General features: G+C 45.0%; 4 protein-coding genes across 4 annotated transcripts; 2 read left to right on the top strand and 2 right to left on the bottom strand.

Annotated features, from left to right (window-relative positions):
- The first annotated feature begins 5,735 nt into the window (after nucleotides 1–5,735).
- Nucleotides 5,736–8,705, top strand: NDUFB4 (NADH:ubiquinone oxidoreductase subunit B4). Its single transcript, XM_082498770.1, has 3 exons — nucleotides 5,736–5,993; nucleotides 6,266–6,412; nucleotides 8,546–8,705. Exons 1-3 carry the CDS (start codon nucleotides 5,793–5,795, stop codon nucleotides 8,603–8,605), a joined length of 408 nt encoding a protein of 135 aa, XP_082354896.1. The 5' UTR covers nucleotides 5,736–5,792; the 3' UTR covers nucleotides 8,606–8,705.
- Nucleotides 8,706–12,196: 3,491 nt separating this feature from the next.
- On the bottom strand, nucleotides 12,197–34,691 carry HGD (homogentisate 1,2-dioxygenase; the record flags this gene model as incomplete). Its single annotated transcript, XM_082486113.1, has 15 exons — nucleotides 12,197–12,328; nucleotides 12,939–13,120; nucleotides 16,425–16,551; nucleotides 17,753–17,857; nucleotides 18,452–18,576; nucleotides 20,920–21,019; nucleotides 21,149–21,228; nucleotides 22,428–22,462; nucleotides 23,140–23,231; nucleotides 23,698–23,757; nucleotides 27,639–27,744; nucleotides 29,473–29,561; nucleotides 32,092–32,163; nucleotides 33,631–33,723; nucleotides 34,521–34,691. The coding sequence occupies 15 exons, from the start codon at nucleotides 34,689–34,691 to the stop codon at nucleotides 12,197–12,199; spliced, it is 1,569 nt and encodes a 522-aa protein (XP_082342239.1).
- Nucleotides 34,692–46,966: 12,275 nt separating this feature from the next.
- Nucleotides 46,967–60,717, bottom strand: RABL3 (RAB, member of RAS oncogene family like 3; the record flags this gene model as incomplete). The annotated part of the gene is made up of 8 exons (XM_082497211.1): nucleotides 46,967–49,595; nucleotides 52,266–52,304; nucleotides 53,413–53,484; nucleotides 54,202–54,352; nucleotides 55,847–55,961; nucleotides 58,878–59,007; nucleotides 60,201–60,292; nucleotides 60,672–60,717. 8 exons carry the CDS (start codon nucleotides 60,715–60,717, stop codon nucleotides 49,530–49,532), a joined length of 711 nt encoding a protein of 236 aa, XP_082353337.1. The 3' UTR covers nucleotides 46,967–49,529.
- Nucleotides 60,718–61,072: 355 nt separating this feature from the next.
- Nucleotides 61,073–115,698, top strand: GTF2E1 (general transcription factor IIE subunit 1). The gene is made up of 5 exons (XM_082498523.1): nucleotides 61,073–61,091; nucleotides 69,834–70,311; nucleotides 105,338–105,539; nucleotides 110,365–110,612; nucleotides 113,938–115,698. Exons 2-5 carry the CDS (start codon nucleotides 69,864–69,866, stop codon nucleotides 114,366–114,368), a joined length of 1,329 nt encoding a protein of 442 aa, XP_082354649.1. The 5' UTR covers nucleotides 61,073–61,091; nucleotides 69,834–69,863; the 3' UTR covers nucleotides 114,369–115,698.
- The last annotated feature ends 27,397 nt before the right edge of the window (nucleotides 115,699–143,095 follow it).

The raw sequence follows: 143,095 nt of genomic DNA, 5'->3' as shown, positions 1-143,095 counted from the left end.
TTACGCTGCGTGAGACATTTCCTGCAACACTTGAGTTTCCTCTCACTGACTCTTACTGCAGCCACTTTTTGAATTTTTACTGGTATCACTGAGTCCACCCTTGGTGCCACATACACTCCCTATGGTCATGAGGTTGAGCACTGGTCCATGAGTGACAGTGCAGTCCAAGGATGGCAAGACTGGGCTGCTCCATGGGGGAAAGCGAGCTGCGAGCCAAACATGCTGATCAGGGCAGGTCCAGTGGCGATAACCATGATCAGCCACAGTCCAGGCATGTCCAGGCAAGGCCAAAGTGACAAAGAAGGTCTGAGGGCAAACTGGGAACTCGAGTCACTGTGGTCCAAGGCTAGATGGGACACACACTTGAGACAGCTCAGGCAAGAGGTAAGGCCAAGGGACCATGCTTCAATGCCTCTCCTGGGCCTGTGGGTGGTAGAGGGTCCAGAGGAAGATGGTTGGGGCAACGACACCTTACTGGTGACAGCCATCATGAGGGGAAGACTAGGAATAATAACCTACCCTTGGCTGGTTAAGCACTTCTAACCCTTAGACAATAACCGCACTTATCCTCACACACTCAGCTTTTAAATTGCCACCAAACTTTATTCTAAGACCTCTTCTTCTTCCACTCTTTGATGTTATGTGACTATTAATAGCCTCTCCCACAAGGAGCTGGAAGCAGAGGGAGAGCTAAGATTATATTATGAAATGCTACAATCGATGCCCTGCAAAGGAGTGGAGTAGAGGTGCTCACTGACAGCTTCTCCTTCTCCCAGCAGAGCCTCCCAGGTGGCACCAGCTCCCTGGCTCGGGCAGCTCGGCCACAGCTATAATTCAGTGCGAGTCAAAAATTTTATTTTGGCAGGAAAAGCTGAAACAGCAGAGGGCTTCCTGTCACCGTCTCTGGACAAGCCCAGGAGAGGCAGAAATGGTTTGTTTAATGCCGTCTCTCATTATTCCTGGCACTTTATGACTCATTAAGTGTTCTAGTTTTGTAACTAACTCCTGCTGAGCTCAACATTTGATACACATTTATGGGTGGCCTGTTGGCTGTAATAACGATTGAACTATTCATAATTCCCCTAACCATGTTAACTCCTTCCTTTGCATGCCAGTTTTCCTTTTAACAACTGTAAGATAAAGATACTGCAGACTTCAGGTTTTAATGCAGAATGAATTACATTTATCTGGACAATTTATTAGCATAGCTCTAGACTGCAATTAGACACACTTGTCCTGAGCCTAGACAAACTGCTGTGTCCCAATATCTTTTACACTGCTCCCCTTCTGTATTCTACTATGCTTTTTACCATGGATTTGTCCATGCAGGTAGATGCCTGATACCGATTACCCTCAGAAGAAGGTCAGCAGTACACACATCAGTATTCATTCACTTGTATGGAACAGGAACAGGAGCCAAAAGACCCTTCTTGCCCATAACAGGTGGAATTAGAAGTAAGGGACCTCTGTTCGGGAACCTTCTTGTGATATGAGTGATCTTGTCAGCTTCTGCCCTGTTTTCCAGCTTGCTTTCTTTGCAAAAGGTCAATGAGAATTCAAAACAGAGCCCAGCAACATGTTGACCTAACCTGGCAACTGATGCAAACAGGGCAATCGCAAGCGCTCAGCACAAGTTTGACAGACACAACTATTTTTCGAGATGACAGCATATTTAACCTGTCTCTTCTGAAAGCGTCATGCACAATCACCTTGGAGATAGGTAGACGGGTCTGTGATTTAGGTTAATTTTGCTTTCATTCACTGGAAGCACAGAGTCACTTAGCCTGACCACTCTGAAAAGATGTGACTTTGTGTCTACAGTCAAACAAATTCAGTGTCTATATTTTGGAGCATGACTGAAAAGTCACCAACAAAATCACACAGGTCTAACCCAAGGGTAAGTATCTTGGGTTGCTTTAAACTCAAGCTGGAAGTTATTTGCAGCTTCAACCAAGTCTGAGATAGAAATGTGGCTGATTTCAGACTTCTGATTTGGACACGAACACTCACAGAAATTAAGTTGTGTGTAGGACAGTATTCAAGATGGCCTTGTACTGGGTCTGGCTGGGATGGAGTTAACTTTCTTCACAGCAGCCTGTATGGTGCTGTGCCTTGCATCTGTGGCTAAAATAGCATGGGTAACACACCAGCATCTCGGCTATTGCTGAGCAGTGCTTGCACAGCATCAAGGCTTTCTCTCCGACGCCCCACCACCAACCTCAAAGGTTTGTATGCTTGAGACGGGCAAGATTCTGGGAGGGGACATAGCTGGGACAGCTGACCCAAACTGACCAAAGGGATATCCATACCATATGACATCACACTCAGCAATAAAAGCTCAGGGAAAGGGGAACGATGGGGGGATTTGTGGTTATGTCATTTGTCTTCCCAAGCAATTGCTAGATGTACTGAGGCCTGCTTCCCAGGATGTGGCTGGACATCTGCCTGACGATGGGAAGTAGCAAATAAATTACTCTTTTTGCTTTGCTTCTGTGCACTGCTTTTGCTTTTCTTAATAATTGTATTAATCTCAACCCATGAGCTTTTAATCTCATTTTCTCCCCTAGTCCTATTGAGAAGGGAGAGTGAAAGAGCGGCTGGGTGGGCGTCTGGCAGCCAGTCAAGGTAAACCCACCACAGGGTTCCGGCCAAGTGTTAATTTTCTTGACTGATTCTCTCCATTTTGGTTACTGCTGATCACAAAGAAAACAGATGATGTAAACTTCAAAGGCATTTTCATACGAGAATTCTCAAATTGATTCAATACTGCCAACCTCAAACATTTGGTAATCATCAGTCCTGATTAAAGAGAAGAAAAACACCTGGGGTCTTACCTTTTAAGTCTTGGCATTTGAGCCCACAAAGATGTGGTTTTATGACCAGTATATTCTAGTTCAAGCCTGTGTCGCTCTGCTGACAGTAGCCCTACTCTCACAAGTGCCTGTTTTATATTCCTGCTGCTTGTCTTAGGTCAACACTAGCAGTCGGGAGTAGAGTCAAACGAGCTTCAGGATCTGGCTGGCAAAAACAGGGACAAGAAGGGTCTCATTCATTCTCGCAAAATATTTTGTTTCAAAGGTGGTTTGCAGTTAGCAGTCAGGCTGTGTTCAGTGTCTGCCATAGGGTGGCCCAGGAGGAGCGGATGACGCAGGAGGTCTGCACAGGAGTCCAGTTTGTCACTGCAGCATTTCTCACTGCATGCAGCAGTTCCTGTCAGCAGGAAAAAAAACAATCACTGATTTCTGTCAAGTGCTTTGACTGCAATATTTCTGTCTTTGTCCTGCATTGTTTTATGCAAGATTTAGACACTTGTCTCAGACTTTTGCTGAAGGATAGTGTTTCAAAGTTAAGAGACATAGCTATTATGAAATGAAGAAAATGCACAAAATCACCTCTGGATGAGTGAAAAAAAAAAAACACATTGCAATGCACAGGCTTGAGTGTCAGCGAATACGCATCTCTGGAAGGGATTTAGTTATTTTCTTACCCCATGAAACAAGTGACATCTCTCAGGAAAGACTCCCTGTGGGGAGCTTGATCCTTTGGGAGAGAAGATGAGTTAGTGATTAGAGATGAAAAGCAAAGGTGTTTTCAGCGTAGCGGTTGGTTGCTCGATTTTCTAATACAGTACATTATGTTGTTAATGGAAATGTAGCTTTGCACCTTCTGTTTTTCTCCCAGTAGAATTACTTTCAGCAATGTTTGCATGCCAAGCATGCACACTCACAGCTGTGAGCTACGGGGAAAGGGAGAAGGCACAGCTTGGACCTGCACAGATAAGATCACAAAGAGTCTTCAACGGGGCCGGGAGCTGAACCCGCTGCCTTTGCCAAGTGACTTCACCACAAGACCATCTTTGCTCCTGCCCACAGGAACTGTCCTGCACCATTACACGCAGATCTCAGGAGCCAGCCGACTTGGGGAAAAGCATCTGGCTGTTTCACAGTCCTTTGGGAGATCCTCAGGATCGGTAGTTTTCTGTTCCGTTCTGTGATGCAGCACAGAGAGGAAAAACACCCACCATTTCCCACTGAACAGCTATTCCTTCCCAGTCCGCTAATCCAACCTGCACCCCTGTTCCTGCCAGGAATCTCTCCGTTTCAAGGCTGTATGTGTCATTTATTAAGAAACAAGCCAAGAGCAGGGAGGAACAGCTTTTAAAGAAGCAGGCTGTGCATGGGCAGGGAAACACAGGCTGCTAAGAGATGAAAGTACCACAGGAGTGCCACATGGCAGTGCTGCTGGTATACCTACCATGCTGCTAAAGTCGTTCTCCACACGCAGGTTATGGGGAGAGACAATCCTGGAGCTGGAGACAGTCACAGAGCTCACTACATCTGATGGTCACGACATGGGAAAGGGAGTAAATTGTTCCATACAACAGGAGACACCATCCCAAGCTAAAAACCCCGGGAAAGAAAGCAACAGGACATGGAAGAGGTAGTTTCTTGGGAGCTGACTGCGAACAAAGCAGCTGAAGTTTTCACTTGGATTTGCAGCTACGTGTTTGTGCAGAAAAGGAGGGTAGAAAAGCTGGAGAAACACCAGGAGAGAGTTTCTGAGAGTACTTGTACTGTGTTGGTGATCTCAAGGTACACAAACTGCAGGAATGCCCAACTCTTGTCTTGCTGGAATCAAATCACAAAGCCCCCACTCCTAATTAGGAGATCTCCAAAAGGAGATCATCTCTTTTCCAAGTGCTTAGGTAAAAGAAGAGTGAAATCACGAGACGCCAGGCAGAGCTTCTGCTCTATTGTTGTGGTGCCAAAGCACAGCATCTTAAATAAAGTCAGCGATATTATTTTGTGTGTGCTTAGGAGCAAACTGTAATCCCTCATCCAACATTACCCGAGTCTGTAGAGTTACCCCAGTGTAAATGAGGCTGTAACTATATATACACCACCATTAACTTACTTGGTTCCAATCAGCATAACCGCTACCGTTGCTTTGTATACCCAAAGAAGATAAAACAACAGAAAACTTGTTTACTGGCAAGTTTGTTTCCAGAAAGACAATTTGCACGCATTTTCTGCATCTCTGGAGAACAAAGCCCTTAACACCGACAAGACAGAAGCTTCCTGAAGTCAAAACCTTCAGGCCAGAGCTCGCTTTCTGCACTTTCTGCGCCTGGGGTTAATCACCGGCGGCTGATTTGTGAAGCTGACAGTCAAGTTTATCAGGGGGGTGACTCACCACACCATAAACCTGAAGGTTATCTGGCGGCTTATCCCAGCAGCCCAGGCCCTGGCTAAAGCACGAGAGCCAACCACAGCGGGATCTTCCAACTCCCATCCCGCCTGTGCCACGGTCGCTGATGCACTAACAGATATTCTGTTTATGGGTGCGTAACCAAATGGAGGGAGTGCAGCGACGGCTGCCCCGCGCCCATTCCGTTATCCCCCCACGGCACCCCGAAAATCCAGCAGCACCACATCCCCGACACCCCCACCTCTGCCCGGGAGGTCCTTTTCTTTCCCGGGAGGGGAGGACGAGGGCGGAACGACACACGGACAGGCCATTTAACCCGCTGGGACTGTGGCCCACAAGACACCGACCTTCCCCGGACGCGACCACCCCTCCGCTAGGCCTGAGCGGCCCCCCCCACGCACGCCCGGGTGGGGGGACGACACGCGGCTCCCGCGGCAGCCTGTAGGGGGCGGCGGCCCGTGCGCGCGCCCCGCCGGTTGGGGCGGGGCCGGCCTCGCGCCGCCGGAGGAGCCCCGCCTCCCCCTCCCCACCACTCCCGCGCCTGCGCCTCGGGCAAGAGCAAGGGCGGCGCTGGGGTCTTCAAGATGGCGGCGGGCCCGCCTTCCACAGCCGCTGAGGCCTACCGGCCCAACCGCTTCGTCTCGCTGCCGGCCGAGCTCGACCCCGAGACCTACGACTCGTCGCCGGAGAAGCGCCGCGCCGAGGCCGAGCGCTTGGCTCTCCGCGCCCGGCTGAAGCGGCAGTACCAGCTGCAGCTCAACAACCCCAACCCACCGGCCATCATTGTGAGTGGGGAGCGGGGAGGGGAGGGCGAGAGGGGTCCGCGGGGCCTGTTCGCCTGGCCCGGCGTCCCGGAGCCGGGGCCGGCGCTGAGTCCGTGCGGACGGGGCGCCGCCGTCCCCGTGACCTTGGCGCCCGTTGCGGCCTGGGACCGGAGGCCGCCGGGGGCTTTGTAGGCCCCGGCCCTGCGGTGGGGGGGGTAAACGGGGCTGGGCCGAGTACGGGTGGCCGCTGCAGGGCCCCCCGGGTCCTCACGGTGGCTTTCTTCCCAACCCAGGAAGATCCTGCCTTGATCCGCTGGGCCTATGCTCGGACGCAGAATGTCTACCCTACTTTTCGAGCGACACCCAAGACGTCCTTTCTAGGAGCTGTTTGTGCGATAGGCCCTATCCTCTTTTGGGCTTTTCTCTTCAAAGCTGACAGGGTAAGTCACTTGACAGGACTGAACGTCGCAAAGCCTCATAACTGCTTGCAAAGTCCTGCTGTAACTAAAAGCCCTGTATTGTATCCTTGGGTATGGTCAGTCACAGTTTCTCTGATCAGGATATTTTGCTACAATAAAGTGCTCTGTAGCAGTGTGTACCTGCTGTGGCAGGGAGGTTGGACTAGATGATCTTCAGAGGTCCCTTCCAACTCCTGTCATTCTGTGATTCTGTGACAGTGTAAGTTAATCATAAGAGACTTATTTTCAGCTGTTGACGTGCAGTAACTGCACGTTCTAACCTATTGGAGCAGGTCCAGAGGAGGACCATGGAGATGATCAGAGGGCTGGAACACCTCTTCTGTGAAAACAGGCTGAGAGAGTTGGGGTTGTTCAGCCTGGAGAAGGGAAAGCTCCAGGGAGGCCTTATTGCAGCTTTCCAGTATCTGAAGGGCACCTACAAGAAAGCTGGAGAGGGATTTTCACAAGGGCATGTAGTGGTAGGACGAGGGAGAATGGCTTCAGACTGGAAGAAGGTAGATTCAGATTAGATATCAAGAAGAAATTTCTCCCTGTGAGGGTGATGAGGCACTGGAACAAGTTGCCCAGGGAAGTTGTGGAAGCTCCGTCCCTGGAAGCGTTCAAGGCCAGGTTGGATGGGGTTTTGAGCAACCTGGTCTAGTGGGAGGTGTCCCTGCCAATGGCAGGGGAGTTGGAACTAAATGATCTGTAAGGTCCCTTCCAACCTAAACCATTCTGTGGAATAAATAGGGAGCTTATGGATGACAGACCTATTGAGGCGTCTGAATTGCTTGACCATTTCTCTGAGCTCATGATACAAATGAGGAGGAGTAGTAATGCTGATTACAGTGCCTGATCTCAGCTGGAGTTTTAAGGTTTTTGGAAGGCTTATCTTACTTCTGTTCTGACTTCTGAAATGTGGGCGCTGGAATCCGAGCAATGGTGGATCATTCTGAAAATACTCAACTATATACATACATGTGAAAGTGCTAGGTGACTGGCAGACAGTGGCTGTTTTTACTAGTGAATTTATGGCTATTGTACACTGTTATTTCCCTCTTTCACAAAAAAGTAGTATTTTTAGATCAAGTCATAAATCGGGAAGCACAAACATCAATTAAAATCAGAATATTTGTAGGGAATGCTGTTGACTAGGCTGAATCAAAAATACAAGTTTTAGGAAACGTGCTGAGCATGTTGATATAAATGTTTTTAAGACTTCGGCATCTCTGCAGTATTTTGTCATGGTGGTTTGGTTTTGTACATGAAGTCACACTTGGGGTTAGCCACCAAGTGTGGCTTAGCATCTGAGTGCTTGAAAATAAACCTGTGTGAGTGAAATCCAGACATACTTGCTTGGGAATATTTAAGCTGAAGTCTTTAATGTAGTCTCCAGGATAATTTGTTTCCTTTATTCCAGTTCCCTTACTGATGTTTGGGGATTTTTCTTTTGTTTTCTGGTAGTATATAAAGTGCAATAACTATTATACTCTTTTCCCTGATGAGTGTTGTATGTCTGGGAAGCAAAAGATAAATTGTCAAATCTTAAGCAAGTCTTCTGGTTTTATCCAGCAGAAGGAATCTGGGCAATATCTGCAGTATCTGTGTACTGTAACAATACCTGTTAGAAAGGTACATGACTGCAGAGTGAGATCCAAATGGGCTGAAAGTGAACACAGGCACATTTAGGCAAGTTATGAAGAAGTTTCTTCATAATTAGATATCTAAACTGGATTATCTCGCAAGAAGGAGGAGGTAGAAACTAAATATTTAAATTAACTGACGCAACTAGTTTGGTGAAAAATACATCACAGGAATTGGTCTCTGCTGGCCTTTGAGAGTGGACAGATGTGCAGAGAGGTCAATCTGAGCACATCATCCCTAGCTCAATGGTGAGGATAAGTGCCTTGTTCTTTTTTACTTTTTAACCACAATGGCTGTTACCAGAGTTTGTGCTTATAGAATCATCTAGGTTGGAAAAGACCCTTAAGATCATATGTGGTAATATCTCCCTATAACCCATGCTGAAATACTGGAACTGCTTTTCTGTTATCCCAGGCTGATTGAAACTTCTTCTCCAGTAGGATAATGACGAATGTTCTCTTTCTTCCACAGGATCGTAAAGAGAAGCTAATTCAAGAAGGTAAATACAAGCGACCATTCAGTGTATTTTAAGTTCCTGGAATTGCAGTGTTGTTCATGGGATATAAATCAAATAAGATGTATTGCGTGCTGACATTTCTCCTTCATAAGAATAAATCTTAATTGCCCATTGGTTGTCTTGTGTCTTTAACAGTTATGGAAAGTGGAAAAATGCAAGATCTTTATATCTAACGGAGATAGATATGGAGAGGGTGACCTGCACTCAACCAGTGTACTCCTTTGGTCTACAGGCAGAAGCTCCTTTTAAACTGGAAGTTGCTACTGTCAGAGCAGCACAGGCTGAAGTTTAAAATTAGTAGCAGCCCAAAATGTTAAGCAAGTCCAAAGCAGTTTCCCGAAGAACTGCTACTTGCCTGCTAGGTATTTCTTCCTGGCGTCAGTTTGACTCTGGTTTGCCCTAATCGGATAATAGGCAAGTTCTGCGATACTTTTTTAATAACTTTAGGAGCCTGCCTGACTGCTCTCAATAAGTTCAGTTAATTTTTCTTTTCCCTAATAAAATACAAGCCCAAACCATGCATTTGTTTATTGCAATAAACTTCTGGATAAAATTACTGTACCAGACTTGGAAATAGGGGGCTTAACATTGTCATGCTATATGTGACTACCATTTCCATTAATTCTGCGATTCCTGTGAGTGGGAGAGAAGAATTAAAGAGATGTGGATTTTTATTTTTGACACTAATTCCCTTACAGTATAGAAGAATTCCATTTCAGCCCTGCAAATGTTCCATGGTTAAAAAAAAAAAAAAACAAACCACAAAGCGTAACAACCTTGTGCCTGCAAAGATGTCTTCTCTGCTTATAAGAACCCAAGTCTTTTTTTCCCAGGTCAACTGGTGTCAGGGCTCTGGAATTGTTACTGCCAAAATACTGAAACATGACTGCAAGGAAAAGATTTTTAATTCAGACTTAAATTTTCACATGGCCTGTAGGTGCCATCGTGATCCAAACAACCCTTGTTCTTCAGACATGCAGGAGCGGTTTCTTCCCATGTTAAGGTCAATGCCAAAAACTGTTTGATGCAAAAGTTGAAAACTTCCCTTTCTGCCTGCTGGGAAAGCAGCCTGTCTTCCTGACTGAAGTCAGCAAGAGCAGCTCTGCTAAGTCCCTTTCCTGCATGATTAGGCTAGAAGTATGGGCCATTTTCAGTCCCTCTTCATCAGCGTGAGTTGATGAGCTTTTTCACAGAATTGCAGAACGGCTGAGGTTGGAAGGGAGCTCTGGAGGTCATCTGGTCCAAGCTCCTGCTTGAGCAGGCTCACCAGGACTGTGCCCAGACAGCTTTTGGGTATCTCCAAGGGTGGAGACCACAACCTCTCTGGGCAGCCTGTACTAGCGCTCAGTTGCCCTCACAGTAAAAATGAGTTTCCTGATTTATTGTTGTTGGTTGGTTGTTTTTTTTTTTAAAAAAAAGTATTTCCTTGTTGTAGCTCTTCCCTTTCCTGTCTGGGTCGTGAAGTGTTCAGGCTGTGGGGGCTTGGCACTAGGGCTGCGCGCAGCAGCTGTGCGAGGTGGTGGCCTGCTTTTGCAGTCCCATATGTGCTCTTAACAACCCTCTCTCAGCTGTGTCTGCGCCTTGTTCTTCTGCTAGCTTAACTAAAAGAAACCCAGGTTATTCTCTCTGCATAACAGCTTCTAAAAGACTTGTCACAAATGATATTACAAGATACAGCTGTGGGTCAGTGGAGAGAGAGAGGCATCAATGCATGCAGAAAGCGGTATTTAGGGAAAGAAATAATTGCTTGTCTGAGCATGCTAAATTAACTATCTTCTTGCTGCCACAAACTAATTTGATCTCCCAGGACCCATTTCCTCAGCTAATTGGAACTGGAGTTGCCACACATGTAAATTCTCCCTTGCAGCTGCATTTGTTTCAGGCCAGTTGAGCAAACGGTTCGGGATGGGTTGTGGATGAGCGCTGTGCCTCTAGTCTTTTAGGCCAGCCTTGGATTGATGCTCGCGGCACCTGCCACAGCCCTTTCCTTTGCAGATGTGCGTCTGACGCTACGTCCCTGCAGATTTGAGTGTGGTGCTTGGGGAAAGGCTGCCCTACTTTTCCTCTCTCGTTATTTGCAGAACTCTCCAAGCTCTTTTCTTGCAAGGAATGAACGTGCTGTGCTACTGGAGGTGGGGTTGGTGGTGTGAGGCAGTGGTGCTGGTTGCGTAGAGGAAGGAAAGGGGAATTTCCTTTCAGAAATGTAGGGTGAAGACTGGTGAGTCATCGTGCCTCGTGGAATTTTACCCTTGACTGATACGTTACCATCCGTGTCTGCTTCAGTCTATAGCAAGAGAAACTCAAGCCTGCAGGTCGCTGGGTGATAACGTAGGTCCCAAACTGAAAACAAGCTTTTCCCCTCTGCCTGTGAAACTTGTAGATCTCATTTATCCCTGGATCAGTCTGATTAAATCAGCTTCTCTGGCAAATTGATTCTCCTGAACGTCCTTTTCTGAGCTGGCTATTCTAGAGTAAACATCTCCCTGTAGATTTTATAATGTAATACTTTGCTCAAAGCTAATGCTTTTTTTTTCCCCCAAGGATCTGGTGCAGATCCAAAACCGATGATGGATGTAACTGACTGAAGTTAGGTGTTGCAGCTCTACATTTCCTTCTCTTTTGGAAAATTGAGGATTGCTTCTCTTGGGAAGTAGGAAACATAAATCCTGGCGGCACCAAGCTTAGTAACTGTTTCACGTGGGTACGTGCTAAAGCACAGGCCTGAGGTTTGAGGTGCCTGGGCTGTGCTCCTGGTTCCCAGCCTACTCAGGGCTTCGCTTTCTGCCTCCACCCTGTGGAACTCAACGCCTGCAGGTGAGGCGTGCACACTCCAATGAATTTTGAGATCCTCCACAATGTTGTCTGCACTTGAGCTTTCTTCCAGGTACCTTCCCAGGAACAACTGCCTGGGCTGGGCAGACAAGCCCTTTAGCACTTGCTGTGCTGCAAATTAGCGCTTAACTAGGGAGAGAATTTGTCAAATGCTGACAAACAAGTCGATGTTGAAGGATGGCCAGAGCGTGGAGCTGGAAAGGAAACTTTCCCTCGCTTAGCAGTGAGGCGCTTTGGGTTCTCCAACCTTTTCTGACAATCAAGTCTTCCCTTGGCAACCCTCCACAGAGCAGCAGGCTGAAACAGCCTGCTCTAACAGGAGGCTTAGGTTTGCTAGAGCCTTCAGCTCTGTTTGGAAAGCTTTTCCCCTACAGACAGAATAAATTGCTTTATTGATCCCTAGTTTGTCTCTGTGAAAGATGCACCAGGTCGTATTTTCAGGAGGCCCTGTGAGCTGGGGCTGGCTGTTACCTCCTCTCCGCAGAAGGTACAGCATTCACACCAACTACACATAGTGAGAGCCACGCAAGTACTTCAGCTTCAGTGTGTCACCAGGAAAACTTTAATTGGATACTTGAAAGTTAAGAATAATGGGGGGGTTGCTGCATTTCCCAAGTTACATAGGGATGATCACTTTTGTGGCTCGGTGGCTGCTGGAAATGCCATTCCGTGCTGGAGCACTCTGCATTGCCCAAGTCAACCGTGCCACCACACGTAGGTACACTGCATTTCCCTGTCTTCACTCACATACTGCAAGCAACAAATACTTCCCTTTACTTGCACTTAGGGTTGAAATGGCTTTTCAGAGGTTCCCAGCACTTGTAGTAGTTTTTATCTAGGCGGTTGGAGGTCTGGAGACCCCATTTGGTGACGGCCATACTGAGGGACGATTCGAACATGAAGGCCTGTTGGGAAGAGGGAAGGTAGGTTAGGGCAAGAGAGCGAGAGTTTGCATCCAGGCAAAGGTGGCTCTGCTCTACCACAAACAGGAGTTGCACACATGGTCCAGCCCTGCCAGATTCTACCTCCAGCCCGATCAACCCAGGGGGAGAAAGCTCTTCAGAGCTGGCATTGCAATGCTGATATTAACCAGGTCTCAGGAGTGATTTCGGATTCCCCACATACCCAGGAAGGCCAGGTTGTTCCAAAAGCTCTAATTCAAGGTCTGTTGATGATCATCATTAGATTTTAGGGGGTGGGAAAAGGAGGAGAGTCAGGCGTTTCTTTTCTTTGTCCATAGACAAAAATTAAATTAATCAGCATGAAAATTCCCAGCTTCCTGCTCAGGCAACAATTTATGTGAGCAGATGATCAAAGCTGCCTGGCCTCGTGTGTCTCCAGGGAAGCTCCTGGGAGCTGAATGGTGCTGATCAGTGAGGGAGGTGAACGCTGCAGCCATTTGGTCCAAGTACTTTTCCAACATGCCAGTGAGAAGCTAGGCTGTGCTTTGAAAGTGGCACATCCGCAGTATGCCGTGCTGTGTTCAAAATCTTACCGGCTCCCTTGGCTCCTTACCATGGTCCCTTCTGCAACCCTCTCAGGCTCCAGCTTGGCTTTGCTCGCCTTCTCAAAACAGTCGGCATCCGGCCCGTGAGGAGTCATCATGCTGTGCAAGCTGGCCCCTCCGGGCTGGAAGCCTTCCTCCTTTGCTTCATAGTGGCCTTTGATGAGCCCCATGAACTCACTCATGCAGTTCCCTGCGGGAGGCACAGAGAAGAGGTTGCCGCACAGTGCAATTGGGAGGCATCACAGCTGGGCTGTGAGCTCCTTGAAGCCCATGAGCTAAGCTGGGCCGGGCAGTGGGTGTCCTGGAGGTCCCTAAGCAGGACATCACAAGAGAGGACATCAGGGATACCACAGGGGATGCTTGTAAAGCTGCACAGGTTTTATTCTGCTCTCAATTATCCGGATTCAGAAACTGAGAGCTCCCTAATGAAGGTGCATTGATGTTGGTAGACCTGAGCTTTTCCTACCATCTCGAGCTGTGTAAGTACTGCACCTGCATACAAACTGTGTGGTGTAACCTGACATTTACAGACTTGGACTGGAGATCTTAAAGTGCTGGAAAGAAAGTTTGGTATAATCATCCCTGTGTTAATGGGCACTGAGGCACAAAATGCCTGGCCAGCAGTCTGGTTAGTGAGCCTGGTCTGCTGTCCCAGGTTAGACGCTTGAAATAATTTTGTTCAATATTCTTCTACCACCTCCACTCCAGCCAAGTGCTTCAGTACCTTATGCTTTTGATTCATGCATTATTTACTTATTTCTAGAGAGCCACTGTATGCCCAAAGAGAAGGAGCCAAATGCGTCTTTCCCCAAGGAAGAATACCCTCTGAAACCAATGGAGTAATATACCACTAACTTAGGTAAGGATGGCTGTATCTAATCATTGGGCATTTACAGAGTTATGCTCCCTGTAAGGGAAGTAATTTAACAACTGCCATCCCAAGCTTTCAGCTTTAGTGGACCTGATGTGACTAAACACTACGGCAGCTTTCTGCTTGGCGGTCAGTTTTTGCAAAACCAGGACACGCTTCTGTAGCTATGTTATATATATCCCTTTTTAACCGCTAGCTTGGTCTTCGTTAAGTACAATCCAGGGTCTGAAATGTTTAACAACAAAACTGATTTAGCTCAAAGCAGAGTTGGCCTACATACGTATGCAAACACTTATTAATTTTCATTCCAAGTTGTCAGTATCTCATGTAAGGCTGGATTGTTACGGGCTTCTCATTGAATTCGCTCAGGTACTGCGTTTGGTGCACTCAGACTGCAGTACAGACCCTAAGAGCTGGACTGCCAACGCGTCTGCAACAGGACTCATACTGTTGCTTAGGAAGAATGGGCTGGTGGGTAGGAAACTGGGCTAGGACTTAAGAGATGAGCTGGGTCCAGTTTCTAATTCCTTCGCAGATTTCCTGCGTCACCCCAAGAACTTAGGCATGCCTCCATTCCATCGGTGAAATAGCATTGTCCTCTACAAGCAGGATGCTGTGGAGTTAAAATCACTTAGTGGCCATCAGATACTAGGTCCCACCGTAATGAGAATCACACACGTACTCTCCCAGACACAGATGCGATATATGGCATAAAAGCTGTATCAGACACATTTTTCAACCTGTGGTCCAAAGACCCTAGGAGTAATTCACAGCCTCCAGGGATACAGAGAGGTGACCGGGAGAAGTCAGTATTTATAAGCTGCACAGCCATGTTTGTATGTGAAATGGTTATAATGTCTAGGGGGAAATATTTGGACCACCATTGCTGTATTTATACTTGGGGCAAAGTTAAGGCAAGACAATAACAGTAACTCTGAGTGCACCAAAGTTCTCTGAAGACAGGTTTTCCACTGCAGCTGAGAAGATGAGGCAACAGGGGATTTCTAGAAAACAAAATAGGCTTATTATAAAATATTTGGAGAGAGCGGAGTTCAGCAGCACCGAACTTGTGCTGCTCCTACCCCAGAGCTGCTCTGTCCTGTTACGCCTCTCTAACGGTACAAGGTTCTCATCACCGCACTCATTTGCGAGGGAGCTCATGTGCAGTGTCTTGACAGTTGACTGTTGCGATGTCTGCCTTACCCACTCAAGCTCTGCCCCTCCATGGCTGGGCTAGAGTAGACAACCAACCTGCTCATCACAAATCTACTGCTCGAGCCTATGGCCAAGATACCGTGGTCACGCGAGTAACTGTGGTAGTGATCTGCATGGGTACTCGTAGCTCACAACACAGACAAAAGAATGAGGATTATTTCAACCATCTTGTACCACAGACTAAGGAAGGCTGAACAAGTTCATTTTGTTCAACACAACATGTCTGTGGAAAGTTAGCACAGCTCTGCTGATGCCCAGCAACTTAATCACGGTAAACCTGCTGTGTGTCTCACCTTTTAGGGTCTAATAAAAGAGGTAGCTGGGACCTGGCACTGTCCCAGCCAGTCAGGACACCCATTTCCATGTCATGTGTCATTATTGGGAATGAAAGCAGAATGATAGGGCAGGACTTTGCCTCTGGGATTTACTCAGATGGTGGCACAGCTGCCTACTGTGCTTGCAAGCACCACTAATTCTGCCAGCCCCCAAGGTGCTTGGAAATATGTCTAAGTAGCAGGAAGAGCTGGCTATTAAGCTGTGGTTAGTAAGTATGCAGAAAGCCTCTCAGCACTTGCAAAGTGACCACAGTGTGACCTTGACAGCTTCTGAGATGGGGCCTTTTAGCTGCCGACAGAAGGGATGCAGCACAAGCAAGCCTCCCCCCTCAGTCTCATAGGGCGGGTTGCCTCATCCCTACCCTGGAAGGGCAATCCCACGTGGGCAGCTGGACTTCTAGCATCCATTCAATGCAACACGTGGCCACGCTCTGCCAAGCTGAAACCAAAAATCTGCCAAAAAGCAACCGGCTGTGGTGATGGCAACCAATTCCCCCCAAAATCAACAAACTGCCTAAGAAGGAACCCCGCTCCTGATCTCTGGCTTCTTAAATGCTAGAGGTACCTCCATCAGTCTGCAGGTGGTGAAGAAGGGCTTGGGAGCGCCAATTCAATCCTTTGCTGTAACTTTGATCTCACCCTGCAAGTGGCATTGGGCAGCTCTATGTCTCCCTGCTTCTTGCCACATGTGATGTTGTATTTTCCTTTCTCCTGTTCTTTATCCATGTACTCTAACGAGATATTAAGCAATTCATGGCTGGATGCAGGACAATTTCTGATGCATCTGTGCAATGCCAAGTTCAATATGCACCCGGTCTCAGTGGGAGCCCCTTGAGTACAGACGCATCCATCTATGCAGACGCTGCCAGCCCATCACCCCTGAGTTTTCCTGAGATGCTCTAAATAGGGACTTCTCTGGGTTTGTTTGTTTCCCAGGGAGGACTGTCTGACTCCAAGAAGCTAACTCTAACTCTGCCAAAGGCAACAAATCAGACCGCTTCTTCCCTGAACATGCTCTTGTTTTTTAACCTGCAGTCCTCTACTCAAGCACAACCAACAAAGAGCAGACGTACGGTGGTAGTATGGTGGACGGAAGGTGTTGTTAGCTACCCCCCATCGCGGGGGGAATATGACGAAGTCGGCCAGTGCCACTCCAGGACGGGTCGACTTGGCTGTCAGGACAGTGAAGATAGAAGGATCCTGAAAGAAAAAAAAAACAAAGCAAAAAGCATGAAACAGAGCAAGGCTCAGAGCTATCTGCACAGGTTATCCAGCCGGTAACCTGACTGACACAGCCTCTCCCTTGCCAAAACACTTTTACTACCCATACCTGATGGTGTGGGTGAGATTCGTGACCCTGGGTGACAGCACCCAGCATCTCCATCCCATGCTGAACATGAAAGACAAGTGATGGGATTGGATGTTTCTTCCTTGAGGCAGCCTTGGAGAGCCTTCCCTGCCCCAGCAATTATGCCCTTGGAGTTGGTGGAACAGATGCAGGGGAGGGACAGCCCCACAAGACGGGGTACTGTAATTCCAGGAGCAGTCTCCAGCACCCCTCCTACCACTAAACTATACCTCTTCCTTAGCTGGTTACAGAGGACAGGAACACCTTGCTGGAGGCATCTGGCCTCACAGCCCTGTTAGTTTACAAACAGGGAGAACAAAGTGCAGAGAAATTGTGGCTTGCTTCAAGGATTTTTGAAGTCTCTAGTCCAGTAAAGTGATTTTCTGGGCTTTGATCCCAAAACCATCCTTCTCCTGGCAGGCTTTTCTGGAATTTAAACAATACTTTCTGTTGGTTGTCTCACTAGACATGCTCCAGTCTCCTTGCACACCCACTTGCAGAAGCAGCGCCAAGAGATGGCATCGCTGCGGGCACCTCTCCCACTGGGCTGGTTTCCTTTTTAGAAGAGCTGCTCACATTAGTTTTGGCTTTAGTTATTTTCCATAAGATCTAGAAATTATTGCAATGAAAGCTGCTAGCTCTTTGAACGAATTTCAGTGCTGGGCTCAGAGGAACCAGGGGAAGGAGTCTGTTCAATTGCGAGAAACAAATCAAGGCAAGAATTTGAAGCAAAAGTCTTTCTGCTGAGTTGCACAGTGTGTGTTGGCTTCAGTTTTCAGCTCTCCTCCAGGGCACAGAAATTCTATGCTAAGCTGCATAAAGCTGTTTAAGAAGCTGATCAACCTCCAGTTATGTCTTTGTAGCACAAAGGAGGTTGTCTTTCTCTGCAAGAGCTTGGTTTGGGCCCAGGGAAAGCAGTGCAAGAGATTTCACACTGTTTCTTAGAGCACAACATATTTTTTAACCGGCACTGAGCCCCTGGAGCTCAGGGTGTGTTCGGATGCTGCAATATCCACGCAGCATTGTTCTGCCTTGCCCAGCTCCAGAACTTACCGCATGGTCAAAAGCAACGGAATTAATGACCATGAATTTTTCCAGATGGTATTTGTACGGCGTGTAGTTCCCGTGCCAAGCTACGACATTGAAGGGGGAGAAATCCTACCGAGGCAAAGAGACAGAGGGTTACCATACAGAGCCTTTCAACTTGCTGCACATATGCAGGCCACTGCTCCTTACCAAATTAAAAATGGGTTTAGTGCTGGTGAGAGGTACACGGGCAGCCTGGAGCATGAAGCCCTTTAGGCACAGCTCGACATTGCGAGAATGTGGTTTTCCTCAGTGTTTCCACTTCATGAGCCTCAGTCCTCCCTCTGGGGTTTGGTCTCTAAGGGTTTTCGTGTGCCCAGGCAGTGCTTGAACAAGGCCAGCAGCAACACTGGATCTTTGGTAAGAAAACCCTGGCTTTTCACAGCAGCCCCGGCTCCTCTTTTCTACTCTCTCACTATAAATGTATGGAAACAGTGAGGCAAAGTTGAGTCTTTGTGCAGCCAAGTCTCCACAAACACTTTTATCCAGACTGAGGAACCTCAGCTGGGAAGGTGAATGACCCAACAAGGCAAGGGCACAGTCCTGCTCCACTCAACCCAGCCGGACCTCCTGAGACTGCATGCATTCTACTGAGTTGCATATCCCAGACCATGCTCCGGCAGTCGCTGCGCTTCGGTGTTACCCGTTCTCCAGGGGCATCCTCACCTGCTGCGCTGCAAACAGCTTGCCCTGGTACTTGCTGATCACCGTGTAGCCCCCTGGCACTTGGCGGTCCTCGTACCATGCGACGGGCACCAAGAAGTCACGTGGGTTGGCCAGGCCATTGGCTCCTGTGAAAGAAAGAGACGTGCCAGAGCTCTTTGGGCAACTTGCTAACAAAGTGAGAGGCTGGTGCAGTTTCCTGGCTTTGTGGGTGCCCTCCTGCATTTTGAATGACCTTACTGGTTCTCGGCCCACCATGAAACCTGAAATAGTCACGTACTTCTTGTGCTCCTGCGAGTAGGTAATCCTAGTGTTTAAGTCCATGCTCCCCTTATGTGACTAAGACAGGTCTCCCCTAGTTGCCTTCTGAACAAGATTAGTATGTCATCCTCAATTAAAGGCATGTAGCAACTAGGAATTAAGCAAAAAATGGAGGGTAAATTGCTCCCTGCTCCTGGACATCCTGCTGGTTGGACGCTTAGCCACGCAGAGGTTACAAGGCACATCATGAGGGGGCCTCATACATTTCTGAATACTTGCAGAAAGAGTAATCAAAAAAGGGCTAGTGATACCTACAGATTCTGGGCATACTGAGGGGTTGGTTAGCACAAGGAGTGCATTTTCAAAGTGTAAAGCACCATATGGGTGCTGAAGTATTCTTCTTCTCATTAGTATTATTGTTACGAAGTGGTTTAGAAATTCTTGGATAAAAATGAAGACATTACTACCTGCTGCTAGGGTTTAACAGTCAGTGCTTTCCTCCAGCTGTCATTTTTTCAAGTGAAAAGTGAAGTTAGAATAAAGTAAGACTGAAATACAAAGGATCTTGGTCTCTGAGGGGAAGGCGGGTAGGTGGTGAGAAGAGGAGCTCTTATAATTACCACCTCCTGAAAAGGTTTACAGGCAAGTGCACTCCTTTTCTTTTTCTTCAGAAAGTAAACGTTATAATAGATTCCTGCCTTCTGGAGTCCAAAAAAACGCACCCCAGTCCAACAGTGTCTGAAAAACTAGCTAATGGGAAAACCTGTTACAAACAGGCTGCGGCAACAATATCAATAATCAAGTGGAGCAGACACAGGGCGCAAGGAACGGGTGAAGGCAGGTAACCTCAGCTGGCTGGAAGGAAAGCTGATGAAAAATCACTGTAGGCTCGATGCAGAAAGAGCTGTGCAGCGCACATCACATGGGAGAAATGCTCGAGCGGGGTCCCGTTAAATGGTTGGAGATTGGGCTGGTTCCTCACTGCAGGAATGACCAGCTTCAGTTCCGCTGAGGCTATGAGAGGTTTGCAAAGGCCCTCTGAATGCAGGTGGTCCACACCAAGCTCGTTACTGATTGATAATACCTACTCAGTTTGCTTCAGGCACGGCCAGTCATTTAGATCTCACTGAGAGGTATAAAACCAGCCCAGTCAGGGGGCAGGAAGGGGAAGCAACCTCAAGTGAAAAACAACAAATCCCAAAACACCGGTGTGAAGGCAGGGAACTATTGTTACTGGGTTTGTAGCTATTTTAGCTGTTACAAGGGAAGTTTCACTTCCCTTCCATGAGACAATCTCAGTAGCTGTAACCAGGAGGTGTTTTTCTCAGCAAGAAAATTTTGGAGGCAAGTACTCCAGGGATAAGAAAGGTGAAATAACGTGTGCTGAGCGCCTCCAGAAAGCTGGCAGGGAAATCACGGCAGGGTCGGCGGGGCTTCAGATGCCATGCTCCCTCACAATATCTTTGTCACGGCAGCAAGAGGCTGTGCCTTCGCGATCTGCGACATTGCACAGACCAGGAGGCAGCTGGCAGAGAGGATCTGTCATTTCTGAGGGCTAGACCTGCGCTCAGCGAAAGCAGATCCGCCCTGGCAGCACAACATGGAGATACGAATGTGTTGCTGATCCCAGTCCTGTGCTGCTCATTTTATTCATTTCTAATTCTCCAAGGGGAACAGCTTCCGAGACTAAGGTGCTCTATGCTCTAGAGCTCTAAGGCGCCTCTGTGAACAGAGGTGGGGGGAAAAAAGCACTTGATTCAATCTGAAATGGGGCTTTGAGAACATCTGTTGCCTCTGAAATCTGCCTTTTCTTTTACCAGGTAATTTCTGTTCAGTCACTCCAGTTTATGCCATATCTGTAAGTAAGAGGCATCGGTGCTGATGGCCTTTTGAGTTTCTTTTGGTAGGAACAGATTCAGAGCCAGCAGATGGGGACTCCCAAACCAGAAGGAAAAAGAGAAAGTGGAAAAGGGGGTGGGAGAGAAATGGTCCCTTCAGCCCCAGGGGAAAATCAGGATGACTGACCTGTCACATTTTTTGGGGGGGGACGGTTGCTCTGCTGGGGAATAACAGTGCTGGGATGGGAAGTGTCTTTGGGAAGAAGTGTGCATGGGAGGCTGTATTACATAGGCAATAAAAGGTTGGATTGAGGCTTGTAATTCCTGTCTGTCTCTATGAAATTCACTTTAGCTCTGATGGGAGATTTTTACCAATGGGTCCCAGGTCAGGCAGCTCGAAGTGTGCCCCGTACACCTCCAGGATGTAGCCTCTGGTCTCACCGAACACCTCCACGCTGAAACGCATTCCTTGCTAGAAAATGAAGGAAGATACTAGGATCCCCAGAGGACTTTCCTGACAAACCATGAACAGCTGAGTGCAGGAGCTGGCTTGCTCCAACACTGGGCTCTGAGCCACAGGCAAGGCACAGTCAGCCCTTACCTGGATGACGCAGATTTCATTGGGCTCCACTAGCATCTTCCCAAACTCGGTTGTGATGAGCAGTTTCCCTTGCTGGGGCACTATGGAAACAAAGTGCAGGCAGAAAAGCTGAAGCAAGGCGGTGAATGCCACCTTCTCTGTTCCACCAGAGCACCCAGGCTCCAAAGGAGAGCTTATGGGCCCTTTCTGACCCTGCTTCACAGCGGAACTGGGCTCCCTCTCCCATGCAGAGCCTTGCTGCAGAGATACCTGCACTAGAGGGAGAGCTTCCAGACCAGCCCACGGCCCCCACACCACAGCGAGCACCTGCCTGAGGTTAGTCCACCCATCACCTCGTGCTCCCTTAACATAGGGTTTGTGCCACAGCCCAGATAAATGAGACTTGACATATTTGGGGCCATGCCTGTCAGTCTCGTGATCTTCACATAAAATGGTTCATGTACCCATCCTTGTCACGACTGCAGCAGTGTGAGATGTCAGGGAGTAGCTAATTCTCCCTGCTTCCCGAGAGTAGAAGTAATGCTTCACTAACGGCTGCGTTATTTTTCTTGACTGTCCTGGTGCAGGAGAGCTCACATTTTGACTTGAAAAACTAGCAGATTTACAAAACCTGCCCTGGCACCTTTACTTCAAGGTAGTGAGGGAGGTGAGCGAGAACAATTTAATAGCTATTTGATGGGAGAAATGTTTCTGTCGGTGACCCCAAGGCAGTTCTGTCCCTCGGTCAAGAAAGATACAAGTAAATATCAGGCTTCTGATACCGCTCAGAATATTTTTGGACATGTGCACGCATTATGTGCCAACCTCAGCACTCATCGCGGCAGTGTGGTTGCCTGAGGCTGGCGGAGCGCGGGAGCTAAGCTGCCGTGCCAAATACTCTTGGACTGAAGCAACAAAGGCACCTAGTGTAAGCTGTTCAGAAATCCTGAGGCTTATGTTTTCCAGAAAACCTCTGCCTGTGGTGTGCCTAATACCCGTCTGGGGAGCGCTGGGAAATGATTCCTGGGCACCGTGCCAAGGGAGCTGGGTCATTGCTCAAACCCAAAGTTAAGGGTCTGGCACAGACGGGCCCTCCTGAGCTGCAGGGGAGCGGTGCAACCCACCCGACAGCCCAGCTGTTGCCAGACCACCAAATCTGGATGGCATGAGGGTGAAGCCAACCCTCTCCTCCAAATCTTGGGTGTAGGGCCCAAGGCTCTGGAGGAACAAAGAGGAAGGCAGGTCACAACCAAGATAGAGCCTCGTGGGGGAAAGGAAAAGCCAAAAAGCATCAACTCACCAATCAGGAAGTCGCCATCTGAATTATAAAGGCATCTAAAGAAAAAGGAGAACAGGAAGGTCAAGGTGCCATAAACACTGGATGCTTGCACGTGCCACGACCACAGCTGGAGAGTTTTAAGCTGGGAGACCGATGTGGCAGAGGTCTCCCTTTGGGCACCAGAAATGCTACTCACGGGTTAGCGGATGCAGTACAGGGACAGGTGCGGAGGAGGCAGGGAGGTTTAATGTGCATGGCCTGGATGCAGGGTCTCCTCCGACCTCTGCCAGGTCATGGCCTTTGTGGCCATGGGTGCTTCAGGCATTGCAAACTGGGGAGCAGGGCTGACTTCCCCTATGAGCTGCTGCAGGGGGTAGCAATGCCCATCAGAGGCTGTGTGCTTGTTGACCTCCGAGGAGCAGCTCTGGTCCCTGGGATGGGATCACCCGGATCCAACATGTCCCCTCTTGCTGGATCCCCATGCCCAGCTCCTTCCTTCTCTTGGTGGCTCCCCACCCAATTCCCCCCAGTGCTTGGCCACAGAGTACAAGCTGCTTCACAAACACCTGCCGTGGAAACCATGAACGCCTTCGCCTGTGCACACAGGAACACAGGGACATAGAGACAGCACCGCTGGGAGCAGCTGGACTCAAGCACAGCGGTGACAGACGTACACACGTACACACGCATGCAGCCCAGGGCAGCCCAAGCCTCCAGCGTAGCACTCACTGACCTGTTGAGCATAGAGGTGTTGCAGACGAAAATATGGACAGCGATGCCATTGCGTCCTCTGGGGTCACCGGCGCCGCACAAGGTATGCAGCCCCTACGGGCAAACCCGAAGCATCGGAAGTGAACGGCAAGCAGCGGGGCAGGGGACCAGCCCCCATTCGCCCCCTCATCCCACCCCCTTGCTGGGGCTCACCCCCTCTCCCCACTTCCCATACCGCTACCAGCCTTTCCCTGTATGCCCCTTTGCCAAACGTCTTGGCTTTTCTTTAGTGTATTAAGGGTTTCTTAAAAATCCATGTAAGCTGGTGTTTTCCAGCCCAGGCACTGGGGAGAACTGGGGCTTTGGGCTTTTTTTTTTTTTGGAAGAGTTCATTGAAAATCAATCAAGTCCACTGGCAAGCTGGTTGAAATCTGGCATCCTCTCCCCTCCCACGGATGCTCTGTGAGCCCAATGGTGTCAAAACCACTGCTGTTATCCCAATGCTGAGCATCCCGTATGCCCCAATAGCCCCCCCAAGGGGGAGCAGAGATGGAGGATCCCCAGATGCCCCTCAACTTACGCTCACAAAGTCCAGCTTATTCTGAGGGGCTTTCGGGATCTCGAAAGGTTTCCATCGCAGCTAGATTGCGGCAAACGAAAAGCGAGAAAGCGATGCCAGTGGTTATATTGCAAACAGTGGCAATTAAAAAAAGAGCAGACACCCCACCCCCCGCCCCCTGCCCTCTGCTAGCTGAGATAGCTTTCTCTTTCTTCATTGCCTTGCTTAATTTGGTTTACAGGTTCCTTTCGATTTATTAAGCTTTTTTTTTCCTTTTTAATCATAATTTTGTAAAATAATTGGCAGGCTTGCGTAGTGCCAAGGTTTAAAAAAAAAAAAAAGTCCTATTTAAAAGCTGTGTCTTCCTCTGTTACTAACAACACTGTTGAGAGCAAAGAAATTCCGATGTGCCAGCTTTCCACAGCCAAATCGTCACAGTCCTGTGCTCCACTCTGCACTGGATGATTCACTCCATCCGTGACCTGACCATAACACTCCCGTTTGCTCCACCTCATTTTCCCCACATCTGAAGCAGAAATATCTATACCTGTATGAGTGGGAACTGTGAGCGGCACTAATTACTTCTTGCAAAGCCTGTCGAGATCCTCAGGCAGAAGGTGCCAGCGGAGTCCGAAGTATTTATTACCGCTAATATCATATTAAGGGTCTTTGCAGCTCTTGGGAACGAGGTGCTGCAGCTCAGAGCCCCTCAGTGGGGGGGAGTTCAGTGCAGACCAATCCAAACACCCCAAATTAGGGGGATGTTGACATGGCCAGCTGCCAGATACAACCTCCACATCGATACCCTTGACCCCAGATTAAGTGCCTGTGACTCTTGGCATCCACGAGAACACGTTCTTGCTTTTAGCTACCTGACCTGGCAGTTCTTGACATGACTTTAGGCTGGTGCCCTGAGAAAACAAAGCTTACGAGACTCTGTGTCCGCCCCTGCCGCTCCCAGGAATTTTGAACTGTGTGAAATTTCAGTTAAATTTGAAAGGAATGAAAAGATATTAAATTCCACCATGCCTCAAGGAAGTTTTCCAAACCCAGATCAAAATGCAGGTGGCCAGGCGACTTGTCAGGCTTTCCTGGAGAGCCGGCCTCAGGAGGAAACAGGGAACTGTGCCCAGCGAGTGCATCTGCCGGGAAAGCTGAGCTAAGCAGGGGTTCATTGCTAATTAATCAGCTGCATCCCAGGCCTGGCCCCACAGCTTGGCCCTCTCTGCTCAGCTCTCCGAAGCCATCTGCTTCTGAGATCATCCGACCACCACAGCCTCGCAGCAGCCCTGGGTCACCTGGGTTGGGTTCATCCCTTGTCCCTTCCTTCCCCCATCCCATCCACTGCTGGGCAGAGCCACGTTTTCCTCCCCAGGAGACCTGGGTGGCTCCGTGATGGCGCCTGCTCAGGGTCACACTGCTGGGGTGCCAGGCGGAGGGGAAGAGGCTGTTGGAGAAGCCGTATGTTCTGGATGGAGACACCAAACACACCACAAGCAGATCAGATGTGACCCTTGCAAGGTATTGACACCTCACAGATAAGTGGGTAAGAGAGCACTGAACCTCATGTTTTGTTTTCGGACTTCTTTAAAGCATGCTTTCCTTTGGTTTCCAAGGCAGCCTTCCAGACATGAACCAGAGCCAATGCAAAACACGGTCAGAAGGTGCTCCTGAGCCTGCTGCCACCCCCAACAGTGGGACCTTCCCCAGCTCCCGTTCATTTCATGGCAGCTATGAAGGCCAGCAGTGACATCTCAACATGAACTGCTCCTGTGATGATTATTTTAAGCCTTCAGGGTTGGGAATTGGGACCCTATTAACAGAAACCATTGGGAAATACTGACAGAAAGGACACGCAGAGGGATAAAGAGAGAAGACCCTGAAGACTGAGGGAGAGAGAGTGAGTGAGGGAGAACAGGTTAAAAAAAAAGAAATAAATGTCAGGTCCTTTCTCACTGAGGAATATGGAAAATGACAGTTACTCTACAGGTGAAGTGATAAGTATAGTGCAGTTCCTGCAAAACAGTTTAATTTTCACTTTGGTCCCTGTGGACACCTCCACAGCTTTCATTCCTGGGGGACAAGGAGAGTGGGAAATGTGATCCAGCCCACTGGTTGCAACCAAAAATGATGCCTGGCCCCTCTCCTCCAAAATGCTTGCGAACTGCTAAGCCACTGCATGCCATTTGTCCGGTGTTTGGGTTTCACCGATGCAAGAAGAGAAGAACAAGTGCCCTGAGCCAGAAAAGAAGTCCAAGACAGCCAGCAGGTACCAGTGCCAGGAGCTTAAAACGGGGAAGCCTTTAGCATTGTTTCCCTGCTGTATGATCCATGAACCTCCTGGGATACGGCATCTCTGTGCTTTCTATTACTTTATAGGTTTTCTCTCTAGAAGGTTTGTCCAACCACTTTTCAAACCCACCTGGATCCTCTGGCAAGAAGTTTCACAGTTTATGCCTTTATTTATTTTTTAATGTGACATTCATTATTGGTATTCATTTTCTCCCTGTCTCTCAATCATAGTTTCCCTTGGTCATCCCTGTTCCAGGCTGGAGAGCTTTCTTCTCTTTCAGCATTTCTTGCATGGAGGTCACTCTGTACTTTTTCATCATCTCTGTCTCCTTTTCTGTTTTGTCCCCTGTGCCTTTTACAATTCTGCCATTGTTTTGGAGCAATGTTAAGGGATTTTTTTGCCATTTGACACATAAGGTACCTCCATATGGCCATCCTTTTAGATGGATGAAGACCGGGAAATCTCCTTAAATGAGCTGAGTGAAACACAAAGCACTGCAGGGAAGCGTTGATCTTGTCCAACAAACTGAACCTGGTCTCTGGCTCTGCTTCAGAAAGGATGAGAAGGAAAGCAAGAAGATGGCTCCTGCTTGCTGCTAGGAAATAACCCCTCTGGAGTTGATGATTGCCATAGAAAGTGGTGAGGGAGAGTGGCCAGGAGCTTCACTGCTGTTCTCCTAGATAAAAGATGTACTACACATAAATGGCTTGAGATGCTTGGGAGCTGGGCATCTTGGAATTACCGTAATCATAAATAACTGTAATGGTAGATGCGGGCTGCGAAAGGGCATCGGGGATGGATGAGGTGGTAACAGAAGTCATTGGAGCTTCGTTTGGGAAGGAGCACCAAAGGGTCCTAAATACAAGCCTGTCACCGCTCCTTGGTCAGTGGCTGGAAAACATATTCCAGCAGAACTGGGAAAGTATTTAGACAAATGGCAAGGCTTTCAGGAGGCTGGAAACCAACTAATGATGAGGCATCAAAGGGCAAAACCTGAGAGGGGTAAAAAACAATGACGACGATATGATGTTGAGAGGAAAATGGCAGGAGGAGAGAGTCAGATTAGCAAAGCCAAATGTTCTGGGGCTGGCAGGGAAGAAATCATCATTAAAGATGATGGCAAGGCCGTAACAGAGGAAGACAAATGCCTTGTCTCTGCATGACTCTTCAGAATGAAGCTTGATTTCCCACGAGGGCTGCAGAGAAACAGGCTGGCAGCCAGCAGCCTCAACGAAAGCAAAGGGAAGGAGGGGATGGATGGCAGAGACATGCTGCTGCTCTGCCTGCTGGGCTGGGGCATGATGAGCCTTTGACGAGGGAAACTGAAGAGGAGGAGAGAGCAGCCTGAGAGGTGGCCAACAGGAGCCCCCAAGGGAGATGCTAGATAGCACAGACCAAACGCTGTGACGCTGCAGCCATGCTGGGAAGCAGCACGAGCATCCATCGAGGTGGGAAGCAACAAGCATCGCATTGAGGGCTGTCCTTCCTTGAATGACCCATAGGTGAGGAACAACGGGTGGCAGTCAGGACCCTGCTCCTGTGTTGGCCAGACCCCCAGCTCCCTACTGCTCTCCTCAGACCTCTTGCAGCTCAGTGCCTTAGCGCCCCTGGTTAGCTTAATATTTGACTGTCCTCCTGGCAGGACCAGGGCTCTTTCCAGCATGGTTACCTGGTTGGGGTCAGGCTCAACTTCATCCCAATTGTGTGTCAAGTGGGCCTCCTCAAGAGGTTTGAACGGTTTGTGGCAGACTGAAGGCAGGATCCGATACAGCCAGCTACAAAGAAGGAAAAGACCTGGATTAGCCTGGGAAAGAGGTTAAACCCTCTGGGTGGCTGTCATCTGATTGAGCTCCTAAAGGCATGAATAACATTTACACTGGTGGCAACTGGACCAAAAGGTTTATTAAATATCAAACACCAGCTCACAGTCAGAAACTTCCAGAGAGATGACATTTTATATAGGCTCTAAATACAAATATATGCTGTTATATGTAAATGTCTATATGTGTGTTTACATATAATTCCGTATGTTTACATTCACACACACATATATATGTATGTAAAAATTAATTATACAGCTATCTCTGAGGTGGAAAAAAAGCCTATTTAAACACAGCTACAAAGCAGCTCGGACAGGACAGGGGCGAGCACAGTATCTAACTGAAAGTACAGAGGAGCTTTTAGGAGACAGGTCACAGCCAGGATCTGAATTTGGATGGATTACTGAAAACAGCATCCTGTGCCTAGCTGGCCATGCCCATAGGACCACCAGTGAGCCCATGCAGCGAAGACCAGAGTTTTATGTGGGATGACGCTTCCTACTGCTGTAGGAGGTCCCCTATGCCTCCATCGCTGCCTGGGTCCGTCGCTCTCCTTCCTTGCTGCCTGCTGTGTCCATGGCTGCAGCCCCTGACTCCCCCACTGCTCCGGCAGCCGTGACCGGTGTCCGCATGCCATGCACAGGCACAGCCAAGCCCGAAGCTGGGTTTTTAATCAAGCGTGAGAGCAGAGGTAATCAGGAAAGGCTGAGCTAGGCAGGGCTGCCAGTGCCTTTGATGTGTTAACAGCGGTGGTTGCAGTTTGGGTGGGTGGGAGAGGGGGGGAGGGAGCTCTCCCTTGAGAGCTGGAAAATTTCCATCAAGGACATCTTCGTGCCGCAAACAATGATTCATCCCTTTCCCACGCACACCGCGAGCTGGCACCAGCCCGGAGAGCGGAGCTCTGTGAGGCAGCTCAGATGATGCATTTGCCTTTCATTTGAACGAACAACAGAAGGGACAGAAAAGCCACTGTGGGAGAAGCAAAATGAGAAACCCATCTTCTGCAATCTGGTCATAGCTGGAGCACGATGACCGGGACGGAGCTCTGGGACGTTAGCTGCCGGCTGGAACAAGCTGTCCCCTGCACTGCTGGGAACGCGGGGTAGTGAGCAGCGTGCTGGGTGCCTAGCGCTGGTCTGAGCCCTTGGCCAGCCTCAAAACAGGTACAGGGTACAGCCTGAGCTAGTGCCTCACCAGCCCTGGTCGGCTTGCAGGAGCGCTCCTTAGGAGGAGGGAAGAGTCCTGCTCAGGGGCTTGGTTTTGAAACTGTCCGTCAGGTGCTTACCAGCACGAATCACAGCGGTGACGTTTTCGCAGTAGCATCAGGGCTGAGACCCCGAGGTTGTTTCTCACAGCACACAGCCCCCTTGGGACCATTTGGTCCCCATGAATGTCCCCTCCCCTTCCTCTCCTCTCTCAGAAAACCATTTTCTTCCCCATCCTGACATCCTCTTTCTCAGCATTTTCACAACCCACTCACCCGACCTGGCCACCCTCTTCTGTGGTTTTCTGCCCTTGCCCCTCTCCCAGCACACCCTGGAGGTTTTTGGATGTATGCTTCATCGCCTCTGCCCACCTGGGCTCGCAAAAAGCTCTGGTGGCACAGAGACGGCCTCTCCATCTCTCCCTGTCCCTCGTCCCAAGCACCCCACATCACCCACCCGCTGCCGGGGGTCACGATACCTTCGTTTATTCGTGGGCCGGGGACAGGTGAAGGCAGAGCCCGAGAGCTGTTCAGCGTACAGGCCGTACGGGCAGACCTGTGGGTTATTCTGAACGGGAGGAAAGGGAAAAACAAGGAGTAAGAGGCAGCGGCACAGGACTTAGCGCTGGACTGTGGTGGGCGCCCGGCGCCCCAGTGCCGTGGGGTGGACTGTACTCCTGAGCCTGTGTATCAGCCCCAGTAGTCGTATCTTCTTGCTCCCATGAGGCTGGATGCCCTGCGGGTACCAGCCAGACTCCAAAACCCATTCCCATACACAACAGGCCACAGAAGTGCCCTCAGGAGTCAGCACAGCCATTGAGGCAACACACCTGCTGCTGGAGCAAGCCGTGCGGGGCAGTGCTCGGTAGGGTCAGCGACAGGAGCGTCAGGGAAATGGGGATTATTCCCAACGCTTACAGACCGCAAAGCAGACCATTCTAATGCACAATTTTTTTTTGAGACCAAGTGTTCAGAGGTGTTGCCCCAGAGCACCGTGTCTGTCTGGCTTTCCAGAGGGCTGATAAAGACTCGCAGCAGCTGCACCTTTGCTTCTTCCCTCCTATGCGCTATATATCCCCTTCTCCTCCTGCCCTCTGCCCAGGGGAGGGATGCCCAGAGCAGGCATTTTGGTGGCGTGCTGCTTCCTCCTGCCAGTGCTGTTTGCTGCTCAAGAGCGGGGGTGACCTGTGTGGGAGCCTTCGCTTCTCCGCAGGGCTTCTGCGTGGTGACACTCCTCCTTTGGAGTACAAAGGGGGCACTTTCCCCTTTGCAGAGCTGCGGGTATGACTAGCAAAGGTTTAGCAGCCCTTGTGAGTTCATAACTGAAGGACAGATTCCTCCTTTTCAGAGAACAGAAACCAGACATTTTGATCTAAGTAGGCCAGCATCTATTTGTTTGAGATCAGCAAGAAGCAAAGGCATCCAAGAACTGCAGGAAATACCCCGGTGGGACAGTCATACACCATTTGCTATCCCATCTCCCTCCTGCAAGGTCTAGTTTAGCATCCTGTCACCCTGCTGCGGCTCAGCAGATCAGCCAACCATACCGTATCAAACCCTGCCCTGACAGGTGGGCAGAAGGAAGAGGTAAAGCTTTCATAACGCACGTAACTTCCAGCCCTCCAACTCCATCTTGTCGGTATGGGTAGGCAGTGAAGCAGGGGGATCAATAGCCCTTGTCATTTTTATCTTAGCCAGCACTACTGCAGATGCCAGTCTTATAAATACTGCAGAGGAGAAAGGATCCACCCCTGGGACTGGAGATTTTTTTGTCTAACTTGTTTTCAGATTTTTCTATTAACTCTTTTGACACTGAGTCCAAACTCTGTCTAGATGAGGGTATCTCCACCAGGAGCTGGAGGGGTCTCTTTGCCTGGAAAGTAGTGCTGCTCTGGGAAATCAAGTCCACCACAGCCCACTGCTTGTGCAGACCAGCAGTCACCACTGTTGACCTCCCAGGTTTAAGGTGCCTCCTTCTCACATCTTTTCCCCACCCATCTGCTATAGCCAGTCTCAGAAACAAGACACTGCACCAGCTGAGCCCTCAGTCTGGTCCAGCCCGGCAGTTTTTCTTTCTTGTGGGCACACCATAGGCTTCAGTGCAGACCTAGGGGACACATATATGCATTTAACGTGTCCTAGTGGTGTGTCTTACTATCCACACTGGCACACAATGTGTGAAACACCAGAACGGGGGATATTCAGCAAATCCAGGAAAAGTGAAGGGTGAAATTCCCTGTTTGACCTTAATTCTGCTGGCCTCTTTGCAGAGAGGATGAAGAAGAGCTGACTGGCACCAAGGGATGCCAGCGACTGAGCATAAAATGCTGCCATCCAAGCCCAAGGGATTACAGGGCATCCAAGGGAGGGCACAGTCAGCCCCAAAATGTGTGCTGGTGTAAAGGAGACCAGCATAAAGGAGACGAGAGAGCTTTAATTCTTCAGGGTTTTGTTCTTGCCTCTGCAGACCAGGTAGCTAGCATCACATGGGTCGCTAATTCCTTTCTTTAAAACAGAAAGACACAACATAATTTATTTTAATCTAACATGCTCAGAGGTTACTTACTTCTAAGAGCAAATCTCTTGGTTTATTACTACAGGTGTTCACGTCCCCTCCCTACAAAGAAGCTGCTCTCCTGCCAAAGGCTTATAAGCTAGCTTCATCGAACCCGATTCCTACAGAAATGCCAAAAGCCGTGTCTCCTGCATGAGCATGTCTCTCTGCCAAGCTTCAAACTTCTGCTCCAGTTTGTTCTAGAGCCCATGGCTTCCTTCTCGGTGTGGCCGAGCCACTTTTTCTGCAAACTCCCTTTGGAAAAATAACCTGCTGTTGAGCAGAGGTAATTCAGGCAAGTCTTAACCCCCTAGGTGAAACTTGGAAGCTCACGAGTAACTTAAAAATAGAAAGCAGGAATGGAAATCTTTAATTCTGATTTTCACCAGCATCTTGTTATTCCAGTCCCGCATAAAGAGGGCTCCTGGAGACTTTTGTGGTGGCAGAGAGAAAGGAAATATGTTAAGATGAACAGAAGCCCAGGGAACAGATATTCACTCTGTTCCGTGTCATTTTAATAAAGCACTTAAAAAAACCTCAGTACCTGTCCCTCCGGTAAAGCTCCTGGACAGCGTGGATCCTCAGAAACGTGTTCATTTCCAAATCCCGACATGTACTGTAAAATAAACCACACAACTCATCAGCATTTTGAAAACACAAGCAAAACCCCTCCGAACAAGCTACCCATCACTTCCCCATGCTTTTTCCCAGGCTCTTCGTATGCGTTAAGACTTTCCTAAGTGATCTACTTGCATATTGCCATGGACCTCTTTGGTTTGCTTCATTGTCTAACCGCACGGTGGACTAGGAAGCACAGACAGGGTTTGCTCTTCTGCTAAACCTGCATGTACATTTTGACCACATTCTGCACCATGAAGGCACTTGAGAAATATGCCAAATATCACATATGCAGTCAGACTCAAGAACAACGGGGTGATGTGTAAGGAGAAGAACTATGCATCAACATTACAGAGGTGTGCTAGCACCATCCAAGTTAAACCTGACTTTGCTTGAATAGTGTACGTTCCAACCTCTGCAGACTGCCTTGTAAATTCATGCACTGAGTCATGGCTCTCAGATGCTCAGGGACTGAAACTGGGAGTCGTTTGATTGTTGAGTTCTTGCAGTACATCCCCATGACCATCAAGAAAAAGGTCAGGATGTAGTTGGGATGAAGGAGGAAAGGAAACCCTGCTGGGACTTAACACTGTGTCAGTGATCTACCTTAAATGAATATTGCCCAGTTGGGTGTGAACTGTCCACCATGGTATTAAGCAAGAATTAAATCATTACCAGGTGATAATCTGGTTTTCTAGGGTGATGTATACCTGAGAGACCCATTGACTGAACAGACCTACACGCCCTCCCACGCCTGCCTTGCCTATGGCCACTGTGGTCTGAGCGTGGCTAAAAGCCACAGGACGCCGGAGGATGCAGCTCCCAGCTTTGTGGCACTGAGAAAAGCCCCACAGTAAACCTGAGACACCCAAGGGAAGCAGGTATAACACAGACCTTAGCTTTGCACTGACAGAAATGTAAATACAGTCCCTTCAGATGCTATACAAAGGCACGAAGCAACTCTGTTGAACTCTGCGTGAACGCAGAGCTGTTTTGGCAGCAATCAATGGTTCATCCCCGTGGCCCGGGGACAGAGTTAAATATTAATGCTCCTCTCTGTCAACTCCAAGAGCAGCTAGGCCACTTGTGTGCCTTCCCACAGTGGCGCTAGGATGGCAAAGCCTGGGAGTCCCGACACTTGGCTGACACATGCGCGCTTGCTGCAATGGGGTGGCTGTGGCGCTGCGATGCTGCTGCGCCCCAGCAGCTGCCTCGGGGCTCCGGCACCCAGAAACCCCAGCAAGCGGCAGCCACCTTCCCTTGGTGCGGTGTGACAGGCCGGGAGGCAGAGGTCTGACACGAAGGTGAAGTGACAAATCCCCTATACCTGTTTTATTATATTATATTAGTGCCTGGCTTATTTCCCCCAGGGTTTCTCAGCCTTGCAATTTGCAGCCCCCCCCCCCCTAGAAATTTCCCAGTGTAGCAGACACTCAGAGGGCAAACCTGAAACCTCCTGACAAACCGTGTGTTTTCCTCTGGCACCTTTCAGCGACCTGTAAGGGAAGTCCATTCCCAGGGGCAGCCAGGCTGGCTGGAAGCCCCGCTTAGCCTGAACCTGAAAAGAAATTGGTTTCCATGGGTTCAGGGAGGCTGTTTCTCTCCTTCTTACAAATGAACGAATGAACGTGCATCGCTAGGACTCTGCTCTCCACTGGGCTCTGCAAGAAGCATATTGATATGCAAAGCAGCAGGTCACCTAAGCAGCCTTGGCAAATGTATTGTACTGGAGCATTTCTTTCTTTCTTTCTTTTTTTTTTTTTCCCCTACGCTCTTTTAAAAGGAAATGCAGCAATATCTGATGGGACTGCAGCAGTTCCAGAATTAACCGAGACCTCTGCACTGCATCCTCCTCTACCTGCAATGTAGAGGTGGCCGGAGCATTTGCCTGCAAGGCAGCCTTGATGAACAGGGGAGGAAAGGTGGAAGAGGAAGAGGAGGAGGGGGGCGTGCTTATTTTATGGAGGCATAGCCAGCGGGACCCAGCGTGCTCTGCCATTAGCACAGCTAGGAGAGGGTTAATGCAACGTGCAGGCTGCTTTGCAGGGCATCACCTGTAAAACACGCTCGACTGAGGTGATGGAGAGCTGGGAGGGAATGGTTTGGGGTTCTTCGGTGGGTTTGTGTATCTGGTAACCAGGGTGTGCTCCCCGGCAGCCCCCTGACACGATGCTGGGGCGAGGGGGAAGGAGGCACAGAGGTTTTGCTCTGAGAAATCCATCCCCGGTCCTTCAGGCTAAAAAGCCAGTGACCTGCTCACCCACATCCCCAAAAGCCCCTCTGCTTCCGCTTGCTGGGACATGGGGTTGGGGGGGGAAAGGAAAGAAAAGAAACTCAGCAGCAAGCATCTCGTACCGGCAGCTGCTCTGTGCCCATGTTGGCGCTGCGCTGCACCCAGCCAGCCCCGGGCAGGCAGATGGCTCCTGAGCGCAGCAACGCAGGCATCTTCCCACCAGGCTGGCCTGGCCAGAGAGAAGCTGCCTTCCTCGGCTGCGCATCGCCGGGGGATGCAGAACTGCTGGCCATGGCCCGGCTGGGCTGGAGGCTGGGCAGTCGGGGCAAGGGAGCTGAGATGGGGAAGAGGTGGTGTTTGGGAGAGGGTGGCATCGCCCCACTGCCCCAAGGGCAGGGGCAGAAGCTGCTGCATCATTGTTTGGCCAAATCAATTCTTCCTTGCCAAGAAAAAAAAAAAAAATTAATCCTCAGGTAACTGCATCGAGGGCTGAAAAAAAGACATTGGCAGGACTGCAGCCGCGGGAGGGGAGACATCATCCTACCGGTGATTTATCACCCCGAGTGTGGCTCCAAGGCTTTGCCTGGATGTTCAGTGTGGCTTTTCTCATTCACTCATTTTATTTTGTCTTTCCCTGTGGCAGATCTCAGAGAGGCTTCTTTCCTCTCCATGCCCTTTGGGGTCAGTGTCAGACACTACTTGGGCTGGCAAAAACAGCTGCGCAGCACCCCGCATGCCACCGGGGCTCTGAAGCACCACGTAGGGACACTGCCAATGCCGGTCAGGTCAGGAGCAACAGCGCGAGGGCCAGGCACACCATGGCCCTTCTCCCTGCTGACCTTCTGAGCCCACATCCCACCTCTCCGTCTGTGCTGTGCAGGGTGGCCCCAAGGCAGGAGAAATGACCCCTCTCTGCCCATCTGGCACCAGCACTGGAGCATCCTTCCTGGGCAAAAAAAAACCTGGAGACATGGAAACCAACCTTTCTTCTCCATGGCACGGCAACTGGTTTTTAGTCCAAAGTGACCTCCCTCTAGGTCCCTGCCTGACCTCCATGGTTCCTAGCCATGTTGTGAGTAACTCCAGGTCGGGTAGATTAATGGGAACTATTTTGGTAATTGGGCTGGTGGTTTGGTAAAACAAAAAGTTCCCTGTGGCCCTTTGTTTTCACTTCTGCTTTTAATTACTGTTGTTATTTTGTTCGAGATCCTGTATCTTTTTATGCAAATGGGATCTTAGGAATTCATCTGACTCCACTTTGCTTTTTGTTTTGTCGTTTTTCAATAAAATGGGAGAGATAAAAGCCCAGCACAGCATAAAAAATTCAGCAAAGCTCATTGATTGGAATGACCGGGATGCAAAGCAGAGTGCTCGCAATGGGTGTCATGCTCTGACCTATAAACCATAACCTTTTGTTCACCGGATTAGACAGCAGGCATGGGAAAAAGACATTTGAAGTCTGAACACATAGACGGCAAAATAATTAAGGCCCTTCTTCAAACGCTGCATAATACATTTCTCTATCAGCTCCTGCTGCAGGACACAGGAAAACAACATTCATCTCCAGACAAAAGGCATGGCACTTTGTGTCAGCTCAGTTCAGTTAACACCACAGCGTCTAACGCAAACCCAAAGAAACAGAGACACGAGCATTTGGGGCAATGAGCAGAGCAGGTCTTTCACCCTCTACGCAGGGATCCACAGCCCCCTTGCAGAGTAAAACCAAAGCACCCGCACTGGAGCTCTGCCCTGGTGCTGCCATGGTGCCGCAGGGCCAACATCCCTGGCAGGAGCTCCTACCTCCCCGACGTCTCACCAACCCTCTGCTCCAAAAGTGCCAGGGACGGTCCAGGGATAGACCCTTCCTGAAAGGATCTGCCCAGCTCCAAGGTGGGTCAGGGCTCTCGGTGGAGGAGGGAAGAGAGGAACGGATGCTTGGAGAGTAGAGAGGAAGGGTGAAGCAATGCTTCTGGAGGAAAGATACAAAGAGAGGATTGTCTGGGGAGAGGTGATAATGGGGTACAGGCGTATATGATGTCTCAGAGGGGAGGCGCTGGCAGAGCAGCCTGTTCCCATGGCCAGCTCCATGCTCAACCTGCGTCCAAAGTCATATTGGCCAACAAGGAGTTAGGGTCTGCTAGGAACGACTCAGAGACGAGGACATGGAAGATGCTGTCATGATCATGACAGACACTTGTTGGCCACCCATCCAGAGTGGTACGGGGAAAAGGCTGCCCCACTGCTGAAAGAGGACACTGAGAGCTGGGGGGTGTCAGGGACAGGCAAGGAATGAGAGGCACGGTGAAATTTTGCTGTATGAGGAGACAGGGCTCTTCAGAGAGGCTGTCCCCCACGCAAGGACAGCGAGGTGCCCATGAGATTCAGGGTTGTGAGCCTCGCAGGCTCACAACCAGGCATGAGCCACCCACTTCATCCCTTCCTTCTCCCCAGACTCCCTCACGTGCTGGCAAATGGCGGTGGGAAAAGCTCCTGCTGCTGCCCTGCTGGGGCTTGGAGAGGAGGCCATGGGTGGAGTCCCGGTGTGACGGCATGCCCTGCACAGGGGACTGAGAAACTGCCCTGGGACAGAGCTGCTGCTCCCTTGGGCTGCTGGGGAAGATGGCAGCCAGGGTTGCAACATCTGGGCAGATGTTGCCAGCCAGATTTCATAGGCTGAGGTGGAAACGCCCCCCTGGCAGCTGGTGCAGGAGGAGGGGTGTGTATGGAGGGTGGGGGAAGGACAAATTCCCCAATGAAGAGGTCCTGTGCTGGGACAACCTGACCACGAATGATTTCCAGAGGAGGAGAAGAGGGAACGAAAAGCCTATTTATAGATGAAACACAGCAAAATCCTTTAGAGAGCTTTAAAACACACCCTGAAACACAAAAGAAGGCCACACTAAAGTGAAACAGATGCCAAAAAATTGGTGTCAGCGGAGAAGGGGTGTCCACAGCCAGCACCGGTGGGCTGCGGGCACCCAGCCTCTTACCTGCAAGCCTGTCATCCTCCTCCTGGTCCTCTTCCTCTTGGAGCAGACACAAACCCTAAGCAGGTATGTGGCCGAAGCAGCCTGCCAAGCAAAGCCTGCTAGCCGGTTGACCGAGCCAGGCCGATGGCAGGGTGACAGTGCTGGAAGTGAGAAAGTCCAAGGGAGTTTTCAACCTGTTTGCTCAACCCGGTCTGTGTTTAACCAAACGCCAGCCCTTCTCCGCAGAACCAACCCCGGGATCGATTTGAAGATAACAAATGGGGGGGTGAGGAGGACTGGGTTCCCTCCCTACTTCTTTTCCTCCTTAGCTATTAAAAAAGGGGTCGTAGTTCCCACCCATGGGGGGACAAAAAAGAACAAGGTGTTTAAGAACAAAGAAAAGTCAGTTTTGCAACTGTTTTATAAACTTCTTTCAGAAATTATACCTCTAGTAGTTTTCATATACAACCCTTTACATGTGTAAGAAATATTTGTTCATTATGCTTCCGAGCCATGTTACATTGGGGATCGAAAGGCTCACATCCCCGTCCTGGTGAAGGTAGTGATACTTGTGAAATGCCGTGTGGCAACATTACACAGCAGTTTGGGGCCAAAAGTAGGGGAGGATTTCGTATTCCTGTGATTAGAGCTAGTGAAGGGAACTTAAAAATTCTGAAATATTAATATTTTTCAAGAAAGCTGTTGCTGAGGCAGGAGCAGCAGCAAGCATTTAGCTACAGAATACTAATGAAAGTAGCTCTGCATTTCCCGAAGTTGCAGAAAAAAAAATCAATTTATTTTACTTGATTTTTTAACTTTGAATTCTCCCCTCTCCTTAAAAGAAAAAAAAAAAAAAGGCGGCAATATTTTTTTTCCTTTCTGTAATCTGCTCTACTGCCAGCAGGAAATCTCTAGGAGGCAAAACTGAAACTCGAACGTGACCCTGGAGTTAATGTCTCCCCCTCTCCTAGAGCATCCTGGAAGTCTTCCCTCTCCAAAGCAGTTACCAGTTCACATGATCCCTGCAGCAGTCAGCGAGAGCTCGGTCTGCTCGAAGGACAGGCCTTAAATGTTTTGTCTTTTCTAAAAACTGACACTTCTTTACATCACTCTGAGTAGTATGTCAGAGCCACCAAGAGCTGCCACTTTTTAAGGTCTGGCAAATGAGGCTGGCTGCTACAAGGGAGATGATGTGGTGTATGGAGAGACAATGGTTAGTGATGGGGGAGAGGGAGAGCTAGTTTTCCTTGCTTGTCCCCTCTGGTCTTAGTATCATAAGATCATAAGATACTTCAGGTCAGAAAGGACTTCAGAATGTCACTAGTCCAACCTTCAGCTCAAAGCAGGGTCAGCTCTGAGATCAGACCAGGCTGCTCAGGACTTCATCCAATCTTGTCTTGAAGACTTCTGAGGATGGAGACTGCACAGCCTCACTGGGCAGCTTCTTCCACTGCTTGATTGCTCTCACAGTCAAAAAGCTTTTCTTTATATGCAGCTTGAATTTCCCTTGTTTTGACTGATGGCAGTTGTCTCTCATCCTTCCATCATGCACTGCCATGAAGAGCCAGGCTCCATCTTCTTGGTAACCTCTTCATAGGTATTGGAAGCTGCTGTCTGGTTCCCCCAAAGTCATCCTCCAGGCTGAACAAGCCCAGTCCCTCACAGGATGTGGGGGTCCATCCCCCAACCATCTTGGCTGGACACTGCTGAACTTGCTGCAGTTGATTGGTCTTTCCTGTATTGGGACCCCCAAAACTGGACACAGGATCTCCACTTCCCCTACAACACTTGTCTCCCCAGAGCAGGAGCACCCCAGGTCTGAAAGGCCACATCACCTGCCTGGCTTTTCTTTTTCTTCTTTTGCTTGTCTACACAGCTAAGATGTTTTGAGCCAGTTCTGTCATCATTTTTGCATACTGTTTTGCACACGACAAACACTTAGCAAACAGCAACAAAGCAAGCACAGATACAGCCCTGGAGACACGGCATGTTTGGGAAATATCTTGGAAATGGAGATAGAGAGCTGCAGTTGAAGACTTGTCTGGAAAGCAGCAAGGCTTGTTTATTGGCAGCATTGGCTGGAGCTGGTGCCTCACAACCAACAAGCAAGAGTGTTGTGGAGAGATGACCTAAGAAAGTAAGTGCCCCATCCTTTCCTAAACTCTACGGGGACTTTCTGCCTGCTTGAGAGCCACCTCAACCCACTGCCTGCAACAGCCCCAGCTTAGGGACAGTGCAGGGGCTGAGCCGAGCTCCTCTGGTTTCATGAAGCTAATGGTTTTATCGCATAGTCACCAGGAACAGACTCAGATAGCGTGGCTGTACAATACTAGGTAGCAGTGCCTCACTGATGTTTGCACTAAAACAGATCAAAATTTAGCCCCATGACAATGTGGGTGGGCTGAGGATGAGTACAACTGGGAACTTCCATCATTTTATTACAGCAATACTTGAAAGTCTTCAGCTGTAGACCTGGACTCCCTTGCATTAGCCGCTAGAAGAATATAGACTGAGTGATCTCCAAGTTATAAGTCATCTTTAGGTCTCCATTGCCGCTTGCTGTCTTACCATTTGCCCAGGAAGGCTCTCTCCATAACCTGGCCTCTGCCAGCTTTCCCCCAAAACAGTTGTGCCAGCAGTGAGGAATTCTCCAGCTCAAGGCAGCGACTGCGAATATGTTAGTTCACCCTGAGCAGTGATTCATCATTGCCAAAGAAATAAAGTACCCAGCACCTGCCACCTACCCTTGAGACTCCTTTCCTACCAGACAATATATAAGAGTAAAGAGTTCATATTACTTGGTTTCTGACAGTGAAGTATTACATGTTTGACTACATTTTTGGAAACCGAAGTTGCAATGTTTTGGGAGTTTCCCAGATCCCCTTCCCCTGAGCAATGCAGCAGGAGAGGTAATGTCACATTTTAGCTTAGATTCCTCTTGAGAACCTACATGTCACCTTGCGCACACCTCTTTACAGGCCCTGCTCTCTCATCTTCTTCTTGTAGGACAGGTGAAAATAAAGGTGTTGCTTTTTAATTATGGGGAGACCTAATTTCTGCTTGTTCTTTTCCTTCTTTAAAGGGAGGACAAGGTATGACCCCTTTACTCACTTTACGGCCATGTAAATGTGTTAAAGTTTATTTGGCTGTCTAACCTTGCTTTTCCATTCCATAGAGGGAAAAACAATATTTAATGATAGACTGTTGAACTGACGCTGTTGGCCTTTTTGATTTGTTGACCTCCAAATCATATGAAGTACAGAAAAGAAGATTTCTTAACACTTCTGTGCTGTTTCTGACCTAGCCCATCCCATTTAAGAGTGAAATCATAAATCCATGCTGACTACTCCCAATCATCTTCATGTCCTTGATGTGTCTGGAAACGGTTTCCAGGATTAGTTGCCTTGAAATGATGGTGGATCCCTTGGAGGGATGGAGCACCCCTTCTCAGGCATGGAGGTGAGGCTGACTGGCCTGATAGTTCTGTGGATTTTCCTTTTTGCCCCTAAATGTGAATATTAAGTTCTCCAGATCCTCCTTTTTGCCCTTAAATGTGAATATTAAGTGGTGGTCAAACACTGGAATAGGTTGCCTGGAGAGGCTCTGTATTCTCCAGCTGTGAAGATATCTGAAACAGAACTGGACATGGTCCTTAGCAATCTGCTCCAGCTGACCCTGCTTGGACAGGGGAGTTGTACTAGATGATCTCCAGAGGTCACTTCCAGCCTCAGTGATTCTGTGATTTAGCTTAAACAACCCCTTTAGTTAGTTGTAGCAGCTCTTAAATATAGATCTTATAAAACATTAAGTATAGATGTACTTCATTAATATTTTAGCAACTGTCTTCATTATCACATAAATATGATTCAGAAACACAATGAATTGCTATGACATAAACATGATTCATAAACACAATGAATTAAGCGTGAAAGAACGAGCATTAAAAGCGTTCAGTGTCTTCTCAGCTATCTTTCTGGGTTTATGATATCTGTCCTGTGCATGGCTGCACACGGCCTTTACCCCAAAGAGATTCCAGCTGAAATACATAACAAGATCCAGGAGAGATACATCAATGCAAAAGTATTGGCTATCACATGATGTATATGCACCTTTATGGTACCAGCAGCTTTAACCAGATGTGAACTGTTCTCACAGGTATCATGATGGAGATGTGCAAGGAGCTCATCTAAGTCAGAGAGTCAGAGTGAGAGAAAGTGCCAAGGTGTTTGCTTGAAAATTTAACAGCTTGAAAATGGCATCTGGTGTTCAACAGCTCAGTGGTGAATGAAAGATGAGGAGAATTGGAAAAAACTTTTTAAATAGAAGATGAGGCAGCTTGTATTTGATCCAATTGGCAAAGGGGACTCAAAAAAACTCAGCTTCATAGCATGTGCATTAAAAAGCCTTTTCTTTCCTGCCAAATAATTTAAAAGTTCAGGTGGTGGGAGAATGACCTGGGAGAAAAGGGAAGGAGAGACAAGGGACCGTAGTCCCTTTGCTTCCCTATGCTCTCCATGAGCATTTTCCTATGCAATATGTATTTCATGCCATGAGACAGAGGCAAGGCTGTATATTCTTCCCTGTCCCTTTACCTTAATCCTTGTTTATTAAGATATATGCTTTCCGGAGCAGGGCCTTCATAAATTCAGAGTCTGCCAGTCTGCTGTGATGAGTACAATTACTGGACCATGGCTCACCATCACTTCTTGTAGCGAGTGGTTGTTCAGTCCCAAATGTAAAGCTCTTCTGTCCTGTGTGTGTTGATCTGAACATGTTCACAAGGCTCAGAAACGGGGACCAGCATGAACAGAAGGAGCCGGCCACACATTGGCACAGCAGCACAGAGCAGCACGGATGGGTTTTGTCGTTGGTGAAGGCAACAAGCCCTGCCAGAAAGCCAGTGTGATGTCTTCAACTAGATGTCACAGAACAGTTAGAACCACAACAGATGTCACTCAGGAATGAATGATTTGAAACGTCTGGGAATTTTACTCGGGTAAACTGCCAGGTTCGGCATGCGTGCACAACATATGTAAGAGGCAACTGAGAGAGACAGATCCTTTCTGATGTGGCCATGGACCTGCTGCTGCAGTGGCCCACTGCTTTTCACAGTGATGTATCTTGTTTCTACGAGGACCAATCTCTTCTCCTGTCTGTCTTTGTCCAGCGAAAATGCATTCATTGATGTACATAGTTATTAATATGTCTCCATGACCTCAGCTTCACCAACTCGCATTTCTTCTCTTCTTGTTAACCCTTTACACACTGCCAAGTGGGACAGGAGCTCTCTAGAGCAGCTGTCTTCTTTATCTGCCAGTGTACTACTTAGTACCACTGGATTTAATCTCTTTTTTGAACATTTCATCATTATATAAGAAAATGAAGCAGTAATATTTATACTTTTTTATCACTGCCAACAGCTTTGCGGCAAAAAAGGCTCTTTTTAATAACATGTACTTTTTTGTCGAGTGGCTCTTATGAAATACGTCCTTGTCATTTTTCTGGGACCATTCAGCAGCAGATGCCAGACAGGTTAATTATTATCATTTATTTGTGCAGGAAAGGTCATAAAAGTTGTCTCCAGTGGAAAGCACATACTCCTGGTTGCCAAAAAGCAGATGCTGCATGAATAGAGGCTGGAGAAGCCACCTGCTCACCTTGCGGTGATGCTTCTGCCTTCAGCCAGAAGAAAATTTAGTCACCTTACACTGTTCTGTCCTTCCCCGCTGTGGTGCAGCGGCTAAGGAGGGAGCTAATTTTGGGCAGTCACTGAATTTTGTGATCTGACCTTTTATTCATCAGGGATGACAGCCCATCACACCCACGTAAGTCACAGCAGAACAAGCCTCAGGAAGACAGGATGGTCACAGACAGCAAGATAAAACCTCTAAATGTAGTCCTAGTCGTCAAAGCCACTGGGCCTCCTTGTCCTTTAATAAATCTTTAACCCAAAGCCAGCAGTGCTTTTCCACTTTGTAAACGTTAACTTTCAGGTCAAAGGGAAGGGGTTAAGCACATGCTATTTAACTTCACGTTCCTTCTCCAAGTCAAAAGAAATGACCAAATTTTGAGTTGGATTGCCCACACAGCCCAGACTTTCATTTGGTTGATCTAGTCAAGAAAGAGTGTGTGTTTTTATTTATGAGCTTGTCTCATACTTGACATCTTTTTGAGGGAAGTCCATGGTGGTACGCTGAGAAGGAACTACCCTGGGCAATTTCAGTAGGTATGGAACGAGAGTTTCTGTGCACTGATAAGCCCAAACTTATCAACTGACAAGCTGTGCCTCAGTGATATAATGGCAAACCAGGAAAAAGAAAACACATCTTTTTATTTAACAGTATTTGCAGCAGGGGTTGGCTAAGCAGTGGAACTGCCCAAGCTAGACTTCACAGTCTCTTTGCTGCCACAGACAGCTCTGATCATCTAAACCAACTTCCATACAAACATAATAGGGTACTTTTCCTCAAAGCTGTGTTAAAGCACATCTTTCAGAAAACTACTAATTTTACCCTGACACACCCCAAACAATGACAAATCTGCTTTTTTCCATAAACTGCTTCAGGCATCATCACTCTCGCTGTTAGAGAACCACCTCTAATTTCAAGATCCTTTTAGACTTGGGTTCTGAGAATCACAATTTATTGCAGCTTTGCCTGCACAACTGGAAAGTCCTTACGCTACTCATACACCCATGGTTAGTGGTGAAGACTCTTCTTAACTTCTTCATTGGGTTCTCACAAAGAAACATATTATCCTCATTTGCTGATCAGATGTTAAAATAAATCCGCAGTAGCACCAGTGGGTAACACTAAGAATAATACTCCAGGTTTTGTTCTCCTTCCCCTCTTCCACCTGACGCCTACCTGGTGTTTTTTCCAAAAACAGTGTCTTATCTGAGGACCTAACGCACAGTGCTGCAGCAAAGCACACCCTAAGGAAAGCTTTACCTCTGAGCGCTTTCTGGTAACTTGCCAGCCAGTGACAGGTTCATCAATAATGATAATGGCTTTTTGTCAAAGAAAACTGGTGCACTAAGCCACAGACATGCTCAACCCTATAAAGGAATCAAAGTAACCGGCGTCCTTGTAAGGAAAGTGAGACAGGAACATGACTTCTAATGGGAAGAGCTGGCTAACAAAAGAAAGAGAAGGATTAAGCTCCCTTTGCTGAAAAGCAGAAGCAGGCTTTCCATCAGTAAAGTCTGTCACCTCCTTATCAACTCAGAAATGGGGATTCAAGTGCCGACTTCAGTATACCTCACCGAAAAAAATCTATTGACTGCAGGCTACAGCACAGCAGTTTGTATCTCATTTGTGATAAATGGAGCATATTGCAGCTGCCTCTGCAAATATTATCAATAATGAAATTTGTATTAAGGTTGCATCCAAAACTCCATTACTGGATAGGTTTCACGTGCTTAAAGTCAGCGGCACCTTTGCTAAAGATTGCTGCAAGGAGCAGGCAATCCTGTTGCTACGAGAACAAAAACGTATACTCAAGAATTTAAGGTTACTGTACACATGGGTTTCCTACTTTTCTGCATGGAAATCAGGAGGGGCAGATTTGGGGGATTTTCCCTATTTAGGACATATTGATGCTTCTGACTATCCCCTCGGTTATCAAACTGGTCATAAATCAACCAGAAAGCTCTGCCGCGCCCTTTGGGAAGAGGGGAGGCTCATTGTTTATTTGCTATACATTTCACCCGTGTGCACATGGGAAGTCTAACACATCTCAAAGGTACCTGCATGAGCCATCTTTCCTGACACCTCTGGTAGACAGCATCTAGGTATATATTTCTGCTTGGGAAATAACACAGAGAGATTGAGTCGCTCCAGTTTAAAGGAACTGGGTAAAACTGCTTTGATGTGAAATGTGCGTGCCTGTGACAGACACCAGAGAGACAGACAGAAGGAGAAGGAGAAATGTAGGAAAACAGAAAGACAGAGACATGCAGAGAGAGGTGAACGGAGGGACAGAGGGAGAAATCAGATAGTACAGCAAGAGAGACAAAGCATGGTGGAGAGAAACAGAAAGAAAAACGGGAAGAAAGGGGGAACCAGAGGGCAGAGTGGGGGGACCACAAAGAGAGGGGTCTTTGTGATCCCCAGTGACATGAAGGGGTCAGACAGGTGGGGTGTGGGGAGAGAACGGGGGATAGAAATGGGAGAAAGGGATTTGGAGGGATGGGGGAGTGGGGGGATGTGTGGACAGAGATCAGACAGACAGAAGGCAAGACAGACATAAGGGTCACAGAGGGCATGAGAAAGTGGGAGGGAGCATAGAAAGGAAAGGTGAAACACACAGAGGGAGGAGTGAAGTGTGGCACAGAGAAAGTGTCTGGTGACACAGACCCAAAATTGGAGATGAACCTTTTTTGGGCAGCGGAAACAGGTGAGGTGCAAACAGCAATGCAGCTGATTCCAGCTGCTCACATAGTCCTAATTCTGACAAGAAGCTAGCACTACCCTAAAAAAGAAATGTAACGTCATCAACATACACAACTCCATTACACATCACCTTGTCCTAAAAGGAAAAAATTATACCTACTTGTGGTTACCTGCTGAGATCTAAACAAATAAGGTACTTAATCTGTACTGGAGACCTATTGGTATTAGAATAGCTAAGATGTTGAATACATGACGCTACATTAACACAGGTGTAAGCCAACTGCTACACTCAAACTCGTGATCCAAAAAACAAAAAGGGTTTGGCTGGACAATGAATATTTGGGAGAAAGATCAACACAGCTTTCTTTTAGTGACAATTTAACACTGATTTTCAGATATTTTAAGACAGAAGTAAAGCAGAAGCACGGAAGGGATTGGGCAGTGAGTAAGGGTAAAGTCAATGAAAAGAAGAACAGGGATGGTCATTCCACATTGCCTGCTGGATCCTGAACATTCGATATATACCACATCTGGTGTGAGATATTCTTGCTCTATACACAACAACAGTATGGGTACAACCAAGGTACAGCGCTAAACTGGTGGCAGTTGTATATGGGGCCACTGCCTCTGATTAACATACTGATGCACCTAATCCCACACTACACCTAGTCAGCAGGCTCATGGTGCCTGCAACAGCTTCTGCCAGTTCCCATGGATTGTCTTATTTATAATTATCAGTCCATTCTGCCTCTTTATTACATTTAGGAAAACAGAAGCTACCACTCCAAACAAAAATGGCTTGGACCTATTTCAAGAGAGCTATAGTGTGTGCCAGTCATGTAAATGTGAAAACTACAAAACAGGGATAGTGCAATTATCCAACCCCCAAGCATGGAAAAAACATTAAATTTTAGGATTATATTTAAACATGACTTGAATATGCTAATATCCTTAACTCAGCCCTGATGAAATACTAGAAGAAAGGTAGGTAAAAATACACAGAAAAACCCACACAGGTGGTTTTACACAGCAATCTATTCTAATCTGCAACCACAAATGCTAAAGCATCGTAACCCTGGTCAGATAGGTCCGCAACCATTTTTCAGGACTACTGACAGAACAGCACAGAAATTTAGCCTTTACCCTTTAGAATTATAACCAAATGACAGCTACCTAAAGGATTTCAGTGCATTAAATCTAGCAAGGTTAAATGATTTGTTTATGTAGGACAGAGTTAAGGTTGGTGATATCAGAATAAATGCTGTGACAACACAAACAGCTTGGAACAACTCTGGTACTCATCTTCAAGTTAAACATCCAGACTAAAATTAAAAAAGGTAAACTCTTTAATTCCCAATGTACTGAAAGCACTACAGTTTGATAAACAGATACATCAGAACCATGCCTCCAGGGAAGAATCCTTCGCTTTGCAAATGGGACAGTGAGACTGACCACCAAGTCGCTTGTCAGACCACACAGTAGGTCATTTCAAGAGTGGACGGACATAGCCTGGGAGGAGCTTTATGGCTCACGGCCGGATGAGTGAGCCCAGGCAGACGTAGCTGAGCCTAAAGCAGGAGCCACAGCCTCAGGCAAACTTCTTTCTCAATCTGCTAACCTTCTATCACTTGCCCATGTGCTCTACTTTTCCTCGATACTATTCCCTTTATCTTTTCTCCCTCCTATCACAACAGCATCTCTTTCTAATTTGCTCCTGAATCCTGATTGTCATAACTTTCAGTCGCACTGATGCACGGCACCTATGCATCGCTCCTCCTCCTGGCACATGAACTGACCTTCACAAGATTTCTCACATGAAAACTTTGTTTCTTCTTTGTGGAGCCTCAGGAGGAAAAAGCACAAATACAGATAAGCTGCAACTAGGGCTTAGGCCACCCTACAGCATGCTGAGCAGTGTTCCTTTTTTCTTTAATTGAAGGGGGCTACTTTGGAGAGTTGCTTACTCCAAATCAAAGACCCGTGCAACTGTTGCTTCATGCAGCCTCTTACACTAAATGGCCTCCCTTACTCCACAACACTTCCAATTCTCCTAAAGAAGCCATACAGTGACGGAAGAAACAGCCCTAGCTTTCTCGTTCTGCTCTGCAGTTCCTTGGTAACCTGAGGGAGTGTAGATCTGGTTACCCTAAGATAGCAACTGACCTTGAAAAAAAGTAATTCCAGCTTTCATTGTCAAAGGAGCAGAGAGAGACAGACATTGGTGCTGTCATGAGCTGCATAGCTCAGACATGGGTTATCTGCTATGAATATTTCAGTACCTTATTTTCCTTGGTCATAAAGTAAATGTAAACTAATAACCAATTTCACACAGGCATCTAAAAACTTACTGCAGTCATGTTTGCAAATGTTCCAAGATCTTTCTGGAAATGGCCTAAGGAAAAGCAAAGTATCCATATCTTTAATAAGTTTGACCGGTGCACCAAGCTGTCATTTTTGTGCCTGATTAGTGGCAATAGGCAGTTTTCCATTTATTTCCAAGCAGCTGCTAGAGAAGAGCTGCAGGCAGATGTAATCTGGAGACTGCAGAACTCTGCTCGCTGTCAGTTTCACACCAGCATTTTACTTTCTTCTACCCCCCTGTATTATTAACCTGTATTTATATCTAACTCCAGCTCTTAGTTAGTCTTTGCCAGAGGCTTAACCATTAGAGGTGACTGTGAGGAAGGAGGGGAAAGAAGAAACTGCCATAAATCAGGCTTTTTCCACTCCTTATAATTCTGGGGAGGTGAGAAACAGTGCAAAGCCTGGGCTATTTAGGAAGACAACAGCTTGGACAATAGATCAGATCAGGTCAAGTCTGCTTCATCCTTAGTACTAAATATGAAAAGGAAACAGCGCTATCACAACTTTCCTTCTAATCATGCTCAGTTCCTACTTTTTACAGGGCTTTATATCCCTTTCAAATTTCTATCCATTCTAATTCAGAGGATGTTCTTACATTTCATGTTTTCTGAATCCACTAAGCCCTGAGGCTCAGTAAGACCATGTCACATTTGTTCCAAATAAGCATTGTATAAAAACATACTTTTCCCATCACTTTCCATGCACTGCCTTTTGATTTAAGAACAAGACCACACTCACTTATGAAAAGATAAACAGGAGTACCTGATTCATTTTGTCCTCTCCAAAGTAAACAATTTTAATTTAAGCAGCAGAGTCAATACTACGTTTTCTACTCATGATTTTCTTTTTAAGGCTTCAAATCTTTTTTCATCTCTTGCCTATTTCTTTTATCCCTTTTGAATAGGGCTGAACAGTGTGTTCCAGGTGAGACAACACCATTCATCTAACAAAGGCATTGTATTATTTTCCAGACCATTCCTTACCCACCCTTACACTTTGCTCACATGTTTTGTTCACTTTACTGTAAATGAGAAGCCCACTGAGTGTCATCTTTCCTTTAGAGGTAATGTAATTCATTGCAAAGACTGTCCATAAGTTTTCCAAAATGGAGACAAAGATGTCTACATGTTGTGTATGATAAAGTTTCCCACAGCAGTGTGACAGGCATCCAATTTACTGCACGCTTTCCCCAAATGTTCCCATATATCCAGACGGTCTGCAATCCTATGAAACACTCTAGGCTTCAAATTAGATTTTTGGAAATTCTTCACCAAATCTTTTCCAGTAAAAGTAGCTTCAGCAGTCTACCCGGCCAAAGCATAATATCATTTTACTCTTTAAGCATCCAGTCGGAATGAGAATGTTGTTAGGAAATTGGAGAAGTCATCTTCCACTTCTTCACTGTTCAATCATAATGAAGGCTCTTCAGTGTTCCTCCTCCAAACCTTTTCCTTTCTGAGAAGCCAGGAATCTAGAGACAGAAAAGATAGGTCGTCATGTCAGAATCAGCGTGAGCTCCCTCTAGCCCACATCTGAGTGCCTGTTACCAAGCCAACTGCAACAATGACTTCCTCTTCCACATCGTCTCCAGAATCAGGACTAAAATGCTTCAGCCTACTGCTGAGCTACCACTAGAGGAGCACCATCAATTAAACAAGACACAAAACTTCAGTATGGCTCATTTGTCCTACGGAGCTCCTTCATGCTTTTTTGGCAAGGGTCACAATGAAAACCTTAGTTTCTTGGGCAAATCCTAAACCAGTTAATTACAGATTTCAAAGTCTCTATTTTCTCCCAGATTCAAAGGCATACAAGAATTCCTCCATTTGTTTTTAAAACTATAAAATAGTATTACCGAGTTCTATTAAACAGCTGTTGAGACTTTATGCTTCTAACCTGAGACAGCAGCACTTCACTGGCAGTTGAAAGTACAGTTTTATCAATTGCTGAAAGCTTTAAGAAAACCATCAGAATAAAAATGGCTGCAACAATGCAAAGGATTAGCACTCCTGCTTTTGCAGCCAATCTGTAGAAACTGCTTACACTGTGACAATGAGTGCTTACAAAGAAAATCTACTTAAAACCATCAGAAGCTTCTCTGGCTTAATGGTATTTCAAACAGATTTGCAATCCAACACACCCCTGAATCCCACAAAAGAAAGAGATGCACTGCTTCCTAATACTGTATAAGATGTCTGTCCTATTGGTGGCATCATAAAACTATTTGATGACAGCCTAGAATAACTTCTAAATATCTAAATACGTACAAGCAGAAACAGCAGACCCAATAAACACACCCTCCTAAAACAATTCCACACTCTCATAGGAAATAGAGTATATTAAAATGGAAGGTGTCAACCAAGCATTACAAATCACGGCAGGAGAACATGGGCATGTATGGATAGTATGGGATGAAAATATAATTTAAAATACAAAGTAGATTGCTAAGGTTACACACTTCATTGGTAAAACTGAGAAAGCTAAAGAGCTTACCCAAAATAAAAGTCCACCAAAACCCCCACAATTTAAATTTAGATAGGGTTTTCAGGCCCAAAACTCAAGCAGATATGCAAGATATTCATTCAGGAATAGTTTTGTTCATCTCTGAAAAGCAATAATCTCTAAGGGAAAAATCAGGCAGATTTTGCACAAAGGTTCATCTCATCAAAACTGCTTTGGGAATTCCAAAAGGAAAAATGCAATAATTTTAACTGAAAAGTAGCAGGACACCATAGCTAAAAACTTACCTGCTTTAGCATTTTTTTATATCAAAGTTACTAATTAAGAGTAACAATTATTTATTTATCAGAGATCTGATCAAAGTCATAGCTACAAACAATTTGAAACTTATCATTCTTTTCATCCTGAAAAAGTCTATAACAGAAATACCTCAAAACACGAGTGATCGAAGACACCTATTGTAGGAAACCCACAAACACATTTGTAAGATTTACGTTAAGTAGATAATTTCAAATAATAATATTAAAAGTTTATAATGAAATGTCCAGTTCCAATTTGGATTTTGTCTCTTTAAATATGACTGTCCACTACTTAAGATTTGTTTTAAGCTTTTGAGCTGTTTTCAGTGAGGCAGATGAAAGTAGTCCTCAGAAGGCTGTAATTTTTGGCACGCAGCCATAAGGAATATAAAGTTAATCCCTGGCTAGCCACTAAAAATGACTAAATAAGAAAAATAAAAATCTTACATCATGTGTCAAAGACAACCAGCACACAAGCAGATTTCTGTGTAAAGCTATTATTCCCATGAAAGGGAGACTTCCTTTCACTGTATGTGGGGAGGAGGGGAGAAGGGAGGAAAAAAGGCATCATGCAGAACTGAAACAGGAAAAAGCAAATTTATTTCTGAAAGGCATTAAAAAACAGTCAAAGAAAGTAAGCATTTTGTAATTCACGACTACTTTTATTCCCTACTCTCCCTAAGGGGCTTTCAGCATAGCTACATCTAACGATATATTCCATTGTATTTCAGTGGTGCTATTCACAGTAATTTGCAAGCACCTCACAGACAGGATAAGTGGAACCTCACTACTCCCTGCATGGTAGACTGCGCATGGGAAGGTGGGGGGCACAAAAAGTTGAAGTGGCCTGCCCAAACCAGAAGAGTAATTTTTCTAGTTCTTCACCAACTGTACTGAAAACAGTTAATTCAGCCATTTAGGAATGAATTACAAGCTGGTATCATACTGCCATTTCCCTTGTGGCTCCACTGGTTCTACGAAAACTACCTGTACAAAACATAAAATGCTATTTCTAGCAGTGCAAAAAAAGCCTTTTTTTTGACCTCCAGGACCGTATCTCTGGCCTAAATCTGCAACCAAGCAGCCTGAAGCTGACAGATCTGAAACAGATAGTATTTGTCCATTTTACCTCACTCTTGTAACTTCTACTATGTTAGCATACCTAATGATTTCACTGCCAATCATTACAGACACACTTGAGCTGACAAGTCAGCCATTTTTCTGTCTATCCAAAACAGCTGTGCTCCCACAGATTTAAAAACTCAATTAGCAGCACAGATTATCATTTAAGTCACATGAAGCCCATGTTTTATAGAGGACTCTGTCAGCAGTTCACATTACACAGGGAGAAACAAAACAAAAAAGGAGGAAAAATTACAAACCTGATTGCCGTCTCTTAAGAAGTATCTCTTCTCTATGACCTGGGAAAAACAGAGAATGATCTTAGCTGGCACAGTATATATATAACCTCAGATTCCAATCAACATTTCACACGTAAGCACTGAAATTTATGGCTAACTGGGACAGGTCTGAACCCACATCCCCTGCTCCAGGCCTACTGCTTTAAGTGCCCTATAACAAATATTGCTCTACAAACAAATAGAAGGAGTTGCCACCTCCAGCCATTATCCATAAAGCTGTGCTGTCCTCAACTTCTACACACCTAATTTAATCAGTCCTCTTTAGTAATGGAGGTGATGGTTTGGGCGTCTCCTTACTGCATCAGAGTCAGTTATTCCCACCCGTCTCTGCAGGCGCAGCAGTTCTGAGCACTAGCAAAAGCTCATTCTCCAGGTGCACAACAACTCCAGTGGTTCTGAGTAGCCCCTGGCCATAGGTTAAGCTTGAGAAGAGGTAGCCTGACTCACTCTCTGAAAATGATGCAGAAATTGCCCATGGTGAAGGATACCTATGGGGGCAGTACCATCGATCTAAGAATCAAAAAGTGGTTTGTATTACCCTGTACAATCTACAGCCTCCTCCAAAGAAAATTCAGGCCAAATTTCCTCTAAAGCATGATCTGTAGCAGAAGATGATCTGCTCCGCTACGATCTCTTTGTCCAGGGAACAATTAAACCAGAGCACTCCTTCTGTCATTTTCATAGTAGGCCTTGATGCTCCCTTGTGCAGGAAGAGAGAGTAATATGCCTAATTTCTTAACTCCTGAAGTTTGCTTTAAGCAGGAGCAACAGAGCTAACCATAGTCTTGTTACTCCCCACATTGCTACCTTAGGACACTGCAAACACTCTGGCCTGCCAAAGGACTCCAAAAGCATATGCAGACTGTTTTTGCACATTTGTGAGATTTTTCATTGCTCTATGCAGATCAAGAATCAAACTTTCAAGCAGACCAGCTATTTTCTGGAGGTTTCCAAAAAGCTAACAAGCCTTTGGCCTCCCCACACCTGGCTTGAACCAACTCAAAAAATGGAACATCAAAAGGAGCAGCTAACTGTTGTTCCGTGTTCAAATCACAGATGGCATTCAATACATAGAACAATAAAACGTCATTTAACTGACTTGACTTACTTTATCAAAAAACCTGCTGAGTTTGACAGCATTGGATGAACCTGCAGCCAGGTAACGAGGATTGGTGCAATCCTAGAACGCACAAAAGACAACAACAAACCATGCACAAGGAAATCAGTGCAAGGAAGCCATACACATGGAAATCAACACACCCTTTCCCCTGACACATGCACATGCAATCAGCTAGGGAAAACACTATATATCTGCTGATTCCTGCTCCACAGTCATTTGAGAGAAAAGGCCAATTTCTGTTCTGTGAATCAACTGGAGAATTCTACGTACTCCACTATGCGCTCCATGTCTTGCTTCTGCCACCAGCTATACTGTCCTCTAATAATTTGTACAGCCTACACATGAGATTGTGCATGCGTGTGTATGCATGCGTGTGTATATACAAGCATTCACACAGCACATGTATATTTCATACATATATATACACATTATACATACATATATATATATAAAGTAAGTGACCTTGATGTTTCATTCAAAGATAGTTTGTGTCAGAACTAAGAACGAGGAAGAGAAAATTTAACTCCCAACAATCAATACTAAGCTTCGGTGATCTCACCTAACACCCCCTATACCTCCCTATAGTGAAACAGAGATGATCATTCCATCAGTCAAGGGGAACAGCCAAACAAAATGTGCATGACTCCAGCACTGCCAATGTTTCACTTACTGAGAAAATCTCAAAAAGCCCAATATTTGTAATGACATCTTTGCTTACTAAAAATCAGACTCAATCCCGTACAAAAGAAAATCAACACTGGTGACAAGGATACTAACCAAATTTATCTCTTCAGCATTGAAATCCTCAGCCAAGAAAGCTGTTCTGGTCAAAACTTCATTCCGCTTAGTTTCTGGGATCTGATCCAGCTTAGTTCCTATTACCAGCAGTGGAATCTGGTTATCAGCAAACTGTTCACGGTCGTAGTCACTGATGAGGAAAACAAATACAATCCTGAATGAAGTGATGGTCATGTAAGTGGGCACAGGGGTGCCATCAGCTCCCCTGTCCCTTTCAAGTAATGGTCATTTATTAACGGGCTTCTGCAGCTGAATCACTACGCAGGAATCGAAAGGAAAGAGAAAAGAAACCACAAGTTGGATTTCCTCTGTGCATAGATGAACGGCAGAAGAAATGCTAACAAAAGCAGGAAAGAAACTAGAATTTCAGTATTGCACTAAGTTTATGCAACCACCAGATACAGATCAGGGAGCTGGCATCTCTGAACATCTGAAGTTCCTACATACAGTACACTTCTTAAGGACGGACAATGAAATAAATTGCTACTGTGAAACACTACCCCAATCCCACCTTAGATCAAAGAGGGCTGCAATAACAATTGTGTGGTGTCAAGTTACTAATTCTTCTACATTCAAGTAAAGGTAGCCACCATAAGCCGAATTCCAACAAGGTTTGATTCAGATACGACTAATGAGCAAAGATAGCCTTTATAAAATAAAAATTATTGCTATTAAATGTCATTACAAATCCAAGCTCAAATCATTCTCCTCAGCTAAGATAATCATTTGTCTTTCATTTTTACCTAAACCAAGCTTTCTAGACAGTAATTTTACAAACAACAGCAACAACTTGACTACGCAATTGCTAGTGGCTAAGCATCTGTCCCTGACAGGAGTTAAGCTTCTGAAAATTAAAATGATTGTGAAGAAGCTGTATGTGGAAAAACTGGAGAAATTTGCAGTTTATATAGTGCAAACCGTCTTTCCCTTCTCCCATGTTTCTACAGAAACACCTACACAGCAGCACTGGCAGAAAAATAATGGATATTCTTCCCACAAAAAGCTACCCCTTATTATTGCTTCCCTGCTCATGTGTGAGGTTGATGAATGATCTTAAAACCTCTCTGACTACATGTATCACAGGAGCACGGAGGCAAAGGAGGACATAATTGACAAGATATTGGAAAGCTAATTATGAACATGCTGTTTAAACAAAGTTTTCAAAGCTCTTTTTTAGCCACACTCCTGAAATAATTCCACTGCCCAACACAAAAAATAAAGGAAACATCCTCAGTTTTGGTGCATGGAGGGAAAGCCTTTTGGAACACAGACATGCCATCCCATGACACTTCCTGTAAAAGGGCTTTGCACGTCTCAGTAGAGACACACAAGTCTTCAGCATCAGATCCACTCTCACAGAGGTCTCAGACAAATGAAGGACACAGTAAACATCTTTTCTCTGCCATACAGTTTTGGAATCTCCTGGCAGAATGGCCTGATTGGCAGTGTAAAACAAAAAGAACAGTGATTTTCTTTGATCCCTCCCAGTTTTTTTCTTTCTTTCTTAAAAGTCTAGCCACATCTAATTTTGTGTGGACTTCAAGTAGCCTTAGGGATGAAAAAAGACATCCATAACAGCTTGGTATTATTGTGTCTTAACCCTGCACATATGTTTTTCACTCACCCATTTGTCACAAGAACTCCTGTTGGAGCAACATCTCTGTTGAGTGCTTCCAAAGACCAGCGACACAAATTCTGGGATGATTTCTTGTTGGTTAAGTCATGCACTAAAATTATCCCTAAAGTAAAAGAGAAGGCAGCAAGATGCTATTTAATGATATATATTTTTTCCTTATCTTACCAAAATGACATCTGCAGGCTCCCACATATCTGAGAATGAAGAAAGGGAACCATAACTGGTTCAGTTACAGTCAATGAGTAAAGCTGAAAATATCAGGATGCAACAGTTTTCTTTAAAGCTGCTTATCATGAATTGGATAAGAGCTAAGAGAAAAATCTCATGAAAGGAGGAAACGAAGAGCCACCTCAGGGTTTAATCCGCAAGAGCTTGCAGGCATTCCCTGATTCTGCTCTATCTAGTCCTAATGATACTGAAAGTCTGTATTACTGCAGCAGAGAATTTAGCCTTTCTCTGTTTTGGCTAATTGGTAAACATAACTATCTTTTGTCACACCACCTAAGAAATCTAAAGGCTGTTTATTTGTTTCAGAGTTTGGAAAGCACTATTGCTTTCCAGCATTTTCAAGAACTAATGCTATGTACTTGGGGAAGTATCCAAAGGGGAAATAGACTCTGATAAACTTTCACAGTCCACTAAATGGCTGGTAGAAACATGAATTAATAAGATTTCATGTATTTAAGATTAAGCTGCTATCATTTTTCACTACCATGATCCTTCAAAACAAAAATCCTGAGACAAAAAACCAGCCAGCCAAACTTCCTAGCTGTGCTATTAACAGACACCCACTTCTGATAACCATAGTTCCTAACTCAATTACCAGCTTCTGCTAGCAAATTTCTTCTATTTATTCACACCTTCTGCAACCTGAGGAATGTTCCCACTTCCTCCAGACTTCAAACCATAATTAATTCAAGGACAAAATGGAATTATACCCCTTATCTTCATCAGGATTCGTTCTCAACACACTTCACAGTCCACAGGTAGAAAAAAGTATTAATTTAATCTTTCACCTTAACTCCCAAAGGTGTGACTCACTGTACACACCATGAACAAACTACATTTGCACAAATATTCTTCACTACCCCACACAACTGTATACAGACTCTTGCATGAAAGTTCCCAGCCTAACACAACCATAGCCCTATTTCAAAGCATTTATCTCAGGAACAACACAAAAAGACAATTCAACTGTGTGTCCACCCCCGGCGTAGGGAGAAAAAGCCTGATACAATATAATTTGGCCTACGGCAACAGATTCAGAGGCACTGCTGCGTAATTTGTGAGAAACACTCTCCACCTCCAGATGCTCTTCCCCAGTTATGTTTTCATTTGGTCGGTTCCCTTATCTGCTTCACTGAAAACCTACATAGATAGTTGCACCAGCAGAAAAAGACTATGTCAACATCAGAAAAGGGCAGGCAGGACCAGTGACTACCAAAGGAAATGTGCCTCCCCCATTAAGGTCTGCAAGCCACTGCCTAATCACTGTCCTAGACTATCACAGCCCACACACCAGATGCAGGGACACCAAAGCTGAAGAGCTGCAGTTGAACCAAAAGCAAACCGTACCTAACCTGTTCAACAACCAGGTTTCACTGACAGCTTGCCCAGATGCTGTCACAACCAAGCATTAACTGTATTTTTATCTCAGGTTTTTCAGACCACTGCGAGGCCAGAAAGCACAAGCAGTCAGGCAGAAGTAATGCATTCATCTTTTCTTAAATCAGGTCAAACGGAGGCAATTTGTGAGACAAGCTCTAATGAAGGAATTAATCTAATGAAAGAAACAAGAGCCAAGGCTAACTACCAAAGTCAACAGTTGTCGTATGCAAGCTGCCTAATAGTATCTTTTGGGCAGGGGAGATAAATAACTCTATTTTAATAACGTCATCAATTATAATTCAGACACATAAGTTCAAGATTTCATCTCCTAATGGGCTGTTCTAGTATATTTCCAAGTCTGACCCACACTCACTGGCATACTGTGGATTTGGTGTCAAAAAGAAATACATTTCTTTCATATACCAAAGAGGCTTGCTTTGAGGGCACATCCCAACTCAAATCTTATTTACAGAGGTCTGGTTAACAATATAAGCAAGAAGTACCTACACACAGTTTTCCTCCTGGAAAAGGAGGAAGAAATAGCTAGTTAAATAATCACAGAGTGAAAATGTTTATTGTATGGCTTAACACATTATTGAAAGGCCCTCAAATAACTGGGAACAAGAAAAGAGAATCAAACAGAACATTTGAGACAGATTTTCAGAAGCAGCTGTTAATCTGGTATACATCTATTTTTAGTGAACTATCCTTGGATGCCAAAACATAACAATTGAAATACTGCATTATTATGTGTATAATCTCTTATTTACTCTTATTAGTGGCACTGATGAGCTACTAGGCCTTTAAGTCAGTATCTCAACAGAAGGCATAAAATACTACTTTCTATCTACAGCAAGTTGCAAAATTCAATTATTAAAAATAATCTGGCAAATTAAATGAGCAAGATGGTTATCATCATATTGCAATTTTATGGGAGAACAGTTCAAATTTGCCAGGGTAGGATATAACTATCAAAGTTCATATAAATTCAAATAATGATCCCCCTGCTGTAGGTTTTGGAACTGAGCAAACAAGAAAATATAAATCATACTTCTGCATGTATATCAGGCCTAGAAAGGTGAAGGCAACCTTTATGCCTGCAAGTGTAGCTGGAAGGGACATCACTGCAACCTCAGAGACTCCCTGTTGCACTAGCTGCACAAAACTGAAGTGAAAGGCTGATGAAGCTCATCTGCACAGGTTTGACTAAAATAGCTTTCCTGTTGAAAACGGAATCCATAAAATTCTGCCTATGAATGGTACCAGTTTTTTTTTCCTGTATAAATGTACTGGAATCAGAAAAGAGAACAATATAGCTCTCAGCCAGACTTAAAGGAATCCTGCCCCAGAACCAAGAGACAGCTCATAACAGAAACAGTGACAAAACCAGATTTACACCAAGCAAACTTACCATTCAGCAAGTTATAAAATACTGCTCGTGTGCTTTTCACACTAGTGGCACTGCCCACTGAACCTCCAACATCCCACAGCTCAATGTAGTAGGTCTTCTCTTCTGGAGTCCCTTCTTTGTAGTCATGGATCTGATGAAAAATTCACAGCATAAAAAACAACAGCACCAGCTCACAAGAGTTAATCCACACAACACTTACACATTCAGCTGAAAGGATTATTGTACTTGGATAGAAATCTGTAAATTCTCATGTTGACACCATTTCAAATCTCTCAAGCAGAAGAGAGATGGAATGAGTCAAGCAGTGGCCACTGGATACCACACCTCTTACATGAGATGGAGCTTGGTGAGTCAGCAGGGTGTATCCTTTCCATCTCAATATTAACAAACCTAATGCCTCATAATGTGCTTAGAAATAGCATTTTGCTAAAGCAGATGAAAAAGTAAGGTCATGACTTCTTACAGCTGTTAAAACCCACATGGCAGTACTGCAAGAATACTAACCCAGGTGGCCACAACAGATTCCAACCGACTACATCTTTTTCCTCTCCAAATTCTCCTTGGCATCTCAACTGAATTAATTAATCAACAATTTCTGCCCCAGGATCTGCTAGGTAGTTTTGCTCCACAGTGAACCATGATTGCCATGCTTCTTTCCCCAAATTTTGGAAATATATTTCAGTATTCTTTGAGGTGAAACTCATAGACGGCAAGACGGGATCATTCCCAACCTATGGCAATATATTTCAAGGAGAATGCATCAAAGAGCAATGAAGGAGGAAAGCCTTTATCACCAGCCCATGAGGACTGTAAGTTGGGCCGAAAACCTATTAGATGAATATCCTCACTCCTCTAATAGCAGATCCTGCAATAAGCAGAGAGGAAGAGAAGCAACCCTATGGTCATGGTCAGTACCCTCAAATTAAACAAGCAAATTGGTTTTCCCAATATGTTTGGCTGACAATTTAGTTGCGCACTAAGTGTTTCTCAGGGAAGTGTGGTTTCAGTGCTGTGCCTTCTGACTTAAACTGGCTGCTCTGTGACTTGTAACACGCCAGTGGCCACTGCTGAAAGGAGAGGCACGACGAATGACAAGTATCTTGTTTGCGTTTGACAAGCTTGTAAGGTCAAAACCTGCTCACACAAGTGCTTGGCTCACACTTAATACTATTTACTTCAAAAGATTATATGCTCAGCAAAGCAAAACACACCTCCTTCTGGGGTGGAAAGTAGTGAAAAGAAGACAAAAAAAAAGAAATGTCAAGGCCCTTCCTTTCCACTTTAAGGAAGGGCTACCAAGAGGCCGGGCGGCGCGTCACCTACTCGAACATCCACCGAGCAGCCCACTGTCCAGGACGGGTTCCCCAACACCTGGTTTTGGCATAAGAGGTGCACAAGCGAAGATTTGCCGACACCTGCAAGCGCAGACAGAGGACAGCTCCTGGGAGACCACGCAAGGGCCGGTAAAAGAGGCGACGGGCCGAAGCACCGACTAACCGCGACGGTCCCGGCCCCGCCGCCCTTCTCCCGGTGGCGGCAGGTAACGGCCAACGGTCAGTGCCCAACGGCCGGGGCAGAGCGGGGAAGGAGGGAAGGAGCGACGGCCCAAGGACCAGCGGGGGCGCCGGTACTCCCCGCCCCGGGGTATGCCACGGGAGGCGGGCAGGGCCGCGGCCGCGCAGGGCGGGGAGCGGGGGCTCCCGCCGGGCGGCGGGGCCGGGGTTGGGAGCGGGGCGCAGCGCATGCGCCGTCCGGCACCTTCGAAGGTGGCGGGGAGAGGGGAGGGAGACTCACCCGAGTCGCCCAACACCAGCACCTTGACCCTGTCCAAAGCCGCCATCTTACTCTACCTAGCAACAACCCCGGAGACCACCGCCCTCTCCCGGCACCGCCAATCGCGGCTCACACTCCTGTCGCTTCGCTCGGCCCATTGGCTGGCTGCTCGAGCTACCGGTGTCGCTTTCACTCTTGATTGGTTTAACTCATGTGAGGGCGGGAACGCCGAGGGCTCTATGAGGACGCGATTGGCTTGTTTTCCTGTCACTCACCGCTCAGATACCGAGCAGCAGAATGCGGGACACGGCGGGGTACTACAGCGCATGCGCCATACGCCGATCGCCGTTGGGCAAGGCTCCCGGCGTCCTGCTGACGCCATAGGTGCGCGCAGCCGCCGGAAGCGCCGGCCGGAGCGGGGAGAGCTGGAAGCGGCGGCAGGTCAGTGCCGGCCCTGGGGTGCGGCGGCGGCTGTGGCCGCGGCCCTGCCCGCTCTGTGGCGCCAGAGGGGCCCCGCCGGGCTCCCCATGCCGTCCCGTCTCGGGCCGCGACTCAGGCGGTGCCGTCAGGGGATGCGGCCGGGCGCCCCCTCCCCAGCTCCGCCTCCCAGGGACCCCGCCGCGCTGGGCGGCGGGTACTTGCGGCCCGCGGAGGTCCTCGGCCCGGCGCTCAGTGCCCCCAGTTGTTGGATGTGTGTGTGTCTGTGTGTGCCGCTGAGGGGCCGGGCACCCCGGCACCGCCCGCGGGCATCCGTGCTCACCGCACGTTGTCCGGCAGGGCCCGGCCCTGGGCCTCGGCTTTGCCTTTGGCTCCATACCACCTCCTGTCTCTCCTCTTGGCGTTGTTTGTGGGGGTTTCCTTGATTTTTTTTTTTTATTTGTTTTTTTTTTTTTTTTTAGGAGGTACTGCTGAGCCCCTCAAGTCTCTTGTCCTTCAGGAGCCTACACAACTGGGTGATTAAAAGTCACCGCTTAAAAGTGGGTAGGGAACAGGGAGCCATGCAAATAGCATAAGGGGTTCTCTGCTTGGCTTAGACTTTAAAGCTTGGTCTGCCACTGTCGTTTAGGAAGTCTGTGCAATTTCCTATTTGAAGGAAGCTGCAAGATTATGGGTAACTGAGGGGTAACTGACACTGTGGCAAATCTAGCTCACTTTTTGCTAGTTTGGTTTGACCATTGGTTGAAGCCATACACTGAAACCATTAAGTTCTCCAGGGCAGCAGGATATTTTCTTTTTGTGCATTAGTTTTCTTCTGGCTTCAAGAGCTTGCTGGTTCCCTGAGAAGCACATGAACATCACATCTCATAATGGCACTAAGCTGTTAAATGGAACCAGCTGTCAAACTTATATCATTACAAGTGACTCAATGAATAAGGAAGATCAGCAGTCTGAAAAGAGTCTTCAGCAGTGCACAGATAAAGTGCATTTTCATAAAATATAGGTGGTTTAGTATTTTTCAGCCATGAAAAGTAGTTTCTTCTCTTATCTCCTGCGCTCGCATCCTGTCACATCTGCTGGTTCAGTTGCTCATCAGACTTTTCCACTAGCCAATTCAAATGATGAAACTGTTGAAAAACCTAGTAAAGGTGGGGGGGCATAAAGAAGGAATTTTTCTACCTTTTAGTGATGCAAATTGGTGCACAGGCAAGTCTTGTGAGTGCCAGAGCTGGCACAGGAGAAAGCAGAGCCATGTGCTTGGGAGAGGAGCAAATACCCCTCTGGCAGCAATAAGGCATGATGGGAGTTTCATTCCTACCTTCTACTTCCTTTAAGATACTATTTACAGCTCACTTTCAGACAGGATGCTTTAGCAAATTCTAAACAAGAAACTACACGAATTAAAGCTAACCTAGTATCTTGTTATTTAGTTTCTCTGTTTCTTTATTGCTTACATACACAGTATATACACTTGTTTGCTACACCCTGATGAACTAAAACTTTTCTGAACCTAATACTTTTGTAAGTCTTTGTGTTACTTCTTTCCTGAGTTCATGAGAGTCAGACAATATCACTCACTTTATTTGTCATGATGAGGAGTGTGGTCTTCTAGGTCTCATGAATCCAGGATATGAAAAAAAATTACTGCTTTCTTCCTGTCAGAACCTTAACAAGGAATGCTGGGGTGAAGCCCACTGTACTTCAGTGTAATCATGACTTCTTAGGCTTGGTATTTGTGAGAAATGCTCTTACTTTTTTCCTTTAAAAAAGACCCAGAACTTTACAACTTCATTATGTGAGGGCCAATGCTGAGATGTCTCCAAAATAACAAATGTACTTCTGCTTGTATACATTCAAATTGGAGTCTAAATTGTAAGAGTTTCTTACGTCCGTGGTTCAAATGTTGTAATGGCTTCACATTACAATTGAGCCAGTTTAACATCTTTGCAACCACGTGGGGGTGGCTCAGTCTTCCACATCCCTAGCCATGTTTTTTTTTCTGCTTCATGTACGTTCTAGTCTGGTAACATAAATGATTCAGTTCTTGAACTTTTCCACCTTGCCCTCCCTCTCAAATACCCTAAATTTTTGGCATGTTATTTTTTCATTTTTTTTCAACTTGATTCACCTTGCTATGTGAATAGGCAACTGGCAAAATTAGCGCAGAATGGACAGGGGTTGTGGCTAATGGCTGGGAAGGAAAAGAAAGATTTCTTTATGAGCGGGTATAATTTCACTTAAGCTGTAACAGGAAACTTGTACCTTCACTATTCTAGCCATTAAGATTGGCCTTCAGTAAATAGTGCAGTCCATTTTTGTCTACAGCTACAACTGTAAATGGTTTGCTAATGTGTATTTGGAACACTTCTGAGTATTACATCTGTTTGTATACATGCACATAGGTAGTCCTTTAACTTACTGACATCTTGCTATCATTATGTGAGGTTTAGATTATGAATGTAATTGGGAATTACATCCTGACTGTGCATTGTTCAATTTCTGCCTTGCACGGTCAGGCCTTGTGGCCATATCATTTGTGGTTCCGTATATTTTTACTTGTGAAATTAGGTGAAAATGTCCTAATTTCAGCCAGAGCCTTCAGCCTTTCTATGTGCAGCCATAGCACGACTTTTCACCTGAAGAAAACCCTTTGATGCCTGTGGCCTCCTGGTTTCAGTTTATGGAATGCCAAAAAGAAGGTAGGATTTGAGTGAAAGCAGATTGTTCTTTTCTCCTTTAATACTTAAGAGCAGGTCTTGCAAAGAAAATATACAATTTCTCATCAAGGTGTAGTGCAGGAGGAAGGCTGAGCAGCAGTGTTCCTGAAGTCTCCAGGGAATGGTAAAATGCCAGAAGATTGTGGGTTTAAACTGGTGTGGGATAAAGGCAGTTCTGGATAATAGGGAGGTTTGCACGGATCATTCACTCACTGCAGAGAAAGGCAAAAAAAAACCCCAGACTTCAAAATGGACGATTCTGTGCCATTTTCCCTTTTCTGGAAAGGACGAGGAGTGGCTGAGATTACATTGTACAGACATTTTAAATCTTAATGGTGTGTCTTCCCACTGTAGTTCTGAAATTTGTGCCTTCCCTCCCTGTACTCAGGAAGATTCAGACTCACTCCTCTCAGCTTAACCTCATCATCTTCTGGAAAACAGAATTTTAAATTTTATAGAGTGAGAGACTACAGAACCAGGATCTGGTGTTTGTAAGTGGCTGCTGGAGTGGGATATGGTTTACGCTGGTTCTCAGAAGCCTGTCGTACTTTTCCACATTTACAGGGGAGGGCCTCTCTTCTTATAATCTGATTTTGATTTTTCCTGAAGAAACTCTGTCAGTGGTGTAAGCAAGTAATTTTTTTTTGCCCTTTTAAAAAATATTTTGGCAGAAGTCTGCAGAAATGTTTTCCAAACAAATCAACAAAACCTGGACTCAAAGTGAAAAAGAGCACTAACAATTTAAATTAGATGTGGGGAAAAAATAGGAAGCACCTTTCCAAGTGTGAACAGTATGTCTGATAGACCCAGGTTCCCAGCCAACCCTGCAGCTCCAAATTTTCCTCCAAAAGAGATCTGGGGTGTTACATACCCAAAATTAGTTTGATGAGTGCACTGCTTCCTGTTTCAAGATCTACTTCTAAAATGTTTACCTTGTCAAATACATTGAACGGTGAGGTAAAGTTACTAGTGGAATCAATATAAGCCTCAAAGTTAAATGTTAAAACAAGGTGATGATCATTTCCAGTATTGGATAAAAATTCAGGTTAATTTACTGGCTGACTCACATTTTCATAACTTGTTCTAGTTTCATCTACATTGTGGCTTCTAGGTACTGCCTTTTTAGCACTTGTCATCTTTCGTCTCAGCTTTAGTCAGGAAAAGAGGAAAAAGAACAAGTCTAACATCCTTAGCCCAATTCCTGTTAGAGTTCACAAAAGAATTCTTGAACTCTTTGTACACAGAGAAGAAGAGTTCAGTTACTTTGATGTTGCATCAGGAAAGTCCTGACCAGCAGACATGCTTGCTCAGTTAAATTTCTGGCTTCTATGTGCTTTTGGTCCCATTATATGGGATGTTTTTTTGCCATAATTGCTCTCCTCTTGATTTCCTTTCTGACATCTCTAGTTTTGCTCAAGACCTATACCTGATGCATTTTACTCAACCAGAGGTATAATCTCAATTTTGCAGACTGTACCCTAATTTTCTTAACCGAACGTATATGGTTGTATTGTGTAACTTTAGGTCTGTCTTTACAGTGTTGTCTTTTATAGCCATGTTAGTATTTATTCTTATGTTTAGATAAACTGTTTTAAAAAAACAAATGTGTATTTAGGGTTGCTGTCCTACCGTGATAACATAGACAGATCTACTTTCCTGCTAGACCCATAATACTGAATTGTATTCATGTCATTACCCAGAACCATTCCTCAACAGCTGTCTCTTCATAAAGCCCATGTTTAAGTCTTGACATTTTTCATTTGGGTATTTCTGACTATCATTCTGTCCAGTATGCTTTATTATTGGTGCTGTAGGTGCTTACTGCATAGTGATTTATCTTGGCCATTGTTTTTCTTTTGTTTGTTTGTTCGTTTTTTTTTCCCTGATAATGTCCCTTGATGTTCGTACATTATTAAGGTCAGTACAGACATTATTATGAAACAGATGCACGTCCATTAAAACCTTGTTAGGAGATGTTATCATATTTCTTTGCACACGTAATTAATTCAGGCTTGACTTACTGCTTCAGTGGAAGGTGAAATCAGTGCTCAAGGATGCAATGGTAAAGTCCCCTGCTTTTGAATTTTAAACTGATAAATTCTTGTGGCAGTGGATTACCACTCCTGAGCTAGTTCACTGTCTGTTTTGCCTGGTGAAAGGTGGTAAGGATTTGGAGCTCACATGCTGTAGACTACAAGCCTGGGATTCCTCGTGGCAGGGTGGCCAGTTGTCAGCTTCTCCTAGAGAAACAATTTAAGACCTTGGCCTGATCGGTTCTGGCAGTGGTATAGGCTGTCTCTCATGCCATTGTTCTGTATCGCCTAACTTACATGAGAACATGATTATCAAGAATGATGTTGCAAAATATGTCCTTCGTCTGATCATACAGATATTGTTCAAGCCCATGTTGGCATTAGGCCTCAACGTAGTATAAAAACTGGTGTTTTCTGAATATGTGCTCATGCTCGTTTTCAGAGCTAAGTTAGTTGTGTTCAGCATTGTTGACCTTCATGTAGCAAAGCTTGAAAAGGGTGTTTTTTGGGGGCTTCCTCCCCTCCTTTTTTTTTTTTTTTTTTTAAAAATCTGACACTAGTCAGTTGGCTGTCTCACCCAAAGGCTGTCTTCTGCAGGATTTAGAATTTAATCCTTGTTAATCAACTTTTTGAAGTGGAAATTAATGGGAAAGAATGGTGTGTGGTGTTTTCAGAACACTTGTATCTCCATGTACGCAGCTGTAAATCCAGTGTTACACTCAAGATGCCCACTATTGCCTAAGGACGTAGAAGGTTTGGATAGCACTAAAAGTCTCCAGTACAGGAGAAGAAATAATTGTGTAAAAACTCCTGGTCCCACTAGACGAAAAAAAAATATTTTCTAGCAATTGACACTAAGAAATATTATTAAATCTCTAACTATGGCTGAAAAACAAGGGGAAAATATATACTCTTAGAGGTGGTTTTATTTATTGGTCCTTGTAGGTCTCAGTTTAAGCTGTTTGCATGCATTATTTGGGAAATTGTACCTTAAACCTCTTTTGAAAGTGGTTGTGGAAACCTGAAGTTATCTTATCAATGAGATTCTTGCAGAGAAAACGCTTTCCATCAGCTCTCGGATGAGGTGTGCGGAGTGAGGTATGTTTATTTAAAACCACTTTTCTCCTTTTTTCTTGTGAGAACTGATGTTCTGAGGATCACTGTGCCCACTGCAAGTTATGTTGCTGAGATTTTCTGCAAGAAATTTTTAGAGGACAGTGAGTTGGTGAGGAGAGAAGTTGTTTTTTTTTGTTTGTATTTGAGATCAGCACTTAAATACCTCTTGACTTCCAAAATTTGACTTTTTAAATCTCTTCTGGGGTGCCAGGTTTTATTTAAAAGTGGTCTTTACATTAATGTTGTACTGTGCTTAAACTCTGAATAAGAGTTAATAAATTTGAATAAATAAAGGCTTCTGTCCAGCTTCTGCATTGACATTGTTTCATAGTACCAGTATGTTGCTGACTGATGTAGTCAAAAGCAAGATTTGTCTTTAAGTGACTGAAAGACTGTAAAAATACCAACGGAATTAAATTGATTTTCAGGGACAATGTCCTTTGACAGTATTCAGATTGGGTCTGACTTAGAGATTCAAACTGTACGGCTGACTCATGATAAGACATCCTTTATTTTCTAACGTTTTTACCTTTAATGCAAAGCTCTATAAAACTGTCCTTTGTGTGAGGTAAATCATTATGTATCTGGCAGGCAAAAGAAAGCTGACTCTAGAAGTACTTGTTTCATAGCTAGTTCATGCCGTGATAAACATATTTTAATTCAATTTCCTTGAAGGGAGGCTGGAGCTGGACATCCAAGCATTGTTTTCTCTAAGCTATTCTCAGCCTGCACACCAGCACTCGACAGATGTTATTCAGTTCATTTCAATTTGAGCACTGTGAATACCATTTGACCCCAAGTTAGAGAAAAAGAAAAGCTCAGACAGGGAAGCATTTTAAAAGAAAAAAATGAAAGTGGTCTGTGGTTTTTTTTTTTTTATGCAAAAGGCAGAACAATCTTAACTTACTTTCTGTTAGACTGTTAAGCTTCAGAATCCACAGCCTAATTGCTTTGCAGTTGCACTAGCCGCAACCCTTGAGAGGAACATACCTCCTCTGTTGCAGAAGAGGGTAGGGCTTGGAGGCAAGTAAAGCTTCAATGGGTAATGTTGCTTAAAGTTTTTTGAGATGGCAGTGTTTCTCATAAAAAAAAAATCCAAGCAGGCTACTGTGGTAAACGAGCACAGATTTTTGAGTAGTCTTAGCTGATGGAAGTGAGTCATCAGCTGCTTGGTCACACATAGAGCTTGGTTAGGAAAGTTCTGTAATGGTGTTTGTCAAAAAGGATATTATCATTTTTATGATAGCAATGAGGAAAATAGGACACCCATCCAGATCCTTTCCTCTGCTGTCACTCTCCTCTTTCCTTTATTTGAGACTTGAATGTTGGGGAGGTACATATACAGTGTATGAAACATCTAATGGAAGTGTAAATTTATATTGGTGGAGTTTTACTATTTATGATATTAGTTCACAGATAAAAATTGCTTAGCGATGGCAAACAAACAAAACTTCAGGTGTGGGGTTTTTCTTTAGCTGAAGGAACCTTTTGCTTAACAAATGGTTATTCATGTCCTAAAACAGCATAGAGGTCTCATATTGAAAAAGATTATTCAATATTTTATTTAAAGTTAACTGGAAGTACAACCCCCTGAATGAGTATTTCAAAAGCACGTATAATACTTCATGCTTATCTTGAACCTTTCATACATGGAAATCCAAGTGTGTTATGAGTGGAGGGAAATTTTGTTACTGCCTACGGATGTATAGACTTGAAAGAGTGGAGGGAAAATGCGCAAAACCGCTGTGTGAGCTGACAGTAAACCTTTGCACTGTGCCTTAAGGAGTTGCTTCCCTTTTTCTCTCTACTGGACAAAACTGGCCTCTTCAGAAGAGTCACTGCTGTTAGATGTTTACTGGAGTTTGATTTTTGGCTATGTCTGTGGCAAGGGTGACAATATGAGGAACTCCTTGCTTGATATGATCCAAGATATGATCCCGTGTATGTCACAAAAGCATGTGATTGTCATGACCATTTGTGCCAGTTGATGTTAAGGTGAAGAAAAATGAAGTGAAAATACAGTATTTCTTTAGAAATTATTGTCTTGTCACAGACAGCACAGTAAGATGTGATAAAAAAATCAAAGGGTACTTCATGGAGTACCTTTTTCTTTTTAAACACATAATCTCTTCATGTTCACTAACTCTTATTTTTGTGTCATTTATCATACTGTATTATCTATGGGCTTCTAAGGCCTGAATGTGAGACACTTTAAGTGATCAATCCTTTGGAAGAACCTATTTGTTCATCTAAGGTCAAGGCTGAAGCAGTCTGTGATGTAGGAGTTGGTAGTGCTAACCGTTTTCATGCTGCAGACAGTTGACTAAGATCAACTAAGTGAGGAAAAAGTCTGTCTATTCTCATTGTGCAGCTGGGAACTTTTGCTTGAATACAGACCAGTCTGTGCTAGCAAGGTGTCCTCGTGTAATATCTCTGCCCAGTGATGTCTGAGGAGTAGAAGCAGGCAGAGCTACTTATAAAGTGATCAAGTGACATGAACTGGGGCCATAAGACTTCTCCACTCTTGGGCTGCCTTAGGTCCTTTCTTGCTGTAGTCTTTTTCTGCTTCTCCCAAGCTATGTCTCGGCTGATCATGAAGCTGTCTACTGGAGTTCAGCTTCAAGACAGCTGTCTTATTCCTGCTCTGTTGGCTGTGACTGAGTAGAAATGAAATCTGCCATGTGTTATGGTACCATTTTCTTGTGCACTTTCTAAAGTTTTCCACCATTTTGTTTTGAATGAGAGGTAACCTTTCCTAATTCTACTTCTGTAGCATTGGCACTAATCCTTTTCTTAGCTCTAAATGAGATAAATCAAAACTTTTCAAGTCAGAAGACTAGCTAAGAATCCATCTGCCTTTTTTTTTTTTCTCATTGCAGTATACATGAAGCTTAAGATCTGAACCTGCTATGACTGACCCAGACGTCCTCACTGAGGTCCCAGCAGCTCTCAAACGCCTTGCCAAATATGTGGTGCGTGGCTTTTATGGCATTGAACATGCTTTGGCTCTGGACATTCTCATCAGGAACCCCTGCGTGAAGGAAGAGGACATGTTAGAGCTCCTTAAGTTTGATAGGAAGCAATTGCGGGCTGTGCTCAACACCCTTAAGGGTGACAAGTTCATCAAATGCAGGATGAGGGTAGAGACGGCTCCAGATGGCAAAACCACCCGTCATAACTACTACTTTATCAACTACCGCCTTCTGGTTAATGTGGTGAAGTACAAGCTGGACCACATGAGGAGGAGGATAGAGACCGATGAGAGAGACTCCACCAATCGCGCCTCTTTTAAATGCCCCATTTGCTTCAGCACTTTCACAGACTTGGAGGCCAACCAGCTGTTTGACCCCCGCACAGGTAAATACATACAGGTGACAGAATGCTCGGGTTCTCTCCTTCATCATGTAAGTGCTGGACTTTAAGGAAACAGCTTTAGGAGAATTCTCTTGAGTTTGGTCAGAGCTAGAGGGCACTCTGTTTCTGCAGGTGGTAAATGTTTAAGCAAAATACAGAAGTAATGTATACAGATTTCTATAGTCTGTACAGGCAAATAGCAATGTTGGTAAAATGCTTGAGTGACAGGCAGTAGAGAAATGGTGGTCTTATCGCAATTGAAGTCAAGGGTCAATAAGGCAGTCTCGTTGTTGGAAGCTGATGGGTTTTCAGTATAACCTGGTCTTGCCTGTCAACTGTATGACTTGCTGGTAGTTTGCGGAGAGGACATCTGTATAGCTGACTTTGGTATACAAAAAAAAAAATTAATTTAGAGATGGTCATGCAAGGAGTGAGTTGTTACTGTTTAATTTTCTTCTAGCCAGTTCATTATACTGCACAACCTTGTTTCCCCGGTGTAAAGCAGCCTCACGAAAGTTAAAAGAAATTAATTACAGACTTGCCTGTGGTTGGGAGTAAACAAGATTCTTTTTCAAGTGTCTGTTTCAGTCTCAGTGGAGGCGCGTATATGTTTCATGCATATGAAATAAGAATCTTTTCTGGGTGTCATTGTCTACAGGGGCAGTCCAAATACTTTGTCTTCTGTGCTTCTGTGCCAGGGAAGAAAAGGAAGAACACCTGCACCTGATGAGATCCTGTTTTACTAGTCCAGTCAGGGATTATTTTGGAGGGAAGTCAGGGAGCAGGGGTTGGGTGTTAGACTTCCACCTTCTGAATTAGTTTCTTTACTTTTCAATTTTTGCTTTTGAATTCTTTGTCCTTTCTTACTTTTCTAGAAAAAGAAAAGAGCAAAAGTCAGGAGAGCTCTCAGAAACATTGGAGTTTCAGTTATCTTAATGAGAAACTGTAAAATTTCACTGTTTAATGGTATCGAAGCTTTTAATCTAGGGTTAATGAGGTCTAATCTGCTTTGGAGAAGGGCAAACACCCAACAAATGTTCAGCCTATCATTTTCCCTCTTTCCTGCCTCCAAAGATCAAGAGCTGTGAAACTCCTTTTTATTGAACAACCATGAAAATGATATTAAGTACTTGAGAACCAGAATCCACAACGGTCATTGCTGTAATCCAGAATAGCTCTCTGAGTAGAGGTTGCTGTCTCACGGAGCACCAAAACAGCAGGGCCAGCACAGATTTTCTGTGCTCACCGAGTATAGAAACTACACATTCTCTGTACAGTGACGATCAGCTGTGGCAGCTGGAGCTGTGGGTGTCAGGCTGAAGGGGAATGGTGCTTTTGCAGTTTGCTTCAGTAAGGAGAGAGTAGAGACCCTGTGCAGAGAACAAACATAGTTGGGAGTGTGAGACTGTCATTCCAAGGGGACCTGTAACACTTTGCAGGTGAATCCTCCTGGCCTGTGTGGGGGATTGTGGGAGACCTCAGCTGGTCGGAGGGATCAGAATGCAAGTTTAACATTGACCTTGAGCAGATACCCGTGTACCCTTGAATAGACTAGAAGAGTCCTGAGAAGAGCTGAAGCAAACAAGATGAGGGTGGCAAACATCCTGGCTTTGACCAGAGCATGAACAGCGTGTGATCAACAATTGTATTGGCTGGCTGGTGTGTGATGTGAGAACGGATTGGGCAAAAGTAGAATGGTAGAGTATATGCATAGATAAGCATCCGAGTAAAAGGATATAAAAGAGCACTGCTTGTAAAATCAAGTATGATTGCTGCAACTTGATGTTCAGCGTCATGTCCGTCCCTACGACACACGATGAGTTCCAAGAGCAAAGAACTGGCTGTTGAGGAGGTGCAGAACACAATAATGCTGGAATTCAGCTTTGACAGCAAGGCCTGTGCTCCAGGAAACGATGAGGTCAACCAAGGGTTTGTCTGCAGTACAGGCACTGGCTGCCTTCACAATACAAAATCGTTCACTGGCACACAGAGTGTTTTGCTGATGGAAGGAAAGGTTGAGTGCTGTTTTCCCAGCAATTCCCAGCAGTTGGTTTCTGTCAGTATTAATCCAAGTAACAGGATAGCCAGTTTACCTTCACTTCAACAAGAACATACCTGTCTAGAATTTGTGTATTCTGTTTCTCCTTATATAACTTTTAAGTCAATGATAGCTTCATCTAGATGGTGCATGATGATACTGTTGTTTCTCAAGAGCTTTTACATGGAATACCAGTTTGGATAGGGCTCTCCAGTCACTTTTTAAGAAGAGCCCATACTGTTTCCAAACCATGAGATAGCTTCTTGTTTCCTTTCTGGGTTAATAAGTGGGAAGTTCTGTTTGGTTTGGTGTTTTTTTTGTTTTGTTTTGTTTTTGTAGCGAGAATGGCTACTTTATATTGCAGTGGATTGCGTTGTCTGCATATGTTTCCTGCTCCTCTGGAATTTCATATTAGAAAAGGACCAAGACACCTTTGGGTCTCTCACAGGGGGAGCTCATGAGGGCAAGGCATATAGAGGAAAAAGGTTTTGCAGGACAGGGAATGACCATCCTTTTCCAAGGATGTATTTAGCCCTTTTCAGTGCTATGTAAACATCTCCCACTCATTGAAACTCGTGGCAGTACAACTGCTGCAGGGTAGCTGAAAGCCACATCAATCTCAGTCACGGTTGACCTGAGCTGCTCCTGGACAGCAGCCATGTTGATAAAATTTTGTGAATTAAAAGGCCTGCAGGGCCAAAGTCTTCTAGTCCAGGGAGCAGGTAGAGCATGGAAGGCATCCTCTGCACTAGTCTAGATCAAGCTGCACTTAAACTGGCAATCTCTTGATAAAAGACATCCTGTTTCGCTGTGTGCTTCTTGTCTTGTCACTCGGTTGTTTAGATGTCCTGTGTTTTCTTCTGCTTTGCTTTCCTCTTCCCTAGTTACAACTCAAATCCAAACTCTAAGCAATTGTTGTAGAATGAAAGGGTTAGAAGAGGAGGTTATGGCTGTTGCCTTTCCTTATCAGTGGTGGTGAGGAGGTTTCCAGAATCTCTCCATGCCTGTAGTCATACTATCGCAATTTGTGAACTAAGAGTGCTTGTGAAGAGCCTGCCTATAAGGTGGATCTGTAGTGCTCTTTAATTTTTACCACAGCATCTTTGCCTGTCTCTTGGCTTCAGCAGGGCTCTGTTTCTTAAAGGTTACAGGCTGTCAAATAGAGGTCTTTTCAGCTCTGTGCTTTGCTTCATTTTGAAGTAAACTGAGATGTTTATTTTTTCATCAGAAGATGTGTTTATTGATGTTTTTGGAAGGTGGAAATGTGTCTGCTGAAAGTATTTGATATCAAGAAGGGTATGTTTTCAGGGCACATAGGTATGGATGTGCTTTGGTTGCTGTTCATGCAATTTATTTGGAAAAATATATTTGAACAGAGTAGTTTGTCACTAAGGTAATTTTAAATGTAGATTTTAAATGGTATAAACGTTACTTTGAGAGTGTGAACTCTGTTTTTAAAAGTATTATATGATCTCTTTTTCTGCCATTAAACATCTCAACCCCGAAAGAGCTCCAAGAAGTTGTTATGCTGTCAAAGTTTGAACAAATATTGTCTGGTACTTGTAGGAAGTTCAAGGACAGAAATCATGCAATGTAAAGAAACTGTCAGATGGTGAGTCAAAGTGATGAAAAAAAAGTTTTGCTGCCTCGTCAACTCACAACAGGATCTTTTGAAAAATGAAAAGAAACGAAACATGTTGTGTTAGAGGACTCATTTGGTTGCACGTACTGGTGAGTGCCTGCTGGATCTAAGCATTGTGTGCTGAGGTCATGAGTTTTAGACCCACCTGTCCTAAATGAAGAGCTTGAACAGGTCTCCAGATATCACACTTTCACCTCAGTGACAGTTTTTACTGTTGCCTCCAAAGAAACAATAAGGGTAACTTCTGCTTTTAGAGGCAAACTGTTTGGACACAGAGTGCTTTTATTTTGCAAAAGTTTGCTGTGGAAACTTGTAGCAAAGCAAAGAACTTTCTTATTGAAGAGGTGGCAGATTTCTGGTTTGCCTATTGACCTGGCAGTGCCTTTGACAGGAATTAGTGCGGGTTGGGTTGTTCCCTTGAGTGGACAGTTCTTACCCCCTTTTGTGAGTGTTTTGAGATCTACAGAAAGAAAAACACTCATGCTGCATGATTGAAGTGTTACTTCTTTCAGATGGGATTACTGGGAAGGGAAAAAAATTGTAGTTTTCCTAGAAGATCCTAATATAAGCACTTGAAATACAGATTGTTGCCTTTCACATTTTCTGTTGTCTGCCTGTGCTCCGATATTTCATCACTCTTTGTTCTGCATGCTGGTAATTGCATGCAGCTGCTGTTGCGGTGAAGCCTCAGGCAGGTGGAAAGCTGCAGCCATTCCCTTAAACAAGGTAAGGGCTATCCCTTGAGGCAGACATGTACAAGAAAGAGTTTAATTGAGCAGTGGTAAGGAAAGCTGGACGTTAAATGTGTACTGTGAATAACGCTGTTGAACTCCATCTTTTCCCAGACCTGGTCTGACAGTGGACACTGACAATCAGGGGTTTCAAGTATTTTACCAAGAGATAAGATCAGGCTCTTGCACAGACCTATGGGAAGAATTTTATTCTCTGTGCTTGTCAATGTAGAAACTACAGAAATTTGATTTCTGTAGGCCAATTCCTGAAATTGCAGAGCAATCTAAACAACTTGATACCGTCTTGTGGATTGGATTTAAAAAAAAAAAAAACAACTTGGAGAATTTAATATGCACGTCTATTCTGTGGAGGGGGGGAGGACAGGAGGAGCTGCATTGTCTCACCCAGTAGAGGGAGCTGTCTTCTCTATACATATAGGCTTGGTTTGATTAATTTATTGTGTGTCACAAAACTGGGAGTTATGTTCATGGATATGTGTTCTGTAGCATGATTGATTGGGTCTGGTTGGGGAAGGTCTCTGATGTATCCTGCTCTCATGCCCTAGTGATATTTGTAAATCTAGTGTAGTGTTGGAGTTGACTGTCAAATTCAAGGTCAATTTGAAAGAAAGTATGTGACTAGAAACCGCAAAAGGGAGAGTGGGGTTGAAATGAAGGAGTGACAGAAACGAGATCCAGCAGTGCATCACACTGTTAATCAGTCCTGGGTTTCCTTAGATATTCTAAATACCAAACTGTATCAGGATACTCACCACCATAGCAGGTGAATTTGATGTTGGAAAGAAAATATAAGGCTAGACAAAGTAGTTATTCCTCTGTTCTCTTCTACTTTTGCAATATAATTTTTATCCAGTCTTGTGTTTCTTTCACTTCTGTTACTGTGAAGAAAAATCTTGATGTTAACAGTATATTGTAAATTACAGTTAGTCTGTCTTGTGTACATCTACACATTAAGTGTCCTCACCATAACATTCAGTTAGGTAAGACGTGAATAATAGTAGAAAGAAACAGATGGAAGACAAGTGGGTAATGTGAATCAGGAAGATGATGCTGTTGGGACGTTCTTAATTGCAATTGTAACCACTGGAGTCTTTTGTTATTGAAAATCATGGCAGCTAATTACTTGTCTACTCTTTGCCCTCCCACAGTTTGCTTTTGGTTTGGTGAATGATTTTGGATATAGCTATCTTACTGTTCCTGAAGATGCACTGTAATAGTGACATACTGTGTATCAGGATCCCTTTCTTAATCTGTGTGCTGATACACAATTTAATTTGGAAAGAATAGATTGAAGGTGGCAATATCAGTTTTATAGAAGGGAAGACAACACCTTGAATTTCATTTTAACCCCACTTGTTTTACTGTCAGCCTCTCACATGTCGTTTGTGTACTTCATAACAGAATTGCACATAACATGTTCGGAGGTTGGTTTTCTGTACCTGTCACAAGGTATCTCATATCACATTCAGGCAGCCTGTATGCAGTGTTTGAGCATTTGAATGGTTTGGGCCCTGTTACTGAGATTAGAAATTTGACTAGTCTTTGATTTTTTTTGCCTTGGTCTTATGTGTTGACTTCTAGAGCTACTGCCTTCTCTTCTGAGTGCTCAGCTTCTCACTTCATACCCTGTGAGCTATTCGGAACACATCTATCTTCTCTTCTTGTTTTGAATTTCCACTTCCTCAGGCAAGTTCTACACTAGCTTCAAATCTTCCTTATCTGATTCAAATTACTTTTGAGCCTGTCCTGTCTATTTTGTTAATTTTTTATTATGCTTCCCTTTCTCCCTGTTTTTTGCCTTGCCTTTTCTTGTGGAGCTCTTGTGTCCATTTCTGGTACATCTCTTTTTGTGTTCTGTCCCTTCCAGCCATTAGAAGAAATAAATCACTTAGAGCTGTTTATTCTATATTTTCACACTATGTAGTCAATCCTGTTTGATCTTTATTCTGTTGATTCTTGTCCTTTAGATTCAGTGATTTTCAGAACAGATAGCTTTGTCTACCATGTACCAGCTATGCATGTGCTATATGATACTACTACTACAATTTACAGCTTTTTACCAGCCAAACTCGGGACTTAAAGTCTTTTTGTAAATTAGCATACCAGAAACTTCCCTTGAAAAAGAAAGAATTCAGAGCAATTCTGTTTTGAAACAACTTCAAATTCTGTGATTTTTTTTTTTATTGTTGTTAGCTTTCCAAGTGTATGTAAACCCATCAGTGTGATTTTTCTTGACTTCATAGGCACATTTTATTTGTCTGTGCTGCCACTGAAAGCTTTTGGCAAACACCAGCAGAAGGAAACTGCCCATGCTCTGCTTAGTTTCTCTGTTTCTATTCAAATTTCTGGCAAAAGCTCCAAGAGTATTCCTGTCAGCTTTCTTCTGCTTCAGCTTAGCAAAGCCTAGAGCCACAGGGAAGGGAAAAATGAGAAAAACATATCAGAATTAACGCATGTTTTTCTAAAAGTAAGAACGCTCTTTAGAATGACTTACAAGGGGTGTGTGGGTCACTTCTGTAACTTGAACTCATTCCTTGTGGGTTGGACACCCTGTCTGGAAGATAACCATCTAATCTAACCACAGATACTCAGCTTGGTGGAGAAATAGGTGACGGTAGTGTTAGACGGTCTGTGCTATGCAGAACATCAGACCAGAGGATTATAAGTCATTGGAGTAACTCAGAAAAGCTGTTGCCTGCAGAGTGCTGGCTGGTCGTTTCCCTGTATTCCACGTTGACCTCTGGCCGGTGTGCTGTGTCTCTTAGATTAAAAAAAAGTATCTGATAAATGTGTGCCCTGACTTACAGTACTGATACCACTTTTTTTTTTTTTTTTGTCTGCAAAGGACATTTTATTATTAGAAGTGCAGGAAATAATTGCCCTTCAAGTAAAGGTTATCACTTTACCTTTTCTCTTGGCTTTGCAAATTGAAATAGATAACAGCAAGAAGATCTCTGTAAAATCTGTGAATATTGCTAAGCCATTTGCAGTGATGAAAGCCAGACTGCAGCATTCCCATCTTTTACTCTAGTAACTTGCTGTTCTTTTGAAACTGCATCCTTGGTAATACCATCTGCAAAGTGTGTCATCCTTTTAGGCATGGGTATCTGTAAGTCGGATCAGTAGCTCATGTAGAATCCTGTTACTTGTGTTGCAGTGTCTCTGCTGTTGGACGTGATTTTAGGGTATAGTATGTTGGCTCAGTTGGTATTTTGGTGCAGTCGTCTTGGTTGAAGTTTTTTTTTTTTTTTTTTCAAAAAAAGAAGTTCTTGAATTCCTAATGAGTTTCCTTTGGATATTCCCTCTGTCCAGTTGCATCTTTCTCTGATTACTGTCTGGCTCAATTTATCCACAATAGGACAGAAGTAAGAACGTGTCAGGTCAGGGTTGCTGAAGTTGTGCGTATGAGGTGGAGCAGAAATAGCTCTTACTGAGAAAAGGAAAGGATCCCTCTCTTGTCCAATTTTATATTGAACACGTACTAAATCAGCTGGCACTTCTGAACGATCAATAATTTGATGTGTGTCTCATGCAGTCCATTTTTTTGGAATGCTTAATTCAACCTTTTCAAGAGAAATGTCTTTGGATGCTCAAAAATTCTGTTCCAATATTCTTAATTTAGTTGGGCTAAAAATGGTCTGCACATTGAGATGAATGAGCAACTCATAGTGCTTCTCTAGGTAATATAAAGTGGTTCTGAAGGTGATTTTTTTTTTTTTTCTTAGGACATTAAATGTTAAATTCTTCTTCTCTAATTGCAAACCCAGGTCAGCAGGAACAGGAAACTGTAGCATGAAATATAGATTAATGTTGTTGTTGTGAAATGCAGAAGCAAATTTGGTTCTTTTGAACTTTCTGGAATTTGCTACCTAAATTATGCCCAAGAAATAAATACATATAGGCAATTGTGCATATACATTTCATAACTGAGTTATGGCACTGCTATGCCCTTAGAGCACCTTGCATGCCTCGTTCTTCACTGATAACTGGCTGTGGCCCCCTGGCAGAGCTTATTAGCCTGTATCCCATACACTGCTCTAGAGAAACGTATTTTAAACTCCTGATTGTGTCCCTGGACTGTCTTTGTACTTGGTCCTTGGCCAGAAAAAGCGAGTGTCTTTGTTTTTCAAATTAAGATTGGAGTAATACAGCATGGTTTGTTTTCTCCCAGAGTGCCATCAGGGAAGAAGTTAGAGGTGCAAGTGTGTCCATCCTGTACTGAAATTCGTCTTCAGCACACACTGCGGGTCAGGCATGGCGCTAATGCATTGTCAGTGTTGTCAGTAATACTATAATTATGGTGGTCAAAAATGGGAACTAGCAGTGAAATGTAATAGGCATCTGAATGAATCCTTCATACCTCTATAAATATGTCTTAGAAGATTGCGAAATAGCTAGTAACAAGGGCTTTACCATGAAATGCTTCGTTATGTAGATTTGATCAGCTTTACTTCAACTATACACAAGTTCTAGAGGGTAAAATGGAAAGACAAAGTACCTGTGGTCATCTGGTATTTCTTAAATTTATTTATTTATTTATTTATTTATTTATTTATTTTCTGTATGTACCTCTCAGTTGCACCAGAGATGTGTCTGTCTTTCTGCTGTGTGGAAGCACACAGCAGAAACTTCTTGCCCATCTGACAGTATGTTCTAAAGGAGTCTTTTGGGAGCCCTGAACAAAATGTGATTTGAAGAAGTAGATGTAGAAGTCTTAAACAGTACTAAGCTGTACACAAACTCTATAAGACAAATGAAAGATGCCCAGAATGGTTTCCTGAAGTCAATTCCATGGTTAGAAGAGTTCTGACTTGGTTTGAGTGTTTGAAGCTTTATAGTATTTTTTTTTTGAGGATAATAAGTAGGTCCCTACAGACAGAAGTAGGAAATGTAACATCTTGTGAGGTAAGATGTTTTACCTTGCAAGGTAAAGGCTTCCAAGTTCAGTTGCTTCTTGTTGAAAGAAGATGCCTTCTCGGGCAGGCCTAATTTTCAGTATGTCTAGTGAAGTAATGTTCTGTTCTTTGATCTTTTTTCATTGCCTGAATTTGATAATAACCTGACAAAAAGTGGTTGAAGCAGAACAGTGACATCTCTTACTCTTGAGGGGTGAGAGCACAAGGGAAGAGTGTCTTTTGCCAGTCTGGTCAAGTGCTTTTAGGTTGGTATGGGTTGTTGATTTTGGGGATGAGGGTGTGGATTTTTGTTTTGAGATTTTTTGGTAGGTTGGTTTTGGGCTTGGTTTTTTGTTTGTTTGGTTTTTGGGTGTTGTTTTTTTTTTTTTTCATTTTGCAGTTGACACTTAAAAGGCATGAATGTGTTTTTTCATGTGTTGAAAAGAAAGTCAAAGTTGGTCCCCATTGCCACTTAATTTTGTACTCAAGAGGTGTACATTTGAACCTTGATTTGTGGGTTTGGACAAATAGCCTTTTCCACTAATCCGTTGCATTGTCTGAAAAATTAACAACTTCCCCTCTGGCAACATTCAAGCTGTTCTTTCTGTTATCATGTCAGTTCAGACTGGTTTCCCAGCTTACTGAGAAACAGCAATTGTATGAATGAGTGAGAAACATGGCGTTTCTATAGCGAGCTGATCAAATGTGCTGCAGGGGCTCCAATGAGGGTGGTTTCTGCTAGCCAGCTTTCACAATAGCTGAGTATTGTGAAGACAAAGTTGCCTGCAGAAGCATGCCAAGTGAAACTGCAGCAGGTGCCCTAATGGAAATGCTTGACAGCTGGCAGAAATGCCATCCCCCTACATGCGAAACACACAGTTTTTGCAATTGCCATCCACACGTGCCCTGCCAGTGCACAAAATCTGCTTCCTTTCATTTACAAGAATAGGAACTATTTGTGTCTCTGCCAGATTCGGTCTGGTTCTTAATGTGGTGGATGGGTTTGAGGTTACCAATAGCAATCTCACATTCAAAGCAATACTGAAGTTCATTTTAATAGAAAGTTACTGGTTCCTTCTACTTTGTGTGACATTTGGGGTCAAGAAATTCAACACCTGGTTTTCAAAAGAAGTGGCCAACTGCTGTGAAGCTGTGTGCACGGCAGTGTTGTAGATAAAGGTAATGTCAGTATAGTGTATGGAGAAATGTAGGCGCAGCATTTAGGAGACTTGTCCAGAGATTTGAGCAGATTACAAAGTTAGGAGGAGAAGGAAATGTTCTTTGCTTCTGTTAGCCTTCTGTTGAGCTACAAGAGAGCTTGATCTTCCACTGTGTCTGAAGCTGTTGCACATTTCAAAAAGGTTAGGTGTATGATTGGAATTTTGTCTCAGAAATACTTTTTCTGAACCTGGTCACATGGCCTATTGTAATAAGTACTTTGCCAAAAAAAATTTTGCTTCAGCTAAAAAGAATGTGTGCTCGCTATGGCTTCAGCTAAGATGGATGTGTGCTTGCTATGCATTTGGGAAAGGGATAGCGTTAGGATATCAGACGAAAGCAACAGTTAGAAGTACTGAACCGTTGCAAAACAAAGGGTGGTGTGGTTAGATAAGATAACCACAGAAGTGTAAGGAATAGAGAAGCTACAAGAAGGACATGGTGATAAAGACTTCGGGCCTCCCTCTGATGACCACCAGGTAGACCCCTGAAGAAGCATATTGCCTGTGCCGCTAGAAGGGAGGGGGCATGTTTGGGGGTGGGTTGATTCCAAGATCTCATTGATTATGCAAACTATGTTCCAAGAAAAAACATGAATAAGTATGAGGAATAAGAAATAAAAATGAGCGTTTGTAAAGGAAAAATGAGCCACAGGAGGAGAAATCCCTGTGTAACTCCCAGCGCTGTAATAAATATTGTTTGCTCCACCGAATTTGCCCCGGACTAAAATTCAATACATTGAGCGTGTTTCTCACACTGAGGCAGCCAACTCAAAGGATCTGTACTTTGGTGGCTTGATAGGCATGCTTGTGGCAAAGCGACTCTTGAAAAAAGACGGCAGGAGGAACACAAGTGTGAATTCTTCTAGAGAGCCCTTCCTTGCCCACAGACTGTATGTTGGTTGTCATTGCTTTCTTGAATCAGAAGCGCAGACAGGCTGGTGTATATCTAAAACTTGTGCAACTGAAATGGAAAACCAACAGTATATGCCGGTGCTGAACAGATTTGTATTTAAAATATTTGAAGGGACAAAAATGTTCCACAAGCAATAGTGATCATTCTGTTCTTGCTAACCACATTTTCTGAGGAACAGGTGCAATTGGGAATGCATGTAGGTAATGCATTCATTGCTTTTTTCTTTTTTCATGAAACCCGTTACAAAATAAAGACAAAAATAAGGTAAGGTTTGTATTATTAATAACATGGCTAATCAGAAATCAGCTATGAACATTCAACAAATTCAGACAGATGTTTTAAAGTTTGATAATAGTGTCTGTAAGTTCTTACTGATACTAACCTATGGTTGTCAAATAGTGTAAAATTCTTAATTTCTGTTCCTAAAATAGAGTAACAGAACCCGTCTGAACTCCACTTCCATCATTATAGAGTTGTTCATGAATATGTATTTTTCACTGCATTTTTCAGTCTTGCTTTAACCATTCTAGTGATTCAGTAGAGGCCTTATCATATATTTTGCAGTGTAGAAGGTTTTATCAGGAGAACTTTGTCCTGTTGCACAAAACTTTAATCTTTCACTTTTGGAAGTAATTATCTTCTGTGTTGTCCCCCACAACTGTGGGCTGAAATTGAACCAAAAGAACAAAACTCTGCTAGGAGTTTCCATATTGACACTTCCTTGCTTCCTGAGAGGGATCAGGTTCAATATATTCTTTCCTGCTGTTGCATATTAGATTATTGTTCTGTGTGCTTCTTACTCCTTTTAATTGTACTTCTCCTTTTTTAATTACAATGCTATTCCCCTGCCCATGGTCTCCAAAAAGGGGCTGAGGAATAATTTTTCTAATAACACGAAAACATTGGGCTGAATGTTTATTCTGTTAAGGTCTCGACATGAAACAGAAATAGTTAATATTTGAAGAAAGAAATTCTATTGAGCCATATTGGCTATGCAGATAAGAGCATTAATGATTTTGCTGCTGGAGGATCAAGTTTTTTTGCCATCTAGAGGTAACAAGCTTTTTTACTTGAAAAATGTGAGACTTCGGGAGGAGGAAAGAGGAGAATTAAAATGGAGAGATTAGGGGATCACAAGTGCCAGGCAATATTCATTTTAGAAGGTAAGTAAACAGTCCACTGTTCTACCTAACATGTGCTCTTCAGGGAGAGGCAACAATAGCAAGAGGCATGAAACCTACTTGGTGAAAATTTGCATTTCAAAAGGATTGGCAAGGCTTTTAATTCCCTGCACCAGGGATGGCCAGGAAAGGCATTTCGTCAGAACATAGCATCCTGTCTTCAATGATTAAAGGAAATCTGGATGTAGGAAGGAAATAGGCAGCTTCTTTGGCAGAACAGGAGAAAGCTCAATCATACAAAATCGCTCTGATAAAGCCAGTCTAAAATTGCATCATGGAAGAATTTTCCCTCTTTACAATCAAAAATTTCCTTCCTCCCGGGCTATTTAGTTGTTGTATTCTTACTCTGCTGCTTGTTCCTGGGGACTTAACTGTGGCTAATAAAAGTACTTGGTTGTGCTTACAGGTGGTGCTAAGGCAGACTGTCTTTTCTGGATTACTTTTGTTGTTAGCCTGAAACGGTATGATCCAGCTTAATGAGCTCAGGCTGAGAAAAAGGGTTAAATTACTCCACGTCTGAAAACATGCTTATTGACAAGTAGATAAATGCATTTAGCAGTTTTACTGCACAACCTAAGTATATAGACTCTTAACATCTGTGATTATGGGAATACTTGAATACTGTAGTTTTAAGTTGCAAAGAGAAGATTGGCAACTTCTGAACGTGATTCACTGGAGTTGAGAGAAGAGACCTGCTTTTTAATTTCCATGAGAATTGCACTGAGCTGGTGAAACTGATTAAAAAAGGGTTTGCTTGTTTACCCTTAAGCCTAAAAAGAAGCAGATGTAGGATCTTGCAGTGAGTGGAGGACAAGGATGTAACTTCACCATAAAAGACAAAGGATTAGGTGATTTGTGATACTTCACTCAAGCTGAAATGGAGAGATGGCAGTCTCGGTGTTTTTCCCTGCTTTGTGAACAAGATCACAGGAATAGATGATTATTGTTGGGAACACCACATCAATTTTAAAAACGAAAAACAACGAAACCCCACTTTTTTTTTTTTCATATGAGAAGTCAGTAGCAGTCGTAATTAAATTGGCTGATATGTATGTGTGTATAAAAATATTGATGTAAAAGCTTAAAAATGTCAGAGAAGCTGATGAAGGGAGAGGAAATAATCCTCACCTGCTGTATTTGATGTTATATAAGCTAAAACTTTCAGAAGACTTTGGACCGGTTCTGTGCTTGACTTGATCCTTTGGGGGATTTTGAAGTATTTAACTCAGGGAGATCTGCGTGTGCTGAACACAGAGTTGAGCTGCTTACTATCACCCAAATGTTTGGGGTTTTTTTATGTGGTAACTGAACATTGGGTGTCCAGGCTGGAATGTTTTTGCTGAGGAATGAGTGCCTCAGTCCTGCCTCTAGTCCTTCCTGTTGGCCAAGGGTCTTGCTGCTGGTAAATGCTTTGGTGTTTCATCTTAACCTGCCTGGAGCTGAAAGTTAATGACCCACAAAAGCAGCAACTTGTAAAGCAGACAGCAACTTGCTGCTTTCAAGCAATAAAGTCTGCTGTGCTCCTTAGCAGTTTAATATTTGCTTCCAAAATGTAATTGTCATCTCAATCCATAGTATACATTCAGGAGTTTGAGTGTTAAGGATTTGCTGCCTGGTCTGTTGTCATAACCGCAGAGGTTACAGTCTAATGTAGGGACAAACAGCTTCAGTTGTGGAACTGGAGAAGACATGGCTGAACCTGAGCTTGACCCATGCCCACATCAGCATGCAACTTCTGGGTTCTCCTAAATGTTCCTTGGGTGACCCTGTGATTTGGATACCACGGCAGAAACTTGCAGGTTGACACACTGGGCACGAAGTCCAGTGTTGTATGGATTTATGAATTACTACTTAGGTTCACCATCTTCAAAATCAGAAATGTGTAACAATGTTTCTTTGTACTTGCTTGATTTATCTGGTTAGACTGACAGCTTCAGAAGCAGAATTTTTCTTACCAAGTATTTTTTGCAGGTCTCCAAATTCTGTGCATCTCTGAGCTTCTAGATCCCACATGAATAGGATTGTTGCTTCAGAAATACTAATGAGTCTCTGCTAGTCTTCAGCACTGTTCCAAAATTTCATCTTTATCGTTTATATTTACTAAAAGATAAAATTATAAACAAGGGTTTACAAATTTCTGAGGTTCTTCTGTCTTTCTTCTCTTGGATTTATAGAGACTTTGTTAAAAGTCTTTGGCAAAAATGAATCTTTTATAACCTGCTTGTCCCCCTTCAGAGTACAGGTGATGAAGTAGATCACAAATTCAGGTCCATTGGTGCACTGCTGCTCTCCCACCTGTAAAGGAAAGGAATAAGGGCTTGTTTCTCTCGACCCCTTTTTGTTTGAACTTTAATTTATTAGGTCACTTATATCAAATCTGGTAAAATACAAGTTAAATGTGTGCACAATGCTTTTCTAGCAGCAAGATGGCAATTTACCTTGGAGCTGTGCCAATTCTGCTTGCTCCGGTAGAAGCATTTGTGGTACCAAGCATGAGTGCGTACTTAAGGAGAGGGAAAGCAAAAGCAAGTAAACAGCACGGCAGGCCTTCTATTTGAAACTCCCTGTGAGAGCTGAGAGATTTGCAATTAATGTCCGTATGTTTGTTTATAATCAGTTTTGAAAGGAGCATTAAGACCCTGTAAGCTTCTGAATGCCAAGAGACAGGAAATTGGTTTTGGAAGTCTGCGTCTGAGAATTCATTTATGTAGTTCTTTTTTTCATCTCAGATCACTGCCTGTATCAGAATTTGTGCAACAAAAAAACCTCAAATATGCATTTGCTGATATTTTTCTTGAAGGCTATATGAAGTCACTTTCTTTAATGTAACGGCAGTGTTTGCTTGCAGGTATGGTATACAATTTCTCAGTGTCAAAACATTGATTCTTCCACTTGTGATGACTCTTCATTTAGGAACTGCTGTCAGCTGTGATGCAAAAATCCTTTAATATATTCTGTGATATGCTTTTTCTTTTCAGGTTATAGCAGATAAAGCTTGGAATTGGTATCTTACTCAGAAGTTATCTTGTTCGGGAATATCCCTAGTGGTATAGTCTCAAGCACAGGCACTCACTTTGATCTTGTCTGTGTAGGTCCTTGTGAGTGCCCCAGTATTGCAGTGCCTGAGCAGTGGTATGATACATTGTTTTCATCCCTATTCTGCCAATCCAAAGGTGCCTTTATAAGGCTCACAACAGTCTCCTGTAGGCAGTATAGAAGGTAAAGTGTTGGTATGGGTGAATAATATAAAAAGCATGATGCTTTGGTCTTCAGTAAACGTCATCTTGTTGACTGCTGACAGTTTCCGTGGTTTATAAAGACAGGTTTTCATTCCTATTGTGTCTTCTGCCAAGGATTTGCCACCTTTTCAAATTTTGTCTCACTAGTACATAGCAATGCATATACAATTCTACGATCAAGTAGAAAGTATGAAATAGAAGTGAACCAGGATAGACCCTTTGAAATGCCCTCGAAGGCTGACAGTGAACCATGATGTTTTCTAAAAGTGTTCTCCACCAGTTAAGCAATTATTTTCTGATTAATTTGTCTGGACCGTGTTTCTTTAGTTTGCTGATGAGCATACGAAGCAGTTGAACATCCTCCCTTCCCCCAGTCAAAACAGATTGCTTTCCATTTTTCACATTATCCTTTAGCTTTTCCAAAGCTTAAGATTGGGCTCACTTTTTTTTTTTCCCCCTGTAGTAACTCATATTCCTGCTCAGTTCTCTTCCATGCTTTGGCCTTCACCAGTGTCCAGTTTTCCTTGAGCGTGTTAAGTAGTGTAATCCCTAGCCGTGAGTTTCAGCTGTCCTCCACCCTTCTCAAAATCCTGAATGCCAGTCACAGGGCTCACTGACATCATAGTTGTTTATCTCTGCATTCGCTCAAGGTGAATGCTGTTCCTCACTGGGCTGCAAGAGAGTAGATGATCTTCTTGGGAGTAGGAAGGAGGAGAAAAGGCCATCTGCAGCAGTCTCTACAGTGGGGTGTGTGCAAAACAATCCATTGGTGTGTATGAAAAAAATATTTTTTGTACCATTAATAAAATAAAAAACTTGTAAGCCAGTTTTTCATCTTCATCTAATCCTATTTCTATTTGTGTGTGTTTTCTAATGTACATAATATATTACTACAGTAGTACAAGTATGTAATTTATAAGTAAATATTGAGGGTGTGTGCTCAAAAATTTTTTTACTGGTGGAGTGTGCAATCAAAAAAGTTAGGAGACCAATGATCTGGAGCTTCAAATTTCTTCCCTTCCAAAGATAACTTCCAGTCCCTTGCCCAGTGTCAGGATCTTTGTCTTGGATTTTATTTTATTTTTACTTTTAGTCCAGAGCATTATCATTTTGTTACTTACAGGTTAAATCAGGCTCTGGATTTGTTTATAAATTTGAAAGGCAGTGTTCTGTGCTCTTTAGAAAACTTGCATGGATTTTAATAAAGTACCTTAATCTCTTGCTGACCACTTTTGTCAGAAATCTGAATGTTTCTTCTTGCTTCCATTGAAATCTTTTGTCTGGCTTTCCTTGACCCTGAAGTAAATCCTTTATAAGTACTGAATACTTTGCTGTGGAATGGAGAGAGATTTTTCTTGCATCTTTGACCTGTATCACCGTGTTTTTGTGAATCTCTGGCTGTGCATCGGGCAGACAATGAGCAGATTAAATGGGGATAGCTGTGACTTTTAAATGATGAACTAGCTGAAAGGTAGTCCTTGGAGCACACAGAAGAGGATGCCACTAACTTTGTAGTGCTGTTCTTCAACTTGTGCCCAAGGAGAATTGAGGGTATTCTGGTTTGGGATTGCAGTGATAACAAGTGATTGCTTTTGTGCCCGCTTCCCGTTAAAAGCTCAGCTTTTCTTCATGCAGCGAGTGATCGGTGCAGGTGCCAGCAGAGCAAGGTTACGTGGCTTGGGGTTTTGTTTTTGTTGTTATTCTCTGTTCACCTCATTTAGCCCTAGCTCTAAGGCAAAACATCCGTTGGTCCCTGTGTGTTCAAATGGAACCAGAACAAATTTCTTCATTCCCTAGATTGTTGTGAATGAGGCAAAATTAATTTGAATATATTTAGGAAAGTCAGAGGTTTTTGTTAAAAAGAAAGCTGATGCAAAAGTGATAGAGAGGATCTCGGATTATGTAAATAAGGAAAGACCCTTGATCTGAGTGGGAAGAGAAATTTTTTGATGGAAACTTGCCCTGTAAAAAGTATATTTAATACAAGACTATAGAAGTACTCAGATTTTTTCTGTTAGATTTTTCAAAAATGTATACATTCCAGGAGAGCAGAGAAAAGAAAATATTGACATTGGGCTTTAGAAGCTACTGCAGTGGTGGACCTGAAAAATGTAAACAGAACAGTACTGGAGCTTTCTGGCTTTGATTGAAGAAGAGTGGAAAACTGATACTCACACACCAGTAAATTAGCAATGTTAAGATAGATTTGCAACTTTATTTCTTACTTCTGTACATACGCATCTCTCAATATGCAAACACCCTTCTCAAAAGAAACGTAATACGTTGTTTTTCTGCAAATGAGTTTACTGCTTTGTATCCTGTATTGGACAGTATACACTTGCACTAAACTGTATTTTCATGTATAATATTGAAATATGCTGGCACTTACTGGCAGAAAAATTAATTCATTAAAAAAGAACTTATTGTGTGAATAATGTTCTTCTCTAATGGCGGTAACTGACAGTGTTACAGTGAGGTCTTGCAAAGTTACACACATATATAAACATAAGTTGCATGAATATATATATATATGATGTGTTCGTAACGGGAAATAACTTGGTGACAAACCTAGGAGGAGACTCTGAGTTCAGACTTTCAAACTCTTATCCTCAGAGAAAACCTGAAAGGCTGAGATTCTGTTATTTTCTTTCTCAAGTCACAGTTTGAAACTGTAAAACGTTTCATCTGCCTGTGCTGCAAAATATCAAATGTAGGGTGGCACTCTTCATTAGTTAATACTGCCAAAATAAAAATAAAATGCAGCTCAGGAAACCGATGCAGGTAACTTTTCTACTCTTTTGAAGACTTTGGAAGGAAGCCAAAATTAGGCTCAACACTGGCTTTGTTTAAAAATGTATTTGTAGGACTTTAGAAAATGTTCCAATAATACAACTGGATAAATGGGAGAGAGAGAGAGAGTTTCCCCCCCAAACGTGGGCATTGATACTAGGCAAGGTATTCTTCTTTCCTAACTTGAAGCATTTGCAGACCAGACATGGACACCAGAGGCACAAGTGGTCTGTAACAGAGCATCTTTCTCTCTGCTGCCAGCGCAGGGATCCCTGTGGACTACTAGCCCCTGTGTTCATGTCTGGTTTTAAGTGTGAAGGATCAAGAATGTTACTGGTTTGGGGTTTTTTTAGTGGTGACCAGTTAAATGAATTCAAGTTGAATTAAGCATTCTTCTAGCCCACTTTCAAATTGGCAAGTTCACTGTATCCGGAAGTCCCCAAAGGGGGATTATGTGCCTTACAGCTTGCCTTGTAAGTGAGGGTGCTAGGAGCAATAGAAAAGAATGTCAGGATCAAGAATTTCTCATAGGAATCAACCTGTGCTTTTACACTCTTCTTTCAGCCCGCATGTGTTGGAGACTGGGAAAACAAGACAAGAGCATCATGAGATGTTCAGTGCCAAGTCAGATTGAACTACTGTGTTAAAGTGAAAAACACTGCTGTGACTTTCACTTAAACAGGTCAGCAGGTGGTCTGTGTCAGTCATATGTGGAGGGCACTGGTACAAGTGTTCGCTATGATCCCAGTAAGAAAAGCACTCAGACTCTGTGAGGTGTTGATTAAAATATCATTTATTGGAACTAACAAGAAGGGAAGGGAGAATAGATAATCATATGTCGCTTCTGCTGCTGGGAATCCCATGGTGTGCAGCATCGGACAGACCTCCAGTCATGGCACAGCACAATGAGCAGAACCCCATCGTGGAGAGGTTCGCTGGCATGATGGTCATCAGCGTTCTTACAGGAGTTTCTTAGAAGAAAATGTTTTTAATAATTTCTGCTGTTGAGCAAAAGAAAGTTTGCATGAGAGCATGTTGCATCACTTTAAGGTAAAGACATGGTGATGTAACCCCCGGAGTGAGAGCTGCCTTACAGACTCCTCTGATATGATTAACTGGCCAAGTTTATCTGGCAGCCAGGATGCAGCACCACGTTGCATAGCACAGACCTGCAGCTACTCAGGCCAACTGTTGTGTTGCTTACTGACTGTGTGCATGGGCCTCCTGGTGAGGATCACGACAGCAGGCAGATGTTCAGATGGGGCAGCCTGCGTCGTTCCTTCCTACAATGAGGAAGAGGTGTATCTCACAGCTCTCAAATGACTGCTGTGCTTGCAAAAGGGCAGTTGACCTGATCGTTTGCAGTGATTCCAGTATCTTTTAAAAGGGCCGGGTTTTCTGTCTGTATGAACACAGTTGCATAGAGTTTGCATATCGAATCAGTTCTTTCTGGACACTGTTTTCATACCACTGATGAGTTAGTTTCAGTAAGGTGTACAGGGCTCCGGAGGTGGTGTGCCGTTTGGTACCCTTCAGTGACCATAACCTTGGCTTACTCAGTGTGAGCATAAGCATAGTAGAAAATAGTATCCTAAAATTGGCAATCTGTTGATGAAAATGTACAGAAGAAAGCCTAAAACAAGAGATAAAGCATTTGTTTGTGCATCATCATTCTGGTTCACAATGAAATTTTCCAAGGAAAGCTGTTGTTAGCAATCTAATTTATTAAACAGCCCTTGGTGGTGGGAGGGAAGTTCTGTTTGAATTTTTCGTACTCAGTTGTCAACTTTATGTTTGTTTGCAGCTTTAAAAATGTTATGTTTGTTTCTGCTTTGAAAGTAGGTGCAAAGTAGGGAATGAGTATACAATAAAAGTATCTGCATTTCAGAATATGCTGAAGGGTATTTTCAGATACAGTGCAGGGCTAGAAAAGATACCCTGTTCTGAAGCAGGATAAATTTAACCTCCATGGCTGGCATATTCCAGGCTTTTTATCCTCAGTTTTTCTTATTACCCTAACCTAAAGGGTTTTTTACCCCAAATTAAAGCTGTGAGTAATCTTTTGTGTGTATGTGTGAAATTGAAGAACAGTTTGTCACCATTTTCATTACTGTAACATACTAAATATCCAAAATTTGCTGTTCCCTACCACCATCTTCCTAAAACTGAAGTCTGTCTTTCCAATTTTTCCCTAATGAAACATGTGTTAAGCTGTGTCATTTTGTTCCTTTGGAATCGTTACAGTTGGACCCCATCTTCAACTATGGGATCCGAAGCTGTACTTCATTTATCAGCAGAGATATTCATAGGGCAGAATAAAGCAGGCTAACATACTATTGTCTCATGCTTTGCATGACATAGTTATTAATATACATAGCAGCCAGATTTTTTTTTCTACTTTTTTTGCAGCACAACACTGTTGTTTCCTAGTTTTGTCCTGTGTTATAGACCTGAGGGGTTTTTTTGCAATGGGCTGCCAAAACAATTCCCCCTTCTGGCCACCCCTCCCACTCTATGCACACCCTTTTTTTTTTTTTTTTTTTTAAACTCACGTGTGGTATTTTCTACCTCTCTCTACTGAATTTCATAGTAATAATTTTGAAACAAGAGGTTCCAACCTGATTTAAGACTTTTGCATTATGAGGATGGTCAAGCAAGTGCAGCAGGTTGCCCTGAGAGGTTGTGCAGTCTCCACCCATGGAAGGTTTCAAGACATGACTGGATAAAGTCATGAGCAGCCGGGTCTGATTGCCCTGATTTGAACAGGAGGCTGGACTGAAGACCTGCTAAGGGCCCTTTATGTTTCTACTCTTTCTCACATCCCTCAGAGCTTCTCTTTTTGCCCTCTGTTTGTCCTTCTGAGGTTCTGACAATCCTTGTTCATATCCCAGTTTGCTTTCAACAGTTTCCTCTTTTCTCCGGAGTAATCATCAGATCTTGCTGACAGTGTATCAAAGACGTATAGTTCGTTTCACCAGCTGTATGAAGCCTTAGGCTCCACCTGATTTCTTTCTAAGACTATGAAAACATGACATCAGTTTCCAGATATGTCGTTGTCCACCTGCAGTAGTTTGCTGGTGACAGTGCCACTTTTCAACATAGCCACAGTGACGCTGTAATTGTCACCTCCTGGACTGTACTACTGTACCTGAAAGTGAGCGTGAAGGCCAGCGAGCAGGGTCGTGCAGTTACAAGATGATCCTCTTCACTGCTTTACGACTTTTATCAAGCCTGTGGTCGTGTCCTTCCCACAGCTCCCAGCTGGCTTCCCATGCTGATGGAACATCTTGGTGCTCCTCTTCAGAGGAAGTTAATGAATCAAGTTATGTCAAGGGATGTCATAGGTTAAGATTTACTGGCACAACAGCCCCAGTCGCTTGGGGCAGTGTCTGTCTGTGAACATGGTATAGTTTTAACTTTCAGAGGTGAACAAAAGTGATCAAAAAAGCTTTTTTGTTGGAAATTTGCCCAGGCCTCAGTCAATGCAGGGGTGCATATTTCCATCAGTAGATGGTCAAAATAAATCACCTCCCCCTACTTCTGCTAGCACCTTCTACCATATAACATTATCAAACCTGCCCAAAGAACTGAAAAAACCAGCAGGCGCTCCCTGGCTGCTGGAGGAGAACAGGCAGTTGCCAGCCCCTATGGAGAAGCAGCAGTTTTTCTTTCCTCTGATTCTATGTTTATCCATCTGTTTCCTATCCACTGTGATGCTCAGGGGCACAACACTGGACATTCTCCCCTCGCTCCCTGCTCCCACCTCGCCAGCACAGCACTTTCCCAGGGGAAAGGGTGCTTTTCCTGCCACGCTCGCCACACTGGAGGGAGCAATGACTGGTTAAAAATAAATTTGGGAGCAGATGGCGAGGCAGATTATTGTTCATCCTAGGGCGATGATGATGATGTGCCAGCTAACTGCTGGTTGTCTATCAGAATTAATCAGGAGCTGTTGGGGCACATGATCAGTGAAGCCACTGCTCCCCCTGGGAAAAGTGAAGGAAGAGGAGAGAAGCAGCTCTGTAAAATGAGTTGTCGGAGAAGCACTTGTTTTTCAAGATATGAGAAGCTTCTGATGGAGAAAAGACTACATAAAAAGTAGTACAGGAATGTTTTTAGGGTTTTGGGGTTTGGTGGTTGTGTGTTTTGTTTTTTTTGTTTGTGTTTTTTTTTTTTAATATACTCATATATCTGCAGGTATGCCTCACTCCTAAAAAGCAACTTTTAAGTGGTTTATAGGGCCAAGTACTGTCTATGCGGATAATATGAAACAATTATCAGTGGATGTGCCTGGTTTGGATTTCTGGCCTGTGTCAGAGAAAAGGACTTGACACTTGCTGTGCTCAAAACACTTCACAAACATTAATTCTCGATACACTCATAAAACAGACTAGGCAAAAGCTGACTCAACCCATTGAGCTGAAAGGCAGTATCAGAGGTACAACTCCAGAGTTTTGATGCTTTAGCAATCTGAATGGTAGTTTATTTATATTGTCTCCCCCCCCCCCCCCCCCCATTTGACTAAATTGTAATTTAGGTGTAATTTATGAAAACCTTATGGGTTTGTCTCAGAAGACATTTCAAGTGATATATTAAATACTTTTTACCTAAGACTGTCAGGTCTGTACAGTCTACCTTAAATAACACATTCTCCACAAACATACACTGTAAAATACAAAAGATGGGTTGAAAATTGCTATTTCCTCACATTTTTAACTGCTCTTTTCTTTTGTACTTTCTTTTTAAATGGTAGTGCTGTTTTAGGTTGTTAAAGAGGTATTTTCTGTGCAAAATAATCTGAGGGCTCTGTCTGTAAAAGTGAGTGGAAGACAAGGCAAGGCTGAATTAAGTTTCTTCAGCTCTTATTTTTTGGGTGGTCTAATTGTTAGCAGTAAGAAGAAATTAACTTATAGCAGAAATAAGATAGAATGACATAAAGAGAGGCGGTCCCTCTGGACGCTCAAAATTTGCAGATGTCAAGGAGGCCTTTTATTGCTTTATCTGGCATTACTATAAGCTTTCTCTTTAACAGTTCCATGAGTGAGATGGCAAATCACTAGCGGGTCATCTGTGACAGCAGCAATCTTTAGGTCAGAAACACTGTTAAAACACTCCCAATATTAACAAGTCCGTTTCTCTTGCTGGTGTTGCAGATGATGAGAACGGAAATAAATTACTTCACTGGCTTATTTCTTGTTATGCGTAGGTCAGACTGAACTGGAAAACTAGTTGTCTTGTCTTTGTTTCTGATCCACTCTCCTGTGTGCCACTGCAGGAGAGCCAGATTCTCAGTATTTTGCATCCTTAGCGCCTGAAATGTCCTGTCTCAGTTATGTTTTAATACCTGAAATTCTCTCAGAACCTGTTTATTTCATTGTCCCTGCCCTTCCAACTTGCTTTTTTGGCATGTAAGCTGCTGGAGTGAGAGGGTGGTTTAAAGAAAGTTACATGCATAGGGGATGGCTTGCTCTTTAAATCTTTTTAAGTGGTAGGATGCTTGTAAGGCAGGGATACGTACAAACCCTGCAGTGCAGAGGTGCCATTGGTGAGAGTTACTCATTTTTAGCATGAAACCTGTGATCAGATATTGCAGTGCAGAAAGCAAAAATTGTCCTTAGCTGTAGAAAATCTTTTTCCTCTTAAAAGAGCAATAATTGAAAACAGCACCTCCTTTCCAAGCAGGCACTGGAGGTGAGAGTGCTGGGAATTTGGTCTTTGAAGGGTTGTTAGCAGAAATCTTAGTTTTTAACAGGTGCCCATGGCACTTGTGGCTGTCTCACGAGGCCATGCTATCGTTTTAGTCCCTCTCACCTCTGTAGGCCCATGTGGTTCCCGTTGCACGAATCAAAAGGAAAGGGATAGATAAAGTTATTCTCTGGGAGAGTAAAAGATAAATCCCCACCCCCCCCGCTGCTTCTTTCTCTGAGGCCACGTGGCAGATAGCTACCCAGACCTCAGTCCCGGCTTCACGAGAGATCCTGCTCAGTATCATGGGCCAGCATTTGAGCAGCCTCGACAATTTCTCCTGCACGTTTCGCCTGGTGCCCTATTTTGCCCCCGATTTCTTTTTCCGACAATTTTGTAGTCCTAGCCTGTGTTAGCTTCCCTTTTGTGCTCCAGGTTACCTCCTGGCATCTGTGCAATTCTTCCACTTAGAAACTGCCAACTTTTTTCTCTCTCTGTGGCAATTCTGGCACCATCCTGCAGTTTGGAGCTCAGCTCAGTCCCAAGGAGCCTCTCTTTCCATTCTATTTAATGAGAAAATAGGATCCTTCCTGCCAGCCACTGCCTCGGCTGATGAGCACTGCCCAAGCTTTCAGTGACGCTCTCATAACTCTAATGGCTCCGCATGGATGGAGAGGGAAGAAGGGCAGGCAGAGTGCACTGTCTTTGGAGGAAGCTTTGCCATTGCACTTCTTTAGGCTAACCTTCATTCCCTTCTCCTGGCTCTGGCCACAGCACTGAGCACCAGCTTATATACAGGGTGTCCTGCAGGTGGGATCTGGCTGGGCTGTAATCCTTTCCCGGCCATGAGAGGTGGCCCTTCATGCAGCATTACTTGGGACCGGTTTGGGGTGTCTCATTTGGCATGCCCAGTTTTCACAAGGAAGGGGAAAAAGATGTTTCCTTTGAGAGTAAAGAAGAAAGAACAACTTTGGCACGAAGGAGTTTTTAAAAGCCATAGCATTAAGAAGGAAAGAGGGCAAGGGGTGGCATGACTATCCAGAATAATATCTAAAGGTATAAAAAAGAATACACACATACCCAGTTTTCTTGATGGCAGTGAGGCTTCATGTGGTAAGATGTGAGAAATATGGAAAGAATCAATAGATTTCTAAAAATACTCTGAAAGGCAGCAGTTAAAAGGTGGCTATTCCAGGCAAAGGGTATGTGCACAAGTTTCAGAAGGGGATCTGTTACTTTTTGTATAGCTGAGAATGCAAGTTAGTTGAGTAGAAAATGCTAGCTTGCGTCATCCTTCATATTCACAGCAAAAAGTGAATCACAAAAAGTCAACTGGAGAGCAGTACTCGTTCTTATCACATACTGTTGTATATTTTTGCAGTGCTGGAACACTTTCAAAAAATGCAGGCTAGGAGCGCGGTCTCTTAAACTGGTAAATAGCTGGTGAGTGTCGCCCGTGAGCTATTGCAGACCTTCAGGAAGGTGGGTAACATGACGTCTATTCTGATAATAGACCATCTTCGTTCTTAAGTAACTGGCATCTGAAAAACCTGCTTTGTTTGTTGTGAAGGGCCTCACGGAAAACAAAAAGGGGAAAGCAGACTGAAGAGTAGCTTCTCCTCTTGGTGTTGGCCCACCGTGTGATGCCATTGAAAATAAGGCTGAAAACAATGCACGGGCTTGGAACTCGGTGCCGTGCTTCCCCTTGCTTGCCATTGCCAGCTGCTGCCATCCCAAGGCCCGCCACTGCTTGAAGCACTGGTATGGAAGCGCATGCTTCTGACATTGGCCCCGTTAGCCTTTCAAATACTGCCTTGGGATGATGGTTTAAGGATTTCGTTCTTGCTCTTTGTTCTTAAATAGATTTCTTGTGTGTATATGAGCAGATTTGCATGAAATGCAAAATCTCAGTATTCATGGCATGTTCCCTGGGGTACCCTTCTTTTTAACTGGAGTTTATTATAATGAGGAGGAAATGACATTTTTTAATTTTTGTATTAATCTATATTGTTCTCTGTTGGCGGCCCTAGTAGCTTTATGGAGGAAGCTCGTGCAGTAGGGAATTTTTCTTGCCACACATTAACTCTGAAGAGAACTTGAAAGTAAAGGGTTTCAGTTGTTGGCATTTCCGAGCCACCATCTATTGAATTTGAAGCCCTTTTTGACTACAAGTAGCACAGTAGGTGTGCCAGAGTTGTAAATCTCTCTTCTCAGGGAATCCGTTGTATGTTACTAAAGGATTCAGTAGTGACAGCAAACATGGAAGAATAGATCTCTTCCAGAAAATCGGAAGTGCTGGTGTGATTTAACAAATGGATCTCAGGCATGGGAAGCGTTTCATGTTTGCCCCTGCCTGAAACAGGGGGGTCTGGAACCAGCCTCTGAAACCTTCTGTTTCCCTGTCCCTAAGTGCCTGAGATTTTCAGGGAAGAAAAATGCTGTCCTTATGTATTTGAAGGTGTTGCCAAGGGTGTCTTATCTCAGCAATTCCTACTTCTATTGTTAACAGCAGGGTTCATTTTGTGCCGAGAGGGTCCAGAACAAGTGCTGGACACTATTCTTGGCCGTCTGTAATAACATTCCAGCACCACCATTTTTCCAAATTATGCCTAGGATAATGTAACTGCCTGAGTAAAATCCGCTCTGCAGCTTAACAGAGAGACCTTCTGTTTCCAGGACTGCCAGTCCCTCAATTTTTATACGTTTACACACTGCTCTCAGGGAGAATAAATAATACATGAACATATGCACTACCTAAGTGAAATTTCCTTCTGATTATAGTGAGGCACTGGTTAATGGCAATTATAAAATATATTTATTTCATCTTTTGCTAATCCTGCTGTGTGTTTAAAAGTATGCCTTTCTTTTTTTTTGTAAGTGGCCATCTTGTTTTTATTTTTTAAACAAATTGTTTTGATCATTTTTCATATGTTGGCGAGTTGCAGTTTTGAACCCCCTTGAACACGTTTCTGGCAGAATTACCTCATCTGAATCAGAAATAGTGCTACTGCATAAGTGCCCTTAAATGCTGCGTCTGCTACATCTGTATTATAATAATAGAAGCTTTGAAAATAAACTGATTGACATTAATCCCAAATGAAATGTTTACTCTCTGTTTAATACCTGGTGAGCAGTTCAATACTCTGCATCTATACGAAACAAGAAAAACGTTTAAGAAGCATTATTAAGGCTCAAAATCAGATACTCAAAAGTCAGGGCGATATCTTGGTGGGCATGTATTATGAAATGGTGTTGAATTGTATGATCAAATATTGGGTTTTGCACTTACAGAATTCATAGAATAAACCTTTTTTGAAGGCTGATTTGGAGGGTACAAGTATCTGAGTCTCCTTCCCAAACCTGTTATACATGTGGGCTAGACAGGTGACGCTGCTGCTGAACTGTATTTTATCCTCCTGCCTCCACCATAGAGTCTTATATCACGTTGAACAGGTCAGTGAAAACAAGCTGTTTGCAGGTGAATAATCCTTGCTTGTTCTGTAATTCACCAAAAACTGCCTTAAAACCTTATGGCCTGACACTGAGAAGCATCGGTCTCGTTGCTGTTGACTCAGTGGCGTTTATACTAGGGTATGTATGTACCTAGGAGAAACTGGATCTAGATTTGGGGTATATAAAGTTAAAAGGAATTTTTCTTTATTTTGAGGTCTTGATCCCATTTGTAAACAGTAGATAACACAGCTTTCTTAGGAATTCAGATACTGCAGAAAAATTCATAAAGAGATTAAAATCTCTCTTTGGATAACAGTATTACATTATTTGTTCCTAGCCCCATTTCTAGCTGAACTGTTGTGCTTGACATTTTATAAATGTGCCCTTCACACGCTTCCTCACTCATCTGAAACAGAATTGTGATACAAAAGATGTTTTAGCAAATTTCAGTCTAGGATCTGATAATAGGATGTGTCAGGCAGCCTTTAGTATTGGTTGTTGCTGTCCTTCCTGCCCATAATCCTAATTGTGTGTACCTGGTAGTACCTCCTCAGGAAGGGCAGAGAGAAACAGAGGAGATGCTGTCCTTTCTTAGCCTGTCATGAAGAGAGCTGTCAGTTCTGGGGGCAGGATGCTGTATTTAGCAGTCCGTGTTCGCATCTGCTCAGGTCTCATCTGGCGAGCGTTAAGATTTGGTTGCAGTGCTGTTCGCAGGGGTGCTGCAGACTTGACTTCAAACTACAGCCACTGCACTGACCATCTCCTCCGGGCTGTGTACTTTTCAGTTCTCTGCTTTCAGATGTCACTCACACGTTCTCAATTTGCTCTGTCACTGTCTCTGCTCGATGTTACGCATCTCAGTTGCAATATCCCTTGTCTTATAGTTAGAAATTTTAAAGCGAGCCTTTTCAGGCTGTTGGGATGAAGCCTGATGCATTTTGGGTTTCAATGGCAAAGCTGGATGTTTTATTCCAGAAGTGGAGTTAGCAAATCTTCCCAGAATGCTGACATTTCCTACACATAGTCCAGTGTTTGTTCTTGTACCCTAAGAAGCTCTGACAACAGCATCTGCTCTGGACTATCCCAAACGGGACTAATATAAAAGCATACACTTTCTGTGTCACGTTTCAAGATAGACTACTGCAGTCAGCCCTGGGCTGTGGAGTGTCCTCAAGAGCTTGAGATCCAGTGGACCATGAAACCTGTCTTAGAAAGATGAGATGTGGCATTACGTTTTATGTAACACACTGTGCTCTGTAATTGGCTCTTTTAATGCATGTGTAGAAACACTGAATTACTTGCAGGAGAGAATGGTATTGCTGTGGTGTTCTGGACACAGATTTTATTGGCGAGTTTCTCTATTTTTTTGCCTAAAGCAACTGGGTTTTTGGAAGCCAAATGTGAGTACAAATGTACTTGGGACTACAGGTCTCCAATACGGGGAGAAAAGAGAGCTGGGGCCAGGAAAGGCTACCCAATAAAATTGACAGGAGACTCATCTTTCCGTGGGGCAGCAACACGTTTTCCACTCCGACAGACTGGGTTGCTTTCTCACTGAGATGCTAAGGACAGTTTAATGAGCGCTGAGAAGTCTGTTTAAGACTGGGAGTCACTAAAGATCAGCAGCTCCTACAGTCTAATCTGCATTATTATTAAACCAGTTAACAATCAGCTGTTTTGACAATTAGCTCTGTTGCTAGCTTGGTTCATTAAGGTCATTAAAACTCTCTTTGCTTCAATTTAACCCCTCAGGTTGCTACTTCTAGTAGGGGAGTGTCCTTATATCCTAATGTGGTGTATGTTATGGTAACTACTGATTCAGGTCTGTTGTAGCCACTTGGCCTACTATTTGTGTCTTTAATGATTCAGGAGAGAAATGCCTTTAGGTACTGTCGTAAACAGTCCTCTAAATCTTGAAAATCAATGAGAAATGAAAGGAAGTTAATTACAATTTGTACTGACAGCACTGCCTATTACTTAGGTTGCTAAGTATTTCCATTACATGAGCGTGGATCGTTTGCGGAGGGCGGGTGTAGGAATTGCTCTGTGTTTTTTTGTTCTGTTCAAAACTCTGTCAGACACTTACTTTATGCTGAGTTTTTCCTATTCTGCGCATTCAACTATGTTTAAATTGCTTAGGAAAATTTAATCAAAAAACAGTTTGGCCGTTTTGAAGAAGGGGCTGATGAGAAAATGGAAGAGGTGGCTGGAGAAATGCATATTCCTTTGCCTGTGTTATATTGTTCTGACTGACAGGTGGTACTGTGAGAAGATCTTCCATCTCTCTGGCTTGGAACAACAGGAAGTTAATCTGATGACCGGGGCTCAGATTAAGCAGCAGAATTAGCTGGTCAAAGAGAGCGGGGCAGAGAGGCATGGGAGCGGGGAGAGGCTGAGATTGGAAAAAGCAGCCCAGGAAAAGAAGGATGGACAGGGAAGTCTGAGAAGTGAGAGAAGCCCAGGCTGAGAGAGCAGGACTAGATAGACCAGCAGTTGCCAGCAAGGAGAACAGGACCATCAGAGCGGGGAAAAGCAAGGAACTGAGGTGGGAGCAGATGGGAAGAGCTGGGTAGGAAACCTCAAGCATGGGGCTAACAGGTAGGATATCAGGTTCCCACACATCTCTACCAAGAAGCTCGAGCGGGACCCCGAGGTGTTTCCTTCTCATCCTCGCTTTGTTGCCGGGAGGCAAGCTGGCAAGGCATCCTGCTCCCCCTGCAGCCGATCCACACAGCGCTAGGAGGTTGTCATCTTCTCCGTTATTTCATTCAGTCAAGTGGGGAAGGCCGTGTGGAACTGAGGGCTCCAGGTCCGCAGATTAACCATATGGCTGTCAGTGCAGCATTACGTGGCAGGAGACATTTGTCCAGCTTCCTGTTGGTAGGAACCTGGGAAACTCCTGTGCTTTCTGCAAGGCCTTAATACTCTCTTTTTAACATCAAATGAAGCACTCGGGGTTAGAGAGTGCTGAAATTAAAGTTGCTTATGCATCCTGTAACTTTTTCTCTGTGACGTTATTTTTCTTCCCCCTGCAAAACATGTGCTTTGCTTAGTGAGAGTGATGAGCTGTGCGCTTATAATGCACTTTTTGTCTGTCTTGCTGCAGAAGAAGGAAAAACATACAGTGTGAGAGTCAGAGAAGTACTCGAAAAAAATGGCTGTAGTAGCCACAGGACCGTGATCTGATCCTCCAGGCCAGCTGAGTTTCTGTGTGGTATTGGACTGGTCATTTTGAGCTAAACTTTTCAAAGGCTATCGTTAGCTGTTGTACCTAACTCGTTTGAGATGCCCAATTCTATAGCCTGGAAGAAGATTCATGAAAATACTGCACGCTCTTTGCTGAAACATAAGTTTAGGAAAAGCATTTCTTAGGCATCTCAAATCAAGTACTGCTCAAATCAGCAGATACTTCTGAAATTGTGCCATCTGTGCCTTAGCTCACTCTCCATGTAATGGTAATAATGCTATTTCTAAAAGAAGGTTGTGGGAGATTTTGAAAATAAATTAGCTTAATGTTTTGTGACGCAGTTGCGAATAAGGAATTGGATGAGCGAAGGCTGGAGGAATAAAAAGGAGCTGAAAGATTATAGTATAAAGTACAGTGTCATGCACCTAGCATCTAATGCAAATGTCTCCTATAAATGTGGAGCTCATCAACTGGAAACTACAAAGGAGGAAGAAAGATCTGGGAGTGTTGCTAGATCTTGTGATAATTGAAGCAGCACTTTCATGATCTGTTACACTATTATCTCAATATTGAGACTATGGTCTCAATGGCCATCGGAGAAGCACTAATGCATTGGGCTTTTGGGAAAACTCATCTGGACACTTGTATACACTTCCAGCTTTACAGCAGAAAGATGAGAGCAAACTGGAGAAAGTGACAATGAGACCAATAGCATGGTTGGAGGAATGAGTGGCCAGTTTTAAAAGGGAAAGATAAATGTGTGGCTTATTGAGCCTTGCAAAATGACGGTGGAGGGATGAGTAAGACAGCAGTCTGTAAATATTAACAAGGATTAACAGCAAGATGGGAGCTAGCAGAGCTGAGGTACAGATTTTGGCCCAACAGTAAATAAGTTTGAAATTAATGGGAATAAGTTTAGGTTGAAAATTAAACAGTTTGTAAACACCAGAGTCGTGAGAGTCTGGGGCAGTATTGCAAAGGACAGAGTGGAAGGAAGACACCTTGTTGGGCTGGAGATGACGCTTGAATCCTTGGAGAAGGGTGTGAGCAGGACCTGGACCGAGACTCAGGAGACTGTAGCCAGTTAAATGTGTTAATTATAGCAGATGCAGCTTGGACATCGGGCATGCAATGTGCGTGGACAGTTGACCTTTTCCTTCTCTCAAGTGAAATCAAGTCATTAGGAATTATCTCTAAATATTCTGGCCCTATACTTCAGAGCTTGAGCTGCTTTAATCTTAGTATGCCTTGGGGAGCCAGATTACCAGTGAATCTGCCCTGGAGAGTCTGGGAGCAGATGAGGAGGTCTCTTTCAGATGGCTGGTTTTTAACGTGCAGCCAGAGAAGTCTGTCAAGTGCCTGAGCATGTGTGGAAAGGAGGGGATGTATGAGCTCTCCATTCACATTTCCAAGATGCGGGAAAGCCTCATGTCTGTCTGCTCCGGGATATCTACTCATCCTGGTTTATGCAGCATATTTGAATTTAACACTACCAATTGTGTAAGGGCTGAAGGAAGAAATACATTGTTGGACTGGGAACATTGCCATTCTCAGCCTTTGGATGGCCTCCACTTCATGTTTGTCACATGCAATTCATATCTGTAAGGAACATGTGTCAATGCTGATGTGATGTGTCATGTCATAAAAGCTCTGGTGACATTTTGTGACCTCTTAAAGTCTAATAAAAGAGGTTTGCAACATATAAATGCCATCTGCCATGGCAAAGCAACTTCCCAGTTCTCTAATCGCATATGCCTCTTGTGAAATGCTGCATCACCTTGAAAAAAATCAGCATATTAATGGAGGAAGCTTGTCATTTCACTCATTCCCAGATTCTTTACATAATTCATCTATTAACTTTTTTTTTTTGCTTATTAAGAACCCTGAGGGGTGGAAGTTGCAGCAAATCCATGATAGCTTTAGGAGTTCCGTTTCATTAGAGCTGTATTTACTTTCTGATTTTTTGGTACTCTGAGTTGGAACTGTTCTCCCTACGATCTTAATCTTTTGCAAATACTCATGGGGTTCACAGATGGAAGCGTGAAAAGTCTGAGCTGTCTCAGGAACATGTAACAGGACTTTTGGGGGGAGTGTAAAAAAGAGGAGAGTTTTCCTCATTAAGCTGTGTTTGTTCACTTAGTCCATTATGGGAACTGAGATATACTAATTATTTTAAATTGATTCAACTTGTTCGCCAATTTGTCATGCCGATAGCCTCAGAAGTGGGATAAGGAGACCAAACTTTGGCGTCATTTTTTGCTGGGCTGAGAGCTTATATAATGTATAGTTTTTGAATCAGTAGGGGCAATTTTTACACCCTGAAAAAATAAGTAGTGTTTCATGCTTGGATGATAGAGAAGAGCTCTTTACCCACTTATCCTTTACTTTGCATACTGCTGTTGTTGGGTGCTCTAGCTTTTACTTGTAGATAAGACAAACTTTCTAAAGAGAGTTTATTGCAGAAAATGTGTACGTATCGCAGGCCACATATACAACACACAATAATTTATGAGTAATGATGAGCAAAAGCTAGTTCAGATGGTGCCAGGGTAGAAAACTGCATCCCTACAGACTGTGATGAGAGGCAACAGATCTACCTCCTGTCATAAACAGTGCTTTTGTGTGTTTTCCAAGAAGCGTGCAAGCATTGTCTAGCCCTCACAGCCATCAGTGAAGAAGTTAGGTCTGTTTTTATCACTGTCTTACAGGCGGAGAAAAAGGTACACTGAAAAATGAAGTGAGAAGACTAGCAAATCTGTGTAAGCAGCAAAACAAGATACCAGAAGCCCTGGCTTGCCAGCCTGTCTCATTACATCATGCCCGTGTGCCCTGGGCAAACCCCATTCTTTCGACTGTGATTGTACATGGCATCGGTGATATAGCAGGCTTCAATACTGATTGAATACTGGTTTTTAGACATAAGCTTATTGTTTCCCTGATATGACCTATCCTCCCGCTCCCTATTAGTAAAAAGATCTTTTCCTTTCTTCATTGGGGTGTTGAGAGATGATGCTAGATGTGTACAGATGTCACAGAGCAGATAAATTAAAAAAATCGCACAGGGACAAGAGCAATCAAGAAGCGTGTGAGCATTTCTCTGGATGTAAGCGTTCTGAGGAGGCAGAGATACATTCTCAGTCCAGCACTTGCAAGGATAAGTCATTACACTCTGCTGCTCCCCTCGTAGTGGACCATATGGTAAGGTCCTGCTGTGCACAAACTGCCCTAAGGGTCCTACTCGCAGATGGAGTGATGAAACTGAAAAGCCTGCTGTGCAGGAGTTCAGTAGGTTTTTTGTAACTGCATTGCCATGCAGCCATTTCAGTTGCCTTCATGATTGACCTGTTTTTATAGATCCTGATGAGGTCTGTAAAATGAGCTTTTTCTTAATTGCCATTCATACAATTCTTTTCTTAACCTTCTTAATTTCAAGAAGTGAATATGGGGGTTAGGTGGGATAAGTTTCTGCAGTAATGACAATTTTGCATGTTTTGACCCTGAAACAGAAGAAGCCATCTTTTTTGGCATTAGTTGCAGAATGAAAATGGTTATACTAGCAGTTACTGCAGAGTGGTTGCTGCAGTGTAAAACTGCGTCCTCCTTCATTGTGAAATTAGCCTGTCCATGTGGCCTGGGAGATACCGGTGCAAGCACCTGAAACAGGTATTTGAACTCCTAAGAGTATATTGTGAAGCTTTTTTTCACAGCCCAGTCGTAGCTGACGTTCAAAATGTGCAGTGAGAAAGAGGGAGTGAGATTAGGAGATGTCTCAATAGAGGTACCGCAGCCTATCTGGGCTTTTCAGAGCGAGAAACTGTACCCAACTGGGTATCACTGGATGGCATCAAAATGCTTGCTTTGTTTTGTGCTTAAATAATAACTAGGTACACTGTGTGTGGGAAGGGATTGTCAGGGAGAGAAAAGCTATTTAGCGTCAAGCTAAGAAAACAGCGAAGTACTGCTGTTTAAAAGGCTGTATAAAGAGCAGGGCCTGTTGCTTTCCTTCCAATGCTTTGCAACTTTTTTCGTTTTAGGAACTTTCCGCTGTACTTTCTGTGAGACTGAAGTGGAAGAAGATGAGTCGGCGATGCCTAAAAAGGATGCAAGGACACTCGTGGCAAGATTTAATGAGCAGATTGAGCCCATCTATGCGCTGCTTCGTGAGACGGAAGATGTTAACTTAGCCTATGAAATCCTGGAGCCAGAACCCACAGAGATTCCTGCCCTGAAGCAGAGGTGGGAACAGTCTTCTCTCACTGCGCTGCTTCCTTGTAGTGCATTCGTCTGCTCTGTGAGGCTTTCCCAAACCTCGTGCAGCCTCTGGCTGCTTTGAGGACTTACTTGTTCAGCACCAACTGTGCAAGCGACTGACAGATTCCCCAAGGAATGTGGGGTTTATAAGGAGACAAAGGGCCATAACCATTTTTTGCTAAACGAGGCACATGACGACTCTTCTGCTCAGCCTCCTGCATGTAGTTTTCTGTGGGGTGGGGTACTCAAATTACCTGCTGCTTGCTGTGCTGCAGCTGGTATGTACACCGAGCCCTTACCCCAGTATGTGAGAAATGCAAACTGCAGCCATTTGGCCAAGCTCTGAAGGTGCCATCTACGCTGTCTTCTTTCTCTCTAACCCTTATCTTTCATCTATTCCTTTTGCTTCTACCGAGCTTTTGAAAATAAGCTATCTGCACTCTACAATTTGCGTTTCAAATCCACACATAACAACATTCTAGTTTGAAGACATTACTTTTAATAAGGGTATTTTTTTCTTCTGTTTTTCTCCTACTTGTTACACACCTCTTCTTTTCGGGAGGAGACCATGTTATAGTCAAAAACTCTTTAAAATCTTCCTACCCATGGGAAATGACACTTTCTTTCAGAACATTCCTAGCTGTACAAAAACAGATGATGTTTAAATAATGCAGAAAGATGTGGGGAGCTGTCAGTTTTGTCAGCTGTGGTGAAATGTGATGCACTTTTCTGTGTTTAAAAAAAAATAATTAAACACATGGGGGGGAAGAAATGTACCACCAGAGGAAGTATTCCCATAGTGCCTTGGGGTCCTTGGCTTTAGTTAATGTCAGAGCAAGCAGGATACTGTTTTTTTCTCTCAAGCTAACCTTGAGAGAGAATGTTCCTCATATATTCATGCTAGACAGTTTCTAATTAATATAATAAAAAGTTCTTTTCTATTCATAGTCTTTTTCTAGCCAAAAAGGTAGCTAATTTTCCTCATCATTCTGATAGAAAAACAGAAGCAATATAGAGAGGGGAAGACATTTTTGCCAAGGTCACTTAACATGTCTTTGGTGATATGGGGAGGCTTTGAAGCCTTTTTGCCCAAGCTGAATCACTAGAGTTTGCTTTAAAAACCCTTTTCTGTAGTTTGAGTAGTAGAACTGGGATAACCCCGCCAAAAAGAGAGTGATTTCTCAGTTGTCTTCTTCTGTGCACAGGAAATTGTCACAGCAAAAGCCTGGTGCAGTCCCGTGATTAAATAGCAGCACCCACTTACTTGACTCGTAAATACTTAAAAAACATTGTAAATGATTAATTACTCTGTGCAAGGAATGACAAAATAAATAGGCAGCTTTTTAAATGCTTACTTGAATACAGTTTGCTTCAGCACATACAATGATTTAATTATTTATTAACTCTTATTAATTCAAAACAGCTAATTGCATGAAAGCACTGCTGTGAGATTTTTTTTTTTTTAAGTGCCAAACCCTGAGTTATTTATTCCCTCCATTTTTATGGAGTCTTGAGTGTCTGAAATCATTGACAAAACTGGCATTTGGTGATTCTGAAACAAACAGAAAAGGTCACAAAGTCTCTTTACACTGACACAGGCAACTTAATGTGTTTTCAGAAGAGTTACAGCCAGCTCTAAGCGGCCACACTGACATTGCATAGCTGTCATTCACCTGCCATGGGAAACTGGGCAGATCTTCATGTATATCTTTCTAGGAGGCTGTTAATTTTCTCAGTCTTGGCAGAGCATGAATTAGCCCCACAGGTTTTGAAATGAACCTGCTTTACCTAAGCCCTCCTCTGTTGTTCTCTAAAACAGATGGATTTTAATATCACTCCATTTTCTTATGTCAAAATTGCATGATTTTATATAATAAAAATCTTCACAGTATTAATTTTCTGTGGTCATGCTATCAAGGACCATGGGTTGTCTGCTATGAAGTTGAAGCTCTTAAGGGCAGCTAAGTGGAGAAAGTGCTTTATTTCAAACACAGCACAAAAGGAGTTATCCCCATTATGCAAGACCTTTTCTTAATAGTCTGGGCAAGATTGAGATGAAAATTTCAAGTTGTTTCCCCATTGCACAGTGTGGTTTCTGTGGGCCATACCTCAGCTATGTTGAGGATTATTTATGTCACCTTTAAAGGCAGCTGACCGCTCATTAAGGAATTTCCATCAGGGTAAAACAACTGATGGGTAACAGAGCAAACGTAGCCACATCTGGGCCAGTGAGCTGCCACCGTCTGAGTAGTTCTGGTTGAAGGGTAGCCATGCAAAGTCTAGACCTAGGTGGGGGAAAGCAGATCTTGGATCTAAGAGAGAGAGATTTAAGAGTGCACTCCCTTCAGCTGCTCTGTGCTGCCCGTAAGGCAGCTCACGCATCTGGCCTTTTGCTGGTGCCTGATCCATGGTGTTTAATCCTGTACTGTGGAAAAGGGCTGCTGAACAGTAGGATCTCTTCTGGCAGTAAGGAGTATTCCCCTGGTCACATAGTCTTGAGGGGCTGCTGACTCCTACCAACAGTGTTGCTCAAGATGCAGTTCCACAAACAAGGAAGTAAACCGAGACACGTTTGCGAAGCTCACCAGGGTCTGAAAGTAGACAGAAAGTGTCTAGATGGTTCCACCTAATTGTGGGACATTTTAGTAGATGGCTTAAAGTAATTCACACTGTAGGTGTCTCTTAGAGTTGTTACTTTCATTTTTGAAATGTTCCTGACGTGATGGAGCAAGTGTTTTGCTGCTAAATGATACCGTGTAGGGAAAAAGTCCATTTCAGGCACACTTATGGGGACCTCTGTGCAAAAGTATTATTAGGCAGTTCCTGGCACTGCCGAGTATTTAGCTGTCACGCTGCAGTCGTGGGGAGGGAGAGCTTGAGGGAGAGCTGCATTGTGTATCTTGTGAGGAAAGTGGATTACATAAAATCGTCAGGGAAACGCTAGTTAGAGATTTCTATTGTGTGGGAAGCAGAGTGGTGCTTTTCACAGAACACACGCCTGTCTTGGAGAGCTGAAAGGTACCAACACTTGAAATAACACGCTGGGAAGAAGGTCTCTGTGTGGTTCCTTAGGTTATATAAGCAATACATGCGCATGAGTCTTCTGCCCCAAAATTCAAGGCTGCTGTGAAGCTCTCCTAGTGGGGCTGGCTGCAGGGGAGAACCGATTAGTGTGTGGACACATGCTAAAACCGATGCTGTGAAGTATTTTGCTAACAGACCCCAGCAAGCTCACTACTGGGAGGCTGTGCGTAGCCATCAATCCGAGCTGCGGCTGAACACACCAATACTTTTTATGTGGAGAAGAGAGATGATCACCTACCTGCATATTTTCCCCTCACTGTTTACCTCTAAAAATCCAGCAGAATTAGCTCATCAAGCAGTGGTTCAGTCCTTGCTGAATTAAAAAAATTGCATATAACTCAGGTCTCCTCCAACTGCAACCTCATTTTAAGCTTCTCGGTTGGAGGGAAGGTCATGGGTAGATAGCAGTGACTGAGCCATGCTCACTGACAACTTCTGTCAGCTCAGCTGGCAACAGAGCTGGGACACTGTGAGTATCCTTGATGGATTTGCTTTGGACAAGAGGAGGAGTCCAGGCAGGTCAGTTACACATGAAAAGTCTTTGGTACCACTGGCAGTCAGATGACTGAAATTATATGGCTGAGGGTGGGTGCAGTCTGCAGTGGATGTGTTTCTCTGAGAAGATAAAATAAGATTTTGAAGTAGAGGAATGGTCACATTTGGCTTTCCCCACCTGGAAAGCAGTGAGTTTCCATTCAGCTGCATTCCCTGATCAATGCATATGTATCAGCACAGACCAGAGAGAGTATTTTAGGCTCATTGCCATTACTGTGCAGGAAATACTCCACCCGATGTCCTCTTTCCATCAGATCCAAGCAGGAATGTTTCTTTTCTCCATCAGTCTCCTGAGCTAGAAGGGAGCCTGGAGGAAAATGTGCTGGCTGCAGCTTCTCTCAGAAAACAAAGGAAGGCTAGGCTTTGACTGTCATACCCTTCGCATCCGTCGTCGCCTTTCTTTCTCCAGCTTTTCTGCGATGAAGATAGTTCTGTCTTGCCTCCTCTCACACACCATCACCACACAATGCCCTTTGCCCAGCCCTAGCTAGCCCTCTGGTTTGAAGGTGCCCTCTCATCTTTCTTCTCCTTCGCCTGCACTCCCCGGTTCTCCCAAGGCTGTGGGTAGTACAGATCCCCTGTGTGACACAGGGGATGTGACTTACCACGGGCATTGTCACTCACAATTCAACCAAGGGTTTGAACTGCTTTTCACGGTGAGTTAACTCCTTCATGAGTCCTGCGATTAATAATGGTTCACAGATCTGAGCATGCTGGGTCTCTGGGCCTATCATCTGACTTGTTTAAACTTAAGTCCTTCTTTTTGTGCAGTATATGGTTGCTGTGTGAAGGCCAAGAAAAGACTTTTCCAAATACCAGGTTACTGCTCAACTATGTTTTGCTGCTGTGGCTTTGTTTCAGGAGATTTTGGGTTTTTATGTTTTTACATGAGTGCATCAATAGCCTTAGTGCTGTCTCTTCTTTTCAGTGTCTGTTGTAGAAGTTGACATGGCCTCATGTAGAGTTTCCCATTAGACACCCCCCCCCCCCAAGTTCCCAATCTAGCAAGCTGGTGTAGAAATTCCTGGCACTGTGTGTCAGAAATGAGAATGCAAGTTCTCAGTGCAGATCATGGAAGATAACTAACTAATCCTAGTTTCAGTGTTGCATTGCTGGCCAAGAAAGGGCTTGTTCTAAATGTTCTGGTTTTATCTCTTTGACTTTTATGTAGCAAGGAACGTGCAGCTGGTACTGGTTCAGGGACAGCAGCTGGTCTTGCAGGTGGACACCATCGGGAAGCATGGACTACAAAAGGACCGTCATATGAGGACTTGTATACCCAGAACGTTGTCATCAGCATGGAGGACCAGGAGGATCTTAACCGGTCTGCAACTGAAGGAAAGCCAGCCAGAGAGAGGCCAATTTGGCTACGGGAGAGCACAGTGCAGGGGGCCTATGACCCTGATGAAATCAAAGATGGTAAGAAAATTCACAAAGCAGAAGTATCGTTCTGCCTAAGTGACGCTCTTAAAGTGCTGTCAAAAATATGTTCCCCTGTGTGTGTACAGCTGCTGCTCTCAACACTCCAGATTTTGTCTGCTCCCCTCTGCTGTGCAAAGCACCTGTGTGTAGGTAGACATAAAATATCCAGATTTATTAGATCCAGGATTGAAATCTAGGTCAGTAAAGCTGAGTTGCCCACAAAATTGTTTGTGGGCTTCTAAAATGTTAATTATCTGTTACGTCTTCAACCTTGAGAGTTTATTACTCTTGGATGAAGGTCTTTCAGTTTCATCTGGAAAGCTGCCTTCCTAATAGGTCACTGCTGAAAAATAGCATTTATTAACATTCGGTGATTCTAAAGCCTACCAAATCTACCAACAGTATTTTTGTGCTCCTGGTCTTCTTATTGCCAATTGTGTTTCAAAATGTGTTTTATGTGAAGAATATGCCAGAAATACAGCTTCTGGAGGTACAGTAGGAAGGTCTGTTACCATGGCAGGTGAGTCTTTATTGCTTTCTGTTTGTTTCTCGTTATCTTTGCTTTTATTTTCATTCACATTGAGGTCAAGTTCTCTGTAGACTATAGCCAAGATCTTGTAACTAGTAGTAGAAACGTTCTGCTTCGGTAAGTGTACTATTTCAGCTTACACACTAAAAACAGGAAATAGAGACTTTTTATGATTTTTACGAGAGTGAATCAATACATGCAATTTCCCAAGTCATTTGAGGATTACAGACTGAAACTTTTGATGCCCTGGGAAGAGAAGATGGCAAAAGTGTGTGAGCATGTGTGAGGATGACGCCCTGGCACCAGTGCGATGCTCAGGAGAGGAGTGGAGTACGTAGGTATAGCACAAGTGAAGAAAATGGATGTGAAGTAATAGTCAGAAGATACGTAATGATCTTGTTTGGATGTAACACCCTTCAAACATACAGATCCCAAGACATTTTCCAAATAGATTAAATAAAGTGAGGTGATTGAAACAACCTCCTCCTGCAGTCGGTAGCAGATGTGGTTGTTACTCACCAGCCATGGTGAGTTCTCACCCCGTTTTTCTGCTAGACATTCAATTCACCTGTAGTTTTGAATTGGCTGCTTGAGATGACGTTTGGTGTACACTGCATAAATGTTCCTCAGATGCCACTGAAGGACATGGAGGGGGAGTATATCTCTTTACAGCATGGTAGCATCACTGCTAAACCTCCACCACTACTGGAGACCAGAGGGGACTTGTGGAAATAGCCTGAAATTGCTGCTGCCACACAATTCTATAGCTCGTGGATGCCATAAACAGGGAGAAAGGAAGCTTTGGACTGTTGACAGAAAAGATTCACTGCTTGGATCTGGCAGGAACAGTTCTCGCAAGCAAGAGACAGCCCCACGGCTGAGTCACAAAGTCAGGCTTTGTGGAGCTACCCCAGGCTGTGGTCACTTCACAGCTCTCAATGTGATGAGCATTGCCATAATCTCAGAGAGATGCTCTCCAGTAGCCTCTTACGCTCTACAGTCACAAGCAACAAGCTGAGCACAAGGCTGCCAACACAATGCTTTTGTGCTTCCTTTCTTTCAAGAATTTTGCCAGTACATTAATAACGGTAGTTGCAGCCATCACCCATCGCTACAACTTAAAAACATCAGACCAATGAAATTAGGGGTGACTCTTCTGGCTTTTATTTTACCACAGGAAAGGAGTGACCACAAACTCCGCTGGCTTTTAGTGCTAAATGCAGAACTTACTTCCTTATTGCACCTGTGTCTCAGCATTTTTTTCATCTCAAGTTGAAAAAAGTAACCAGTGCGTTTTTGACCCTGGGGGAAAGGCTTGGGTGCCAACTGCCTGGATGTGGTGCTGAAACCATGAGGGTTCAGGTCCTGGAGAAGCAGGCAAGTGGCGTTTAAGTATGAAGGCAGAATACCATCACCCCAGCTCATAGGCTGTGCTGTTAGGTACAAGAGAGAATGTTTGCCACAGGGAGTCTGTCCTACTTTTTAGGCCTTGTTTTTAACAGAAGGTTCTCTCTATTTCAATTTTTGTTCTGGGGTTGTTTATTCCCATACTGCCTGTAGGTTTATTGGTGCTGGGTGGACTCACAGTCTTCTCATAAAAAGTAGGATTAGGAGACGTTTTCTGCAGAATGCCACTTTTTCAACAGAATTTTACCTTTTGGATCCATGAACTGCAGACACCCTGCCTACCCAAGCCATGTCAAACTCTCCCGGCTATTGTACACCAAGCTGACTGAAAGGGGAGCTCAGGACGTGTGTCTGTCAGCTGGGAAACTGCAGTCCCCTTCAAATAAGAGGTCCAGGTAGGGAGCCAGAGAGACCGACTGGGCTGCGTTTCAGCTTGGAGAGCAGGAGCTGTTTTAACGCAGGCTTCCATGCTGTGCTGCGCAGGCTGGCTGCAGGCTGTGACCTGCACCTGCTTCATGAGATAGATCCCACTCGCCACCACCATATTCCAGTACTGAGCTGTTCCCCTTCCTGCCTGATAGGTGCACCTCTGAGCTTACCAGGCAGAGCTACTTTGAATATTGTTATATAACACGTAGTTTCTGCATGTTTCCTATTTGCCTGGATTCATCTGCTTCTCCGTCTTAATCCTTAGGGATGGGGATCTCGACAGGGAAAGGCCTGGTTTTGGTTCTGTGTTTGTGGTCTGTACTAGCAACACCCTGTGGTCTTCATCATCACCGCAAGTCCTCCAGGTTGTGGTCGTACAATCTGGAAATAAAGGGGCAAAAAGGAAACAGCCTGTGCTTGTTCACCTGTGAAACAGCACTGAGATACTTGCTGTATCTGACAAGTACCATCATTAGGTGCAAAGTCTGGGTATCCGTATCTCTGACAAGTGAGTCATCATTGAGTGCAGAGTTAAGTATCTAGAAGCCCAGATTTAGGTCCCAAGGACTGCTTTCTGTTCTGCAGTGAGGAAAGTGCAGCAGCCCAGCTGAGGGGTGCCTGAGTTGGGCACCTCCCTGGAGTGTCTTTTCCAGGTGCCTGCCCATCATGCGTTTGTTGTCTTCTCTTGCGAGGTGCTCCTGACTGAGTCTGTTAGCTGCAAGCCACAGTGACACCAGGCCTCCCAGTTCCTAGGAAATGTCGCTATTTGCTCTGCTGTGATGAGAAAAAACATAACTATCTCTGTCTTTTAAGGGAGAGGAGGAGCTGGCGTAGAGAAAGGATGTGACTTGGCCAAGCATGCTCAGTGGCAGTAATTTAATACAGGTCCAGAAAGCCTTCAGGGCTGTCACCCAGATCTCTGTGAAGAAACTATCTTTCCCTTGTGTCTCTTTTCAGGGGGCCGGGATCTGGATGCCTTCCAGGAGCGTGAGGAGGGCCGGGCAGCTCTGGATGATAATGAGGAGGTGATGCGCGCCCTGCTTATCCACGAGAAGAAGACACCTTCTGCTTCAACAGTCACTGTTGGAGGTGCTGCTCCTCTCTCCGGTGCCAACGCTAGCGACTCCGAGAGCGAGACGAGCGAGTCGGAGGAGGAATCCCCTCCCCGCGCTCCCGCCACGGCCACCACAACGTACGGGCTAGAGGATGAGGAGGAGGATGAAGAGTTTGAGGTGGTGGCAGAGGACCCCACTGTCACAGTGGCTGGGCGTCCGCACTCGTACAGCCAAGTGAGCCAGCGCCCTGAGCTGGTGGCCCAGATGACACCGGAAGAAAAAGAGGTTTACATAGCCATGGGGCGACGCATGTTTGAGGATATGTTTGATTAACTGTTTCCTACCATGGCATTTTTTAAAAAGTGACTTTTTAAGCTAGAGACTCCCTAGTAAAACAGAAGACTAAAGTGCATCTTTCCTCCCCAGTGCGCAGGGACACTGGGGCTCGGGACTGCTAATCTCAGGCATCTTGCCCACCAGAGAGGGGGAGCAGGAAGGCTGCATGTGCCAAAACAGGTAGGGGAGGTCAAGTCTCAGAAGAGAGGATGCTTGCAAGGTAAAAATCTGCTTCAGGGTGCCCTGCACAGGCACTGCTTTAACGTTCTCCAAAGCGCCAGCAGCTGCCTCCCCCCGATTGCTTTGAGTTGATTTTTATTGCAGATCCTAGTGAAGTCCTCACCCCTGACCTCACAGGACATAAGTGCTCCGTGGTCTGATCAGAGTGCTCTGCAGAGGAGGGTGGAAGTAACCTTACAGCTGCTTGTGCTCAGTGAGGGGAGGGGAGAGAAGAGGGAAGCACTCGTCTGGTGATGGCAAGCTTGCTCAGGGCTTGTAGCTGACCTCCTGCCAGCAGTCACTGGCCACTGGAGTGGCTATTTCTAAGCCACCCTGTGGGCAGCAACTTTTTCTTGCTCCCGTTCGCTCCTTAGTAGGTCTCAGCACCTCAAGGTCAGGTGTAACTTGAAGAATGCAGAGTAAAAGCCTTGGCAAGCACACAGAGTCACTCTTTGTCAGTGTAATGAAACCCCTCCGTGGATCTGAGCTGTCAGAGTGCTCTGACTTATCAGGAGATACCTTCATTTTCCCATATTGCTGCCTGTCGCTTCTGCCGAGCCCTGTCCAAACTCCAGTGTTGCAGACGGTTCATAGCGGGCAGGGCTGCAGTCAGGCAGTGCCAGAGAAATAGCATAGCTAGGTTTTATTTGCAGTCACACCAGGGCTGTATCATTTTAATAGGAATTATGCAATTTTGAATTCTGCTTTGGCACGCTCTTTTACCATAGAAAAACATTTATCAGTGCCTACAGAGCAATATTGTATTTTTAATGTTTTTCTCTTTCAATTGAAAATGTTGGTTTTTTAAAATTGTTGTGTTTTCCTATCCAGTACTACAATAAAATAAAATGATAAAAGAATTTTGTGTTCCAGAGGGTAGGGACAGTATTATGTACTGTTCAATTTCCATGGGCAGCATGAATTTGTTGTTCACTGAGACTGTAAATCTGTTTTATGCTAACTATGCTTTCTATGTTCTGCTAACCTTGTAATGCCTCCTTTGTGGTTTTATTTTCAGCTTCTTGATATTTTGAACCCCATCTTTTTAAAATAGTGTTTAAATTTGCTTTTAAGTCATTTTAAAGAGGAATAAATAAACAGAAACTTCTCCACTTTGTCATCTTCCAATTTGTCATGTGCCTAGTTGGGAATGTTGTTTGCTTATCATTTTGATTTACTCAATTCAAGAAAAAAAAACAACTTGAGGCTCTCCTTTGTGGGAAGGACTATTTGAAATCCCACTGCACGCTGTTTCTCTTTACCAGAGCTTCCTTGAATGCCTCCTGGAATCTTCTGCACTTCCGGGAAGGATGTTGCATTACACCGGTGCTGTAGGAGGTCCTTTCTGATCAGCACTTCCATCCTTTCCCCCTTCCTCAAGAGAAGCGTAGGCTGATGGCAGAGGTCTCACAGACATTGTATTGCTAGTTAAAATGGTACTCTTGTGTGGACTGACTTCCAAGATCTGGTATCAAGCTTCTAGATATCAAGCCACAGAGCTGATAAGTCAGATTCAGCGATCGGCTAACAGAAACAAAGTGCTGTACCAATTCTGTCTAGATTTAGTCTGGTTGAATTCAAGGTTATCAGTGGAGGAAAGCAGGTAGGTTTGCAAGGAGCCAAAGACAGAAACTGAGAACTAATCCTGAACACAATACAACTTCTAGTGCTCGTAACTCACCAGTAGTTTATACTGAGTTTTCAGTCTGCAAAATCAAACTGTAGGTTTATTAAAGCATAAGTGAAGAAATACTGGATTTTACTATAACAGCACCGATACTGCATCTATATCCAGCATAATAATCTATAAATAGTGGTTTTACTTAATAAATACATTTAATTGTGGTTTGTATGGCGGATGTAATTTTTGGCATTCAGCAAGTCATGTCCTGCACATGAGGGAATCGGTGCCGTGGTTTGTAGGGCATGCCTTCCGCCTTTCATCCACCACATGCAGCCCTCAGGAGGCCTGGCGAGGGCAAGATACAGGAGCAGATGCCGTCATTGTTTCCTGCCCTTTTTAACAGCTTCTGGCTCTCGGAAAGGATGGCTGCTCTGCTCTGTTCCAGCTGGTTAGGGCTGTTGTCAAACGACAACTGTATGTTGCTACTGCCCTATCATGACAAGCAGTGCTTGAATGAACAGGTGCGAGTACAGTCGATAGTGCCTTTTTTAGGTGTTTTTTTTTTTTAGGGTTTTTTTGGACTTGAGGCAGGGCTCTGCGTGCATGCCAGAAGAGGAAGAACGGCCGCTGCTGCAAGCAAAGCCAGCCACTGCCAGGAGGTTGGTGCTAATGCAAGTGATAAAGCCATCAATTCTGAGGAAGGCCCCAGCCGTATCCTCTGGCTGCTGGGCCACATGTGCTGCATTAACGCTAACCCAATAACACCATGAGCGTGGTCGAGCGCTGAAGCCTTCCTGGGTGAATGTTCTGTCTAACCCCATTCAAACCAGTTTCTGTGTCTGCTTTCAGCCTAAAGTGTGTTTTATCTGATGAGTGCACTTGAGGCCAGGGCACTGCAGCTCAGGCTGGAAGGAAAAACACGTTTCTCAAGCTGCTCATACTCCTCTCCGCAAAGGTCAGAGACACTGGGTGCCTCTCCCAGCTGGGCAAGGGCTGCTTCTGTCCCAGCTCCCAGAGGTCAGGTAGCTCCCAGCTGCGGTCAGGTAAACCGCAGCAGATGTCCTCCCCGGCCCAGCACAGAGCAGGACAGAGCAGGTCAGTGAAGGTGCTGATGGAGGGGAAGATCACTACCAACCCTGGAAAACGGGAATGTTTTAATCTTCTCTACTACGCTCCCAAACATTGGCTTCCTCCATCCAACTCTTTTTTTCCTGTGTTGCTGCCTCCTTCAAACAGACTCAGATTAAACAGACTGTTGCTCTGTGAGAGTCGAGGGATTTGAAGATCCCCTGGAGGAAGGGCAGAAAAACAGCATCTCCTCCCTGGGACATCTAAGGAGCCCTGCCTCGGCGATGCCTGCAGCGCCAGGGCGTGCTGCGGAGAAGTTTGATGGGACCTGGGGCGGGGGGGAAGCAGCCAGCTGTGCTTGGGTCTCTGTCTCCCACCGTGCCCTCATCAGAGGAGGGAGAAAATTGTCTCAGAAATCAAATGCAAGATGAAGCCTTCATGGAAATGGAAAGGTTATGAGCAGGTGGAAGGACATGGCAGCAGCAGGGCAATCCAGCGGGCTGTCCAGTATGCTTTCCTGGGCGGGTTGGGGAAGAGAAGCAGCAGCAGCCCCATTCCTCTGCTCTGGTTTGTGTCAACGTAAAGAAGTGAGGTTGTGGGCTTGGTCTTGTGGAGGAGGGAGGTGTCACACAGTGCTGCAAAAAAATTGCTCTGTGCTGTTCTAGGACTGGTGTTGTCTCATCCCACAGGAAGCTCTGGGCAAGGTAACTGTGTCCCTAGCTCTTCACAAGAGGCTTTGGAGTATTGACCTAAGCATGGACAGCTGAGGATCCCGAAGCATCATGATACACTCCAGTTTAAAGTGTATTGACTGTGAGTCAACACAGCCTTTTCTCCAGGAGCACAGCAGCTGGGGATGAAGAGTAGCTTCTGTCTGCTGAGCTGCTTCCAGAATAATGATCAATATTTATAAAGTCCAAGGAGATCATCACTCATACAGTCTTGATAGGAGGCGTAGCCAGATGGTTGAAGCTGTTTAAGATGTGATTGCAACAGGGAGTCATGGAGAGGCCACTGCCTAAAAAGAGCGGCAGCCCAAAGCGTGGGGAAGGATGTCTGACTGCTGGTGCTCCTGGAAAGCTGCCTGCCTGCCTGCCTGCCTGCCCGCCCGCTCGCTCCCTCCTGGCAGAGAGCAGCGCACCGGCAGCACCGGGCTGTCCGGGACTGCAACCCTGTCACTATGGCAGAGCTATTTTCTCTCTCTTTCAAAGTTATCCAGGGAAATCTGGGCTGTTGCCTTTTTGAGATACCTAAATGAGCTGCCAGAAGGTGGTTTCTTATTTACCAGCATTAATGAGATTGAAAAAGAGAATGAACCTAATTTATATTTAAACAAAAATCAGATTTTGGAAGCGCCTGCTGTGTCATTAAAAAACATATTAAGGACAGTGACTATTTGTGCAACCATCCTGGAAGCAGTAGACAGAGCGTCTCTGAACAAGATGCTTTAAATATAATAGGTATTTTTGCTTAAAATATGTTTCTGACCTAAATATAATTTAATTTCCATCCCTTTGAACAGTTTGATGCTAATGAACCAGCCAGGGATGGCAGAGAGGAGGCTGAGCCAGCCGCATCGGAAGCGACTCGGCTCCACTGCAGTGCGTTAAGAGACCCTGCGTGCGCTTCACCCCGGCTGCACGCAGCGACGAATGCGCAAATCCTGTCGAGAGCTGGCCGCAGCAGCAGGAGGAAACCTTGGGCTGCTCGGCCAGAGAAACAGGCAGGGATCCAGCCTGAAAATTAAGGCTGATCAAATATTGTTCCATGAGCATTAATGTCTGCAGACAAAAAAAGGTACGTCTGGCAAGGAAGAAAAATCACATCTCATATAGATTTGATTAAAGCCCTGACATACTGCTTCTGCTTATTTTTCACCTGGAATCCGTATCGCCAGCCTCTGCCATCCTATTACTTGCTGGAAGAAGGAGGGTGAGCAGTGCTAATTTTGCAGTGAGCTAAAATTGGGCGTAGAGCCGAGAAGCCTGGCTCACCTGGTAGAGGGATCCTCTCAGTCTTAAACTTTTTTTTTTTTTTTTTTTTTGTGCTTCTGACAATGGAAATCTGCCTAAGCCAATGCCAAATTTGCCAGCCACTGTCAGCAGAGTCCATGCTTTTCCTATGTCTTCTTAGTATACGTTATGGGGGCACAAGTATGCCAAACACCATTTAGTGGTTGCTACCAGCTGACTTGGGTATTCTTAGGTTGGAGTGTCTGAACCAGCCTTGTCCCATAATGGGGGAATGATAGGTTGGGTCATTTTGGTCAGATTTTTACAAGGGCACGTAGTGATAGGACAAGGGGGAATGGCTTCAAACTGGAAGAGGGTAGATTTAGATTAAATATTAGGAAGAAATTTTTCACTATGAGGGTGGTGAGGCACTGGAACAGGTTGCCCAGAGAAGTTGTGGTGTGCCCCATCCCTGGAGGTGTTTAAGGCCAGGCTGGATGGGGCTTTGAGCAACCTGGTCTAGTGGGAGGTGTCCCTGCCCACGGCAGGGGGGTTGGAATTCTATGATCTTTAAGGTCTCTTCCAACCCAAACCATTCTATGGTTCCATGATTTTCCATACCTGCACTTCGAAAAGGTGCTGGTTGTTCTTCTTCTCCCAGTCAGTGCTGATAGGCTCTCATAAACTCAACCCCTTTGCGATAACGCACAGCTGTCAATTTAAAACAAAGTTTCAGTCCCTTCTCCACCACCACCAAGCAGCTCTGGTTTGTGCCATGTCCCCTCTTGGGGCATGTGGCACTGTCATGCTGAGGTCCACCGTGCAGGTCTCGGCCATGACTGCCTTGGGCTGTACCATGTCCCAGCAGAGAGGTTTAATGGTAAGTCTGTGCCTTCTCCAGAGGTGAGGTTTTGTCTGGGCTTGGGGGTAATGCCTACTAGGCCCCCTAATTTCCTACAGTGGGGAGGGAACTGGCATCAGCCCCAGGCTGGTCACTCCCTTACACGCAGTCTTTGCTGCTTGAACTAGATGTGATTTGGTAGGACTGGATTTGATATTTCTTCTTTTTTTAACCCTTGTTCTTTTTGTTCCTTGGGAATATTTTGAGTTGCTGAATTTCTCATGTTTCCCTGCTGCTTCTAGCAAAAAAAAAAAAACCCAACCAACTTTTTTTTTTTTAATGCAAATGAGGCTGTAAAATCTTTTTAGGGAGACATATCTGTTCTCCCTGCGCTGTCAGCAGTTATTCTTCCTTTGCCATACAATGCTTTCTTCCAAGAAGAAGTGATTTCAACATCTCTAAGCCTTTCTGGTGATGTCAGGAGATGAAAACTATCCCCATTACAACAGGGAAAAGTAGAGGGAAACGTGGCCTTTAGAAAATGACGCACCTTGAGAGAAATTTCACCTTCGCAATACTCTCCCAGGCCACGTGGGTGCCATACCCTAGCAAAGAAAAATACAATACGTTGAAGAGGGACTTGGCTCATGGTGTGTTATCCTGGTGTATTCCATTGCCTGAGAGCCCATTAGGAAGGGTAATATTCTCCAAGTGTGCCAACCTCTTGAAAGTTATAGAAAGGCACCAGGAAGGTCCCAAGTTACCAATTGACTTCAGCAGGAGCCTGCAGGTCTGTTTGGATGGTCTGACTCCTACTTTCACCATGCTGGAAGGTTTGGCGCAAGAATAACCCACAGCAATGAGTTGCCAAAATGAGTTCCGTGTCACATTAAAAAATATCTCTTTCTTTGAAGGTTTCATCTGAGTGTGCTGTTATGTCTGCGTATGAGAAACAAGCACATAAAGCTACGCAGGGTGCTGCCTAGCTCTCCTGAAACATCTTTCCCTATGGGATTGTTAACAGATAAGGAATTTTGTATGGTTTAGGTAGGAGCTACTGCCAAGAGCAGCAAATAATAGTTGAAGTTTTTGTTATCTAGACAGTCACATCATTGCAGCCTGTCTGAAGTCTAGAATAAAAGAGCTTATCTCCACAGATGGCAGACATGGCTTCTTGCAGTTGGACAGGTATCAAAATACCACTTTTTCAGCCCTTTCAATGTTGGGTGGTTTGGGGTTTTTTTAACTCCTTGCATACTTTTGCACCTCATGCAGCAGGCATTAGCATCTTTGGTGCACCAGTGGATCAGGTGCTACCATGAAATAAAGACCTCTGGCTTGGCACTGTACTAATGAGCTCCTCGTGGGATTGGTAATTCACGTGCTAATGGAGTCTGCCCCAGGAAAGGTATGAGTCGAGCCATTAGAAATACCGAAAACAAGCCAAATGAATACTTTGCATGGAAGCACATTTGCTAAGGTGGTCAAAACCAATGAACCGGAGGTGAATGGCTCCCTGTTTGCAGAGAGTGCCTAGTGCACTTCAAGTCCACAGGGGACATAAAAACTGTCTAACATGTCTAACTCAGTAACAAAAAGAGCACCAACACTGGAAATCCACGTTGGAAGGGAAATAAATCATGAATTACTAAGGTTTTATTTATAATGTTTGTTGAAGAGAAAGGGGCAGTGAACCGGAACCTTTCTCTGTCCCATATGAAACACCTTTTGGCACCTGGGGATGTAACAACGAAACAGAAATGGGAACCACTCTGACCTTACAGCTGCCGATGGACTGCTCTGGATGGTACACGTCATTTTTTAGCACTAGAAGGAGCCAAACATTCAGTGAGACCAGTGCAGTCTGTGCCGTAGCAGCGACAGCTGCAGAACCACAGAGAGAGCCGTTGTGATTCAGATACTCATCCTTGTCCTCTCTGGTTGTTACAGGAGCTGTGGCCGCCCTGCAGGATTCATGGAGCATGGTAGCAAGAAAGAGCTCTAAGCAGAGCACAGTCTGCTGGAGATAGTTACTCTGGTTCCTACCTGGCCTGACGACTTCCCCCTCCCTTTTCCCAGCCCTTCTCTTGTATTTTGAAGAGGGAAAATATGAAACAAACTAATTTGCCCTTTAAAGTGGGAGAATGAAACAGTTGATACGCAAGCCTATAGCTTAATGGCAAAGAATCAAGGAGAACAGGTGGCTGCAGGTGACTCTCGGTCCATCTTTCTCGTAACTTTTCTTCACACCAAGGGCTGTAACTATACAAAATCACAGAATCACAGAATGGCTGAGGTTGGAAGGGACCTCTGGAAGTCACCTGGTCCAACCCTACTGCTTACGTAGGGCCATCTTGAGCAGGCTCCACCCAGGACCATGTCCAGATGGCTTTTGAATATCTCCAAGGATGGAGACCCCATGATGTCCCTGGGCAACTTGTGCCAGTGCTCAGTCACCCTCATATTAAAAAAAAGTAATTCCTGATGTTCAGACAGAGCCTTTTGTGTTCCGGTTTATGCCCATTGCCTCTGTTCCTGTCACTGGAGCACAGCCTGGCTCCATCCTCTTCACACCCTCCCTTCAGGTATTTATATACATTAATAAGATCCCGCCCTGAGCCTTCTCTGCTCCAGGCTGAACAGCCCCAGCTCTTTCAGGATCTCTTCATAGGAGAGATGCTTCAGTCCCTTCATCTTTGTAGCCCTTCGTTGGACTCTCTCCAGTATGTCAATCTCTCTCTTGTACTGGGAAGCCCAGAACTGGACACAGCACTCCAAGTGTGGCTTCACCGCTGCTGAATAAAGGGGAAGGATCACCTCCTTGACCTGCTGGCAATACTTTACCTAATGCAGCCCAGGATACCATTAGTCTTCCTTGTGGCAAGGGCACATTGCTGGCTCATGTTCAACTTGGTGTCCACCAGGACCCCTCAGATCCTTTCTGCCTCCCAGCTGGGTGGCCCCCGGCATATATTGGTGCATGAGGTTGTTCCTCCCCAGGTGCAGGACATTGTACTTACCCTTGTTGAACTGCATGGGGTTCCCATCAGCTCATCTCTCCAGGCTGTCAAGGTCCCTCTGGATGGCAGCACGACCCACTGGTGTGTCAGCCACTGAGCTGAGGGCACACTCTGCTCCATCATCCAGATCATTAATGAAGATGTTCAACAGGTTTGGACCTAGTATTGACTAGGGTACACTGGTAGTTACAGGCCTCCTACTAGACTTCATGCTACTGATAACCACCCTCTGGGCCTGGCCCTTCAGCCGTTTTTCAGTCCACCTTACTGTCTGCTCATCCAGCCTGTACTTCATCAAATTCTCTATGAGGATCTTATGGGAAACAGTGTCCAAGCCCTTCCTGAAGTCCAGGTAGACAATATCCACTGCTCTCCCTTCATCTACCAGGCCAGTCACTTCTTCACAGAAGATTGTCAAGTTGGTCCAGCATGACTTCCCCTTGGTGAAGCCATGCTGGCTACTCCCGATGATACACATATCTGCTTGGAGGTATGGATGCTTGGAGCAAGGGGTTTGCTCCCAGCTCTGCTTCCTTTACTGCCCAGCAGCGCTGCCTGGGAAGCGTCCTTCCCTATGACGAGTTGAGCATCTTATTCTGGGGCAGGCACAGGAGAGTGCGAGCTGCATTGCTAAAGCTGAGGGGGTCTCTCCTCTTCAACTTATCCCGATGGGACAGAGCAGGGGGGTCCCATGCACGTTTCTGAGGCACTGCATGACTGCAGGGTGAAAACTGCCCATGGAAGTGGAGAGGAAAGTGGAGAAGTATCAGGAGAGCAATAAACAGGGCACTTATCTCCTCCTTAATCACAGCCCAGCCTTCAGGAAGTCTGCAGGGAGAGCTAATGGATTAAATACAGGTATTAAATGAAATCTTGGAAACGTTTCCCTCACCTGGCACGACTGAGAAGCTGACGATAGGAGGAAGCGCTCCCAGCACATCTGGGCTGTAAGAGGCGGCCAAAGGAGTGAGGGCCGCGGTCGCTCGTAGCTGGCCATGGGGTTTAATAACCTGGTGCCGAGGCCAGTCCTGAAATTTCCTGAGTATGTCCTTCAGCAGTTCCAGGTGGACTCAACGGGGTGCTCCTTCTCAAGTTGCTGTTATCCTGAGGAGGAGGTCAGTCTGTGTTTTGTTTCGCTATGTGTACTTGCTGCAGTGCTTGACCATCTCCAGGGCTGGGCCCCACGCACAAAGTACATTAGCAAAGAGCCACAGCTCTTTTACAGCCAAAGACTACAGCAGCATCCTAAGAGATGCCTTGATCAGTTATTGATATGACCTGCACAAAATCTTGCAAGGATTAAAATGCTTATTTGGGTCTCTAGGTGCCCTTTTATCAGAAGGATAGCTCCAAAATTCGTGGCTGAAGAGGAGGGGTGATCTCTGTCCTGGTGCCATGGGTGGCTGAGCGCAGATGGGAGCTCACCAGGAAGGTTTCAGTGAGTAAAAGCACTATTCACAACTGGGAAGTAGAGATGAAACAATGTATTGTTAATCATATACTTTAGTGATGGGTTTTAACGCTGGCTACATTCCTGGGCCATAGGTTCTCACCTTTGGTGGTGCTTTCAGCAAGGATGCAGTGAGCTTTTCTCCTCCTGCCTCTCCTGGGAACTCCTTGTCCTTAAAAACATTAGGAAAAGCAGTGCTTTTCACCATTCCAGGGGTTTATCCAGAATGTGTGAACTAGCCCTGCCCCTCGGGTGACTGTGGTACAGCTGGGTACCAGAGGTTATCTGTCTGCTTTCTCTTTTACTAAGTGGACGAGATGGTTGGAGACCCTTCACAACGAGGTGGCTTGCACGTGTTCGTGGGGAGGGCAGCGCTGTCCCACAGCTGAAACTAGCACTGTGAACTCAACTCCAAAAACTAAGCTTCAAGTGCTGTGGGCAAAGCTAACACGTCTGTTGGGAGAAAGCAAATCATGTTAATAAACGGTATCATAATTCAAAGTATTTTCTCAATATAAGGCTAAATTAATGTAATGCACTTCTTAGGGACAAATCAACAGCAATCAGGCTAATCAAGTTGGCGTTTAAAATAATCCGACACAAGTAGAAAATCCTATTTAGCTAAGTAATGATGCCAGTCATTTTATTCAGTCACTTTCAGAGTATAAAGAGAATCCTTCATCTTTGAAGTCGGTGACATTAGTTTCTCCAGCTCCTTCTCCCTTTCCTGGCACACTTCCCCTTGCTCTCGGAGGGTCACCTGCTAGGACGTCTGTCTCCCACAATCCTCATGCCATCCACCACCTAAATAAAACCTCAGCAGAAGTCAAGCCTCATTAACACACACCATTAACACCTTCTGGTGGCATTATACAAGCATTAGGTGCCGAATTGTCATTAGAGGTTGCTTGAGCACTACAGGGACTACAGAATCCCCGTAACATTTTAGACACAATCATGCTGTGCTCGCTGCTGCCGCTGTGTTGGCAGTGGGGAAAGGCCAAGGCGATGAGGTGTAGCCAAGACCTTGGTCAAGATCAGGTCTGCGAGGAGCCGTGCTTGGTAGCTGTTGTGGGACCACGGGAGACAGCGACAGCACAGCAAAGCTGACCCCGCCAGTGGAACCTAATGTCATAATTCAAGCAACAATAATTAAAACAAAGCAGCAGGGTGTTATTTGGATAATAAACCTGCTTTAAAAGAGTCTGTTCTCAGACCCCTGAGCTAACTCAGCCCACTGGTCCCAATGACAAAGCTGCATCAGTACCGTCCCTGCTCAAGAGGCAGCCTCAGGTGAAAACAGGATGGAAGGAGACAGGCGTGGAAATTAAGAATTAACAGCTAATTCATTCATCAGATACACACAGACTTTGCCATCTCCTCACTGGGTTGTAACGCACACAGTCCCACCGTTGCACTCACTAGGCAATTTTAGGTTCTTGACTTCTTTTGAATGCAAGTAACTGTTCACTCATTGCTAATTTTCCTCCTTTTGTCACTTTATTCCAGACATTAAGAATCATCATTTCCTTCTGTTTGTGCTCCTGAGAAGCAGTTACGCCTTTGTACAGCTATGATAGTCAGCATGTGCAAAGGTACATAATTCAGGCAGGCGCTTAGTGTCATTTTCTTCCTCACCCAGGCTACCGTTTGGGCTTTTCTAACCATCTCAGTTTTGTGGGTGGGTGATCTACCTGCTTTGACTTCTGGAACCATCTTCCTGCCCAGGAGTCTCCAAACTCCAGAATTGTTTTTGACCCATTTCTTTTGCACTGGGCTAGATTCATCTGGTTTTTATCCCCAGAGCCCCAGCAGGGAATTAGCCCTTTCCTTTGGCCCTTGGCTATGCCACCACCTCCACTGCCCTGGTGTCAAGGAGAAGTCGATACGCAGGAAGCTTCTTCAGTAACTGTCCATTGACCAGGGTTGCTCTTCTCCATCTCTGAAGAGAAATGACAATGAAGTTGCTCATCTGTTATGTGATCTGCCATCTGGAGAGACTATCCCACACACAGAAGGCAGTGGATGTGAGCCGCGGCATTCAAGCACATCTCAGCAGTTTGAATATATGTGAACTTTCAAAGAGGATTAGAGGCAAAAAATGTTACCATGCCATTCCAGCACCAGAGGCCCTGGAGATGTAAATTTAAGGATGTAGCCAATGCAGCTACCTGAGCTATGGCTTCCCAGGGACACCATGTCTCCTCTCTCTTTCCTTAGCCTGGACACTGGAAGATGGATATGTGCAATCAACTCTCTGCTCTCCAAGATCCTGGAGATCATCCAAGGGCTCAGCTACTCAGGTGAGCAGAAAAACCTCAATTACGTGGAACATAGAGAGCAAAGAGCAAAAGTGCTGCAGGGGCTCTGCAGAGGGGAAGAGTGGACCTGGGAACATTTATTCCTGTTTCTCTTGTTCCCACTGGCTCCTGCACCCCCCAGTTCCCTGTTAGCACAGACCTGACTCAGTGCCACCACACAGCCCTGCTCCCAGAGCATGAAAAAGTATGACACAGAGATACATGTGTTGCTTTGGAGTAGCAGGAGTGCTTTTGGAGTTCATCTGGCTCTACACAGAGAATTGTTTCACAAAGCATCATCATGTGCATCCTGCGCAGAGCACATTGCCCCCATGGTGTAATCACTGTGGCTCCATGCTATGCAAAAGCTTCCAAAGTCCTTCTGGACGGCAGCTGGTAACGGCAGCGATGGCTGGGCTTGCAGAGTAGGGCATTCAAGCCATAACACCGCCCTGGAGTTGAAATTGTACTACAAGAGCCAGCTCCCACGTCTCCATCTGCAGCACAGAAAACCCCACAGCCTGGACGAACAACTTGTGAGAAGCTGGGATTTTATTATATTTGCAGTTATGCGTGTCTCCACAACAGCGTCCGGCAACCTGCTGTCCTGCTCCGGTGACAGGCACCAAGGCACGCTTGGATGCCCAGTGCTCGGTGGCACTGTCAGGGAGGGAGAGGGCTGCTGCAGGCTGCTCCACGGGATGGCAGTGCTATGGTCTCGGGGGAGGAGTGGATCCTTGGGGAAGAACAGGAAACCATCACTCAGAGGTGTTGCACGAGCTCGGGAGCTGCGCAATCAAGTGAGCCAAACACCCTTCTTCTATTGCAGACTTTCTTCTTCGTGCAGCCACCAAGAAGTCTCAGCTGGGATTTATTTTCCAGCCCGTGCTGGTGGCAGACGCCTGTGGGGGGACTTTGAACTGAAGGATTTAGCTGCACTGCTGCAAAATCTCCTGCTGTAAACAAGGCTGATGCCTGTACCTGCTTTCTGTTCCTATAACAGCCCTGTCCCTTCTGCCCCTTCTCCTCTCTAATAAAGACATCCTGGCTGGCATCGTGTTTTTTGGGAAGGCTCACAGTTGCCCATTGTCCTGGCTGTGGCTTCACACGGGCCTGGAAAAGAAAAGGCGGCCTCTTCTTCTGCCGCCTCTAATTCCCCCATAAATTGGATCACAATGAAAGGGAAGCGGCAGTGTAATTTAATTGTCCACCGCGCACAGTGAGGTGGAGAGGGATGCTGGTGAGGAGGATCTCTGGCTCCTGAGGCTCATGAGACGCTGTCTTTATTCCCCTGTATTTTACTTTGCGGGGGTGGGGGGGGGTGAGTGTGAGTGTGTCTCGGCATTAGCTTCCTCTCTCTAGGTCCCTTCTCCTGCTGACCAGGAGTGGATTGTTGAAGTTTGCTGTGTTGCAGAAATCTCCCCGCATCGGGAGAACAAAAAAAAATCGAGATGTCCTCACTCTGTACTGGATGTAGGGGTGGGGGATGGGGATTAAGCAGGCAATTGTTGCACAGAGCTCTGCAATATAAAGCACTCCCTCCTTGTGGTGGTCAGGCAGCCCCTGTAACTTGGCCGAGCACCGCTGGATCCCATCCTGTCTCCAGCGAGTGGGAGTTGGGAGAGGGGGAGGGATGGGGAGTGGAGAGATCTGTGTCGGGAGCATCTGCCGCAGAGCAACAAGCTCGTTAACAAAGAGCGCAGGGGCAGCAGCCGGAGTCCCCACCGCTGATGCGGGTTGTGAAGCAGCTCTGGAGCTCAACTGAAAAGCACCAGAGGCTCAGGCACACCAACCGACCGCCTTGGGTAGGAGGGCACCTCGCGTGAACTGAACACCAATGCCTCCGTGTAACTGTGCTCTTTCCCCCAGGCAAACTCACGGTAACACAGATTATGGTACAATTTTTCCCATCGGAGCTCACAGCTTTGCTGGGATACCTGCTCTCCTACACGGGGTAGCGGGAGACAGAGGGACAGCTACTCTGCTCCGGCTGACGCGCGGTAACGTGTTTGCTGTCTCATTTTTCCTTGAGCTTTTTCCTTGAAGACAGTGTTGGCCCTTTCTTTCCTCTTAACTTCTTTGCATTCCACTAAAACTTTCTCCACTTTCTAATCCTTCAGGGAGTAATCACTAACAATTGGGAAATGACATTACAGCCATGTTTTATTGGGGAGCTACTAGCTGGTATGGTGAGAAAGCTCAAGAAAAGCGTTGAGCTGGAGCCAAGGGACACTGGGACTTTCCATTTTGATCTCAGGTGAATTTATTCCCAGAGAATGATACGCATGAGTTCACATATGATGGAGATATCAGTGACATGGGCTTCCTGCATGGAGATGGATGGAGGGCACTGCACAGCTCTCCTTGCCCAAATGGCTGCAACAAGAGGGGGGAGTAGAGTGGGGCAACCTTGAGCCTCTCTGCAGGAGGTGAGACGGGGGGCTCAGCTCTGTATTCAGCCATGATCCACTGAAAATAAAGCAAAGGCAGCAGGTGACACAGCTGGGGAATAGGGTTGGCAGAGGGAGTCCCGATCAATATACTGGAAAATCCACATGGATAGATGGGACCAACCTGCCTTGCTGTGAGCCATGAAGGAAGGGAGGATGAGCAGTGGTGGTCTGCTGTAACGTTGTCAGCCTGTCACTGAGATACCAAAGCCTCCTTCCACTCAGTGTTGGCCTGACTGTCACCCAGCACCTTGTGCCATGGCTGTAGGTGCTGGATTTCCCAGCTTGCCTTGCAGGGAGAAGTGTTCTCTGGTCTTGCTCCTCCAGTGCCTCTGTAGCCTTCCCTCTTCTCTGGACATGGGGTGTGTGGGTCCCCAGCTGGCTGCTGCAAGGCAGTCATGTCATCCTCCTGCAACCAGGTGAGAAAGAGAGTCAAAGCGATGCTGTGATTTGGGTAGGCCCACAGCTGCCAGATACAGTCCAACCAGAGAGAGGTTTCAAGGAGAAAGCAAGGGCTAACGGTCCATCCTCAGCTCTCTGGGAGACACTGGAGGAAAGGTGGTGGCTGCTCATAAGAGAGGCGGCTTACCTGGCACAGGAGGAAGGCTTGAACACACACCAGCACTGAGAAAACACTGTGGCAGCTCTGCAAGGAAGGATGTGTGTGTTGCTGTGCCTGGATGCCCGCTGCACAGCCTCCTGAAGAAAAGGGCTGAAGTTAGAAAGAGCCCGGGGCCCAGCTGTAACGCCCCCAAGCAACATCTGTGGCTAACAGCTCCCGGAGTTTTGATCCACGAACTTGCTACTGCGATCCTGAGCTCTGTTCCCTGTCTTTCACCCTCTCCCAACCCCCTTGCATAGCCAGCTATTTATTGCCCTCTTACTGGTTGCCCAGCATCTATTTCCTTACATCTTCTCGAGGTCATCCCATCATCCTGCTCAGTCTGCCTGTGCTTTTTCAGTCCTACCCTTCCTTCCTCCAGTGAGGCCTCACCTCGCCCTGCGGTGGCAGGGGGGTGGAAAGCTGCAGCCTAGATACTTGCCATGAATTGGAAGCAAGTGAAAGCAGGGTGACTCTAATTGCTGCCATCACCAGACTTGTCACTAGAAAGGGTCTGCTGTTGACTTATAGGTAACCTGAATTTAAATAATCACATGCGCAATGTGCAGCACCTGTGGGAACCTCTCACCAGCCCTTCAACTGCTGCTGGACACCAGAGACCATTAGCTGCACGAGGTGGTAGCTACAATTACAGGCACGTACGTTTTCATGGTTTGGGTTGTTCTGTGCTCTCTGCCCTGCAATTCCCAAGCTGGTCTTCAGTTCCTTTTCCCCATCAAGACTGAAAGGTCTCACTGGTAAAATATTCCTCTTTCCTCACTTTAAAATGTCTGGACTAGAAAGTGTACATGCTTTTGACTTCCCCTTCAGGTGTCTGGTGATTTAATTAATCCCAAGTCACATTTGAATATCTTCTGAGACGGAGACATGATACTAATCCACTTGCATAGGAAAAGGCATATGAAGATAATTGCTTCTGAGTCTCTCTTAATATGCGCAGAATGTCTATTGGATGGAGAGTCACTTCCTTACATATTTCTGCTGAATGACTCTTTTCATTTAAATCCTAGAAAATAATGATGTAGGTTGATGTGCTTTTGAGAATTCTGGCCCCTGAATTATTGCTGGATCAGATACTGCTGGCCAGTGTTCAGCCTACTGCAGGTTGCCTGGCTCTGCAACGTCAGGCTGAGATGGACTTGGAAAGATCTTCCACATGAAGAGCGGCCCTCACCTGCCTGGATTAGGCTGTCCTGCTGACCAAAAGTGGTAGGAAATGCTTTGCAGGAACATGGCTATTCTGAAATCCTGCCAGAAGTAGATGGGAGCAAGGATGCACCTGATTCATCAAGTGACTTCAGCTGCTGTGGGACTGAGCCCTGGTTCCCAGCACTGTCTTTCCTCAGCAGCAATGTGCTCATGGCGTCCAGGTCCCTTGCTCCTGCCAGCCCTTCTGGAGTCATTTTTCCTGGTTTGGAGCTGAATATTCATCTTCCAGCCTGCTCTACTGACTGGCTAATACCCAACCTGTGTCTAACTCAGATTCCAAGTTCAAACACAGCCGGCACCAAGGACACAGCTGCTGAACAGGCAGAATAAGAGAGAGATGCAAACCAGAATGGCAGGCAGACACACTTAGGCTTTGACACCTGAGATGTTTATAACCCAGACTATTTACAGTGCGATGTCAAACATCATTTGAAGATGAACAAATAGTCTTGCTACTAAACAAGCAAGAGAAATAACGGCAGCTAAAACCATGCGTGAGATGCTTCTGAGCCCGGTTGCTTGAAGGACGGCTTAGAAAGGATGACATGTCTGACAAACTCACTCCCTTCACTTCCCATGGATTTAAGGATCTACAATATCAGACATCCTAAAAAATGCAACCTGATTTATTTTCTGGTGCACATAAGACTAAATCCCATTGCCTCGCCTCCACCTGACCTGCAGGATGTCCTGGTCTGTCACTGCTTCTGATGGGTTTTTCTTCTAAGTAAGCTTTGTAGAGAACTTGCCACACAGAACTCCCTGCTGGGAAAAGCCAGATATTGACAGCAATCACCGCGACCTTGAAAGCTTAAGGAGTAACTCTGTATATCTTACACATAGAGGATATCTTTGAATAGGCCAAATTGAAAATACCGTGTCTTTTTTTTTTTTTTTTTTTTTTTGCGCTCACAGCACTATTCACTAGCGCTGCGTGAATGGCAAATCCCAGGAAAAACTCTCAAGCTGAAGGTGAGGCTGTAAGTATGTGTGCCTGTGTTTGTGTGTATGCATGTTTATATCTACAGCCTATTAAATTACTTGTACCAGGAAGAAATGCACGGCTGGCCTCCAAAATGTTCTCCTCTGCATGAGAGGTGAGGTGTGGAATACAGTGCCCTTGTGTGAGGTTGTCTTAGCTCCCGCATTTATGTACGATGGAGTTAACGCAAGGCTTACCTGATTTTAAACCTTGTGCAAAGCTGTCAGGCACAATACTACAGCTTTGTAACTGTGATTTGATCGCACTGGAGTCTATGTGCTCTCTTGACTCCGAGTAACTTTACTGGGATTTGATGCTAAAACCTATGGTGTTGCTAGTGCTTGCTGGCGGAAGGGGTTCGTCTATTCTGCATTGAAATATGCACATTTTAATTTCTTGTCCTCGTTGCTTGATTAATAGGCCACCTTGGAAGGCGGTCAGAGCATTTCTGTTTGGTGCAGCTCTCTGCCTGCAAAGTCTGAAGGTGGAGGTGGGGAGCAGGAGTGAGCCTGCGCTCACACTCTTGGCAATGTAGCACAGACTCACAGCCCGGGTACTAGAGCAGCAGCAGGAGGCAAGTGTGTCCAATTTCTTTACAGGATGTGATTTCCATGCTCTTCAGATAGTGGAAACTGGAATAAATAGAATTAATGAGCTCTTGGGACCACAGCAGACAGTGTCAGTAGTTGTTCTTAGGCAGAAGCTGCACTTCCCCATTCGAAGAGCTCTTAAAGGAGTCACCAAATGTGCAAAGAAGGGAAATACTGCTGATACCCCACACTTTCTCCAAACAATTCCTACATCCAATGCTCACAAACGAATGAAGGATGAGATCGGCAGCAAAAGTGGGAAGAAAAGTTCACCTCTCCCACTGGAGAGAGGATGCTCCGGAAAAATCACTGCTGAGCCCCAGGAAGACTGAACAAAATCGAGAAGTGATCATAAAGGGATGCAGAAAACTGTCAATTACCTGGAGTGGAGCAAGGTGCAGAGCAGGACCCTGTAATAGCTGGGTATGCCTATATCTTGGAATACAGGCTGCGGCCCCTCAAGTTATATCATCCTTGAAAGGATATATTAGCACTATAGGGTGACAAAACCCACAAGAGTACTGCCACTTCAGTGTCTTGTACCCCTGATTGTCATGCAGGGACCTGCCCAGTCCTTATGCAGCCTCCAAAACCAGGACATTTCAGGGGAGCGGTATCTGCTGAGGTCATCCCCCTTCCTCGCTGAGGAGCAGTGATGGAGTTGGGAGGACCCAGGCCTGGGAGATCAGCAGCACTGCCAGGTCCTAGAGTTAGACAGGGGGAAGATAAGGAACGGTCCCTCTAGGAGGAGAGACTGAATAGTTTAAGACTGTTGCCTGGAAAAAAAAGACGGTGAAGACCCCAGAGGAAGCATTATTCACTTGTTTACGTGATTTCACTGGGTGTCTCTCATTCTTGGGTTATCGGGCAGCATCTTTGTGACCATCAGGTAGGGGTTCTCCACAACACACCCCATGCACTGTGGAACCAATCACTGTGGGATGTTGTGAAGGCAGAAACCACAAACTTGTTCAGAGAGACTTGAAAAAAATCAGCAGATGAAGTTTGGTGTTAGACAAGATGTAATTTCTGATAAAACAACTGGCTATTGAGGAAATGTCTCCTTCCCTGTGGCCCTGGTTTTTCTCTCCCTCCTAAGCTTCTTCCACTGATTAGACTGGCAGCTGGCCCCAGTGGTCTCTTGTCCTCGCACAACAATTTTTAATGTTTAAGTTTAGTTTTTTAAGTTTAAAAAGGGGAGATACAAGGCTCTGTCCTTTCCAGTCTTGTCATCTTGGAAGCTAGTAGGATCCTCAGTGAGATAGCTTTGAGCATTGGACTGCTCCAGGGACCGTGGCCCGTGACTTACAACAAGGTCCAAGGTCTGTTTTTCCCTAACATAAAGGGGGGTACTTTTCTCTGCAGGTTACTGAGCATTTGTAACTCTGATGCCACCATGTCCTTCTCCCCAAGAGCCAAAATGTGTGTGTCATCCTACAAACTCCAACCCTGATTCTGGAAGGACCTGCTACTGAGATGACAGCTATTTACTTATTTCACTTAAAAATCCAATCTCCACAGTGAAAGAAGGAGCTGGGGAAAAAAAAGAAAATTTTAATTAATGCTACTGATGGTTTATGGAAGAAACGCAGTAAGAAACACCTTTGGTGTGAGACTGATATTAAACAAATTTAAAAATTACTTTTCCTCCTTTGAAAGCAAAAATAATTAACTGTGAAGTGCTGGCAATATAATACCAGCTCTGAGCGGTAGTGCATATATTTAGCACTTTAGTTGTCCAGTTCTGAGAGATGCTAGGGGATAGGGTTCATAACAAGTATATTATCTCCACAGCAAAGTGGTATTTTTTTCATTTTAGAGAGAGTTCACGGTCACAGAAAAGTCAAGCTCTGCACAAGCCATAATTAATAGCAAGGCTGACTACTGGGCAAAACAAATCTTTGGAAATGAACAGATGTTTATTTCCCTGGATGTTTAGGAAAAGATTCTGGGACTTGCATTTGCTGAGATTAATCCCAAATTCTTGTCCTGGTGTCAAAGACTCCTGGAGGGAATACTCAGCAAATGGGAGTATTTTCCCTGATCAAAAATCATTAGTAGCATAACCTCACCGTGCTTCAGTTATGCTTTGTCAGTCACCTCCAGGCTTCAAGGCTCAGTATATTCTGAGATAAAATTTCTCATTCTTTAGTGCTTTGGGAAGATTTACTGGATCTCTTATACAATTGATGATTGTTCCGAGTCAGGCGAAAATGAAGTTTAATTGTGTGACTATTGAGCAGAGGCATGCTGTATGCCATGCCGTATACCATCCCAGAACAAAGGCTTAGAGTAAGATGCACCAATGTGCTCACTACAGTGGGAAGAAAACAATTTCCAACCCCTGCCCTGTGCTGATCAAGCCACATCTTCCCAAATCACACAGAAGATAAGAGAAATAGGACTGGGTTTGGCTAACAGAAGCCACACAGGGGAAGAAAAAGCATAGCTCAATAAATGAAGTTCACAGAATCACAAAGTAATCAAAGTCAGTAAGGTGCTCCAGAGGCCGTCTAGTCCAAACCCCCGCACAAAGCAGGACCAATTAAAGCAAGTTATTTATGGCTTTGTCCATCTGAGTTCTGAATATCTCCAAGAAGGGAGTTTTCATAACTTCTCTGAGCACCGTTTTAATCTTTGATGACCCTTATGATAAAGAAGCTTTTCCCATACCACGTCCGAATGTCTCACGTTCCACCTTGTGCCTGTTGCCTCTTCCCCTGCTACAGCGCATCTCCGAGAAAAGTCTGACTCCATCTTCACTGTGCCTTCCCATTGCAGACAGCAGTAAGATCTCCCCATACCTTTTCATCTTAAGGCTGAACAAGCCCAGTTCTCGCAGCCTCTCCCCATATGTCATATGCTGCTCTGAATATGACCTGCCTCTGAACTCTGTGTTAATATCTTTCTTTACTGGGGAGCTCCAAACTGGACACGATACTCCAGGTGCATTGTTAGTATGGGTGAAAAAAACCCTGATTCCACAATTAGAAGTCCCATATTTAGTGTCAGCAGCATCAACATGCTCCCAGTCTCAGGATAAGAGTTTTCCATCTCTCTTGCTGGCAACACACACCCACAACCAGACTGGGGATTTTGCACAGAGTGCAGCAGGAATGCTGTAAGAAAAAAAAAAAAAAAAAAAAAGAGTTTTGGCAGATAATTAAAAATAAAAATAGGTGTAGGTGTCAGGTCAGCCATAAGTCCAAACTGCCACGGGTCCAGGCTCTGAACATCCTTCAAAATGCAAGTGTTTCTGCACACTGTGGCAAAGGCGGCAGTAGGGCATGAAGCTCAGATGGACCCCGGTTGCAATCAGTCCTGCCAGCATAGGAGTACAGCCCACTCCCTTTCTGCGGGGTGACGACGGTGGCAGCAGATCACAGGGTGGGAGGAGTAGCGGGTACGGGGCCCTGCAACAGCACTCAAGGCAGGAAAGGGTCGCTGAGGCAAAGCCACCTGGAGAAATGACATCGAATAAGAGCTTGAAGACTACAACGATTGATGGTCCATGGCTCGTGCAGGCAGAGGAGGAAGGTGTGGGGATGGACGCGCTCGGGGAGCCGGGAGCTGCGGGCAATCTGTTTTTTCTCCTGTCTGGTTGTTTGCTCGGTGATTATGGAAGTCCAGCAGATCCCCTCTCTGGTGATGAGTGGGTGGGCGGTGGGGGAGGGAGTGGTGGGTTTTAAGAAGCATGTGCTGAGTGCGCTGGCTCGGAGGCAGAAAGAGTGCCGAAGGAAAAGTGAGGGGCTGCGGAGTCCTCCCTCCCACCCACCGTGCTGCCGGGCTGCTGTTACTGGCAGGCAGCAGGCTGATGTCTTCACGTGGCTTGAAAGAGATTGTTAAATATTGTTGAACAGCTTAAAATTCTCAGGGACGTTTGGATTAAAGTACAGGCTTTCAGTACTTACACTATTTATATTTGAGACTGATGTTGTTTTCCCCTCTGTTATCAGGCTGCGACTTTCCATATATTCCTGTGACAAATCACTCACCCTGATTATGGTGCCGTTTAGAAAAAAGCAAGGTGCTGGCAGTGAGAGAAGGTTTTGCTATATTATGCATGTATATACACATATCCCATTTTTTCTAAATGGACTGTTCCAGGCCTGTGCGAGGCCCGGGTCACTGAGAGGCAGATGCCAACATAGAAAATGTGTTTTATCAACAAAGCCTGTTGTTAAAGCTGAGTCCCTGCATCCAGAAGGCTGAATTATGGGGAGCAATTCCCACCCCATTGCTCACGACACGTGCACGTAGGATGCTTCTCTTCGTAGGCTTCTCTTGTCCTCCACTATTCACTCACTCAGAGTTACAGCTCTGCCATTTTGCTACATCAGAGATTCTCCCGAGAAGAGAGATGCATTTTCAATGCATGCGAGTGGTTTTTACTTTAACTTTTGTTTCCAGGAGCAGACAGGCGATTGCCTCAAAGGAGGAGAATGAACGAACCTCACAAAACTCACGCTGGCCTCATTAATGCCCCAAGCCTTCCCATGCCGTGCTGCCAGCCTTGTTAAAACGTCACCTGTTATTTATACCGCTGCAGCCATTTACAACTGTAAATGAGCAGCAGGCTTGACGCACAAACGAAGACGCCGAGTCCCACCCCGTGTAACCCAGTGCCTGTCGCTGCCCTGGGGTGCTGCAGCCCAGCACGGGGAAGGGGGGGGACCCGGGCAGCCTTTGCTGCGGGGTCTGCGCTTCACGGCAGCTTTTGTGCTGCTGCCGCAGTCCCACATTCCATAAAGTTGGGCGCGAATTGACAAGAGCTCGTTCACTCCTGTTTAACTCAAGCGCTTCGTGCTGCCTGCGTGGTTCTCGTAGGGAGGAACAGCCAACGACCCCGCTGCTAATGAAGAATTGAAGGTTGAGCATAAAGTAGCGATTCGCTGTAGGTCACGTATGAAAAATGCCTTTGCCTGTCCGGAGCTGTTGTATTTCTTCAGCGCACGGAGGATTTTTCTGACACTCCTAAAGCTAAGCTGCCAGCAGGTTATAAACCAAAAGGCATTTAATTAGAGCCTGTCTATTAATCATCAGGGGTGCCCAACCTTGCTCGCACTGCAAGCCACGCATCAAACCCCCCGTACAGCAAGAAGCCCTGTGCTGCTCTACCTAAAACTGCTGAGGAGGTCCCTGGGACCTGTTCCCTGGTGAGAAATTACCTGTCTGCATACCTCGCCTCACCTCCCGGCCCTCCACCAGCACTTCCAGGCTGGGAGGTGGCTGATGGGTCCCAGGCTGCTCGGGGCTGTTGGACCTGGCAGCCCATCCCTGGGTGAACGACAAAGTCCCCACAGAGGAGCTGGATGATACAGGTTTGGAGCCAGCACTAGTGAAACAATCTTGTACTTGCTGGGGATGATACGTAGATTGTTCTTTTTGGAAAGGGTAAAACCAAGTCACTCGGAGAGCTGGAAACTGGTGAGTCCCTCATGGAAATGCTGACAAACTCCGCTGTGTGCAGACAGACCATTTCTGAGCCTGCAGAAGTCTATTTGGTACTTCCCCAAGACAATTTCCAGAGTTCAGCTACAGTCAAATAATTGTTACAAGGAAAAATATTAGCATAAAAATACGCATATTATTTTTGAGAAAACCTAATTAGATTACCCCAAACCCACAACCTGTCATTCTGAGAGAGGCTTCTTGATTTCAGATCCATCTTAGTAAAGACAAGAATTGAAAGTGGCAACCAGTAATGATCATTACAAACCTTATTATATATAAGAAATGTGAAAAACAGAAAGTCTGATAGCTGTGCAAACAAGTCGCCAGCTAGGAAAGAGACAGCTGATGGGGAAGATAAAACATTAATGAAAAAATCCTGCGTTTAAGGATTAAGGGCAAGAAGGCATTATTTAAGTATACTGAGACCAAATGAAATCCTTGCTATCATACAGGAGAATAGGATTCAAATGGACCTCTTGGATCATCAAATCCCCCTGCTAGCTGTAGTGCCATAACAAATAATCCTCTTCATTAAAATAGTGATATTAATCTTAAAGTAGTTCTTTTTGTCCCCAGATCCCAAGGTGGGGTGTGGGGTGGGGGGAGTGTAGAAACTATTTTAGAACCCAATAATTCGGTTGGGTTTTACCTCCTAGTGAATTCATACTTAAATTTGTTTGTTGGCGTTTTGTACAGAATTTTTTGGACAAAAAACTTCACTCATCAAGTTCAGTAACTTCTCTTCCCTTTGTTAGTCCCTGTAGGTCCAGTGTTAAAGAAGGCAGAGTTGCCGATCGTGATACACAACAAGAAGAAATATTCATGGAATATTTATGTTCTGTTTGGAAACAAATGGGATGTGTTTATTTCTCAGGAAGGAACAAATACTTTCTATCTCATCAGTAGCAAAGGAGGATAACAAATAGCAAGCATTATAGCAGTGTACAGTAGCAGTACCAGAAAACTTGCGACCAAGCGTGTTGAAAGAAGCATGTGAGGAACTTCCTGAATCACTGACCGTGATTTGCAAAAAATACCGAAAGACGAGGGAAGCTACAAAGGACCAGAAACTTGCTGAAGTTATGCTGTTGATTAAATGGCCAGAGTTGTCCTCAGAAATCATGACACCCTGGGCACCGCTCCTCTGCATGTACAGAAGACTTTGTCGTATGTCTGTCTGGTCTCTCCCGCAGACAGAGCGAGCACCGGTGCAGCTGGTGCAGCAGGCCTGGTGCTATCCTCATCACATGCCAGCCAGCAGCATCCCAGCCCCTTCAAACTCTGAGTCCGTACTTAAAAACGGTGTTGCGATGACCTGGATTTCCCAAGCCCAATTAGTCTGACACCAGTCCCAGGCAAAATTACAGCTAAGCAGATTTGGGAGGCGAATAAAGCATTAATGAATAGTAGTAGCACAGTCAATGCCAGCCAAAGCCAAAACCTATTTTCTTAAAAGCAATCAATGGAACCTCTTATAAAAATGAGATTTCATATTTATCTAATTAAAGTTATCTTTATAGATCGCTGGAAACCAGAGATGTCTATTTGACAGTTTCATGTGTCCTTCTGATTCAAAAAAAAAAAAAAAAAAGGAAATAAAAAAATCAGTGTAGCCTGTACTACTCTGGTGAGATTAAAGACTGGCTCATAGATGTCCAAGTAATTGTCAGAGAGAAACAGCTCAGTAAGTAGTTTTCATAAGAGCCTCAAGCTCAGTCCAGAGAAGATCAAGAACTGACTTTGGTTGTGTTCTATAAATACACGCAAGGGCAACAATTTCTGGCAGTAGACAGCTCTACCATCCAGCTGAGCTAAATTTGTAAAACGATGCAGCTAAGACCAACTCTACACAAGTTCCAGGTAGGAAGAAGAAAAGATTTTGAACAGGGAGCAGCTGACCACTAGACCAGCTCGTTAGGCAAACAGTTTGAAACCTCGCGCTGCTATTTGCCTCAACAAACTCCATTCAGGCAGCCCCTGTGAGAGCTGGTGGCCAGCACCAGGCAGCAGGTCTGACTCAGGAGAACTCCGTGCACCTCACCATTTCAGAAAGGGGCATTGGGTGTCTTTCCATCTTAAGTATTTCAGTTTAATTCCTGTCCTGGTTTGAGGTAAAACAGAACCAATTTTGTTCAGTAACTTTGCTTCTTAGCTGGGCCTCTTCTCACTACTGAAATTAACTGCATATTGTGCAGACAGTGTTCACTCTCTCAGAGTGATAAGACCAATTGCTTATAGCTGATGCCCAGGCATGGTATGCAGAGAGGCTCTTGCTTATTACTATAACACCCAAGGCCAAACAACTGTGTTATTTGCCCCGTTGGAGGGTCAGCAGCGGAAAAGCATAGTGGCGTCCCACCTGCAGGGAGAAGCGGACAGGACAGGTGACCCAAAACTGACCAACAGGGTTTTCCATCCCATCTGCCTCGTGCTCAGTATAAAAGCTGAGGGATCAAAGGGTCAGCCCTCTTCCTTCAATGGCCGACGTCTGAGGAGGACTCTGTTCGTCTGCCTGTGATCCCGATCCTAAATCCAGATCTGGAATCCAGTTCCCGTGCATCACTGAGTCCAGCCTGGGACTGCCCCAGTGCCAGCCGGTGACGTGATTGTCATCTCGGCAGCTTGATACGGTTTTGTATATATTTCATTATTTCTTTTTATTTTATTATTAATATTTCATTAAAGTAGTTTAGTTTCTTCTAAACTCATAAGTCTCTTTTTCCTCTTCTGCCTCTCTCTTTGAAGAGGGGTAGAGGGGAGCATCTGTCGGTCCCATCTGGGGTCCTCCAGGTCCCCAGTAGCGGATTTTGGCCTAAACCACGACAATTCCACAGTACATAGTAGCAGTGTCAGCTCATGCAGCAGGACACGCATCATTACGAGCTCCCCGGCTGGTGAGCCCATCGGTTCCCAGAGGACGGCAGAGTACCGGCAAGAGCATCGTGCCATGGGTCGGTATTTCAGAGCGCCCGTCACCATGCCTAAGCTTTGTCTCTCTGTCTTTCTTGTGGTGGTGTGCGGGGCAGCTACCGAACCTGGAGGCAGATATAACAACAAACGTTCGTGATACCTCTTGCAATAGCAGTCATCTGATTGTTTTCTGCGCGCACTGTTTTCAAACAGCCGCCTGGGCTATTTTCAAGCAGCTGCTTGCAAGCATTGCAGATACACACTTGAATTTCTGATCTGTTGCATGGGAATGACTTGGCTAGATATTCGAGGTCATATCACATCACTTCCGGCACTGCAATTTCTGTGAAGTTACCTTGGAAAGGGAAGAATCTGCATAACCAGCTCCCTTAGTGTCTAATCTCAGTAAGAGACCACTTCTGGGACAACGTCAAAGGCATGAAATCATGGGCCATGGGGTTTAAACTAACAGACAGACTTGGCTGACCAGCAACAGCCACAGGACTCCTGGATGAGAAGAAACACTTTCACGGTAGGAAGATCATCTTGGCCCTGCCAGAGACTCCAATGCCCTCTGGCATCTCGCTGCACTGCATGGTTGCTGCTTAGTGGACAAGAGGTCTCCACTTTCAAAACAAAAAGGTGCACAAAGGGCAAACTTGGGGTAGTTGCGGTAATGATATCTCAGGCACTTTTTCATAAGCCAGCAATGAAGTAGCATCAGAGCAGATCTGTGGAGTGAAAGAGTTGGTATTTGGGGTGGGGGGCAGGAGGCTGGTTCAGACTAGCTCTGGTTTGGACCCATGGACTAAATTACAGTTAGCTATGGACTGAACCACCGTTAGCAGCTGGCTCGTGTTAGGAGTGTTTCTGGAGCATGTCTTTGGCTTCCATTCCACATGAAAGGAATCTCCTTGTGTGCTCCATGACTGCTCCATGTCACAAGCCAAAGCAGGAGATGGCTCAGGAATGTCTCATCAAAAGTGCTCACCTAATCCAAATTAAAACGCTGATGTTAAGCCACCTACAGATGCTCACGCTGCAGTATGCAGGAGACTAATGGAGCTGAATATTTAGGGTTATCAAACTGAGATAAAAATTGCTACCATTGGCACATCTTTTTCTTACAGGGAAGTCGCTTATCAGCTTACAGGGAAGGCTTTTTTTTCCTTCCAGTGATCACAAACGGTCATCCGATTTTGTAAGGGTGCCAGACTCTCACGTCTGCTGTTAAAGTGATGGAACTTCTGTTCCTAATCACACCACGGCTGATAATGACATGGGAAGGACAATCTTGCATATTCTCTTTTTTTTTTTTTTTCAAAATGCATGTATATACTACGTGGCTTCTTCATATGTCATTGGAAGCAAATATAAATGCCCCGAGTACATTCTTTCTTGTATAGCTGACCCTCTCCATAAATGCTGAATCTTAGCATACAGAAGTGTCTGCTTTCAATGCAAAATCAGTGTTGGGCATATTCTGTAGAATCTGACCCAAAGCCTGTTGAAGTCTATGGAAACTTCTTTTATCTTTGACGGGGCTCTGAACAGACTCATAGAGCTGTTTCCCACAATGTGAAGCGGACTGGCTTAGATGTACCATGATAGTAGATTTTTCTAAACTGTCTAAACAAAATTAAGGCACACAGAGTGAGGGAGAGCCAGCATTCAGGAGAGACCTACCTATCTGTCCTACATATTTCAGCAAAACAAATTGAAACATCTGTCAAGACATACAGGGTTGAGTCCACAAAACTCTAAGCACTCTTTGAGGTGCTGAAAGCTCTTACCTCTCATTGACCTCTTTGGAGAATCAAGCTCTGAAAGTGTCAAATCCCAAGGTTTAGTGAGGCGGGAAGTCTTTTTTTTTTCTACTCTTTTTCCTCTGGACATCAATGGCTTTGTTTTGCTTTCCTCTGTTCTGGTTCTCTGAGGAGCATGTTGCAGGCAGGGAAGGAGAACGACTGAAGCGTGCAAGCCCAGACATTTTCTGTTGGCTTGTGACACAGCATGAATATGTTGTAATGGCA

This window comes from Vanellus vanellus (genome assembly GCF_965231255.1).
Source record: "Vanellus vanellus genome assembly, chromosome: 1".
Lineage (NCBI taxonomy): Eukaryota > Metazoa > Chordata > Aves > Charadriiformes > Charadriidae > Vanellus > Vanellus vanellus.
The sequence above is the reverse complement of the archived record's forward strand: the minus strand, read 5'-3'. Positions and strand labels throughout refer to the sequence as shown.

What these genes read in the sequence shown, in the direction of transcription:
- NDUFB4 (XM_082498770.1), top strand. Translation starts at nt 5,793, where the DNA reads ATGGCGGCGGGCCCGCCTTCCACAGCCGCTGAGGCCTACCGGCCCAAC. An exon ending in CCAACCCACCGGCCATCATT is followed by an intron (nt 5,994 to 6,265) that starts GTGAGTGGGGAG and finishes TTCCCAACCCAG; the next exon opens with GAAGATCCTGCCTTGATCCG. An exon ending in TTCTCTTCAAAGCTGACAGG is followed by an intron (nt 6,413 to 8,545) that starts GTAAGTCACTTG and finishes TTTCTTCCACAG; the next exon opens with GATCGTAAAGAGAAGCTAAT.
- GTF2E1 (XM_082498523.1), top strand. Translation starts at nt 69,864, where the DNA reads ATGACTGACCCAGACGTCCTCACTGAGGTCCCAGCAGCTCTCAAACGC. An exon ending in ATTCCTGCCCTGAAGCAGAG is followed by an intron (nt 105,540 to 110,364) that starts GTGGGAACAGTC and finishes ACTTTTATGTAG; the next exon opens with CAAGGAACGTGCAGCTGGTA. An exon ending in CCCTGATGAAATCAAAGATG is followed by an intron (nt 110,613 to 113,937) that starts GTAAGAAAATTC and finishes GTCTCTTTTCAG; the next exon opens with GGGGCCGGGATCTGGATGCC.